This window comes from Nesoenas mayeri (assembly GCF_963082525.1).
Source record: "Nesoenas mayeri genome assembly, chromosome: 2".
Taxonomy (NCBI): domain Eukaryota; kingdom Metazoa; phylum Chordata; class Aves; order Columbiformes; family Columbidae; genus Nesoenas; species Nesoenas mayeri.
Genome location: NC_137543.1, coordinates 23,142,019 through 23,286,197, shown reverse-complemented (window position 1 = coordinate 23,286,197; position 144,179 = coordinate 23,142,019). Strand labels below are relative to the sequence as shown.

The following is a 144,179-nucleotide window of genomic DNA, read 5'->3' as shown; positions in this document are numbered from 1 at the left end:
TTCCCATCAGAAGTAGATTTGCCTATATACTTTTGAAGTTTTATTGAATCATAGAATCATTTTGGTTGGAAGAGACCCTTAAGATCATAGAGTCGAACCATGATCTAAATCTGGCACCAAACCATGTCCGTAAGAGCCTCATCTACACATCTTTTAAACACCTCCAGGGATGGCGACTCCACGGCTTCCCTGGGCAGCCTGTTCCAGTGCTTCACAACCCCTTCTGTGAAGAAAAGTTTTCTAATATCCAATCTGAATCTCCCCTGGCACAACTTGAGGCCATTTCCTCTTGTCCTATCACTTGCTGCTTGGGAGAAGAGACCAACACTCTGAATGCCTCAACTTTTTAAAATTCACCCACCTCACTACATTTTCCAGGGAGATGTTAATTTGGGGGGGAAAGCAGCCGATCTGCTGGTGTCGCCTGGGAGAAAATCTCTCCCAAGTGGCTCTCGCGGCCGCGCCTCAAGCACAACGCGGCAGCCCGTGAAGTGCTTCGGCGCCCCTGCCCTCTGTGGGCTGTATCGCTGTCTTGTTGCCGGTGCCTTTCCTCCCGCTCCCCGCCAAGCCGTGCTCGCCCTAAGCCCAGGCTCCCTCCCAGACGCGGTTCTTTCCCCCGAGCTCGGCTCCCGCAGTCCCGCTCCGCCGGGCCGGCCGAGGCGGCCGCGGGGCCATTTTCCCGCCGGCGGCGCGTGCCGCGCTCCCCGCCGCGAGATGGCGGCGTTGCGCCGCCGCGGGGCTGCGAGGCGACGCGAAGCGGAGGCGGCCGCGGTGCCGCAGACGGGGTCGGAGCCACCCGCGCGCAGAGATCCCCGGCGGTGGCCGGGAGGGCAGGCAGCGGGCCGCGCGGACAACATGGCGGCCCCGCGGCGGCGGCCGGCCGTGACCACCCCGTTCTCTGCCTCTAGAGCCTGAGCGCTTCACGGGCGGCTCCCGAGCGCCGTGCGGGCTCCCTGGGGCCGAGCCTTGCTTGGGAAATGCGAGGAAATGGCTTCGCCTGGAGGAGAGCCGAGAACGCCGGGCGGGCTTGTGGCGCCTCCCCGGCAGGGGCAGCGCGTCCGCGGCTGCAGCCAGCGCTGGGCGCGGGGCCCCGCCAGCGAGGCACAGCCCTTAAAGCTTCATGCTTAGTCAAGATTGGACCGAATGCCTCGGGTTTTTAATGAAAAAACCCACGGTTTTGTTTCCCATGATCTTTCAAAGAACAAAAGTGGAGTTGGTTTTAGCGTATATTCCTCCATTCTCTCCTTCAGAGCATATATCTGTTTAACAGCACCCACAGTTGCCCCCACCTCACTGGCTTTTCTCCGAATAAAGGACTCGCTGCACTCCAACACCCTGCCACGTGCTTTTCCTGCTCGGTGCATAAATTACTTTCCCGAAATTGTCTTTCTTGAGTCCCAGGCTGAGCCTGCGGGAGCCGGCGGGTGGGACCAAGGGCCGCCGTTCTGCTCACGGCCGCTCGGAGACAAGCGCAGGGATGGATGTGGGATTAAACCCAGAGCAGAAGAGGCTTTGGACAGTGTGAAGCAGGGGTTGCTCTCCTTTAAGAAATCCGAAGGGCACCCACCTTAAGCTTCAGAAGTGAACTATTGCCAGCTGGCCATATATTGTATGTACCTGTGCAGTGGTTTGGCTGTGGAAAGGGCTGAGTCAGGGGTGTAGATTCGAGCTCTGTCAGTTGAAAGCAATTCCATTTGAAAGGCAGGAGAGGCTTTGTCTGGAGTCCTGTGAACGTCTGAGACAGATATTGCAAAATGTAGCTAAATTTGAGAGTATTTCTGCCTTTCTGAAAAGTGCAGCTGTTTGTAAATGCTGTAGAAAGCTGCAGGTTTGGGAACAATGAGGCAGAAGAGAGTTTCGGAATTGGACAATTCATGATAGTCTGCAGGAGCACTTGGCCAAAAGAACGCTTTTAAAAATGTAGCCTAGTAGCTAGTAATCCATCTAATTTAATGAATACTGAGAGCAATGAAGTATCTTCATTATTCAATACAACGCTACTGCCAAAAATAATCTTTTGTAGGGTTATTATTTACCTTTATTTTGCGACCAGGAGAGAGGTGTGGTAATGGAGTAAGTTCTGCTACAACCAGCCAATCAGTTCTCTACCGACTGAACTCTTCTGTCTTCTCTGCAGCAGTAATGTTTCATTGGAATTTGGTCCTTCCAAGTCTGCAACTATATTTTTATTCCTTCGTTACAAAATGAGATGAGAGAGCAGTGGCTGATGATCATCTGTGCAGAGGGCATAATCTCAGGATGAAAGCCCCTTGCAAACACCTCCCCTCTGTAAAATGGGCCGGTGAACACCTAGGCAACTGTTGACTGGATGAAAGCACAGCTGAATGCCTCCCTTTGTCAGAGATTGTGCTTTTTCCAAAATCTTAGAAAAAAAAGAGCTGCCGTAGTAATTATCACCAGTTCCATTTTGTGTTGTTTTATACACGGAAAGCATTACCTACAAAACAGCTCCAGCTGTGGGCTGTAATGCACCTGCACTCAAAGTGTGCATAGAGGTGTGGGTAACAGCTCTGAGGGAAATTATGTGTAAGCTGCTGTGAACAAAAGTCTTAGAAACAGCCCGTTTCCAAAATAGGATTGTTTTGCCTGAATGTATCAATCTCATACTGTGCAGCATGTTATCCTACATTAGTAAGCAAATATGTGTACACATTTTTCATTAGAAAGACTACAATACAGATAAAGTTGTACACATTTAAATCAAGAATAACCAAGTATGTTCTGTTTGGCGGGAGGAGCGTGGGGAGGTGATGGAAAAGCCTGCTGTTTCAGGGTGAGCAAACAGAAGATGCTCAGTATTGGCAATCATTTATGTGTCCTTTTGCCCAAAAGTGTGGCCCTTGAATGTGCAAACTGGTAATTAATGCCAGTATGAATTGTTACAAAGCTCCAACATCCCATTCCATAAGTGACTGCCTTTCACTGAGGTCTGAAATATCGTGGATTAAATATGACTTGTATTTTGAACCCAGCTCCCGACTCTGCTGAAGTCCAAAGCACCTGAAGGAGATGCCAGTTGTTTGTGCATCTGGACGGATCAGTGGGGCACTGTAAGCAAAATATTTTCAAGTGACAGGCCAAACAGGGTGAGGAGCTCCAGCATGCTTGGCAAGCATGAGGGAAATCAGTGGTTCTAAAAAGTGGAGTGTGCTTTCTCTCTGCTTCTACCTTCTCTCCATTCCTCTTGCGTTAAATCCAGGCTTCCTGTCCTCTAGAGCAGATTTGTAGCATAACCTAGTGCTCTCCAGGTGAGCCCTTTCTGGAAGAGAGGATGGTTGGCTCAAATCTGTTCCAGTGCTGAAAGCGCATCCATCACACAAGCACAGGTGGCCTGTTGGCGTCCATTACACAAACACAGGTGGCCTGGCTCCTATGGCCACAGCAGGACCATCAGGTAGGTAGAGAGTGCCAGCCAAAGCAAAAGATCTCTGGAGAAGGACAAGGCCACCCTGCTCTGTACAGCGAGGGAAGCAATGCATAATCGTCTTTTCTCTTGCACTTAAAAAGAGCAGGAAATTAGAAATCTTGCCCACCGTGCTGTTTCTCTTTTGCTGTTGTTGTGGCAGGCATTACCTGTAGGTGTAAGCATGAACTTCCTATAGGATGTGTTTTTCTGGCAGCTGTTCCCTGTCTGGTATTCTGAAGGGGGAAAGACACCTTTACGTGCAAGCACTTTCAAATAATCTTTTGGGTATTTCAGCTGTGTGTCGGCAAGGATTATAACAGTAGTTGCATCCTTAAATCCCGAAGTGCTTTATAAAGGAAGTGATACATCATCCCCATTTTAGGTGCATGAGTTGTGTTTGTACTAGTCAACACAACAAGCCTGGGCTCGCTGCTGAGCACAGTGGCTGACTGGCGTGTTCACTGCGATTCCTCCAACGCCTTCTGCGGGTCTCCTGGGGATGGCCCGGGGTTGTGCTGACTCCTGAGCTGTGCGGGGAACTGTCTGGGACACTGCCAGTTGGCTTCAGCGAAACTGATGCCAAGGATTATGTCAACAGTTTATAGAGGATTGAATTCCAATGCCCTGGAACATCCCCTGGCAGGGTTTAATTTATATGATAGACCTAGCCAGAGAAAGAGGGAAGTACTTTTCCCGAGGTCACGTAGTATGTTTTGAGCCGTAATCTTGGGAGATCCCTTGAGAGATACAGTTCCCTGGGCCACAGTACACTAAATATGCCACAGATCTTGTGTATGTGCATAGACTTTAACATAGAGAGGAGCTGTGACACGGAAAGGCTTTTTTCATATTGTTTTCTGAGTCTTTTCCCAGCTTTTTTGCAGCAAGCAAAAAAACCCTTGGGTTTGGAAGCAGCAGAATTACACTAGGGCTAAATTAGGTTGTTATATGAAACACCTTTTAGAAAAAGGGATTTGCTGAACTCTCCTGGGGCACCTTTGTCTTTAATGCCTAAGCTCCAAGGCTTAAAACCAGGCATGAAACACACGATTTGAAGCACACTGGAAGAATGACAATATTTGTCTTCCCATGTTTAGCTTGGGTTCATGTAAAGTTCCATTTAACGCCATTTCTAATTCCTATCCCAATAAACCAAGACACTATTGCTATTGCGACATAAAGCTCTTGGGTAACTGTTTTATTAGCAACTTTCAGTGAAAGAGTGCTTGAAACTGGATTTTGCTGAAATGTAGGTGCCTTACTTTCAGAAAGCAATCCAAAATACCTTCTCTTCAGCAAAGCCCGAATTTGAAATACCTGTGTTCCCTAGTTGTCTAGCCATGCAGGAAATGAAGGGAATGCCCTGAGAAAGCAGGCACATGTGAACTCCCTCACAATCTGGACTTTTAGCATGAAGAACGTGAAATTCACCCATTTCCAGCCTTTGTTTGCCTGTATGCATCGCTCTGAGTTCACCACAAAGCACTGCAGCTGCCGTCATAGGAATGTCACCCTTATTGGTGGCACTTCTGCTTGCCACTGGGAATAAGCATAATGGCTGGCACTCCTGCTCAGCATTGGGAAGCACCTGGATCCACCGCTCTCCTCAGCCTGAAGGCATTCAAACCAATAGTTTTCTGTGTGATGTATATCCTTAAACAACCAGGACTCGGGGTGGCACAAGCAGAGCTGGGCTCAGACAGGAAGGCAGCTTGGGAGCAGGAACAGAGAGAGCCCGGGGGTTTCTGTGGGTGGGTGGAGGAAAGCCTGGGCTGCCATCATGCTGAGGAGCGGGGACTGAGACGTGGTCTTCCACTTTGTGGGCAAATACTCTCCAGCCACTAAACAGTCATGTAATGGGGTGATTGATGGTCATCTCTGCCTTCTCCTTTGGCTAGTTTGGGAAAAGTAATGCCCAGCTCGGCCAAGTCTCTCCTTTAGAAGACTCTGCTTGAACCTCAAGAGAGCAAAGAAGTGCAGGAAGGAGAGGGTGAATATCTCAGGCTTTGCTTTGTGATCCTTGCTCAATGCATGGACCCTGCCAGGGTCCCACCTAACTCGGATGCTGTCAGTCACTGTGGTGGCCCTGGGCACACCCGTCTGAGGGGATGCACCGCCTGTGGTGGATGCTGAAAGGTGGCTGCTCAAGCTTGCCCCATGCGCCCCATCCTGCCACGCATACTCATGAAGGCTGAGGTGCAGAGTCAGAGCCCCTCTTACAGGGCATTAATATCACACTGTAGGAACAGGGTCTGACACTCCCTGAAGCTTTCGGAAGCTGCTGTGGTAATATTCCTTATATTTCTAAAACACCGAGAGAGGAGTGTGCTGCTTTACAAGTAATACATAGTGGTGGTTCAGTTGAGATCTTCAGCTTACAGCTGACCCCTTGGAGAATAGAAAACCCCTGTTTGCTCTGATATTACCCCATCAGGCAGCTGTTGACTCTTTCCATGGGTCAGAGGTCTAGAGCTAATTTAATTTAACTTTAATTAAAAGTGTAGACTTCGTGTAATTGCTGGGAAAATTAATGAATGTCTTGAGATCTTATGCTGTTTTCTGACTTTCTTGCCTCCCCCTTCCACTCACAAGCATGTACATGCTCAACCAAACACGCAGATGCAGGTCGTCAGTGAGCCTTAGTAGGCTGCACATCACTGCCTGTGTCCAGCTTTGGCCTGAAGAAATCCTGAAGGACAGCAATTCCACCGACGTATCTCTATCAAGCCCTTAGAGCAGTGAGGAGCACACAATACCATCTCCACCTGGATGCTCCAGAAGGATTTGACTCTGAAACGTTTTGGTCATGAGTTGTGCCCTTGTGTATATTGGGACAATGCCCAAGTCTATGCATGCTCTCTCCTGATTCACGTTAGAGGGAGGTTCCAACAGAAATGACAGATAACATAATCTTCTGGAGAACTTCCGTCAGGTGTTATTCCCTGTTCAGGTTTGTGGATGTGTTTATGTGTTTGATGCTGCTGCAAGTTGGTTGATTTATTATGCTTATTGTGGTATCTGTCTTTTTAATTTGGTGTTAAAAGGCAAGCAAGATTAAATTAAGCTAGAAAATACTGGAGGGTGACTTGATGAACTTAAATTAATAAGCAAATGGTTGGTGGTTCTAATGGCAAGAAGGACTTCTTTTTTGTCTCTGTTTCTCTTTCATCAGTGCTGGATTCTATTTTTCAACTACGGGTGTGTTACTGCAGGGTGTATAAGGGTGGTCAGAACACTTGGTTTGGTGTCATTGCATTGGTTTAGGTGTGGAAACTGCAGCTGAGCATAAGGTAAAAAAGTTGGTAGAACAAATGAAAAATGGCGATTATTTTCTTCTGCAAAGAAACAGTATCCCTGGAGGACTCTTTGCATTCATTAATTCTGTTTCACTTGAAGAAATGAACTTTCATAAATCTCAGTTGTATACTTGTGCTTGATAAATCAATGAATTAATCCACCAGGGACATATTGCCACATTTGAAAAAAAGGTCTGGAGAGAGCTGAGAGACAGATGTGTGATAGCTGGAGTAACAAGCAATTTACAGCAGGCACAAGAACGGAGAGCAGTCATTAAACTCCCATGCAGAGGGTACTGGGGCCCACAGCTTCAGAGAACTGTTGAGTCCATGACTCATGCACATGAGCTGAACCCAAATAATCACACAGGATATCTTCTACTACTTCCAGGCTTCCAGAACATCACTGATGGCAGCGGCCAGAGCCTGTTTGCTACCCTTGCCTGTGTACATGTGAAAATATGCTGCTGGTGGATCCCCGTGTTGGCAGTTTGGGCTCCTTGCTACTTCCCAGCCCAGTCCCACTCCAACATCCTGGTGGGATCTTGGTGAGGAGCTGCCTCTAAATGAGCTCTGCACCTGCAGGGGTGCAGATTCCCTCTGCTTTTTGTCTTGCTGTGGATAAAATTGCCCAGTCATTAAACAACAAACCTCCTAGGAATATCCACAGGCTTGGGATCTAAAGATATGGAAGAAATCTACAGCTAATCCCACTTCAGGGTAGACAATGGGCTGGCTGATTTCCTGAGGCTCCTGTCAGCTCTGTCTTTTGTGGCCTTTTGGTCAGACAGAAGAGCATGTCCAGGGGAAAACACTGTTCTATGGTTTATATAATGGTGGTCAGGCAGAAGGATGCTAGTTCATTCAACAAAGTCTAGCGAAAGTAGTATCCCAGGCGTAGCTTGCAGCAAACAGAGATTAGGTTTTCTATCAACTCCTGGTCTAGCTGGTTCAATTCATGAAATTATGCAAATTTATGTCAGCTGAGAGTCAGGACGCTGAAGTTTTCATCTGCATTAAATTCTCAGGGACAGGATATATTCTGGGAGGGGCATGTTCTTTACTCAAACAGTGGGAGCAAGCCAGAGTGATCCAATTGGCCTCAGTCCACAGCCATGTTTTCTTCTCCGAGGGCTTTTTTTTCCACATGTGGAATTCCATTTTTCATGTCATAAAATCCTGTACTGGGAGAAACTGTGGTCAGTGTGGACTGGGGATCACCTACAGAAATGAAGGCCATAGGTTGGACCCTTGCGTGCAGGATGGCCATCGTGTGGCACCGGCCTTCTCGCTAAGTAAGATCTGGTCATAAAACTCTTTTGTATCTAGGAAGGCAGCCTGACAGCTTGCCTGGGCAAAGCCAGAGACATTTGGATTGGGAGTTTGGAGACTCCACACTCTTTTCCATCCCTTTTCAACCTACCCAAGCTGACATATGTAAATATGAGTTTTGTGAGAATTTTATTCTCATGGTTTTTTTATTTGCAAGGTCATTCACAGTGTATTAACTAGCTGTTTAATGAGCTCTTTTTTTCTCTGAAATGCCAAGCTGTGAAAATGTTGAGAAAAACAGTACCATCCCTTGCTACCATATGCAGTATCTTCTGAGGCAAGTTCCTTTTACAAATCTTGCACCAAAGAGTCATAGTTTATGTAGAGTGACTAAGTCCTGGTTGCTGTGGGACTAGAACAAATTGAAATAAAGTGAGGGAGCTCTCAAGATACTTTAGATGAACCTTTATAGAGAAGGGTGCATTTTTACATTGTTTTGCTAAAAGCCATAGTCAAAATGTCAACAGTTTTGGGACTGTTTGTGTGTCCTTTCATTTAAAAGCTGTTAAATTGAGGTGGATTTCGGTGCAGTTGTTTAAAGATAAATGTTGTTAAAGAAACCCAGAGCCAATTGTTTTATTATAAGCTCTCTTAGCATTATTGTCCTGCCTTATTTGAAATCTGCATGTTCTGCCTTGTTGTTGGTGTTGAGAACACCATGAGTGATGTATTGGCTCTACTCAACAAGGTGCGACAGAGAAACTAGTACTTGGGCAAAATCACTGTTACATTTCTTTACCACTTGGCTATGAGGGAGCCAGTACATTAAGTTCACAGCAGGGAGGACAGTATTATCTTCTCAATATGTTTTCTGTTTTCTTTCTAAATAAAAGTTTTATGGATTATCCAATATCAAAAGCACTCAAAGATTCCACCCTGTTTTGTGACAGTCAATGGTAAAATTCAGGCTCATGAAAGATTAAGTAAGAATTGGTTTCTTTATTTGTTTTTGTTATTGTTGATGTTCACTGAATGTTAGAAGGGTTTGCACTCATAGAAAGTCCTGCCAGTTTAGGAAATGGCAGCTGGATAAATACGTGTGGAGTGGTTTTGAAGAACTCATCAGGCTTAAACTGCCTTTCCCAGGCATATTGGGTTCCACTGTAGACCACTGGGGAAGGATGTTGCCATCTGCAGAATACACATGTAGCTTGAGACTAAGAAATGTACAACATGTGGGGTGAAAGGATGCACCATTCCTGGGGGTCTGCTCCTGAGGGGACCTGGCTCCGCCAGCAGCCAGGAGGTCCCTTTTCTCCAAATCTCCATGCCAGCAGCTGGTGGGAGAGCTGGGTATGTACAAGCTGGTGGACAGGCTGGCAGGACTGTGTTGGGCAGCAAGGAGGAGATGCTTGTGGTGGTGCTCAACACACCGTCACTCTGTGCAAAAAGCTCTGCACAGGCTGTACGTCCCTGGAGGCTGCACAAGAGAGTGGGGTAGGACATGCTTGGCAAGAGAGTAACTGTCTTCTCCCTTGTTCCTCTTCCCAGTCCTCTGCTTTTCTGGTCCAGTTGCCAGAAGACTGTGCTGGCCGCCAGCTCTCTTATAGAACCACAGAATCATTTAGGTTGGAAAAGACCTGTAAGATCATCGAGTCCAACTGTCAACCTAACACTGCCAAGTCCACCACTAAACCGTGTCCATACGCACCATATCTACATGTCTTTTAAACACCTCCAAGGGTGGTGACTCAGCCACTTCCCTGGGGAACCTGTTCCAGTGCTTGATACTCTTTCAGTGGATAAATTTTTCCCAATATCCAATCTAAAGCTCCCCTGGCACAACTTGAGGCTGTTTCCTCTCATCCTATCGCTTGCTACTTGGGAAGAAACTGATACCCACAATTTCCGTGTTTTAGTCTATTAAACACTTGATGAGAGCTGCTTGCTCCATCAGCTGGCCTGCCCTCTTGTTGTTGTAATATAGCAGTATCTTCCTGAATTGTGGTGAAGATCTGGCGTGAGGGTGGGAAGAGGGGAGAACAACTCATCATGTTCCAGTGAAGGTCTTACTGCCTCGAACTTGCGGTTCCCAAAGGGCCAAGTTGGCTCCAGAGCAACAAAGCCTGAAGGTTAGGTTAAAGATCTGAATCTTTAGCTCACCAAAATCCTTACCTGATACAGGAGTCCAAGGCCAGCAGTCTGCAGGTTGATCTTGTGTCCACTAGAGAAAAGATCTCAGGCTGTGTCCCAAGACCTCCTCACACCCCACTTCAGCAGCTCCTGCTCCCTCTGCTCCTGCTGGAAAGGGGAACAGGCTGGCAGCCAGAACAAGACTTTCAGGCTGGCTTTGGTGAAAAGGCCAGAGCAGGCTGGGGCTCGGGCCAAGAGTGTTCCAAGAGGTACCTCTGCACGGTTTGGGCAGTGGAAACATCGGTAATGATGATTATTATCTCCAGCACCACTACCCAGCTTGTGGGGCATGTGAGCCTTGGCTGTTTGAGTAGCACCCCTTACTGAAGGACCCAACCCCAGGCTCCTCCAGCATGGGGGAGGCTGGTGGCGTGCCAGCCACTGGCGCCTGCCATCCTGGAGTTCCCTGTGGTGCCCAACACATGGCTGTGTGCCGAGGGGCAGAGCCAGGGGCCTCGCCGCGCTCCGTGCTGCACTGGTGCTGTGTGTTCTGCAGAGCTGGCTGCACACACATCTGTGCATCTGCCAGCTACATTCTCACAAGGAAGCCGCTCCCAGTGAGCTGCAGACCCTGAAACCCTGCTCCATCTCTGCAGCTCATCTGCCTACGTGCCATAATCAATAGGCACCATCCTTTCCCTAAGCATCAACAAGTTGATACAGAGCCTCCTCGCTCACCGAACCCAGCACCTGTGCCATCAGGCACGCTCCTGCCTGGCATGGTGTTTACACAAGAACTTTCTCACGCTGTCTACTTCCACATGCAACGTGTGGAAAGCAAATGGTATCTGCACACCTCCATGCTCCTCAGGGTCAGTGTGTCTCTGCAATGGAGATGCACTGTGAAGGTTGTAATGAAGATGCAGCCATGGCTGTGGTGCAGAAGAGCAGTGCTTCATCTGCAGTGATGTCTTCTCTGGGACAGTGGCCAAACAGTACAGAGGAAGTTATTAAATTTACATTGTGCACGTTTTGCTCTTCAGCTGCGGAGTTCATGTCCTCCTAGCCCAGCTAGGGAACAGTTTATGGAGTACCAGGAAAGATAATCCTTTTAATTGTCTTTTAATAATTGCAAGCGTTTCATCTCTAAGATATTTGACTAAGCCCCTCGGGCTCTGAGTTTCATGAGGCAACAGGTTCTATCAGGAAGGATGTACAGTCCATGCTCCATGGGAGAGCTTCATGGGAGAGCTCATGATTTTACTCCTTGTTCTGTTCCTTCTGTTTCAGGCTGCCTGCATGGACTGCAGCAGTTGCAGTGTCACAGACACACAGCAGAGTACAGAAGGGAATCCAACTCCAACTCTTTTCTCTTTTTTCCTTCTTTCTCACACTTTGGATATGTGGATCAGCTGGACATAAAAACCTTGCTGAAGGAAAGAGACAACAGATAACTGACAATGGGATGAAATACAACATGAATTTGCCCAAGGTAGATCATGGCAAATTAATATGGTGCCTCTCTTTTGTAAGATAACTGACCTTTTCAGACAAGGCAAATGTAGTCAATCTGCACTAAGAGGTCAAAATAACACCAGGAAATTATTTCTTATACTGGAGAAACACAAATTTTAAGATAAAGCACTGAGAGACAAAAAGATCATGATGGGTTATGATGGAACAAGAACAAACATGCCAGAAGCAATTACTAGTGTAATTCCTCTAGGACTAGACTTAGAATAGACCTTATTTAATGTTTCATTCCCAGCTGTGGCACCAGAAGACAAAAGGAGACAGTGACATTAACTGATGATACAATGTTGAGTACTGTCAGTAATGGGGTACATGAGATGCTACCCACAGAATTCTCGTTGGTTTGAGCAGTGAGCAGCGGAAGGCAGTAATGGAAATGACATGAACATAATAGTGCAGGGCATAGGGCCTGATTTGAGAATTTCTAACAAGAAGCTCTGCCATCAGCTATTCATAGATAGATGCTCCTCAGCTGGAAATAGAGGCAGGGTTGGGGCAAGATTTTTGTGTGTATTAGTCCAAGGCAGTTCAAACTCAGTTGCAACCACGACTTGGGACACTTTGTCCTTCCCTGCGCTTCCTAGGTTGTGACAGTAACAGCTGTGGCTCAGGCCGTTGGTGACCACACCATGCTCCCCTTGCACAAATACACTTGCAAGAGGACAGGCTGCCCCAAGAGCACTGCTTTTCCCCAGTTTCTGTTGGATACCCCTTCTCCCCCTAATAACAAGGCAGAAGCTCTAGCCAGGCACGGCAGAAACGTAGTGCCTTTTCCCAGTTCCTTCTCGATGCCCAGGGATGGAACAATAGTTCTGGACTCTAAGCTGCCTGTTGTATGGTTGAAGATGTTCAGTTCTTGGGCACCATTTGCTACCGAAATGGCCATTTGCTGTGGGGAGAAGAGGTCTGGATGACTGGGAGTGTGCTGGTGGGGGGATCTGGTGCACAAGTTGCATCACACTGCATTGATCAGTCACAACATGACTATGAGCCACTAATGTCTGGGAAGTGCAAGTTTTATTGTGTATTAAAGGAAAGACTGACCAGCAGAGCGAGGGCGGGTTTCATGCCCTAGTACAGGGCTCTTTTGAGTGTCATCCAGAAAGCTGCATTCACCTGCATTCAGAGGGGATTTGTTGGAGGTGTGGAGAAGGGCATAAAAATGAGCAGAGGGTGGAAAAGCCTATGTTATAAGAGGAGACTTAAGTGTCAGGCTTGTTTCAGCTTGCAGGACGAGGGGAAGGGGGATGTGACTGCTGCCCATCAAAGGGTTGGAGCATTTCACAGGCTGGACAGAAATGAGGCAAGACCAAAGGTAAAGGACAGAGCTGACCACGGAAAAATCAAGACAGCAGCTGAGCAGGTGTAGAGCCCCATAGGACTGCTTCCTAACAGGAGTATAGGGTTATCAATCTAAGATGTTTTAAATGGAGCTTGATTTATTTATGAGAGTTTGTAGATAAGTGACACCAGGGCTCAGGGCAGAGGTACCTTCCTGCCATACATCCTCTAGTTCTTTATGAGCTGCTGTTATTTCCAGTTGGGTATGTTTGGAAGGTGCAATGTTTCAAGCAATCAGTCAAAGCTCACAGCTGTCCATGAGTAAATTTGAGGAATATCCTCCCTTCCTGAAATGCCCAAGTCCCTGGGAGTATCACAACAGCAAGGAGGAAAGGATGCATGTCCTGCTTCAGTGTCACCGGAGGAGCCACGTGGCCACTGATTCATAAATCCTGTCCAGTCTTCAGCCAGTGCTGTTTCCTGGGTACATATACATGTATACGTGTGTCCATGTGCAGGGCTGAGAATGGCCCAGTAGACACTGGGATACCGGACTAGCAGAAAAACTGGTGTTGAAAAAATAGAAAGAAGAATATGCTGTGTATTTTTCCATGCCAGTTCTTGCACACGTTCACACTGGTACTTCTGAAGTCCCATTTTGGCCAGTGTGTGCATGTATCTTTGTGTACATTCATATGCATGCACAGGTATTTTTATGTATAGGCATCCAAAATGAGTGCGAGGGTGTTGAGGTTCCAATGTAGACACACTATTTTTGCATGGGCAGGGACACCTTCCACTAGACCAGGCTGCTCAAAGCCCCATCCAGCCTGACCTTGGGCACTTCTAGGGGTGGAGCATCCACAGCTTTTCCATGCTGTGCAGTAACAAAGGTGAAATGTAACCGAAGACACTTGGTGAGATGAGTTCAGAATTAATATTTGTGAACTTTCAGATCTGCTGAAGCGATAAAACTTCTACAATTAACAAAATAAATGTAGTGGATTTAAACTGTTTGCTTATGTATATTCAATCCTTGTTCTAAGAGGGATGGGCCTTGTATTGGTCACAAAATCTTTTGGTGACAAAGGTCTAGAGATGCCTGAAATTTCTCCTTAATAATGCTATTTTTGATTAGTCATCCCTTATCAAATATATGGCTTTTAATCTGAAATGTTTTATCCTAGATGTTGGCTTTTGTATGATTTTTTTAAAAGAAAATTGTTAAATTGAATTATTGAACAATTTTTCAAAAAACCTAGAGAGAAACACGTGTTTTCTGTCTCTGGGAAAGCACTGGAGACTGCAGGGTCTGGAGTTGGTGGGATGGAAAAAGAAGCAAGGGATGAAGTCATATTTCCATAAGTCACATTAAAAAATTGCTTGCATTTACCACATTTTGGGAAAATGCAGGTAACTAACTTCCCCCCCCCTCATTGTCCTATCTTTCTTGGTTATGCTTGAACTTTTTTTGGCTGAAAATATAAACCCCAGATAAGTAGAGAAGCAGAATGAACCTGCCTGAGGCAGCACGGAAGAATTTCCTGCCGAAGAGGCAGAGGCTGTCGGGGCTGTCGGGGGCCGTGGGGGAGGCAGCGAGGAGCAGCCCTTGATGAGAAGGTGCCTCCAGCACCTCTTGTCCTGAAATTACTGAAATCAAGAAGCTCTGGGTGGGCGCAGGCAGCAGAGCCCACCTGTGCCCAGAGAGCAGCTGCAGGGCCAGGGTTGGGATCAACCGGTTTAGGAGAAAGTCAAGAATATTGTTTACATAGCTTAATTATTTTTCCAAGACTTCATGGGGTCTCTTGGCTGGGAAGGCTATTTGCAGCCAGTGGAAGTTTGTTACACACAGTAGATCTGTGACTCCTTTCTCTGAGATTTTAGCTAAGAAACACAGAAAACTGCCAGGTGAAGAGAAAAAAGATATGATGAGAGACACTTTCTCACCTTTGTGAAACCCGCCTCATGGGACAGAGCTGTACAAGGCAGCAGTGCCAAGCTCAGGCCTTTATTATTTCAGTTTGCCAGGGCATAGTTTGATAACTTCAATCCTGAGTTTGTCCTAGCGCATATTATAACCCTTCTCCCCAGATGCTCAGCTGAATAAATGCCCATTTATCTCCTTTTCTGCTGCTGGCGGTCTTCAGGCTGCCTCCACACAACTCCTACGCAGATTACAGAGAGTATTTACAAGCAGTCTCCCTCACACATGCCTTAGTGCATGCACAGCACTTGCTTTGTTTAGTGTAGGAGGTTTCTATTTTTGTGTTAGAGACTCCCAATAAACTTTGCTCTAGTTCACATTGGTTTTATGTGTTGTGGACGGAACTGAAACATAACAGGGATGCAACAGCGCAATCTGGCTTCAGGCTTTCCATTCTAAAGGATTAAAAGGAAATGTATGCTTTTTCTCCTATTTTTTCCACAGGGGCTTCAAGTAGCACAACTGTTGGATCAGAACATGAACCGAGGCCATACACCTGCGAGCTGACTGTGGGAACAACTTTGCCATACATATAATTTCTTCACACCCAAACGAGCAAGTGGGGAGTTTCAACTACTCAGCCTGAGAGCATGTTTGCTAGGAAGGGTGTTTCAGCACGTAAGACATTGAACTCCTATTCCAGAGACCTTTTTTTTTTACTGAACCATTGATGGCCAGAAAACCTTAGGCAATACACTTTTGCTGTCTCTCAGTTTCACATTTGTAAAATTCCCTGTCTCACTGTGTCACTGAGACATATTTGGATACCATAGTGATGGTGCCCACAGTGGTTCCAGAAAGTTGTGAGGCTCCCAAGAGGAAGTTCCACAACATGATGTCCCCTGCTAGTGCTTGGTGTGATGGGCAGGAGCATCTGGAGCGTGTCCTGCTTGTGTTTGCAGGCTGCAATTTCTTGGATTTATAGCTCCATCCAAATGGGCTTAGGTGAAAGATTAGACCACACTCCTATGTCTACACATGCTTTGACAAGAACTCCTAGTGATTAGGTGGAAAATTGTCTTTCCATGCGCAGTGGAGTCTGGGCCTCTTCACAGAAGCAGCAGTTCCTGTATCTGTTGCTGGCAGTTGATGCTTCTCCCATGGAAGCTGTGTGCCGACTCACACATTTTACAGGGGTCACCAAGTCAGTGTCAAATGTGATTTATGGTCACTGCTCAGCCAGCCTGGACTCCTTGAGTGGATCCGTGACCTTGAGTTAGTGGATTTCGGACTCTCTCGCCAATTCCTTGAACTGTCCTCCAGATAAAGTTTATTGTGACTATCTGCCTTACCCAATCCAAAGGCAGAAAAAGGTGTTTAGCTAACTAACTGCAAGATATTCTCTGATTTTTTCAATGCTTGACTGAAGTAAAATGTGACCTTAAAAGCATCAGTAAATACCGCAGTTTTCATGTAAACACATCAGATATACATCTGCTATTTCTTTGTTCTTTACTGATAACAGAAAAGTTGTAGAAGGAAGACATGCATACCTTCCACTGTATGGGCTCCTTCCCATCCCTTCAGCAGTGGCCTTTTGCTACCACAAAGTATTTCAGGGAGCTTCCTGTGAAGGAAGGAGACAGGGTGAAAGAGTCTGGAGAAGCTGAGTGCTGCTCTTGTTTTTGCCAGGAATCTCCTCCTTATACAGTCCTTGGGACCAGGTCATACTCCATACCATGTGCCTCCAGGGTGCAGAGGACTGTGGCAGTATTTACAGGTAGGACTGCCCTAAAAACAGTCATTGCCATCCAGGGATGCTAAGGTGTGCTTCCTCCACAAAGATTTTGGGTTCAGTCACCCAAACTAAGCAAGGTACTGGTTGCTTAGCACTGTGATACTCTTCAAGCAGAAGTCATTTTGGGCAGAGAACATGGGTGGAGCGGCTGAAAATCTTTTCTCTCCTGTTTTCCTTACACATGATCCCTTCTCTCTGGTGACCAACGATATAACCCAAGGGAATGTCAGGAAGATGTGCCAGGGGAGGTTTGGGTTGGACTTTAGGAAAAGGTTCTTCACCCAGAGGGTGCTGGAGCACTGGAACAGGCTACCCAGGGAGGTGCCACAGTCCCAAGCCTGACAGTGTTCAAGAAGCAACCAGACAATGCCTGCAGACACATGGTGTGAATTTTGGGGTTGTCACATACAGGGACAGGAGTTGGACTCGATGATCCTTGTGGGTCCCTTCCAACTTAGGGCATTCTATGATGTTGCATGGATCCCAGTGACCCTTGCACATCCTGCCTGTTCTGAACTAGTCCTGTGCCTCCTCATAGTCCTGCCTTCAGATTTTGCAGGATGGGGAATGTGTAGCTCTAATCTTCTACAGCAGGCTCCCGAAGGAAGCCTGTCTGGGAACAGCAATCCACCACTGAAGAAGTGCTGTGTAATCATACACTCATAATACAGCCTAGGCAAAAGGAAGAGTGCTAACCAGTTACCTTCTTTGGTAAAATAAGCCCTACCCTAAACAATGTAAAACTCCATTTATTATACCTGAAAACTCTGAGAGCTCATCTAGGCAAAAGGCCAAAGGCCACCAGGTCCAACACCTTTCACTCGTAGAAGCTACCATAGGTGTAAAATTCGATACTATGTCCTCGTCCCAAGGTAGACATTGCACTCTGAAGGAGGCTGGATAAATACTATGCTCTGCAGGATAATCCCAAATGTGATAGTGGAATGATAGCCAAAGGCTCAGGGAAACAGTGGGGTAGGAGGCACAGGGATTAGGCAAAGGATCCCAAGTTCTTCATGCATCTTTTAGCTTTTACCTTGGAACTAAATCCTAGATCAAATATGGCTTCAGCTGTTGATAAATCAGAGTCTCTAACACCACCAAAGCTCACATTTTCAGGCAGACCACATGGCTGAGATGGACAGTGAGCAGCCTTCACTAAATCCCTGTAGGGTTTGTCCTCAGCGTGCCACATGGGTACATAACCACAGCGATCCTGATCCTCAGCAGCTTGAGGCTTCAGTTCATGACCTAGCAGCCGATGCAGAGCTGTGGAGCGGTGTAACAAAAACACCGGCTGTGGAGAGTGCACCCATGAATGTGAAACTCAAACAACCTCTTGACCCACAACCCACCTATGGTTCAATCCACTCCACTCCATCAGATAGAAACCGCTTGCAGCTATGCAAATAGTCCATCCTACCTGTCTTGTTGGCCTTCCCTCCGCCTGACCTAATTATTGTGATGAGTAAATAAATGAATGAGGTCAAATACAGGGCTAGATTTTCCTTGAAATGGCTCCAGATACGGCCAGGCCACTCAATACTGTGGTATCCAAAGAGCCTGCTCTGGGAGCAGTAGCTGCAACATCTGTCCATCCAGAGGCCAGATGAACCAGAGTGGGGTGGCAGAGCTATCAGCCCCTAAAACATTGGGCTGAGGGTTAAAATAAATAAAATACTGCCCATATCCACCAATCTGTATAACAACCAGTATTTCCCCCGTTTGAGCTCTGGACTTGTGTTCACACATTCCTTTGCTTCAGATGCATTTCCAGGGCAAATTACAACAGTATCTGACACCGTAGGGGCTTTTTAACAGGGCATCAGGTGCCAGGTGATTTTTTTTAAGTATTAAGACAGTCTGCTAGGGAAGCAGGCAAGCCCAGTCAAGTTCTCACATACTCGCTCCATGGTATGAAGCCAAATTCTGAAGTTTTCCAAGTATTTTAATGAGCGTGTTTCAAACCTTTTTATTAACTTTTAATGCCTCCTTCTTTTGGCAATTCCAGCTGCTGTGCTACAGGAAAGGCCAAGCCACCCTCCAGTGCTGTTCCAGATAAACAGGCCTTAACCACAAATTAACACGTATATCTTGTACTGCTTCTGAAGTTGAAGGCTCCATGATCTGAGAGTTGCAGTTTGCAGTTTCAGGTTGTGGTTTTGCTCTGTGAAGCCCCCACTGGCTGAAGAGCTAGCAGAACGGGCTCCTTCAGCAACTCAGAGAGAAATGCAGCACCATTGGTTGGGCTTGCTTGTAGGGATTTTGGGTGCAGACTCCACTCTTTTGGGATGGAGCTGGGCAGCAGGATGGGGAGAGAAAGGGGCTCATCAGAGGAGCAGCTTAGAAGATGGGAGAGAGACACCGAGGGTCTGTCCTGATCCGAGCCCTCAGCTCCTGCTGTTGTCGTAGCCCCAGTGGAGAGCGATGCTGGAGGTGCTGCACCCCCGGGGCTCTGCTCGGTGTCTGAGCAAATCTCCTTTCTTTACTTTGCCAGTTTCCTTGCGGATTAGGAAGTGGGAGAAGGATTCAGCAGTCCTGAAGGTGCAAGGAGCTGCCTTGCTTCTTTCAGAAATTTGTTTCCACATCCCCTTTGGGTGTGAACTTCAAAACTGGGATCGGCATTTGTATTTCTCTATAAAGGTTCCTGTCCTGATCCAGGCCTTTAATAACTCCGTTTTTACCTAGAAAGTAGCAAGGATTTAACATCTACCTCCCCAGAATGCCCCTAAATCAGGCCTCTAGACATTATTTCAACAAGTTCTTCCAACAGAGACAGGCCAGGCTGAAACTACACATATCCTGTTAAGTCTTTTGTTATTTTGCCAAATCTAGGAGATTTCCAGTTATGAATAAACTGGACACATATGAATGCAGTTGAAAGACTTAGTTGCCACCTCTTGGCTTGACCCTAATCTCCTCTGTCTGGCTTCCCCCAGCAGGATGGCATGTGACTCTTGGCTTTAGCTAAGAAACCTAACTGCAGTGAAGCAAAAAGCCATGCAAAGAAGCAGCTTTCTCAGTTACACACTGTATAGAGAATAATTCTGTACTTACACAGAAAAGTGTGCCCATTTGTTCATATGTTTTGGTAGAGATGAAGTAACGCAAACCTCACAGGTGTAATTACTGGTATAAAGTTCTGCATGTTCTGCTACAACCCTTTTCCATGCTGGAGGATAAATAAACGAAACTGGTATAAGACATTCTTTTTCTGTGATCACTTTATCTGTCTAAGGCTTACACCTACTTCAGTAAAGAAAATTACCTGCTTATCTGAGATGGTTGCACAGACATCAAGTCTGTGAGCAGGATTTAGGAATGACATTTTATGCTGATCTGGCCCACATACAGCTGGGGCCAACAAAGTGCTCCTGTGGATTCTCACAGTCAGGCTACCAATATTGGCAGGACCCTTCCCCAGGCAGTACAGACTCTGTGTGGGGAGCACCCACACCTGATGATGGCACCTAAAATAGCTCTTGCCCCATGATGTACTCTGCTTTGGAGAAATGCTTGGCCACAGTGCCATGCCTGCTGCTTCTGTGGCCCTACAGTGAAGGCTGGCTTACGGCCAGGAACTGACCACCTTTCAGAAACCTGCTCCTCAGTGCCGACTCAGAGATGCTGGGCTTGCTGTGGATTTGGACCAGTGTAATGGAAAGACAGCAGAGACCCACTGCAGCTTCAGCTTCTCACAGCTATGCCTTAGAAAGTGTTCTCTTGGTACTCTGCATGTGACAAACACCAAACAAAATGGATGTTCTTGATGTTTCCTCTTTGCTTTCTGCTAGTCTGTGATGGAAGTTGCACAAAAATCAAGAGGTAGCTTAATATGTGTGTGTGGCAATTACGACATGTTCCTGGAGACTGGAGGAAAGTCAGTGTCACTTGTGTCTTCAAGAAGAGCAAGAAGGAGGACCCAGGCAGTCCAATGGCTTTCAGTGTATGTGTTCCTGACTTTACAGCCACACCTCAGTGCTGGTCCTCACTGGTGCTGATTCACCAGCTGGATGTTTTTAAGGCTCAGACATATTGCTGCTGTCACCTTTTCTGCCTGGTATTTCAAAACACTTTTCAGTTACATTTGAGTTTTATCAGCTTCTAGGTCATTATATATTTTTAAAACAGGTAAGCTCTTCCATAGCGCTGATCTCTGTGCACCTGCTGAGGGTGAAATCCCGTGCAGCTCCTGCAGCCACCCTGGGGCTCCCGAGCCAGCAGCGCCCGGGGCTCAGCCCCCGCTGCAGCTCCTCCCCTGTGTTCCTGCAGCTCTGATGCCCACAGATTGACCAGGCTCATGTCCTGGTTGCCGTGTCCCCGTGGTGGCCAATATGCTCAGTGCTGCTGTGTAGCTGCCCTCCCAGCCTGAGCACGTGCTTGCCAAGGAGAAAGGTGACTTTGGGCAACGCCATTGCCGCATGCCTCTCTAAGGGGCACACCGCTGGCTCCCCCTGGCCTTTTAAATGCAAACACAGACGTGGGACCTGCTGATACCTCCTCTTCATAGTCCTTTTCTCATCTGTCCTTGCAAGGGCTTTCATGTCAGGTTTTATAAGTTAATGTTTAAAGCAGGTGGCTGCCTGAGCAAAGCGCAGAGTGCCTGGGCAGCCACCAGCACACCTGCTCTGTGGCTGGTGCGGCAGGACAGTGTCGTTAGTGGGACACATGGATGAGGTGACTGCACTTGCTGTTTTATAAGATGCCACTGCCTAATGAGATGGATGGAATTAATTACAACATTGGTATGTCACAGGTGAGTGATTGAGGGTCCTGCTTGCTGCAAAGCAATGTTTAGTTCACTTCAAGAAAAGTGCAACTTATTGGAGTTCGGTGGCAAGGTTCACTCTATTACTTACTGCATGGAGGAAATATGTTAAGCAGAATCAGGTGAGAGTTGCTTTAGAGTGATTTCTGTGGGGACAGGAGATGCAAAAGGGTAGAGGAAGGTCCTCCTGTTGAGTCACAAGGTTCAGAATAAATTGCTTTCTAAACACCTTCTCAGAGAGAGGCCTAGATGGAGCTAGATTCAAACTTAGCCCCAGACTTGGTCAATGGTTTAAGAGACAAAAAAGATAAGGGAAAACAGGTAAGGAATTATATATATTTATGGCAAAGGGTTATATGTGCACACCCGATTCTTTACACCGCTTCGCTGGGATTTCAAAGCTTCGTAATTCTCATCTCAACCTGCTTACCTCCTCTCTAGATTTCTTCTGCCAGTTGGCTACTTTGGAAATGTTAGCACAAAGATAAGTTGCAAACCACTATAGCAACTCTGAGAATCAAAGCTGCAGCACTTTGTTTTAAAGGAATGAATAGAAAAAGCACTAAGCAGAGCATAGAAGATAAACCAGTAGAAACTGGAGATTAACTTTGTGCCACTTCATGCAAATTGATCCTGGTGGGAGAGCTTAGATAGAAATGCCATAATAATATCACCTTGTTAAATATCTTACAAATATTAAAACTCTTAAAAAAATATTACATTCTAGGTTTTCACATGTATGTTACCTTTGTCTTCATCTTTGTATATTTCTATGATCAGAATTTTCTAGCTTTATTTTTATTCATTAATAGAGCACAGCTACTTTAATTGAAGCATTGCAAGCACATTGCTTCAGCATTGTTTGCAATACTGCAGTTGTATGACTCTTACTGTCTTATTTGCATCATCCCTGCTGTCATCCAGCAAAGACCATGGAGGTTTGTTTCCACATTTTGCTAAATCCAACAGGGACTGCCAGCTTAGCATTTCTCTGGGCTGTCCTCTGGTGCTCCAGCCATCAGCACAGACGTGCCCCACAGAGAGCACTGAAATTACTCTTGTAACCACTTGTGTAAAAAAAAACAGCAAACCAGTATTGCTACAGCTTTAGAAACAGAGGCACAAAAAGGCACATGTAGGTTGGGCAGCGTCAGGACCGGTCCCAGGCACAGACACACAACGAGTGTTGGCGCAGCCTCAGCTCTGGCCAAAAGCGCCTCCCTGGCAGAGCCCAGGGGTGGCCTGAGCAGGGACCATGCGGCGTGGGTGCCTCCTCCATGGACCCGAATCATTTCCCCCATTTGAGTAATGTTGCGCTTTGTGTCATCACCTGAGTAGTCTTTGAAGAACAATTTCCAAGTCGTTGGGGTTTTTTAAGGGCAAAAGGAAAAGTCATCTCCGTTTCTCTTGGGTGACATCTCACCAGCCTGGCCAAGGGTCAGTGTCTCAAACATCCACCACTGGCCAAAATTGTGGGCTGTCATTGCTGTGCATCCAGGCTTCACAGAGAAATGGCTTATGTGGTCACGTGTGACTGTGTGTGCGTGGGCACGTGTGTCTGGTTGTTTATCTGACTGTTACTCCTGCTAAGCTGTGAAGCCACTGGCTGACTCAAAAAATACAATTAACTCCCCATCAGTTTCACAAAAATAAGGGAGCAAAGGGAAAAACAAGACACAAAAAATCCCAAATTGTGGAAAAAATGGTCACAGGAACTTGCAATTTATCACTCACCAGAGAGTATACATGGGATAGTTGTTTTCAAAATGCTGCAAAGAGCGATCCTCCAGTTGGCACTTACTAATTCCTGGAAGCCAGATCAGTCATTAACAACACAAAACCCCAAAGGAGATTGGGGGTCCGCTGTGTAGCTGGGGACTGCTTTTAAACAGCCTAGGGGCAGACTGGATTTTGGTGGATTTCCAGGGGCACAGGGAGGGCCACGTCTCATGCCGAGCTGCAGCAGCAACCGGAGTACATCTCAAAGGAATGATGCTAAAACCATGTGCTCTCCCGAGGGTGAGCGCTCCAGCCCCTGTCCTGAGCCTCCGCTTGGAATCTGCTAACGCTTTCCACCAGAACTGGCTTTGTCCCAAATAATACTAGAGACGGACACACAGTGGACACTTCAGGTTAAAATGGCTGTAGTTTGACAACAGTTAGCAGCAGCAGAGAGCAGCGGGTGACACGGGAGTGTCAGATGAGCTGAACATCAGCTGGTGCTGCCCTGGGCTCTGGGAGCAGGGCAGACCTGCGTGGGCACCGTATCCATGCTGGACACACAAACAGGCATCAGGTGGGAAGCTGGGAACACCTCTGTAACTACTAGTGAATAAAATAGGCCTGGGTCTGCCTTCTGGCTTGGGGACAGGTGGTTCAGCACAGCTCCTGTCCATATGGTGAGGTTCCCTCCTGTTGCCAGAAAAGGGTGGCCCATCAATCTGCTGTCCCCTGCCCGTGTCTGGGCTCTGTCAGTAAAAGCGCTGCTTGGCCCAGGACAGGTCTGCACCAGGGACTACACAGTTTGAAATCATATTGAAACTATGTGGCCAGCGGCTTAGTCCTTGCCCTGGCTCTCTTCAGCTTGCCAGCAGCCATGCCGTGCCTCCTCCATATCGCACACCCCAGCCATGCCTGTCTGTCCCCAAGGTCTTGTGCCGAAATTAAGCCCTTTGGTGCAAAAGATGGTGAGGAAAGACAGGGAGAGCAAGTGCTGCTGGAGGTGAGCAGGAGAGAGAGAGAGAGGGAGCGGGCTGCGCTGGTGCCTGCCTCTCTGCCTGGCTGCGGGGTTGGCTGCTCCATCAGCGACATGGTGGCCCAAATGCCACTGTCACTGCCTGTGGGGGAGCTGGGGCAGGAGAGAGGTCTCCTGGGGGAGGGAGGGAGCAAGCACCATGCTGCAGCACGCGAAATCCTGCCCTGCACAGCGAGGCCTGAGGAAAATTGGCAAGGGGGATGGGGCGGGAGTTAAAATGCGTGTGAGCTGTGGAGGAAGGGGGGCTTAAGCAATTATTTGGGGCATGAAGCAATGCATGAAGCAATGCAATTTCCAGAGAAGCCCTGACACACTATGTGCTGCTGAGATACTACCTAGGAAAGCACTCGCCATGGCTCTGAGCAAGGGCTGCCTGCAGGGCAAGGCGGGCGGCGTGACCCAGAGAGGGGCAGGCAGCAGCTGCCGGCCACCAGCTGTCACTGGAGATGGCCCTGCCACCCGTGACATTACGGGGACCCGCAGAGATCTCACGCTTGCTCACTAGAAGCAGTTGCAGTAGTGGGATGTGAAATCTCACCTTGCTTCCTGGTGCCAAAAATATGCCTGAAGACTTAAAATCCTGGCAGGCTTTGTACATCTCTGGATGCAAATACCAGTGATGGATTTGACACGAAACACGCAGTGGTCTTGTGGCCGATCAGGTCATGCTCGCAGCAGGGGTGGGGACACCCCGCAGCAGTTGGGTGGCTGATGCGCATCTAGTTCATGTAACATGCTGCAGCCAAATCATCCTCCTCACCTCCATCAGAGTCCAGAGGTGAAAAAAGTAACGTATTTTTATTGTTGGGAGGCCTGTGTTATTTGGCAGCAACTGCAAGCTCCCTGTCCCCTTGCCAAGAGGAGCTTTGCAAACAAGCACCAGCCCTCCCAGGATATCGCTAACAACTAATGCATTATTTGAAAATCAGACATGGATGTGGAAGAGGCTGGTGGGTGAAGGAGCCTCCAGTGCCCAGAGCAAAGGCCAGAACTATGTTAGTGCATTTCAAACCAAATTATACCCAGAAACTCAGCATGCTCTGGACCATCAGGACCAGGTTGGTGTGTGTGAAAGCAAGGAAAAAAGTATATTTGAAAGTCATGTCAAGACTGAAAAGTCTGAGATAAATGCCAGTGACATTTCTGACCAGCCTTGTATAGAAGCACTAGAGAAAGCAGTGACACTTCAGGCATGCACCTAAAATACAGGCAAAAGCTAAGTGACAGAGCTCACACTGGGAACAAGGGGAAATGAGGCTCCTGGAGCAAAGGCAGAGGCAGATCTGAGTGAGCCAGCTGGAAAAAACATCTACATCTAGTTGTTCTAGATGATTATTCACATGAACATCATTCATGAGTTCACACATTCAGTATGACTGAAGAAAACTGCAGCTGAAAAGGAGGCATGTGTACACAGTCCTCTTCAATCACATGCAGCTACTTGACGTATCATGTCTGATAACTGGCCACAGAATGGTGACCGCAGGTTTAGACATGTAACTGCTCATCCCTCAACTGCTGGGAAAGAACGACCTGAGAGATAAAATCTATGCGGGAAGATGCAGAGTCAGACTCTGATTTGAATTTATGACTAGATGGCACTGGCACAGCAAGACCTGTCACCTGTGATGCTGCTGTTCGAAAGAAAACTGAAAACAAGTCTGCTGAGCTTGCTGCAGGCTGAAGTTGCAGCCACTAGGGGTTTACAGATTTGCAGAGATGGACCCTCTGAGTCTTCTCTCTTGACTGCAAGAAGTGGCCTCCCCATTAGTGTGCTGGTGAGTGAGTCCCACTTCAACACCAAACGCTCCCTGTGGCGCCTCTAGGAAAGATCAGCTCGGCTGGGAGTTGCTGATGGGTAGAAGCCCTTCAAGAGTGAGGGTGATAACAGGCAGAGCTATCCATAAAGAGAGAAGTTGCAGGAAAGAGCTTTTTATAACATCCCGTTAGGTGGTTTTTATGACTTGCATTGCCCTATGGGAAATAAGGACCCAGCTACGGGCTGCATCCAGTTGCCTCTGGCTCCAGCTCAGCGGGAGAGAGGGTGGCTGGAGTGTCACATCCTTGTCACTCCCATCTCATGGGGGTTGGGAGCTGGACAGAGCAGCAGCCATACTGGGTGCTGCTGGTAGCTCGGACGCAGGCTCTTTCCATGACTGTGGGAGAAGCCTGCGATAAGTGCATTTTCACAGTTGACAGCAACTCAAATCAAATTTCACCACCCTTTTACCTTGAGCGATTTAGTCATCCTGAAGCATTGTGCTAACGCAACCTGCTGCCAGCAGCCAGATCCTCCTCCCCTTCCCAGTGGGAAGAAACACATTCTGGTCATTGGTCTCTATCCTTACGTTCCCCTAAAAATGATCATTTCTCCACTGTTGGCTGAATCTATGCAAAGATGCCATTTTTATGGTCATGAATGTAGCAGTACAGCAGCAAGGGCATGGGAAAGAATGAGGTTGGACCAAAGAGCTCCAGCAGGGACTTCAGGAGAGGAAGATGGAGCCGGGGACCAGCCCCAGGCAGGGGACCAGCCCCAGGCAGGGCTGAGATGCCAGCCTGGCTAGTTGGCAGAGCTCACGGCAGCTCTGCCCCTTCTTCTTGCACCTCTGCTGGGGACACGGGGCGGGGAGCTGCCGTACCGGCACAGGAGACCGGCGTGTCTGCAGCTCATGGAGCTTGCACCTGAGGTGAGAGCTCCCTGGGGCGGCACCGGTTGTGCAATGACTCCAGAGAGCCCTCTGTGACCACAGATATGTTGGAGCAACTACAGAAGTTTGATTTACACCATCTGTGGACCTGACTCAACTTATTCAACAAGCTCTAAAATACTTGGTTGCTGCACAGCCACTAATAAGAGTGACTGGTATCTGTGTCTTTCACAAGGTGAGCTTAAACAAGGCTGGCGAGGGATTTTACAGCTTTCAAATTGCTTCTGTGCACTTGTAAATAAGTATCAGGTATAACATTAATTGTTTGGGGCTTTTTTTGTTTTTACACTATCATAAAGTTTTAAGTTACTGCACAGCACTCCTTTCTTCCAGGTTATCTCACCATTCTGGCTATGTTCCTGGGGAAAGAAAAAAAGTCTTGAAAATATTTAGTTCCAGATTATTTATAAAACCTGTCTGAAAATATCTGACATTTCACTAAGGATGTTTGAATCACTCAAACATGAAGCAAAATCTAATGGGAAATTTCTCACACTGTAATAAAAACATTCCTTTTTTTTTTAAAAAAAAAAAAAAAAAAGGAAAAAGAAAAATCCAGTCAATTTGGGGAAAAAAAATTAAATATTGTGGAAGTGACCTCCTTAGTTTATTTCAGTTCTTAGCAGGACATTTATCAGGAGTAGAAAGGTGAATTTCCTTTTGACTCCCCGCTTCATTCAGCCTTTCATGGCATTAATAAAGACCACAAGAGTTTTCACAAGATATTAGGGATAAATGGAATTGAAGTGTTTTCTAGTTCCTAGGTCCTAAGGCTAGATTTATAGAGCAGCATCTGAGAAAGGGGAGGAGTGGACTATGGAGATGTTCGTCAGCATTGCATTACTATTGGCTTTGGAGTGGAAATTGAACCTGATAATCCTGTATTGCATGTTTTGTGGGTGTCTGGTGACATCAGATGCTCCTGGTTTATTTCCCAGTAACTGAGCATATAACTGTCCTTTGCAACCCCTGCCTTGGCATAGACGTCGGGGCTTTGTAACAGAGAATGAGGCTTAGAAGGGCTTGGAGAACAAGGCTCTGTAAAGAGACATACTTGGTTTTTCCTCCTCGAAGCGCTTGCATCTCCTGCATGGGCTAATCTGTGCAAAACCACTTGTCCTCAGAAGTCAGACGGCCTGGCAAGTGTTCTCCTTCAAGTGAGCGCAACGAGATATTCCAAGACCAAATTCAACTAATTCCCAAACCCAAAGTGCTTCACAGGACCGCAAATACCACTCCCACCTGTGAAGGCTGCCCATAGAGACAAGCATCCCCCACTGCAGTTTTAGAGATAATTACACACACGGAGGGAGATTTTATTTAAATGTCTGCCATGACTCCATTTAGCCATTGAAGGAAACAGGCTGGGACATGTCAGCTGTCTGCTCAGGCTTCGTAGGAGGCTTTCATCCTGCACTGCTCAAATAAGAACAACTATGAGATCACTGGTTGCTAAATGCTTGACGTGATTTCCCAAGGTTTGCCTCTATGGTAAGTATTCTGCTAATTTGGGTAGTGTTGACAGAAGGCCTGAATATTACCCAAAGCACTCAGTGATTACTTTTTTCTGTTGGCTCCAACAGAAAAGCACTAAGAATTTCATCCCCCCTTCCAAACAGAAACACTGCTGTGCTACTAATGGTTCACAAAAAAATCCACCTTCATGTCCCATTAGACTTCCTGCAGGCCAGGCTGCTCTACTGCTTCTCTCCCAGCATTAATGGGATGGGGTGAGATGGGATGGTCCCCCAGCCAGATTCTGGACACGGTCATGACGCTCTCTTGCTGTCAGCCCAAGCTTAATTGTGCTTGGTTTCCTTAGCAGTCACAACTTCAGTAGCCTAAGAACAGGCCAAACTCACACCCCTACTTCTTGGGTCAGCTCCACCTTTATGTCTTTTTAGGTTAATATTTTTAGCTTAATCTTTGAAACATAATTTCATGTTGCATTTTAATGTCAGAGTCCAAGCGTGAAGTGATGAGATATTTTAAAAATGCATACATAATTTATTTTTCCTTTGTCACAAGGACAAAGGGAGTCTTTTCATTAAAAAATCTATATGTCTGAGACTCCACAGCACCTGATATTTGCATTCAAAGACAGCACATATTAAACTTCCCTTTATATCTTTTTATCTAGTAAATGATCATAATTTTCCTCTCTTTAAAAAAATCAAAAGTTGAAGTAAAGGGAGCAAAATTACGTTACCTGTTGTTTTATGAGAACCACCAAGTGTTCTAGCAGAAGGAAGCATTTCTCCCATGGCTTCCATCCAGCGCCGTTTGCCGGCGAGCTCGCGCTGGCATGGTCCTGAAGCAAGAGCAGTTTCCCCTCCATTCCTGGGGGCAGGACTCCAAATCTTGCTGATAAATACTTTAGAACTCCCATGGACTTTTGCACTGTTGAGTAGGAAGTGTCACGATAGCTACTAGAGAAGCCACAGTGAAGAAGGCTTGGAAGGCCCTGGAGAGCTGATAGAAAGGAAAAGCAAAGCATAGGGTGGCAGTTATCAGCACTGGAGAAACTTGTGAACTCAACTTTCTCTTTTGATGATCTGGAAGTTACATGTGCCAATCTGTGATATTTGTGATCCAGGTTTGAACTCTCATAGTGTTACATATGCTGCTCATAGAAGGAAAAATTATGAAAGCATTATTACTATGTTTAATAATGCTATAATAAAATTTCTCACTTATCCATCTACTTATGAAATATTGCATTAAATATTACTTTTGTGCAAGGCAAAGATTGTGTTTGCCTGTGCTCTCTGTGTAAGGCTTGCAGTGGGGTGAGGAGGGAAGGAGGGAGTGTGGTGACAGTGCTAATCCCCAGTACTTTCCCTTTATTCTTACAAAGTAAGAAACATCAACAGCAGTTCCAGGCACTACAGCTATTATCATGACCTACACAGATCTCAAAATAAGATGGGTTTCATTTGCTTTGCTTTGGCACCATGGAGCGCTAAGAAGCACACATGCTTTGGAAGGAAAACCCAGGGACCTGCCACTTCAAAAGGAAGCTCAGGCTGGGGTTATGCTGAAGCTTTCTGGAGTGCGTCTGTCCCGGGATTTTGTTTAAATTAAGTCATTGCGGAAGTTGGCAGAAAGCAGCCCCGGGGGTGGAGTTGCATAAGAACCTGTGTGTTTACTTGGGTGTAGGGACGCATGTTTGCTTTTTATTTCACAGAACTGAAAAGATTTAGTAAACTATCCATGTCACTCATAGTAACAAATCTTTTACAATCTAAATTCTTCCGTCATAAAATATTCCTTAGGAAGGCATTATTCCTTCATCGTGATCTTTCTCAACCCTGAATACTACAGTGACTATCCAAGGGAGGCTTCTTATCCTTCATAACTTTTGCTATCCCTGGCAGGGAGAAAATCCCCTGAGCTGTGCAGCACGCTGTTTGCTTTGTCCCAACCGGTCTTGGGTAAGTCAAGTTCTTTGTGTCAGGACTTAATCCCTGATAGCAGCAGATGGGCTTTGTTAAATACAGATAGTTTCCTTTTTCTGTTTCCATTTTTCTACTACCAGAATATAATTAGGTCTATATGAAAGCCACCTTATCCACTGAAATAAAACAGCTGCAGAAGCCCCAGTGTGGCACTCCCCAAGTGCCCTGGAAGAGCAGTGACAACTCACAAGTTAGGAGATGCCAAAGTAGAAGCTGCTCAAGCAGTGGTCTGGAAGGGCTCATGTGCCCCACTGAGCCCTGGCTCTGGGTGATCCTGGCAGGGCCTCCCAACCAAACTGCACCCCTGAGCCCCTGGGGCCTTCGTTCACCCTGCTCCTCCTGGGGATCTCTTCCAGTAACTCACTTCTTGCCTGGCTGGATGCCACCCTTTCTTTACCATCTGGAATATGTTACAGTCTGTTTGCACCCTATTGTCTTTGTGCCAACGCTGCCCTTTAATTTAAATTGTGTTTGTTTCCTGGTAGTTACTTCCTCAAGGTATTAGTACCTCCTTGCAGCCTTTGCTTTCAGTGCGGCACGAGTCTGGGACACCCCTCTCAGGGCAGAACAAGGCAGGCCATGCCCGTGGGGTCTCACCACTCCCTTCCGCAATGGCCTTGGCGCTGCTTTCCCTGCGTGGAGTTGCCATCTGCAGCGGCACAGCAGTGCTGTGCTCCCTGCCATGCAGTTGGCAAAGCCAGCTCTCTGCTCGCCTGCCTGCTCCGACTGACAGCCTCCCACATCTTGTACCAATACAGCACTGACACCCACTTAGTGTTATTCCAGTCCTCCGGTTTCTTGTTGTCTCACCCGAAGTGTCTTGTCCTACAGTCTCTCCAGGGATATGGTAGAGTCCCCACACTAGAGGTTTTCAATATGTGACTGGACAAGGTGCTACGCAATCTCATCTATGTGCCCTTTCCTGTGAAAGATTAGAATAGATGATCTTTCAAGGTTGCATCCAACCTGAGCAATGATTCTGTGATTCTACTTTTCGAAACAGCGTCCATCCATCCGTGGTCCAGCTTGCATCTGGAAGTGACTTTCCTGCAGTGATGCAGCTCCTGACAGTGTAATTAGTGTCAGTAATGCTGAGATTTCTGGGCAATCCAGCATCAGGGAAAGGCAGGAAACTTGGTGGCTGAGCCAGGAGGCCACCCACCATCACTGGTCTTGTCCAGACTGTGTCCCCACCGCAGCACTCAGCCATCAGCAGCCCTCGTTCCTCACAGACCAGCCTCATGGCTTTTCCTTCTGTTAGTTCTTCTCTCTTGTTCAAACAGTCCTAGTCCTTCCCATACCCTCGTGTCCATCTTCAGTCTTCTTTGCTGTTACTGCTGTGCCTGAAGGTCCCCTCCACTTGCTCCAGTCTCATCCAAGCAGTCCAGTGCTCCCCACATTCTGTTTTCCAGTCACAGCCTGTCTGCCCACCTTCCCAGCCTCCATTTTCACCTCCCGTGCTCGTCATAGTCCACTCCTCTGCCCCATCTCCAGAAATTCTCCCTTGCAGGGCAGTTTGTCTTCACAGGGGACTTCTGCCCCCAGCGTGGTCGTCTCAGCAGAAGAGTGCTGGAGAGGCAGAGGCATCTGCTCTGAGGCCACACGTGGCCTGGTATGTGCTTGGTGTGGATATAAACCCAGATATATTCAGCTGCTGACATTAGCAACATGACTGCTGAGCAAATGTGAATTTCAAAGGGATTTTCAAAGCAGACTCCTGAGGCAGTACTTATTTTTCCTTCTGCCTCTCCTGATGCCATGCTAACATTCAGCATCTTTCTCTGAAGTATGGAAATGGCAGAACTGTTCATAAATATGAGAAAAACAAGATTGGACAAAATAGTGTATTTTTCTTTATCCTTACTATTACATGCAGCAGAAACATCTTGGTTAAAACTTTCTTAATACTAGGTTATCAACCGCAAGCTGATAACTATTTCAGAAAAGTTCTTCCCTAATAGATCAAGACTGTTGATGGACAGCCCAGGTCTCACGTGTTTTTTTCATGGATCCTTACCCTGGTGACACCAGTCAGACCTTTGGTTGTGTGGAATGATCTACTGAACTATCTGCTCTTTTCACCTGCCCAGAAAAGCTCATAAAGAGCTGCTGGGTGCAGTAATCTGTTTGCAATGTGCTGGGAGGATGGAGAGGCCTGTAAGTGTCCAGCATTGCTCCCTTCAGCTATTACACACTGGGTAGAGTGAGAAGGACAACAGCAACAGCCGCTGTGGGTTCAGTTATGAATCATGGGAGTGACCTTTCTGTATTTGGTGACTCGGTACTATGGTGACAAAAACTCCACAAACACTTCACAGAGAATAAGGCCACATGTTTTCCGTTCCTCCTTATGCAGCGCGGTTCTGTCTGAGAATAACCTGTGGTGGTGAACTCCTTTGAGTTGCTCCTTTTCCTATGTTGTCGTCCTGGAATATCCTTTGCTGGGGTGAAATACTACTTCAGATGCCATTTACGATCCAGTTTATCTAGTGGACTCTTTATTGATAGTTACGAGTGAACAACAGAGCTCTTGTACTCTCCAGAGTCCCGGTGTAAAGTACTGTTGTCAGCCTTTTCTACAGAACCCAAATAGCAGGTGGAGTCATCTGCCTCTTAACATGCAATGGGTCATTCATTGTAAGCTTCATTTAGTGATGGCTGGAAGCCTCTTCAAACCAGTGTATGCTTCCAAAGAGTATGTTTAATCACCATGACTGCACTGCTGGAGTGGGAAGGCTGCCTCCCAAACCATCCTCTCCATAGCTTCATCCCTTCAGGTGTCCATTTAGAAAAGCATTTGCTACAATAGCTATTCTTGCAGTCTTTCCAAGTTCTTCATAGCACATTTGTTCACAAGTCACCTTTAACTGGCACCATTCTTTAAATGTTTACAATTGTTATAGCTACAGTGCTGATATAGCAGAGAGCAGCAGGCACCACATAGAAAAGCTTAATTCCCTGTGTTCACAAAAAGCATTTAATAAAGTGAATGGTGAGGCAAAACTCTCTCACAAGGCCACCACTGGTAATGCACTTAATTTCTCTTCTGACTTAATGAGTCTGATCCCTCTGTGAGCATGAAATGTCTTTTTCGCAAGGACAAGAAGAGCACATCGCTCAGCACAAACCACAGTTCAGCTTCTCCATGCAGCTCCCCTTGACATTAACAGAAGATGCTCCCAGGACTTCCAGTCTTGCTGAAATCAGAACTCTTTCCACTTACTCGAAATGACAGGGCAACCACGCCCACACAGAGACACAAAACCTACAGGTGGGCAGGCAGCTGCCAGAGGGAGGAGAATTCTTCACTTGGCTCTGAGGCATTTGTGATTATTGTGCAGCATGACTATGCAGGATGATCATGACAATGAAATGACATGGTGTTCCACATCAATGATCATCTTGGTGGTCCAGAGGAAGCCACCAAGATGATCAGAGGGCTGGAACACCTCTGCTATGAGGACAGGCTGAGAGAGCTGGAGCTGGTCAGCCTGGACAAGAGAAGGCTGCAGGGAGACCTTATTGTGGCCTTTTAGTACTTGAAAGGGGATTACAAAAAAGATGGGGACAGGCTTTTTAGCAGGGCCTGTTGCAATAGGATAAAGGGTAATGGTTTTAAACTAAAAGAGGGGAGATTCAGGCTGGACATAGGGAAGAAAATGTTTACCATGAGGGTGGTGAAACACGGGCACAGGTTGCCCAGAGAGGTGTTAGATGTCCCATCCCTGGAGACATTCAAGGCCAGGCTGGATGGGGCTCTGAGCAACCTGATCTAGTTGCAGATGTCCCTGCTCATTGCAGGGGGTAGACTAGATGACCTTTGAAGGTCCTTTCCAACCCAAACTATTCTATGGTTCTATGATCCTAAGTCTGGTGAAAGTGTTGCTCAGAATGCTAAGGGCACGACCATGCTCAGCAAGACCAAAGCAACACCAGGAACATACACAACAGAAAGCATTGCTACTGGGCAAATCTGAAGTGCCTCAGATCTTGCACACTGGATGGAGTTCCTGTCCTCCATGCCCAAAGGGGAAGTGATCAGAAATGTTGATGTTGCAAGAGTCATCATAGGAAGACACACCAAAATGTGCAGGACTCTGCAGGTTGTAGAGGTCAGCAATAAATGGGAGACAGAAGGAACGGTTTGAACACTGCTTCACACAGTACCATAGATGCCAAATACCACAAACAAAATTATTATTTGAAGCACCTCATAACCTGTGGGGCTCACGGCTGCATACCATTATGGATGTCAGAAGTTTAGAGGGGTTCAAACGGTGTTCTGACTGACTCATGAAATCAAGTGTCAAGGTGTGAAACATGGAGGCATAGGTCCAAGCTCCAGCTGAGGAAGCCTGACGTGCAGAGCGGAGGATGCTTGGAAAGGGAAGCGTGTTGCTCACTTCTTCCCAAAGTGCCTGGGGTGAGGGCCCTTGGAGGTGCACAGTGTGGGAGATGAGCACTCATTCAACCCAGGACAGAGAATTGCATCTTCTTACGCAGTGGTTGTGGGCTGGGGGAAGGGGCTTGTCATGCATTTCTCAGCACTTTCTGAGAAAGGGTTATATTTTTGTTTGGGTTTGGTCCACGCTGCAGAGATGACTCTGTGCTCTGTAGCGCTTGCTTGTAGCTTGTGAGGAGTTGTGAGAATAAATACAAACCTTGCTATTGTGTCAGCTAGTAGCCAGGCTTAATGACCATTTATTGGCCCACACACTATTGAGCAAAGAGACTCCCTCTTAATGAAGGTCATACTAAATAACAGTGTACAAATAATGCTTAATGACTCAAAGTGATCCTGTGTCCTTTAAGATCAAGGAAAATGGTCTCTAATTATACTTGGATTTCTTCTTCCTCAAATGACATCAACTAGTACACCAAGTCCTTTCAGCCAGGGAAATATGAGTAAAAAAGACAATATTTTTATTAAAAATACAAAATACTTTGTCATCTTAGTGAAATTAGGTTAAAAATAATTACTGTGTGAAATAAATAAATAAATAAATATCTGTAATAGCATGCATGTATATAACTAGTAGTGCTTATCGTCTGTGTTTCTCAGAGTTAATAATACTGGACTCACTACTCCAGCTCTGCAGGTGAAAATACAGACCAGGAAAGAGGATGTGGCTTCTACAAAGGCACACAATAGCTCAATTGTAAAGTATGAAACACGTAAGTGGAAATACACAAACACAGAAGCTTGTTCACGAATGGGAATAAAATATTACAAGAATGAGCAAACCTTTCTGTTCCTAAAAGAGAAGGGTTGCCTGCTGTCATAAAAAAATACCAAACATCTTAAAACCACCTCCAAAGACCCTGTTTATGTCATTTATACCAGATTCCCTCTGGAGACTCAACATCAGGAGAGGTTGATGCAGGAATCTTCCACGACTGCTGCAGGAGCTGGAAATAGGGCCGTTTGCCACAGATAAAGTGGTTTTATTTGATAAACTCATGAGGCTTGATTTCTTGCTAATGGCAGAGTTGAGGGCAACTGCACATAAGCTGTTTAACCATTTCCAAACCAACTGATACAGAATTTCCTCTCTTCACATATATATCTTGCCAAGTGAGCTTCTCAGATGTGCTACATGCTGCTGTGCCTATGCTAGGCTGCCGCTGGGGAGCAATGCACACAAAATCCTTACAGACAACTCCTGAGCCATGCTGGCCACCTGTTAGCATAACTTTTAGACACACACTTCTCAAACCAGCTCTACCCCATCTCAGCTTTTCCCTTCTCTCTCTTTCCTCCCCCCGCCCCATGACACTGTAATCCAGGGGTGTCAAACTAATTTTCACTGGGGGCCACATCAGCCTCCTGGTTGCCTTCAAAGGGCCAAACGTAATTTTAGGACTGTATAAATACAAATGTTTCACACCCCTGCTGTTATCACACTGAATTCTCAATTCTTGAGATTCTCAGGGAAGAATCAGAACTTTGCTCTCTCTGGTCAAGGAAAAAAAGGGGCAGCTGCTTGTCACAGTCCTTTCCTCAGCTCTTCTTCCTTTCCACTGTTAACTTCCGTACCTCGCAAACAGCTTAACATCTTCCAGCCTGGGCTAAGCCCAGGCCTTTTGTGCCCTGCAGTCATTGCTGCATCTTTAAGGGAAAACTGATTCCCAGGAATGCTGTGCATGCACATACCTATCTGGGCGCTGCACCCACACCTGCCCACCAGGTAACCCAGCGCCTGCTGGCCCTCACAGCTGCATTCCAGCCAGCAGAGCTATTACTCACTAATTGTTACCTGTCAAACAGGTAAACGAAGCTCTTGGGCCAAGTCCAAACAAGCGTATATTCCCATGAAACCCTAAACCGGCAAACCTTTGACCTTTCTGCAGCCCCACTGATGATTTTCACTGGGACTGACTTAAAACTATTATGGTGTCTTTGACAGATAGAAAAAAAAAAGTGGCATGTTCGGCTATTGTTTATTATGATGAAGCTTTCTTGTACGTGTTAATACCTGCAGAAGAGCAGAGGATTACGAAAACAGGAGAGCAGAGCAGGCAGCCCAACAAACATGGCGTAGCTAATGTCTTCAGAATCATGCGAGTGGGGTGGCTTTCCAAGATCTTGGCAGCGCAGTGCTGATTCAAATGCAGTTTGTGGATGATGAGGAATTAATATGCAAAACCTCCCAAGGCTGAAAAAGTTAGTGTACAAAGTAGCCTGGAGTCATCTGGGAGGGCTGGAACTGGCATTTCCTGTTCATTTCACCCAGTTTAGACTTGCCCTGTCAAGCGTAACAGGATCAGCTCCTGTAGAGCAGGAGGGTCTCTGCACACAGCCCTAGGCAGCAGCCTGTGACTGTGGCCTGGTGAGGCTCTAAAGACAGCTGGCTTTGCCCTCCTTAGTGCTTTCCGAACATGACAGAGAGGGAAAGCGGCTCAGACCAAACCACTCCATCATAAAGCTCAAACCTCCTGGCTAATTGCACAGAAAAGACATTCCCCTGAAGAAACATACACAGAAAGGCAACCTGCTGTTACTGAAACATCTGTAAGATTTCATATGCTTCTACATCAAAATGCACTAAAATAAAAAAATGAGCTTTATTGAAAGAAGACAGCTATAAATCACAACATTCAAACCAGCACAGATCATAGAATAGTTTGGTTTGGAAAGGACCTTCAAAGGCCATCTGGTCACCTCCCCTGAAATAAGCAAGGACATCTTCAACTAGATCAGGTTGCTCAGAGCCCCATCCAGCCTGGCCTTGAATGTCTCCAGGGGTGGGGCATCTACCACCTCTCTGGGCAACGTGTCCCAGTGTTCCACCACCCTCATGGTAAACATTTTCCTCCTCATGTCCAGCTTGAATCTCCCCTGTTTTAGTTTAAAACAATTAACCTTTTTTTCTATCACAACAGGCCTTGCTAAAAAGTCTGTCCTCATGTTTCTTATAGGCATCCTTTAAGTACTAAAAGGCCACAATAAGGTCTCCCCAGAGCCTTCTCTTCTCCAGGCTGAACAACCCCAACTCTCTCAGCCTGTCCTCACAGGAGAAGTGTTCCAGCCCTCTGGTCATCTTGGTGGCCTTGTCTAGACTGTCTCAAACAGGTCCATGTCTTTCCTGTACTGAGGGCTCCAGAGCTGGACACAGGACTCCAGGTGGGGTCTCACCAGAGCAGAGCAGAATCACCTCCCTTGACCTGCTGGCCACGCTTCTTTTGATGCAGCCCAAGACATAATGGGCCATCCGGGCTGCAAGTGCACATTGCCTGCTCATGTCCAGTCTCTCATCCACCAGTACCCCCAAGGCCTTCTCCACACGGCTGCTCTCCATCTCTTCATCCCTCAGCCTGTATTGCTACCAGGGGTTGCCCCAACCCAGGTGCAGGACCTTGCACTTGGATGTCATTACTTTACTATGACCTTCCTCCTTATCTGCTATCTGGCTTGGACTGTAAGTGCTTTGGGATGAGGACTGTGGTACCTATACATTCTCACAGCATGTGATACAATCGAATGACACTTAGGATTCAATAACATGATTCAGTTTCATCATAGCTTCAACCTAGGCATTGTGTCAAGTCTCCCAGCTGTCAGAGAAGATAACCTAAGAGGGGAGAAAAAATAGTATAAACCAGACTGTTATTGGTAATAACAGAAGCATGATCTCCCCAACAAGATGGTAATCTTTCTTCACAAAGGTTGCAGATGGCCTCCATGGTAAGCTTGATTTTGACCTGTCGCTCACCTTAGCTTTACTCCAGTTAAACTAGGCTTCTGTAGGTCTCGCAGATGTCATCTTAGACATTGACTTTTATTTTGGAATAGATGATTTTAAAATTTTTTAATAGGTAATTTTTTTTTAAATTTTTAAGGTTACTTGGAGAAAGCAGCTGTTAGAGAGACCATTTACAAAGCAAACTGGCTGTTACACTTTATTTGAAGAAGCATTTAAATTTTATACATTATTTGAAAACACATTTCTGGTTTTAACTTAAGCTCCAGACTGAGGTGTGGTGCTTTTCTTTGGAAGAAACTAGTACTTTAATCTGATTTTTAGGGGGTTTTAGTTGATGTGAAATCAAATATGCTTGCAGAACTTCAGCTCAGTACAGTGCCTTCTCTAAATGCTGAGAGATTGGCTCAGAAACCAGAAGAAATCCTGGGTTTTACAGCTGAGCTACCAGGTTTCATGGAGCTGAGCACAGCTTTGGGCTCCTACAGGCACAACGTGCCATGCATAGATTCCTACAGGAACTGGAAACTCCTCTGCAGCTCTTCCTCTTCAGCTCCTTCACTCTTTTTCTTTACTGCGCAGAAAACATTAAAAGAGAAACGATGTCCTGCAAGGAGATGAAAGAACTAACTTTCTCCAGCGGGTTCCCAGGCCTTTCCAGAACTGCCTGCCGCCCAGCCTGTTGAGAAGCGCAAGTGGTAGGTGGTGGGACAACTGGCTGAGTTCTGTTATAGGTGGAACAAATACAGAAGAGCCCTCCTCCTGCCTTCTCCTCTTACACACAGCCTACCAGAAGCCCACACAGCTCCTCTGCAATACAGGGACTGATCAGACACACTGATCAGACACGGCATCTGGAGATCATTATGTGGATGACTCCCTCTCCCAGAGCCTCCTCTGCACTCAGGGGAGATGGCTGGACTGCTTGTGGCCTTCTGACACCCACCTGCATTGTCTGAGATGCCCATGTGACAAGGCCATTCCCCCAAGTGAAGAGGAGCCCATGGACCAACAAGCATCATCAAGCCTTGACTTTAAATGGATGCCATGAAGAAGCAGTTGGTGTTGGCCCTGCTGTCTCCCACCTGGCAGCAAGAGATGCCCCAAGCTTGCCAGGGAGCAGGAGGGAAGGAGAAGGGGCTGCTTCAATATGTCCAGGAACAAATGTTTTCTCTTGTGGCTCCCAAGAGGAGGCAGCATCTTGGCAGAGGCAACCTGCCCACCAGTCCAGAGTCCTCTTACGTTTCCTCTCAAAAGCTGTTGAAGCAAGCAGTGGTCCCTACACAAGCTCAATTCAGCTGAGTATATTTGATTTGGGATTTTTCCCCCCTTTCACCTCACAATGAGATTAAACAGATGTCTTATCTGCTCCTAGCTCCTTGCCAGCCTCCAGCATGGAGTGTTTTTCAGCTTGTAGCAGTCACTGAATTCCCATGCTGCGTCAGTCACCACACTGATCTGCTTCCATTGAGTATCTTGATGTTACTGTCCAGTAGTATCTGAAACCATCAATAACAGTACCCACAGGTATTTTGTTTAAGATAAAAGGAAAGATATCATAAAAGATGACTAATAAAGGGGTGTCCATTTAAAAAACATCATGTGAAAACTGACGGCTGCATTACTAATACCCACCTAGAACCATCTGGAAATAATTTGGCCAGAAAATGCTGATTTTTCCTGTATCTCTCATTCCTGTTTTAACAAACATTTACTGAACAAAGAGCAAGGTTTCAGGAATTTGTCGCTCCACACAGGCTATTAAGATTCCTGAAGCACCTGGGCTCTCAGGGCTGCCCTGCAAGCTGGCTTTATCCCTGGTAGAGCTGACTGTCTGGGGCTGTTGTATCTGTCCTCTCTACAGGATTTTTGAGAATGGGCCAGAATAGCTCAAAGTTTGAGTTTTTTCTTTCAGACCTGTAGAAGAACTTCTATGTCTGAAAGTCTGTTAACTTTTCCCAACTACATATGTGATCAAACAAGATATTAGCTCTGCCAGCAAACCTTGCCTTTCCCCATAGCATCACTTTTACAACAGCTTGGCTACTATATGAAGGATGTCCTCTTTGTAATTAGCTCTTACTGAGATCATAGACGATTTAACTTTTTCTCAATAGCTGGAGAAGAAGGTTTATTGACTGAAGGCTAAGGGAACTGGACTAGAAGCGCCTATGTACTGATCTCCAGAAAAGCTGACTCTACAACCAGCTCACAGTCTGAGGCCACTTGCCTGTCATCATGGGTTTCTTACGTTATCCCACTTCTGACTCCAGCTTGAGCAAAACTGCATTATGCAGAGAGCTGGTGACATGGAAAGAAAATTTTCTAGCTTCTGTGGTGTTCAGAAGTGAGCCATCCTGGTATGTCTCCTCAATGTCTGTGTGAGGTTTAATACTAGTTAGTTTAATTGAGAGTGTGCAATAGTTTAAAGCTGTGTTTACACTTGTTTCAGATTTGGAAAAGCAAATGTGGGAAAAGAAGAAAACATGTAACTCTCCGGAGTTACAACCAACCTTCTTAAATGAAGTAATAAACAAGGGATTCTCAAAAAAAATGCAAAACAATTGAGAAAAATAGATGTCTGCCTAAGCAATCAAAGCCCTGATTAGTTCAGTGGTATCAGTGATGCATCAGTGACACCAATTCCTACAATTATGCATGTCTCTCTTTTTGTAAAGGCCAACCTCTTAGACTCATATAAGATAAGTGTATTATTTAAATCTCTGATTCTTTTACTTCATTTGTACACCAGGGAAATGCTTGAGAGGGAAATACAAGGACACTGACAGATGAAAGCTCTATTTTTTAAATGTCATGATTCTAAAACATAATGCAAGGATGAAGGTGCCACCACCTGTATGCATTCACTTCAGAATCTAAAGCAAGGTTTGAAGCTCAGGGCCTCCAGAGTGTGTTGTGTCATCTGCTGCAAACATGGCATGAAAGAGGCAGAAAGTAAGAAAACAAGATTTATGCATTTGTTAAAAAGAAAAAAGAGCTCAGTTCTCAAATGCCTGTATCTTTGCTGTGGCTCAGGACCCAGCAAGCCACCCAGACAGCAGTATCTTTGACACTTTCTGTGCAAGTTTAGGAGAGCCTGATACAGCACTGACACTGTATCTTCCCATCATCACAGTCTGCTATCTGCAATAGGGGTTCCATTGCCAGTATCGGGCAACAATTGATTGCGTGGGCCAAACTGCCTGTTCTCAGTGTGAGACAGCTGGGAGGAGTGCACTCCAGCTCCCAGCCACTAATTAGCCACTAATCTCATGCACTAAGATTCCCACACACCATGCAGGCTTCCTTTGGTGACTTTTCAATTAGCATCATAACACACCAAGCTTTGAAAGCTTTGTGTGTATTTATCTTTTCTTCCAATTGTCAGGGCCAGCAGACATAAATTAAACCAATTTAAGAGTATCTGTGTGTCTATTATTTGGCAGCTACTAGCCTAAATTGACATAATCCTCTCTCAGCTAAGAGTTAAGACATTTATGTTAACCTGGGTATGACTTACTTGTATTCTTTCACAGAAAATGTAAGGAATCATGTAGGTAGTGCTACAAAACTGGAATGCACTTCTACATACAGAAATGTCTGCCCCTATTGCACTGATGTGTCATGTCTAGAGGTAGATGATGCAAGTCTGCTGAACACAGAAGGGCAAAACCAGCATGTTGATCAGACTGAAGAGGGGCTGTACACCGTGAATGTTAAGGGAACTTCAGGAGAGGAGCAGGCATGTGGTATGGGGAGAAGAGCCTGTGAAGAAATCATTGTGTTTGAGTCCTAGTCTAAAACCAGAGACCAGGGCTGAGGAACTTGCTGCAGCCCTCAGCATCATGCAGGTAGCAGCATTCACCTGCAAACAGACTGAATTTTACCCTGTAGGGCCTCATCAGCAGCTCACAAAATTGGAGAGATTCTCAGTGGACTCCACCCACTATAGAATCAGGCCTTCTGAATGAGCAGTGTAGTGCTTCAAAGGAGAAAATGACAATTGGGGCTTAGAGAGGCCTAAAGCCAGAGGAGGCTGAAGACATACTAGGAAAGTGATGGGTCAGTAAAGTGCAGGTCAAGCAATTTCCTGGACACAAAGGCAATGACTACACACATATGTAACAAAAAATCCCAATTCCTTCACACTGCCTTCACTCATATGCATTGGCTGATACAGGCAAGCCTACAGCCAGGTTGCCACTGGCTACAGCCTTATTGCTATTGAAATTTTAACTACTGTATTGTCATATCTCTGCATTCAACTCCCAATCCACCCAGTTCCATTGTCATTGCCACCAAACTCTACTCACTGGAACCAACAGCTGTTGCTGGTGTAATTCTCTGCATTAACAGGCAATCTCTGGGCAGAGGCACTTCAAAGCAACCTCCTCAGGCTCAAAAGGTTCTCCCCATTATAGTGCGATTGGTTGTTTACACTGAGGTAATTGGTGTGTGTATAATCGGCCTTGTTTACATTGAAGATTTTCAGATATCCTTGTTCTCCCTGTCCCCTCCCTGTCCTGATGGAAGTTCTGTAACCCAAAGAGAACAGCATAGATCAACGGGAAATCCTCCCCTACCCATTCCCCATCTTGCCAGGCTGGGTTTGGAGGGCCATAGCATAGAATTTAATCCCAGGCATCTAAAGCTAACAGAATTTGAGCACTAGCCAGCTGTCAAGTCACTTCTAAAGCAAAGAAAAGAGATGCAGTACAAAGGACAACTCAAGTGACTAGCATTCTTCATAATACTGTGTATAAAACACAGGCACAACACCTTCTACATGTACATCTTTTGAAAGAAAAAGGTGGTCATTTCGCCTGTGACTTACACCTTCTTGATCAGATAGCTGCATTCACTCATCCATACACTTCTATGAATTCACTGGGCCTACAGCAATGCTGATGCTGTGGATTGTCTTGTGCTTGCAGAAAGTCACCACCAGTCCAGCCACTGGAGGAAGCTGAAAGGTACAAGAAATAGATGACGCCAGAGCTGCTGGTGATGCCATGACCCTCTAATGCCAAGAGGTGCCATGTGAGCCAGCCATGTGTGAGATTCCAGGAGAACTGGGCTGTGCAAATGCTGTAATTAATTCCCTATGCTTACACCTGGAAGGCTCTCATTCATCCGAACAGAAAAGACTGCTTTGCATGTACTTTCACAATCACTTTAACTCAAAGCTAAAACCCTAAAACCAGACTGCTGCCAAAAGAGGTGGGCCTGCCTTACAACTGCCACCCCCTTCCTTTTGTTGGCTCCAGCACTCCCACAGTTTGGGAATGGAGTTTTAGGGGGCCAAACCAGCCTACTTACCTGCTTGAAAACTAACCCTATTAAAAAAAAAAAAAGACAAAACCAAACCAGTTTTCAGGAAGATGAAGGAGCAAGGCTGCTGCTGTGACACAAGAGGGCAGAAATGCATGACCTAGGGTAAGAAAGAGAGAAAGACCCTTTTGGCAGGCACATGCTCATGCATTTATCTGTTAGGAATCTCAACAAAATATGCTTTATTCAACTTCACAGCAAGGAGGGCTGAAGCATGCAGTTATCCCCCCTCACCTCACAAACAAGATTCCAGGAAAGCCAAGGTGACAGGTCCTTCTGACATTCTCTTGTGTCCTCCTTTTTACTCAAGTTACTGCCTGCTTATCGCTGTGACCTTAGGGATACCACAGGAAGCCCCACTATATGGGATTACTTCCTGCTCCACTGCATTGTGGTACCAAGCTCAATGCCCACCACCTGCACTGCATACATACATAAGACTGAGAAAGATTTTATCGGCAGTTATAAAACTATGTTGAGAATGGCCTCCACTCTGCCCAAGGCAAGACCTGTCCTTGAAGCCAACTATGATACCGCATCATAGTTGTCCTGTGTAGATAGATACTGATGTCAACTTGCAGTTAACAGTGATGTTTGAAATTCAACCCATGCTGCACTCAGGCTGGACAAATTAGCTCTGATAAAATGAAACAAAGACATTTGGGTTTAAAATCCTACATTTCAAATGCAGTTTGTCTATTTTGTGAGTGCAATTCACCCTGAATTGTTTTCCCTCTGTAAACACTATCTTCACTAGTGATTTAAACCAAAAAAAGGGCAAGGCTAGACTAAGAAAAGCACCTTGCATTCTCTCAGGCACTGCCTGGGAGCCCATGGGAGGGCTGAGGGATTCTGCTAGGCAGCAGCTTTAACGAGCAGTTAGGCATCATGATGTTTCAGGAGCTAAGAATACACAAAGCTCTCAAGACTCCGGCAGGAGTTTTTGAAAACATGTAATCCCTGCCTGTGCAGTTTAAAAATAAATGTATTGTAATCTGGGAAACTTATTGGTTTCACTGGGAGTACAAGAGTTCTTTCCAGGAGTATTCAGCAAACTACCTGCCTGCATCTGGCAGCAGCCTGAGATTTGGGCAAGGGGTAATAAATTCCTGGCTCTGCACAGATTCTTCACACAACCTTTGGCAAGCCTGTCACTCAAAAACCTCACATATAAAATAGAGAGGTGCTGCACGTACCTTCCTACGTCTGCATCACGCACCTCCTTTGAAAGCTTCACAGGTCAGGAACTGTCTCTGGCAGTTGGTGTCTGGGCTGTGAGAGCTTGAGCAACTTTTCCATGATACCAAATGTATTTGCCTTGGGGCTAGGAGACTGCAGGGTGTCAGTTTGGCCTCCCTCTCACACAGATTTTCTGAACCTTTGAAGGTGTCCTCCTGCACCCAGCTCACTCTTGAATGACATGGCCCAAGTATATGATTTTGCCTCTCTCTCCAAGCACCTTAACCATGGTATTGATTATGCAGGGGAGTAATTCATACCCCCAATGACGGTAAAGCAGGGTTTGCCTTCCCTTGAGAAGTCCTGGTACTCAGAGCAAAGTTTATGGTGAAATAAGTAGCAACATACACATCTCGCCTCCACCCTTGGCCTCAGGGCAATTGCTCATGTGTGGGAGCTGGAGAAAAAAGAAGTAAAAAAATGTAAATGTAAATCTGCCTGCTTTGCCCCTCACACCCAAACACTCTATATAAACAAACAGCCATCTCCAGGTACTGTTTTCAATCAGAGACAGGCAAATATGAAACGTCTCTGTCCTGGAGCCACATAAAACATCTTATCTACAGAATACTTTCACCTTGCTTCTTCCTGAAGCTAAGATTTCCACTTACTTGGGGAAAAGAAACAAAAATGTAAGGGAAAAGCACAGATGTTGTAAATCTGTTTATTCTGAGAGATTTGCTCTCTGTATTGAAACAAAGAAAACAAAATCTGCACTGCAACTCCTATTTACACACAGTGTCTAGGGCATGACAAGATAAGAAGTTTCTGCATCCTGAATGAATTAATAAAACACGGATATTTTTTTCTGATCCTTCTCCTAAACAAGAGATTCAGAGAAATAAAGGTAGGGTTATAAAGCAGCATAAGCCACAGCCGAGGAACACAGCTAAAGGAGCTGGAATTACCTAGTAACTCCAATCTGCATTAAAAAACAATGAAAAAAAATCAATAATGGATCAGGCAGTGTAGTAATGCACACAAGGAACTGAGACACTGCAAAAGAAAAATGAGACGTAAAAGAACTTAGAACCAGCACATCAAAGCTATGCGCTGAGAGCCTGATCCCTGGGACTTGCTAGCCCACAACACAAGGGTGGAACAAGATAGAGTAGTTATCACATCTCCCTGGGTGTCAGGGAAGTCCTTCCTGCAGCAGAGGAACAGCAAAATCTACTTTTGCAGCAGTCTGAGATAAAGCAGGCTTGTATGTGCACGTAGGGCATGTGCATTGTATAATATAAACACGGTATCACTGAGATGGTGAACCTGATAGGATAGGCTGATGAAGCAGCTGCAAGGGATCTAGAACTGGGTTCTTCCCCAAACCACACAATAAATGATCTTGAAGCTCCTGAGCACTGAAGAACCAACCCAGGCTACAAGAAAGGCCAAAGATTATGTCAACAAGCTCTGATCCTACATTGCCCAAAAAGCCTGATGGAATAATATTATATACTGCCTTTATGTTTATGGATGAAACCATCTGGAGGCTTTTTCTGAAATACTCCTCTATTTCAAACAGAATAGCAATAAATAGTAGAAAGTGACACCACTACACCTGTTTGTAAAGGTACTAAAAGCAGAGCTGACAAAGCTTAAACAGAAACGCAGAGCCACATGGTCTAGTGACCTTTCCATAGAACAAGGCACTGCAGAGATCTCCTGGCTCCAACACTGGTTCCTTTTGTGTCACCAGACAATCCTCTTTATCCTCTGCCCTTCAGATAAAGTAATATTTGCCTGCTCTTGAGGGCAGCCACAAGGATAAATGAGCAACGGCCCAGGGGCTATCAACCCCACCTCTTATTCAGCAGATTCTGAAAGCAGCTTTCTCCATTTGCTATGATTTCTTAAGTACCTTGCTGTTTGATTATAGTATTGATGTATTTTGAAGGAAAACCACATTGACTCTACGTGAACATGATGATACATCCACAGCTTTGTTTTCCAACTCCTGATGCTCTAATTGGAAAGTATTTCTGCAGATTCTTTGAGCTGCATTTACTCTAGTTCCTGAGTGTGGGAAAAGTAAACAAGCAATTGTTTATATGCCATCCTTCACCTTCTGCATGCTGGAACACTTACATCTAGTTTAGGACAGACTGTTAGAGGAAGAAGAGACACATTTGTCATTGTTTTTAGAATGCTTCTTATTGCAGTGCAATATTTTAGACCTGTGGAGCTTCTATATTTTTAAACTCTCAACATGCTTATAATAAATACAAAGACATTTGAAGCCCTAAGATTTTCCACATGTTGATCACATCTCTATTTCAGATTCCTTTATAATGATACTCTGTAAGTCATAATGGTTCAAGAATGGACTGATGAGAGCTGGGAGCAGCAGCCTCCTCAGTGGCAAACACAGTCTTGGCCATGCCAGTCCCCAATGACAGCCTTTCAGTGGGGGCCTCCACAGAACTTAAGAGAAGGCCAGTCCACCTCCCCCAGGCACCTGCTGCAGTACCAAGAGCAACTGTGTGCTCATTTTGTACAGCTGGGGGAATTCTGTGTTCTGAAGATGAAAGGAGAAAAGAAATGAGAGAGGAAGAGGGGGGGGAAGAGGGGGGGGAAGAGAAGGGGGGGGGAGGGGGGGGGAGAACGGGGGGAAGAGGACGGGGGGAAGAGGAGGGGGGGAAGAGGAGGGGGGGAAGAGGAGCGGGGAAGAGGAGGGGGGAAGAGGAGAGGGGAGGGGGGGAAGAGGGGGGAAAAGGGGGGGAAGAGGGGGGAAAAGGGGGGGAAGAGGGGGGAAGAGGGGGGAAGAGGGGGGGAAGGGGGGGAAAAGGGGGGGAAAAGGGAAAAACTTTTATTTTGAGAAAAAGTTGGTTTTAAACTACTATTGGTGATTAAAAAGAAATCTTCAAGTAATTAAAGAAAAAGAAGTTATATAGGTATTAGGACAATTTTCTTCTTACATTCCCCAGGAACTGTTCACAACCTAAACTAACTAACAGCATTTTACCTTCATCTCAAAATAGTTCAAATTAGGATTAATCAAAATGTGTTCATGAATTTGCAGTTTTGTTCTACGATGATGCAAAGATCCTGTTGATTAACACAGGAAGCTGGATGAAGAAGATGCACTCAACATTTTTCTCACAGGTTAGGTTATTTAGGTTCTCTAGCTCTGCCCCATAATGTCGCCACACAATTTTAATGTCAGCTTAATTAAATATTTCCAGAGTCCCGGATCCCACATCACATTAAATTGTCTTTCAGAGATGCCTTAGTATTCTTTTTCACACTACAGTTTTACATTAAAAGCACAATTACCATAATTAGGTGACCTAACTGTATTTTCCCTATGTTTCAAAATGCTGGAGTGAATCACTAAAAAAAATTATATCAGGCAGGTCAAAGCACCTGCAGAAAAACTATCATTCTATATTAAATTCTATTGAATTTGTTCCAAAACTGTAAGTAATCTTTATGAAGTGGATTGGTGCTTTAATGTCTGCTAATCAAGCATGAACCTAATATTCCAATCTATTGTCAGATTTTACCACCTTATTAGCTGTCTCAACATCTCAATCCTGAAAGGATTTCCATGCTGTGAGCTACTTGCATCACTAAAAGTTACTTCTTGTTTTAAGCTGAAACAACCTTGTGTGTCACACTGCCTAATTCTACACTCAGATGAGCAAAACAAAACTAAATAAAGCCCCTCCTTTTTTTTCCTTACATCTTTCCATACTGCTTTGATGAATCTAAAAGAAATTCAAACTAGCATTTCAAGTACAAAGTGCCACACTCACCTCCACACCTTACCCTGTGGCCACAAAATGCTTGAGATTCCCTGGTCCTCCATGCTGCTGAACTGCTGTTGTCATGCTTGACATGGAAGCAGGTGAGAGCTCGAGGTTGCTAAAGGGATCCCAGCAGATCTGTTTGGGGAGCACAAATTGCAGTTTCCAAGCAATAATACAGAAATTCACGAGTACTTGCCATGAATCATGAAATCCTCTATTCTGGTGTCAAGGCTTAAGGCTTTAAACAAAACCAGGACATCTGGTAAGACTTTCATAGTTTCACTGTGAAGCATTAAAAGTAAACTATTATCAGGATCCTGGTTACTTAGAATTACTTAAAGTTAACAGGGCAGAGTAATTCACTCTTAGAGCATAAGAATGATCTATTCAGGGTACAGGAGGGTTGCACTGAAATCTTTTAAGCTTATTTTGATGCACATGACAGTTTCATTGAAGTCAGTTGAGGATCACAGTCTTCTCAAATTCCAATAAATACAGTTTCATACAGAAGACAACTACAAAGGAAAAGCTATGGGGAAGATTAGCAGTAAATGTTGTGTATCACAAAATTAGAAGGTAGGTGGTTGTCTTTGAACTTACTGTGAGAGAGTACGTTTTATATCAACAGGCATCACTGACATAGAAAGACACAAATAAAAATACGTGGTAATCACCTACTGAAAGCAGTTGTTTTCAAACATCTGTTCTCTCATTGAACTGTTTTACAATGCTGTTTTGACATAAATATCTCTCTAACATCTTTTATCACATAGATGTCTTTTAATAGTTTTCTGAAAGATATTTCAGGTACTTAGTGCAATTAGTAAACCTAGTTAAGTCTTATTTGCACATTCTATTTCCTTTACCCAGTGCTGGCAAGTTCAAACAACATTGTCACTAGCTGCTATGCAGTAAATAGTGTAAGCATGAGTTAAAGCTTTAAACAGTTGAATGCTACACTGAATCCTTACAACATCACAAAAAATATCAGCTGCTGCTCAAACAAAGAAGTAAGCACAGTATGAAAACCAGTAGTTTGCTATACTATTTTAAACTTTTCCTGTACACTCTGAAGATAAGTCCTAGATTTCCAATAATGTATTTATTGCATTACTATTTCATTTTTGCTCTACACAGCCTTTATTCTACAGGAAGATAAACTGGTCTGACCAGAAATAACATTAACTGATTTTTCAATGACTAACAGATTAGTTTATAATAATCTTGTAGATCATGAAGAATGAGCATCAGGCTGGATTAGGTAGGACTTGTCTGACCTGCTCAGCTAGAGGTGGACTCCAACACTTTCAATTTGATTCCAGCCTGCAGCCTGAAGCAGAAGGTTCATCCAGAAAATGATGAGCCTTATGCCTAGCTACCTAGTTAAAATAATTTTCAGAGTATATTTTTCCATCTAAGCAAGTCACAGCTAAATAATAGTTGTCATCCTCCACAACCTCAAATCAAGAGTGCATTACTGCATTTTCCACTTATATCCTTAACTTTGACCTTGGAACATCTTCTAAGATGGTGAATAGTAACTTAGTCTCCCGACTGCCTCATGTTATGAGAATCTCTCCTGAGAGCAAGCTGCTAAAAGCAGTTTTGTATTTGACCCAGTACTAGAACAACAAACTCCATTTCAGTTTGAGTTACGGTTTGGGTTTGGTCCAGGACTACAGATGGCATCAAATGCAGTTTTCTTTCCTGTAAAATCACACATCACCAGCATTTCTACCTTGGCAAAGGTGGCATTTTGAAAAGTGCTCATCACTGATCTTTCCCTCCTTTCTCCTATACATTTCGTATAGGGAAAAAAAAAAAAAAAAAGAGGAAAAAAACCCCAACATCCAAATGTGTCTCATAATTGAAAAATTCAAGAAGAGAAAGAGGATACCTGAATTTGCGTTAATCCTATTGATGGTGCTCAAACAGGTAACCTTTTCAGGTCTCAAAGTTTCTTTCAGCATAACAAATATTTGGGAAAGAAACCTTATCATTTCTGCAGTTAACGGGGGGCTTTGCTAACTTAAACGGTTACAGCATTCTACTATTAATCTCCCAAACAACTCAGAGTACCTCACAGTAATGTGCTTGAGAGGCTCAACTTGTTTGAAGATTACATAGTAAGTCTGTATTCAAAATTACTGCATCATTTGTAATGAATAAATTATTCTGTTTCTCTTCTGTATTTTATGAAGCTTCATGGCTTCCTCAAAATGTATTACACAAAATATTACATACAATCATTGTTATGCATAATGACCTACAAATTCAATACCAGTATTTTTGTTCAAAATTCAGGCCACATTAGCAAATTCTGATTGGATTTACAGATTGTACAATAATGTTTCCTTCATGTGATTGGTGAATGGAAGAAGGGAAAGGCTATTACCTTGTGCTCAATAAAAGCACCATTAATCTAGCTAAAGTATTTTTCTAATTATGTTCAGTTAAATGACAGAAATCTTCTCTATGTTTAGTTAGTCAGCTATGTTTAAGTTGACTTAAAACTGATTTATACTGAATTGGCTTAATTTGGTTAGTTACTATGAATACAGATAAGGCCTGAGACCCAGAAACAGATATTTGTGCCTGATTGCAATCCCATAATTCCAAAGACTTCAGAAAGTCAAGATTCCAGCTGCAGGAGTCGGTGAAAGAAGATCAGGCCCCAGATCACAATACTACATTTTTTTAATATATATGTGTATGTACGTATACATATATATTTGGTTATACAAACATATATTTCTATGAATATCCCTTCTACTGCATTCCCCTGTCACGTGAAACCAAAGGCAGAAAATGGAAAATGCCCTCACCTAAGACAGTATCCATTTCATGGTTTTGGCATCATTCAGCAAATTTTCTTGCAAAGATCACTAAGTAATAAAATTGTCTACCCTATATAACGGTGCATTCTTCACATATACAGCACTATTTGTACAGTAGAGATCACCAGCAGTATAGGAAGATGTCTGCAGAAGGACAGCTGGTAGCAGGAAGAATTAGCTGGGTTCTGACCTGTCTCTGGTGGAGGAACGGGTACTGAGAACAGTTAAGAGTAGATGGAAGTCTCTTCGCTACCTTTCCACTCCATCTTCTTTAACTGACGCAATGGGGGGAGAAGCCCTCTTCCTCACCTTCCTTGTCAGCTGCTGCCCACACAGCCCCATCCTGTCCCTTATAAGCCCACTTGGGTCTTAGGGCAAAGTATATAGTTGCATATAGTAGACTGAAGGGTGACTAACGGTTTGATGGCACAGTCCTCTCTATCCACTTTGCCCCTGCATAACAAAGCATTCCTCAATAAACACCCCGTTGTAGCTTTCCCATTTTCACTCCAGCTTTCCCCTGCCGACAAATGGACTCTTCAACCCTCTCCGATCCACACACTGGGTCTCCTGGCCCCACTTCACCCCTCTGCTGTGAGATGCCTTCTGCACCAAGACATTCACCAACATCCTGCGAAGGCCGACACCTCCTGGGCACGATCCCACGACAGCCACGTGCCAGCGGCAGCAGCCGGGGGATTTTGGGCACGGCTCCTCGTCCCCGCCGCCGGCCGGGCGCACGAAGCCGGCAGCCAGCAGCACGGCCGGCCCTGCGAGCGGCAGCCCCGCCAGCCCGCCCGGCCGCCCCGTTCCGTCGCGCCCGCCACACGCGTCTCCTCAGCCTCGGCGGCGCGCGGCAGCCAACGGCCGCTGCGCGAGGCACCACCGGCCCTCCGCCTCGCCTCACCGCGCCGCGCCTCCCCAGAGCGGCCGAGCGCCTCTGCCGCGGCCAGCCCGCTCCGTCCGCGGCGGAGGAAGGGAGAGGATGTTTCACGGTGGAACTCCCCGCCGCCGCCCCCTTCCCCTCCTCGGCGGCGGCCCCCGCGGCTGCCTCCCGGCGCGGCGCGGGCGCGAGGTGCGTTACCTGGAGCTCGGCGGCCTTACCTGTGCGCGCCTCTTCCAATGGCAGCGCACCTGCCGGCCCGCGCCGCCCAATCAGCTGGCGGCTCGTCCCTCTGCCCCGCTCCTTTAGTGAAAGAATCCAGCGCCGCTTGGGAAAGTTACCTGTGCGCGCCCGGCCCGGCCGCTCTCCGCGCCTCGCCTCGCCGGCGCCCCAGCCCCGCCGCTCCCCACATGCGAGGGGGAGGGGGCTCTACCTGTCCTACCTCGGCGGCTGGCTGCGGAGCCGGGAGAGGGGGGGAAGGAAAGCAGAATTACCAGTAGCTCTGGTTCTGCCGTCCCGGGCGTTCACACACACCTTCACCTGCACAGACCTGAAAGTCCAGTTCCGCCAGGGAGACGGAGGCACCGGGAAAAGGGGAGAGAGTTCATTGGATCAAACATGTCACAAGAGACGGACAAGTAAGTGATCGCAGGCACGCCGCTGCTCCCGCTGCGCGGGGCCGGCCGGCCCGTCTGGCCGGCTCTGCTTCCCCCTCTCCGGTGGCGGACGCGGACCTGCCGGGACGGCCCTTCTTCCTCCGTGAAGTGACGCCGGACCGGGCGGCACAGCAACTCCCACAGCGCCCGAGGACAACGCTGCGGCTCGCTGCCCCCCACCTCGCTTTCCATCTGGTTGTGGGGCTTCGCGATTTTTTTTTTAATCCCATTTTTAGATTTATTTTTTTTTTCCCCCTCTCACCTCGAGGGTCCTATTTCGCTAGGGAGCTCTCCTCGCCCTACAAGAGCGGAGCGGCCTCCGCCCGCCGAAGGCCCCGGACGGAAAGTGTTTCTCGGCTTTTGTGTTAGTGCAACAAAGGGCTTTTATCGCGGGCCGGTGCCGAGCGGGCAGGGCAGACGGCCCTCGGCGGGCAGGGCAGACGGCCCTCGGCGCCCCGGGCCCGTCCCGCGGGCGTTAGGAGGAAGGGCCGCGGTTCTGCCGTGTGCTCAGCAGCCTCGGCCGCCCCAGCTGCTGCGTGCGGCGCCTTCAGCCTCCGCGCCCTGACCTTGTTTTCCCGGCGGGACGCCCTGGCGGGCCTGCGGCTGCCCGGAGATCGGTGCCTCCGCCCGGGGTTAAAAAGTAACTTTTCTGGTAGCGGCGTCGGGGCAGGTGGAAACCACCCGCTCCCGCCGGCTCGGCCGAGTGCACGGCGGCGGGGGCCGCAGGCCGCGGCGGGCCCGGGCCCGGCAGCAGCGAGGCGTGCGAGGCCGGGGGAAGAGCGGCGAAGTGGGCAGCCCCCGTGCCTCCTGGAGGCGCCGGGGGACGCCGCCCGCAATCCCGGGGCACGCAGCAGGATCGGGACGCAGCCAGCGTGGGCTCGGCGGACGAGTGGCCTGTCCCGGGGCGGGGAGCGGCGCCGGGAGCTGGCGTTGGGCGTGCAGGCCGCGGCTTGCTCTTCTCCTGCCACCCCAGCGTCTGTCCGGTTCCGTCAACGCTTCGTGCTGATGGGCCCAAACCCGGGGGTTATTTTTATTTACCCCCTTCCCCGCCCCCGCGGGTGCGCCCTGGGGTGAAGCCCACGTCTGTGTTCCCGCCATGGTGGCTCCGTGAGGGCCTGGGCCTGCTGTTGTGCCGCGCCGAGGTGCCGCCGTGAGGCAGCCAGGCAGGAAAGCCATTTTCCCTGCTCGGGTTATGAGTGTTTCTGCAGGAGGCGGCTGGGTAGAGTAACGGGGAAAGGAAGATGGAGGGCAGGAGATCGCAGAGGCCCAACAGGAGACGGCAGTTTTGTTTTACTGCTGGTGTGGTGCAGGTAGGGTGCCCCAGCCATGACTGTAATTTCAGCTACGGTCGGCACTCAGATGTAAGCCCTTGTTGGGCTCCCCAGGAGCCTTTGTGGCAAAGGAGGCAGAGAGGTGGAGCCTGGTGTTGGAGACGTCGGCTTGGTGACAGCCTGCCTGTCAAGGAGTGAAAGAAAGAGATTATCCAACAAAAGAAAACAGCAGGATTGGCTATCCTGATACGGAAGAGACAGGACACTTCAGAGAAGAAAGGTTAAAAAAAAATAATTTTAGTCCTGGAGTTTTTGAACATCAGCTGACAGTGGGATAATGCAAAGGAAGTTACTGACATGAAATTAAACTGTCTGTGGTAGGAGTTGGGAACAAAGTGGAGTTTGAGAGTTCATCTGAGTGGGGATGGGAAATAATGCCTTAGGTGTCCAGATAAGAGCAGTAAATGATTTAAATGCAAGGAAAGGAATAAAGACAAAGCCCTGGGGGATGCCAGTGAGGCAGGGAGGAGCACCTGAAAGAGCAGTCATTGAGTTGGGAGGGGAAGCAGATTAACTGTGAAAATGCTGAGAAGATGCAGTGATTGAGGGCATCCTAAAGCAACGGGCAGTTCCAGAACTGCACAGAGGTGAAAGGGGCCTGTAAATTACTCCCTGGCCAAACCGAGTTGCCAGTAGTTTCAGGAAGGGGTCAGAAATGAGGCTACAGCAGATCAAGGTCAGTTAACAGGAGTGGAATATAGGGAAGGAGAAAGAGCAACTTCATACTCCAGTCAGTTTTGAAGCAGAAAACCAGTGTGGTGGAAGCCTAATTCATGTGAGGAGCTAGGACAAAAGGGTTCCCTTCTGAGTCAAGGATGCTACTAAGCTACAGGATATCCTTCCTTCCCAACAAGAACAGTATGGCATAGGTGTAAGCTACTGAGATGGGAGCATTAATGCCCTTCATCCCCTGCTCTGCGTAGTGCTGCTGCCATTATCACTGTGAGGAACTTAAGAGCACTGTAGGGCATGTACCCTCAACTAACAGCACTTCCCCCATTGCAGGTATGTCTGTGATCTGTTTCTGGTTAAGGTGTTTAGATAATTCATAGGTGGTAGGTAAGAGTTTGAAAAGGAAATAAAGAGTAAAGAAATCTCCTGGGCTTTCTATATACATGTGTAACATGAGAAGGCAAATACATTTGTTTTCAGAAAAGATGGCCAGGTGGAATGAGGTGTTAGTCTGGTGTGGAAAGTTTGGATGTGAAGGTTTTTTTTGTTGTTTTTTTGGGTTTTGGGGTTTTTTTTTAGGTTCTAATTATATTTGATTAAAAGCTAATCCAGAGAGTACAACATTATTCTCCTCTACATGGCCTCTGTTTTATTTAAAAACAGATTTTCCCTACAGGCAAGACTGGAGAGGGAAGCTCATTATTTTGAGGTCAGTTAATTTGTCAGTGTCATTGGGCATGTTTTTGTGGGGTTTGTACTAGTAAAGTGGTGATATAGAGGACTAAGCAGCTGAGAGGGTATAGAAAATATGGTAAAATACATCTCCGTCTCATCCTTCAGTGAAATGTGTGGATTTTTCTCGGGAGGTGATACACCGCTGCTGCACAGTGGCTCTGCAGTGCTGTCTGCAGTGTCCCTCTTTGGAGGAGGAGCAGGGGCAGGGGTGCTGTAGTGCCACCTGCACCATGAGCTTTAAAGGAGAAGGATGGGCAGTCAGGTGAAAATCCTAAAGAACAAGTTGATTCTAATGCTAACTGAGGAGCTTGGAAGGGGAGATTATCCTTAAGATAGTGTGCCTATCTCCCTATCTTTCCCTTTAGTCTTTCTGCCTAAGCTGGGTTTTGCCTGCTTGCTTCTACAAACTTCTATGGGTCAGAAGAGATAAGGCATGATTTCACATGCATTTTTCAGAGGTAATACTGACTTAAGCAGGCTGTGGCCACTTGTTCCAGCCTCCAGTCCACCCTCTCAGCTGGGTCAGTAAAGCTATTTGTGCAGCTAGAGAACTGTGTCAGGGGAGTGTTGGGTTGAGAGGAGCCCAACCTCCTCTTGGAGGCTATTTTTAAGATACATTTTTCATTGATCTGGGTTCTTTATACACAGAGGAAGTGCAAGCAAATGGCAGGTGTTCAAGACTGCTAGAACTAGAACCTCTGCAGAAGGAAATGTGCGTCCCTACCTCTTCATGAACATTTTGGAGGTACATGCAGCTGCCTCTGTTACCATCCAATTCTTTGTGCCATTGCAAGGGAACCCTGTGGATTGAATGCAGGCCAGGGAACATGGGGTAGGGAGGAGGAGTATCTCCTTTGCAGGTTGTAAAGATGACTCCAGGGTTCACTTCTGCATTTATAAGCTGAAAAGTTCTTCTTACTGTAGCATACAGAAAAAAATTATCACCACAGAACTCCAGATTAATGGTTCTAATGCGTTAGTGAAGCTAATTGGTGACCTCAATAATTGTGAGACTTAAAAAGGTTTCAGAGATGGCCAGTACTCCTGTGAATGAGGAGCAGCAACTGTGCAATCACAATTTACCAGCCTGGTAAATGCCACAGTTGTGTCCCCTCTGCTCCTGGTGTTGTGTAAAGTTGTGAGTACCATGTTGGCTGGGACTGCAGTTGCGTGGTAGCAGGCCCGAGCATGCTGGTCGCTGTAGCTCTCCTGCTAGCCGCCAGCTGCATGACTGCCTGTCAGTCAGAACAGTCAGGCTCCCAGCACCCCCAGTATGTGTAAGAGCTCCTTGGGACACCAGGTAAACTAGGCTAGGGCATACTAAGATTGACCACATGAAGGAGGACTTGGGACAGCTTGGCTCTGAAGCTGAGGATGTGCTTGTGGGTAAATAACTGAGGGGAGGGCGAGCCTGGAGGTGGGAATGGGTTCAGACCTGCTCCCGTGTGTCAGTGGAGCATGTTTACATCCAACATGATACTCAGAGGTGTCTGTGGCAGAAGTTGATATCGGACTCTTCACAGAGTAATTTTGCCTTGGTTTCCTACTTCTTCCTCAATGTGTAAATGTAGTTGCTGCTCTCATAATATTTAACTTGAGCATCTAGCACTGTAACAACAACGGGCATTTATAGTTTACAATGTGATTTCGTGTATTTTTTGTAGTTTTTTGTTTGAGGGCCAAGCATGTTTCTCATCAGCAGATGTTGAGTGGTGATTAGTTCACAGACTACTAAGTTATTTTTTTCTTTTTTTACACTGCTGAATATCGGGATAGGGCATCCACTGAAATGAATTTTCCAAAGCGTTACTCATCTGAGAATGAATGAAGAAACAAGAATTAGAGGTGTTAAGTGCTTGCACTTTTCAGATGTCAGACATGCTGTCATGGATGTTCCCCAGAAAACCATCTCTGTGCAAGGCAGGTGGATAATCAGTGTGCAGAACCTCACAGAACCATAGGCTTAACTGAGAGGAGTAATAAGTCCAATGGCTACATATCCCTGTAACACTGCGTGTCTCTCTGGTGCTGAAATCTAAGACCAGACTGAAGATCAAAGCAGAACAGGAGGGAGGGGATTTTCCCAGGTCACTTTCTTGATTATGGTGATCGTGTAACCTCTTCCCTGTGGAAGGGTCAGCAGGAACATCATCATCATCATTCTCATTCTGGCACGGACATATGAAGGGCAAATGATATTACACCAGTTGACATTTGTTGTCAGATATTTTCACAAATATTAATCCAGTGCAGACCATTGATGGTTACCTTAAATATCTTTTTCCCATGGTTATAGAGCAGCCAACTAGGCTGCCCTTTTTTACACACACACGTTCACACAAAATGGCACTTTCAAATGCTGATCTAGGAATTAATCCTGGGGTGAATCTTCGTTAGCTTTTTAATCAGCGATTGGGACAGTAGTAGCTAATTAAAAGAAAATAACTAATTATTTCAGACATCCTAGTATACCGGGACATTGTCCTATTCTTTGATAGTACTAACTTCATAAAGAAGACAACTGTTGCTTATGAAATATTCAACCAAGGAAACCATATTAAGTGCATGTGAACTGTGGAAAGTAAAATATTGCAACATAACTGCAGCTTGAGAATATGTCTCCAACCTCAAAGATGGCATGTATTTGTAGATTTGGTAATTTTCCTAATTGTGGGAGGTAACAGCATCTTCCATAATTCTGCGGTTTAGTTCTGTAAAGTATATTTTTGGTTTTGTGTGCTTTTTAAAAATATTCATGGAAAATTTTGACTCCCATGGTTGCTCAGTTGTTGAATTTGTTTTCTTTCTGGCTGTGTAAAAAATTTCATATTCTGAAAAAAACAGCCATCAGTGCTATCAGTGCAGTAACTATTCCATTTCCATTAACTCTGTGGAAGCAATGAATGAACAAGGGCCATGGGGCCAAGGGTCAGGTTAAACTGCAGCAGGTCTGGGAAGCCTTGTCATGACCTGTTTTTAATTTTAAAGGCTACTGCTGGCTACTTCAAGTCGGCTAAAACAACCTTGGGTGCTCTGCATGCTGATAGTACTTACGCTTCTTAGCAAAACAGTATGAAGCTGCTAAGTAATTACTAATGAACTCTCTTAACTGCTGCAGTAATGTGAGCTCCGGAGTATCCTGTTTTTTTAAAATGTCAGTGTTTTTTACAAGTATGGTGAAACCTACCTTTTAATTTTTCTTTTTAAGACTGTTTTCTGCTTGGTTCAAAAAAACAAACCAAACCAAACCAAACAAAAAGACCACACAAAACAAATAAAAAACCCCAAGCAAACAAAAAACAAACAAAACCCAACAAAACAAAGGCAACAGGGTACTTAGTCCACTAATAACAAAAGATTGTCTGATAGAAATAATATTTAATTTGAAGTGAAACAAAAACACTCTCTGAAATCATAGGTTTAAAAAGTCTGTCTCGGGGTGAGTAATTGCCTACTTGAACTGGTCCTCAGTAGGCATTTACTGTGTGTATTTAATCCTTGTGTCACGTTTCTTTTTCCTGCCTCCACTTTGACATACTTAATAGTTTTTTGTCAATGTTAATGAATCACCTATTTGTTTTAATCTTTTTAATCACTATTACATGCTCAAGTTATTTTGGTTCTGAGTGAAAACAAATAAAAATTATAGTAGGCATCTAATTGTTGAACTAGTCTGTTTTGCCAATTGCTATTTCTGCTCTCAGTATGTTACTTGACTTCCTCTCGGAGTATTTTGTAAAGGTAAAGTAATTTATTTTAATCATTTAACATGTGTAATCTTGCTCAGATTTGTCTTGTGCTCAAAAAGGATAATTGTCCCAAAATTGCAAGAGTCCCAAACCTGCATTCATTAGTAGACAAAATTACTCAGCCTCTTTAATGAGTTTTTTTTCCTTGGTACTGAGTGTTGGCTGGGCCAGAGGGCGTCGCATCTTTTATTTTCTTGGTGATCTAAATGCTTTGATTTTCCTTCACTCTCCAGTCATTTGTATATTTATATGTTCACTGATTTGGGCTAAGTGTGTTTTGGAGTTGTGTTCATGCTTCTGGGAACAATGTGATTGTCGGCTGTGAAAGACGTAACACCAAGAAACCTGTGTCATAATTTTCCTGTTCGTTAAACATTTATGCTCCTTTGTAGTTTTAACGGAACACTATTATCTAATTGAAACAACAATGTTGCTGACTTTTTAATTATACTTTTGGCAATAAATCCTGAGGAGCCTGAACTCTTTTTTTAACTAAATAAATCAAAACTTGCAGTGAGTCACCCATGTGGTGTGGGGTTTTTTTTGTTGTTTGTTTTGCTTTGTGTCTAGGCAAAGGAGTGTGCTGAGGATAGTGAAACTGGGCTAGCCTTAGAATCTTTAAAACATGGTTTCAAGTACTAGGACTAGCTTTGATTTATACTTCTTTGTATAATGAGCACAGAGAAAAAATTATGATCCGGAATCTGAAGTTTGTTAACTTAGCCAGCTTCTGCAGGATTTGTCCTTAGTTGCCTTTTAAATGGTCACAGCAGTTCAGTTTGTGCCTGTGAATTTGTATGTATGTACAGTAGTTGTAAGACAAATTGTATCCGCATCTGTTCTAAATCTGTTTTATAAGTAGCCTTATAACTGAACTGGGAATTTTGTAAGCGTAAACTAAATTTACAAAGAGCTTTAGAGCTACCGAAGCTCTTGTAAATGATCACACTCTGCCCTCCTTAGCTGTATCAAAACTGAAATGGGAGCTCTTTTTCCAGCTGTTGGATGTGGCTGGAGTGTGCTCCTATACTTTTTGTCATACCAAATGAAATGCAGGTATTGTTGAAGTTCCTCGTTTCTTACTTTGCACTGGAGGAAAGTCTAAGCAGGTGGGTGTCTTCCCACAGCACATGGAGTCACAGCATACTGGAGCCAGGTCTCTCATCTGGACAATAAAGAGACCAGAAACTCGATACAACATGGTGTGTGGTGCATGTCTGTATGCAGCAGAAAAAAGTAGTCTCTTTGGCTAGCGTCTTGTTTCAAAGTTAGTATTTCTCCCAGGGTTTCCCAGTTGCAGATAGTTGCCCTGTGCGCTTCCCTATCATCCAGCAAAAAAGGAGTTCATGATAAATATCCCATGGACTTGACATGCTGTGCTGGGAGTCAAGATTACATGATGTCAGGATATCTTGCCTTTTCTGGTCATTTGGTGCTAGAATTTCTGTGTGCTTTATAACAGCTGTGTGGCCCATAGTCTCCCATCTTCTGTCCTCAAGGCACAGTTTGCAGAGGATGCTGTGCAGATGTGCTGTCCCACAGGTGTAAGAACAGGCAGGCTCAGCTCTGGGCTGAAACCTGGGAACAGATGACACTTTATTCCCCAGTAGCACCGACTGGATCAGGATGTAATGCTAAGCATTTGGCGGAGGAGAGTAGGATGCAGCTGTATTTGATGCAGCATGGCTATGTTGGCCTGCTTTATAGTTTGTGGCAAATTTAGCAATGAGGTTGAGGACTGCATGAACTTTGCAAATTCAACAGAAAGCTCTTGAGCATCAAAATTGGCTGAGACTGGCAGGCAGGAAATTGTGTTTCTGAATAAAAAGCAAGCTCAGATCACCATTTACCTTTCACCATTGTTAATGGGCATTTCTGATGCTATGTAAGCTAATTCACAAATTGCCTCGAGTTGGGTGAGAATTTGCCTGTAGTAGGATTTTATAGCTCCAAGTGCTGGCTGTTGAAAGTTCGTTATCTCTAATCTGAAGAAGAGCTTGAAAGGCCATTCCTTTCCATTCAGCTAATTTATTGACATTTAGTGCAATGTACCTCTCCAATTCTCTTCCTGCAGTAACTGAAATGAAACAAAGTGAGCAGAGTTTTTGCCATCTCCATTTATACACTACGCTTGCATAGGGTTTTATAAAATCCCATAATCTCAATTTTAAATAAGTTAAAAAATATCAGTGCACCAGATGCAGAAATCACCAAAACGGTATAAATCTGGAAAACGTATGTACATATTTTGTTACAAAGAAAGCACACAAATCATGTAAGATGGTACAAACAAGAAAATCTCTACTAAATAGGGAAAAAAAAAACGATTTTGCAAAATAAAGGCCATGTGAAGTTTAGTTTTGACATAAACACTCAAGTAGCAGGGCAATCTGGCTCCTAAGCTAGACTATTCCTTCAGAAAATACCTTTCATCCTCACATACCTATAAATTAAGATACATAGCCACCTACTACTGTTTAACATAAACCAACCAAAATTTATTAGGAGCTGAACTGATAGCTAGAAAGAAAACGTGTACTTTTTAGGCACGAAGTATCCTCAATTGTTACGCTGTATCTCCACAGTAAAGTAGTGGTGTGCTTTCCACTTTTAGTGGTGTGTCCATCCAGCTCCAGCTGTGTTCCAGTCCGCAGACACCCAGACTGTCATGCAGCGAGTGGTGGCTGCGCCAGTGAGGAATGGGCACAGTCGGGATTAGGCTGGTTCTCCACTCTGGGGCAGGCTGGTTTAGAAGATGTGCCTGGGGCTACAGCAGATATTTGCTGATGTTGCTCGCCAGGTTGAATGGGAATCTTCTACTTTCAATCTTGGGCCTGTTTTCCTTCCTCAAGTGAGTGGTTCTCCATGAATGTGGTCACTGATAGATTTGCACCTTTTGATAAGATCCATAGATGTGTTGATGATTGCAGGTTCCAACTGAGGCTTTTCTCCAGTGAGAACACGCTTCTGTTTGACGTAGGTGTCACCCTTTGTCTTCCCAGTGGTTCAGGTGCCACCAGAGTCACTATTCTCCACGCAACTGCCTGCTGTTATCAGGAAGGATAACGCAGCTGGAACAGCTGGGCCTGCCCTGGCATGGAAGGGTGATTGACAGGACTGAGGAGCTTAACTGTGCAGAGCCTCGCTCAGGAGGCTGGGTTTTCATGGCATACATTAAAATATATTTATCTCCTCTGGTAAAGGGGGACTTTGCTACCTCTCTGTCTCATTTGTCCAGGAGATTCAGCAGTCGGGGAAAAGGAAAGGGAATGCTTGTGCACATGCAAGTCTCATTTCTTCAGAGATACCTTCCCTCCTATCCAAACGACCTTAATTAATAGAGTTTTTTTGAAGTCAGCACAGTTGTTTTGGCTGGCTGCTTTGGATATAGTCTTTGAAATGATTGACTATGTTAAATCATGATAATTGGGTCTGACCATTAGCCTCCCACAGAGCTGATTACAGGGATGGGGGTGATGAGGAAGTTTTTTATTTTTCTTAATGCTATTGTTTCAGTCTGTTTGCAGAGTAAACACAATGAGTGTGTTGGGTGATTATGCTGTAGACCATCTCTCCAGCCAGAGAAGACGGATATTTATTTTTTAAATGTGAAAACCTGGGTGGCAGAGAAAACGTGCTCTGGGGGAGATGTTGGGGAGACGGTGGGTCTATGCACTTTTGTCTTTCCAGCCATCCCAACTTTTTACTTCCTGAGTGGCTGTTCTTAGAGCATTTATTCCTTTTACTTTAGCTTCACTCCACCACAATAGCATACACTGCCTCTGAGAACTCACCACTTTAACATGGTCTTGACTGAGTTAGAGCACCAGAGATTGACTCCTCCCTTCCAGCATTTCTGCAGACAGGCACAGCCCAGCTCTCAAAAGGTGGGTTTTTAAAGGACATCTTGGTCTGCCTGTGGTGCTCAAAGATCAGCTATGACTATCGCATGGCTTTGAGTGCTCCGAGTAACAAAAGGCAGTTATTGATTGTAAGGGAAGATTGCTACAGGAAGGAGAGCGAGCGGTATTTGTGCATTGCAATGGGCAGCTGCCCATGCGGTGAAACAGCCTGGGTTTAGCTGAAGGGGAGCTTTGTTGAGGAAAGGAGAATCCTTGCCTGGAATAATTGCCTCTGAGCCAGAGAGAATTGGCTACTCCAGAGTGGGAACAGGCCCTCAGCTACCTCTGGCACAAGCAGTGGGGCTGTTGCAAATCTGATTTGAGCCGCTAACAATAAGGCATTGAAACGGCAAGAGGACCTAGCAGTTCTCTGCCTTTCCTTGGGCTCCTGATCTCTGCTTCAGCTTCGTTTGCTGAAGCAAACCTGTAACAACGCAAATGTATATGTGGAAACAAGGACAAAAATCTTTTGAAGAGATGGCAAAATGCCAGGCAGAAAAATAAAGGCTCTCAGAAAAGAAAGGAAGCTTCTAAGAATCCAGATATTTTAGATGTAAGGAAAACAAAATCTGTACTGTAATTGTTTGCTGTATTTTGTGATATGATGCTAAATGCTCTCTTCCCCCACAGAGCTCATAAAACTGTGCTCTGTGTACCAGATGGATTATTTTGTTTTTCATTAAATAGAGAAACTTGTAAACAGTGCTCTGTACCATAGAGATCATAATCTCCACATTCCCCCTCCTCTTCCTTAAACACAGGAGCACACGCACTTTGCGGGTTGAGCTCCGGCAGCCGGTCACTGTGGCTGGGGGGGCTGCAGGTAGAACGTGCTGCTGGTGTCTGAGAGTGTTTACTGCATGGGTTCAGTTGTGCTTTTATCAAATCCCAATTTCTGAAATCAAATAAAAGGCTCAGTTACATAGTGTTTGAATACCACTCTCTGTGCAGCAGCGGAAGTTGGTTGGGTTAGGTCTGCAGAGCTGGCACCGCTGCAGGTAGGGGAAAGCAAAAAGAGGAGGTTGAATAATGACCAGTTTCTATTAGAAAACAACAAGAAATGTTTTATGAAGGTCACCAGGAATAACCGCTAGTTTTGCCAGTTAAGTCAGTATATTCAATTATTCTGCCACCTTTGCAGCTTTCAAATTTGAAAGGTGTAATGTTTTATAAGTTTTGTCGTGATCCTTGTAACTTTAGCCAGAATTCTTGACAGTGCTTTTGCAACATGCACTGAGCAGCACACTCGTTGCTCTGCTCGCTGTTTCTCTGCCTAATCTGTTTGCCTGCTATCTTGTGTAATAGCAATGCAACTTTGTTGGTTTTTTTTTTTTTTGGTAGTTCTTTTATCCATAAGTTTATTGAATATTTTACAGAAGCAGGTACTATTACCTTCATTTATGTTTCCATTATACTGGAAATTTCAGCCATAGCTGTGGTGCAGCATCTTCTCTTGTGATATACACGGGCACTGGTCAGTTTTTACTGCTTTCAGGCTGGAGGAAACTGCTCTGCTGCAAATCCCACTTACTACTGGCCTTGTGTGTATTGCCATGGGTCTGTAACTAGATGTGGTAAGTGATAAAAAGTGCGAATTGAGACCAAATGTGTTGACTTCTTTTTGCTCTGTCCACTGCACCCTTTGCTTGTGTCCTGTTACAGAAAACTTTTCTGAAATTATGGACAAATTGCATTCCAAAAGCAGAGATAGTTCAATTATAAGGTGTACCCAGTTATTAAATACTGAACTATACCTGGTTTAGGTGAACACTAGATTGGTATTGGATACTTTTTTTAATTCACATATTCTTATTATAACTGATTTCAGTTAAATGTATTTTTCCTGAATCAAGTGTACATCTAGCAAAAATACTGAAGCAAAATGTTCTTATTTTGGTTCTTATATTGTTACTTCCTTTTTTTTTTTCAAATAGTTTTAAAATATTTTGATTATCTGTATATTAGTAAAAACACTTGAATTATTATCACAAGATCTGCACACATTTAGGTTTTTTTTATTAAGTACTGAAGATAACTAATACTGAAAAATATGTCACCAAGTTTAATAGAGATGCTTGCTTGATGTAATTGTATCACTTTCATTGAGCTATGTGATGTTCTTTTCTTTAACATGCCTTGTGAATAAAGTAATCCCTTCCGGATCACCATTTTATTCTTCCTGTCTATGCAGTAACAAGCGACTTGTGGCCTTAGTGCCAAATGACACTTCATTCAACACCAGACGAGCCTACACCAGTGAAGATGAAGCCTGGAAGTCGTATTTGGAGAATCCCCTAACAGCAGCTACCAAGGCAATGATGAGCATAAATGGTGATGAGGACAGTGCTGCTGCCCTTGGCCTATTGTATGACTATTATAAAGTAGGTAACTCCATCGTTATTCCTCCCTGCTGCACTAGCAGGGGACCACTCTACAAAGCACCAAACCAACCAGTTTTCAGAGACAGAAATCTTTGCATCTTGTCTTCTCTCCGATAATTGCATCAAGCACCTTTTCTGTTTTAGAAAGCCTGTCTGAGACTGTTTTGATGTGTTTAGTTCTGGAGAGAAAAAACAAATTCAGAATTCCTGTACTGAATTTTCAGCCATGATTTCTTTCTGAGCATAGCTTTCTTCCTCTTCCCTTGCAAGAGCATTGGATGAGTTAGCCCCTTTTTTATTTGTGGTGGAATACTTGCACTATTGATTAAAAAGTAGAAAAGCCTTGTCCATCTGTAGGTTTGTCTGCTTTTCTAGCTCATTCCACATGTGTTTTAGTTTGCTCTTCAACTGGATTATCTCTCATCTGACAGTTTCCCATGTTATTTTTATTTGTATAATGATTGCACTAGTCTCTATACAAACATACAGTGAGGTCTAGCCCTTACACTGGAAATTTGCAGTCTAAATAGAAAAGTGGAGGACAGAAATGGAGCTAGACACAGAGACAGGGATCTAAGTCAGTTTATAGAGACAATGTACATATAGTTACACTGACATACAGTTTCAGTTTATGTCAGGTTCTAAGCCCAAGGCTTTACCTGCTGTTTTGATACCACCTTTCTTTTTCATATATTTCATAGTTTTTAGGTAGAGCTATGTGTGAGATTTCTGTGGAAAGCAGAGGAGAGTCCTACAGGGTCCATCTCTGTGTCATGCAGAAATTTCACTGTAAAACTCAGGCTTTGTACTCTGCAAATGGGATTAGTGTTGCCTGACAAGTACTAAAGTGTAAAATTGTTTATTTCACTTAAATTATCTCAGCACTCCTGAAACCACTTTTGCCTGCACTGAACAGATAATCTTCTGTGAAAGCCAGCAAAACAATGCCAGCTCCCCTTGTAATTCATGACAAAGTAGCAGGAATGGAATTTAAAATTGCTTTTAGCATCTATTAATATAAATGTTTCGAGACAATAGGCTGTTCTTTTTAGTCTCTGCTATGATCATTAAATAAGCATTCAGAAGAAGGGGTTGTAGGCAAGATGCCATATACCAACCCTGTGGTTAAATATTGTATTAATTTCTTTACCTATTATATTTCAAGAGATGGTCCTTGCTTTTGTGTGTTGTTGTCAGTAAAGGAAAGCTTTTCCCAAGGAGAAAGAAGAAAGGGCCTTTTCTCTGCTTAACAGAGTTACCGCAGTGCCAGAGTCTGTGAAGTTACTGTGGATTCATAAAATTCAGGATGCATATGACCATCCAGAGTGTTGGCTTCTGTCTTAGTAATACCTTTGTATGTAGTAGTTCATTAATCTGCTGGATTTTTAAAATAAAACCAGAGAACAGCCCTTTTTCTTCTCAAAACTGTTCTGTGAGATCTCTGTTCTGTGTTCCAGGCAGTTATAAGAAACTTGGGGTTCAGATGGAATAAACTGTGTTAAACTCAAGACCATTTCCAGCGTTCCATCATAACTATGTCTTAAACTGGGAGAAAATAATAACTCTTGTTGATGCCCTCAAACAGGAACTTAAAACCTAATGTAAACCTCTGTGCTGTAATATGGAAGTGTAGAGAAGGACTTCTAGTGCATCACACTCTCTTGAATTGCCCTTACTTATCATATGACTTATTTGTTCTTATTTGTTCTGACATGCTGGGTAATTTTTTTGAAGTATCTTTTCCAGTCAAAAGGATTCTTTTAAATTAACTGGGTTCTTTTTTTTTTCTTTTCTTTTTTCATGTAGTGATATTTACCTAAACATAGACCCTCCTTCAGGAATAAATATAGGATCTTAACACAGGAATTAACGTGTGCAAACTGTGGCTTGGATCACACTTCTAAAATATAGGAAAGAGGCTTTTTAACCAGCAGGATGCTTAATAGGGAGAAAGGATGTCCCGAAGAGAAGGCTCTGGCCCATACACTCTGACTCTGCTGCTGTCTTGCAGATATAGCTGATACTAACTCTGGCTACTGTAGTGCACTGTAGTATTGTTTTTCTTCTAAATTCAGATATTTTCCTGATATTTCTTTAAAGTATTTAAAGATAAAAGGCACAGCTTTAGCCCATTCTTAGGTCTACTCTTGCTCTTAAATCTTGAGTTAACTGCTATGACAGCATGGATATACCTTGTTTTGTAAAAGCTGGATTAGAAGTTTTAGCTCCCAAATTGCTGGTTCAGCAAGAAAAGAAAAATACGGTCATGGCAGCAACTTTGCCCTTGGTGACTTCATATCTATGCTGGTGTCAGGAAACTGTTGGAAGACAAATCTTTCAAGTCACTTGGTGTCAATTCTGCGTCTGACGAGGGGCCAGATTTGACTGGATTTTTACTTCTTGTGGCTGTTGATGCACTCAGCAAAGCAGAAGTCAGCGTCCTCTGGTGACATGCCAGCATATCCTGACCTGTCCCCATGGTAGAGAAGGACTGGTCTGTAACAGGAGGACTTAGTTGGTGCTTCTGGTTTAATTGAAAACGCTTTTTTCCTCTGAGCTAAAAGGGGCTCCATGCAGAGCTCATCAAAGCATGTCTTCCTTCTCATCTTTTGTAATTCAGTGAAAAGTGTGTGTGCATTTGGGAATATAAGCTCTGATTTTGAGATGGCTTGACCTGGCTTGAAATTCCAAAGACAGAAGAGTGCTTTGCTCCAGACTCATGTGCCCAAGAACTAGAAAATCCCTACGTTTTTTCCCTTTGGAAATTATCTTTCTGTTCACAATCAGTGTCCCAAAGAAAAACAGCTCCTGGCATCTGTTGAACTAGACAACACTGATATGGTTACATTTTTCTAGTTGTTGCAGTAGAACAGTCTGAAGCTGCAAATACCTGACAGTTGCATTTACCTGACCCCATGCCTGGTGTTGTTCTCAGGTTCCCAGAGATAAAAGGCTGTTATCTGTTAACAAAGTGAGTGATAATCAAGAAGACCAAGATAAAAGGTACAGTATTATTCAAAATCGTACACCCAGCTACTAACAGCGTTGATCAGTTGTGAACTGAAGGAACTATGATAGCCTGAGGGTTTATGATTTTCTTCCAAAAGATAAAAGAATGAAGACTGTTTGGGAAGCAAACTTTACTGCTTTTTAGTTTTAATTTACTAGAAAATTTGAACAGTATTATTAAACATGCAATTTGCAAAGTAGCAGAAAGTTTAATTATTTGCATTTTGTTGTTTTGCTGCTGCTGAGATTAGTAAAATCAGATGATATTGACTATTGGGTATTTGCTGCTTTGCTTTCCTTTTTCTTCCAGAGCAAAATGTGAGTAGTTTAGCCTCAGTAACCTGATTTATATGGTTTTATTTAACATAACGTAGGGTTTGCCCAGAAGCAAGTAAAGTAACTCTCAGTCATTTGGTCAAAATGTTTATCTCACTCCTCTCAGATTTCAGCTTTCCCCTGTAGCCTAAAAGTGAAGTGAAGAGGCAGAGGAAACTGACTCCTGCCTTTATTAAGACTTGTGAACAAGAGAGAGAGCATGTTTATGTAGAAAGAAATAGAAGTCTTTACATGGGGGAAGATATCTCCATGTGGAGAGAAGCCACAGAAGGTTTATTTCAATGAAGCTAATTTGGGACAGCCTTAGGTGGTCTCCATTAGCCATGTAAGGTGAAAGTTTAGGTAGCTAGTGGTATAAATTTACTGTTTCAAAACAGAATATGAAACTTATTTTGAGGGACAGTTTTTCTTCTGCAAACACCAGAGAAATTCTTAAGTTGAGCATGATTGACAGAACTGGTCTTCGGTGGAATGCCAAGAGAGAGGAACAAGTTTGTCAGAACAGATCTCCTGAGCTGAAAACAATGCAGTGTGGCACACCTACTAAAAGTTTTATGAGTTAACAATTTTATGTCAGTGCAACTACCACCAACAACCGGATTGCTTCCAACAGCAACCGCAGGCAGATGCGGGAATGCTGCTGGAGGTTACCTTGCAGCCACTATAGTTACTGATCTACTCCGATACAATGCAATTCCCAGGCTTGCTTTTTCAGAAGAGCATTGGTACTGGAGTTAGACAAACAGTGGTGGCCTGTCAACAGTCTGAAAGAGCATGCATCAGCATATCAATCTTGCTGTTGATATTCTGCCTATTTCACATGCAAATTATCTACTGTGAGTAATCCGTATCTAGCCTTACTCTTTATGTTTATTTTGTGTCTAAAGGCTGTAGCACTGGTGGATTGATTTTGCATCCAAATTATAAGCTGAGGTAAAAGCAACCTTCAATACCCAGAATGTGTTGTAAGAAATCATATTGATTATAGGTCAAATCAAATGTATTGTCTTTCCCTAGATGTTAAAGAGCTCTCGACCTCTCTGCTTCCCTCACAATGTCTTTTGACTAGTATTTGTTAATGTACTGCTTCTTATGGCAATGGCTTGCCAGAGTTGAAAGATCTCTTTCCCTACCAGCTAAGAACATTAAGCTATTTAAGGAGGAGATTTACTCTATCATCAGACAGTTCATAATATTTTTTGTTTCTGTCTCACAGAAACTGTCTTAATACCACGGAAGCTCAGAATAATTTAAGTGGGGGAGACAACCGTGTTCAAGTCCTGAAGACAGTGCCGGTTAACCTTTCCTTGAACCAAGATGCTTTGGAGTCGTCCAAAAGGGAATACAACACAAACGTGTCTGGGACCTCGACGCCCATCACGGGGGCTGGAGTGACTGTGGTTAAAGCAGAGGAGTTTACCCCTGTTTTTATGACTCCACAAGCACACTATGCAAGAGGAGAAAATGAAGAGCACCGAGGGGTTATCTTTGAACCATATGAAGTGTCCAACATTGCTCCCCACACGAATTATCTCAAAGATGACCAGCGCAGTACTCCAGACAGTACGTACAGCGACACCTTCAAAGACGGAGGAACTGAAGTAAGTTTTTCACCTCAAATTAGCATCTAAGAACTCAATAAAAAGCTGTAAACAAGATAAAGGAGATTTGAGCTTGTAAACAAGATAAGGAGGTTTGAGCCATCCATAAGAACCATTAGAAGAAGTGATGCTTGTTTCAACCACTTCACCTCTGTTCCTTGCCGTGTTCCTGTCAGTCTGTGCTCTGGTTATGGGGGACCACGAGGTGTTTCAGAAGACAGTTTTAAAGTTCTTTTTTGGAAACTCCGAGAATAATAGATACTGATCTTTTGTCTTCTGTGGTATTGTGTCAAGTAGAGGGTAATAGCCATTCTGAAAGAAGATCTGTTTTCCGTTAATAAGATCTACCTTCGGACCTATTTATAACAGTAAGAAATAGCAGCCACTTTGTAACTGGGAGATTCTTTATGTTTTTCTGAAAGTGCAAATGAGCAGTGTCAGCCTCTGCTGCTAGATATAGCCAAGTAATTTATTCAGAAGATGTCTGTTGCACGAAGCTCTAATCTACATCATGGGAAAGTGAGAAAAAGTAGTAGAATTAGGTGACTACAGAGGAACGGAGGAGTTAGGAGGCAGAGAAATACTTGCGTGCATGTATATATGTAGGGGAACGAGGAGGAGAAGAGAGACAAGGAGCTGCTGTGTAACTATTTTGCAGTTATGTTGAGGCAAAGTAATTGTACTGTCTGCTTTAAATGGTGAGTACCCTCTGGCTGCTTTTGCTGGCTGCAGAATAATGCAAACAAGCCAGAAATGCAGAAAGGTAGAAATTTAAAGCTGATAGTACCTTTGCAAATAATTAGAGATATTAGGTGGTAAAACTCTCTTCAGATATTTTTCCTCCAACTTTATAAAAGTGTGAATGTAACAAAAGTACAGGGTAAGCTACATTGAGGCTGAGTTACTCTGACCAAATAGATAAGAAATTTACTGTGTGTTTTATAGAAGTGTATATATATATGTGTGTGTATTATAGAAAAATAAATTGTCTCCACACAAGCATCATAGATCAGGATGTTTGGAGGTGAAATCCATTTTCAGATATAGAAAATATTTAGATCAAGTAAGTGAATAATTAATGAAGAAATCTAGCTTGCCATTGATAAGTCAGTAAGATCAAACATTGGATTAGAAACACTGCTCTGCATTATCAAATCATCTAATTCCAGCTATTTTTCATTGTTACTGCTAAATGGCTTTTTATGGGAGCCCATGGCTCTCCCTGGGGTGCTGTAGCTGAGTGATTCCATTACGCTGGTTTATTCTGAGATGCGCTGCTGACAGCTGCCCAATCAGTCTGCGCTGTGTGAAGTGCTGTCAGATGTGCAAAGTTATTTAACTTGGAGGTTAAAAGGGAGTCTACATCTATACGTTTGCCTTGCATCCCGAACTCCGTGTTATGGTAATTTTGTTACAGTGATAATATTTTGTTACATGTTTTTTAAAATGATTGGGTTATAACAGGGTAGGTTACTTGTCACTTAGGATTTCTGTGCAGTCTGTGGAGACACAGGCAGTTCAGATCCGACTGCCGAAAGTGGGTGGAATGGTTTGCCAGGTTTGCACTCACTCCACTCTGTCTTCATCTCCCCTATTAACCGTGCAACGTGATGAACAACTAACTCACTGCATCCTCATCTGTAGCTGCTGGGTGAGCTGTGTGCTACTATTCTTGATCTTCTAGCCCCAAGCACTCACATGCGTGCTGCAGGGAGGCAGGAGGAGCTCTCCCCACCCTGCTGCAGCCTCACTCAGCACTCAGCCCGTCCCTTTGCTTTTTCTGAACCACCCACATCTCAGGATGGGCTTCCCCCCTGCAGAGCTCTGCTTCTCCAGCCACATGCTGTTGCACAGGGACAGCTGTATGAAGCAGGTGTGGGGAGAGCATAAAATACAACATCAAACTTACCAAAAGAGAAACTTGTCCTAAATTAGTGTCACCGTTTACTGCAGGGCGACAATAAACCATGGCAGATGCTCTCTGTTAAACCCCCTGCCCTCCCCACAAAGGAGAGGGAATAGGAGGAAAAGGGAGAGAGACTTGCAAGTTGAAAAAAGTTTAAAATGCTTTACTAATGCTATTAAGAAATAGAGAAAACAATACAGAATATACAAAACCAGTCTTAAATTTCCCGGGGTAGCGCAGTGTTGCCTGCATCGGTGGCTCCTGTGGCAGGGCAGGCACCTGGAGGACCTGGGCTGGACTCCCAGCAAACCGGAACTGGATTCATGGATGCAGGGTCTGGAACCAGGCCTCGGATCACAGGCACTACAGGCAGGGTCCTCTTCAGATGCCAGCCATGGTCAAAGAGAGCGAGACCCTTGTGATCCCCCACTTTCATAGGCTATTTGACATGGGTGGGATGGAATACTTAGTAGGTCAATTTTTAGTCACCTGTTCTGTCTGTCCCTCCTTCTAAATACGTCTCTCTCACTTACGGGACGTGAAATTGATGAACAACCTTGGCTGACATAGCAGTAAGTCTAAACCTGGATACAATTTTAACAATTATATAAATATACCTTTCTCATCTCTTTCATATTTTTACTTATCTGTGATTAATTTGTTAGTCCTTTACAGTATAGACAAAGTTGTTTGGTATAGGTAAGTGAACTGAATGTTTAACAATGTCAACATCTAGCCTTCATATAAAATGTGACTAGCATGTTAATATGGGACCATCTTCTGCATACTATTGCTAACCTTATAAGCTCCAGAGCGAACAGTGTCTGAAAAAACATGCAGCCAAATGCAGAAAAGTGCAGTTACTTAGAAGGACTGAGGAAAAATCACTGAAAGAGATACTGGTCTTGTTTTTAACAAAACCAGGACAATTAGTGTTTAATGTGTCAATACAGTTGTTCTCACTAGTTTTCCTATTAACTTGGTGCGAATGGCTGGGTTTAGCTGCAGTAGATTTGCTCTGATACCTGCACAATTTTTAAACATGTTACAGATACATGTTTAGAAATGGTTTCAAAATGTTTGATTGACTTAGTTCTGTTATACTGGAGGGGTGCTGAGTTTTTATAGATCACTGCGGTAGTGGACACTTGAGTCAATCACTTGCTATGTTCTTTGGATACAATTTTAACAATTATATAAATATACCTTTCTCGTCTCTTTCATATTTTTACTTATCTGTGATTAATTTATTAGTCCTTTACAGTATAGACAAAGTTGTTTGGTATGGGTAAGTGAACTGAATGTTTAACAATGTCAACATCTAGCCTTCATATAAGATGTGACTAGCATGTTAATATGGGACCATCTTTTTTGTATAAAAATACCCCATAGATGTTAGATTTCTTAGAGTATTTAGCTTATCTGTTCTACTGTTCATGGATCCTTGGCTTCTGATCTTCAGAAAATATTCCTAACCGGCACATAATACCTTCACACTTAACAAGTATCTGACTGGGTATTTGTTGTGGCACAGTTGTGCATAAGGTAAAATTAAAAGCTATTTTCAAAATTTCCTGACTTGACACTTCTGCAAACAAAGCAGCTTTTAATTGCTAACTGATAGTCACAAAACAAATCCTGGAGATGAAATGTAATGATCTATCAGTGAATCAGAGAGACATCAGCAAAAACATGTTTTGGGCAAAAGGCAAGCCAAGAAGCAGCAGCAAGGCTCACATTGATTACGATCAAGCTCGTTTGTTCAAGAAGACAGAGTACAGATCTTTGCTTTGTCTGCGCAAAAGGATTTCTTTTTTTTTTTCATAATTCCACCTCTTAATGTAATTTCTTTTTTGATCGGTGTGTTTTCATTTTTTGAAGACTGACTAAGTCTCCTTTCATCTGGTAAAGTGTGCGTTGCACTCAAACAGAATCTTGTATTGAAGGTAAAATACCTTCTTAGCCTGCGTCAGCACTCCTATTCAAAACAGACAGTACAGCAATCTAAATTTTTGTCAGCATTTTGTTGTAGGCCTTAAGAACAGCTGACCACACACGTATTTTTAAATAAAGCGAAACAAAACAAAAATGAGGTCTCTAGAAAAACTAAGATTTCATTTGAAAATCTACTTATCTTTGAGATGGAATAGATTTTTACAGACTTGTTTTAGAAAATATTAATGTGTAGGCAAGGAGCTTAATAAGGCAGAAAATGTTTTTCAGCTACATTCTTGTAGCAGTTAAGTTGTGAGAAACTCTAAAAGCTTGACATAAATGAATTATTTCTGTCAATTCTAGTGTAAAGACCATGTAGGGTCCACTCCAATTTTTAGGGATTTTGAGTTTCAAATGGTTGATTGTTTCTTCTGAGGAGTCCTTAAATAAACATAATTCTACTTTTGTTGGTATTTTCATTTTGATTGTATCAAACTATATTTAATTGTTATTTTTCTTTTTCAGAAGTATCGCAGTGTGTCAGTGGGAGCTGAAGAATATATTTACGAACAAACAAGGTATGACATAAGCTCTGAAATGTGTTGACTGGCATCACATAGGAATATACTGAGGAGAGGCTCCTTGTGTCTGCTTCCCACCCTCCTCTTCATTACCCTGGGGCACCTGCAAGGCTACCTTGACGCTGCCCAGCATCACTCTCCCCTTTTCCTGCGCTTTCATATCTGTCCAGTTTATATCTTATCTATTATCTTTCCTCAGCATCATCTTAAGTTAGTAACTCCTCTGGAGCCCCCAAAGATATGCAAGATTAAAACTGTTAAGAGAGGTCCTCCAGGTAACAGTGCACTGCTTTGGCAGCCGGGTCATGGAAAATCTTCCCCATCTTTCAGGATGACAGGATGCACAAGGCAGATGTCCAGGATGCTTGAACTGGCTCCGTGAACCTTATGGAATTCTCATCTTTATTTTTCCCTTCTGTGTTTTGTTTTGTTTATTTTTTTTTTTCTAGTTACTCCTAGTAGGTTTTCTGGGAAACTCTCTATCTTTTTACACTGTGGTATTTCATGTTTACCTATAAAAGAATATAAATGAAGTATGTATTACAAACCATGTAAAAAACTCTTAAGTATTAAAAAAAGGGGGTTTTTTAAAGTTTCAAAAATTGACATTTGAAAGGAATAGCGTCCTCCCTAGGCACAAAAACATGCATGTATAGAGTGGGCAAACACTGCAGAGTCACTTTAACTAATAAAACCCATGATCAGTAAAGTGTATAAGCTGATGCTTCATTTTGTGCTTGTGAATAGTTCTGTTTATATCTGAGAGATCACTCTAACTTTAGAAACAGGAACATGCCTACGTATTTTTCCTGGAGTAGACATATGACTCCTTCTGTAGTGGAGGTTCCTTACAGCTTGGTCTTTCTTTCTGAGGAATATCAAAGTAATCATTAACTGCAGTGAGATCACAACTGAGTCATTATATAGGCAGTACATATGAAACAGATATTTAGCAAAGACTCCTTACTTACTACACTGAATATTTATGATATTGATACCATGATATGCATTGATATTGTTAACAATTCTCAGACATTAAGTCTTTCATGTTATGGCCCAGGTCCACTTCAGAATGAAACCTCCAAATATGCGTTAAGAAAAACAAAATACAGCTTTTCTGGGAGCTACCTGGAAGTGGTAGGTGCTCAGAAATGAAAACTTCAAATTGAGAAAAAGAAGTGGTAAATATGAAAGTAATTGGAAGCCTGATAGAAGATCGCTTAATGACTATGTGAGGCTTTAGTTATGACTCATGGTGAGATTCAGAATGATACAATAATGAGTGGCTTCAATAAGTTTTAAAGGGTAATAGTAGTACTTCTGCTATAGGGAATACTTTGATTGGCAGCTGAGAGCAGGAAAATAATTCCCGAGTGGCACCACATAGAGACTGAAAAATTGGCCAGGTACAGTGTGTCTGGGATTTACATTTTTTGACATCTTTCTGAAACGTACAGAATGCCAGGAAACAGCAGACCAGACCATGGCAGGCTGTAGGCAGCCCTGTGAAGACACCATGTGTCTGACTTTGGTTCGTCCTAAGCCCTTCTCAACACACATTCTTGTTAGGCCTGCTGTCTGGTGGGAGGTTTTGAGGTACATCTCCCAGGGCAGTGGGTATGCTTTGGTACACATCATGCAGCAGTCTTGAAGTGTGCAACCGGCAGTCCCTGCATGTGACACTAAACCAGAGGATGTGCCCCCCCTGCTAATGGGTGGTCAGTCTGTAGGACCAGCAGATGCAGCAGGATGGATGCTGGGTCTGCACACCAGCGGTTCTGCGCTTCCAGTCCTCTCGGACAGGGCCATACTGCTGGCCACTGTCACCAGAGCCCCTGTCCCCCTGCACACGGGACAGAGGGTCTGCAGCAGTGTGCACCACGGTGGGTGGCAGCGGAGGGACCGCAATCCCCTTTGTTCTACCTTCCTGTCGGCAGCAACCGCGTTGTTGGGAGGCGCTGGTACTGCTGTCAGTGACTTCGATAGGTATAGGTTAATGTTTGCTTTTACCTTATTTTTGCTTTGATTGTAACTTTTAAGCAACTAGAAAAATGACTGGTTTTCCATTTATAAGCTAAGAAACACTTAGAAATTGTTTTTGTTTGACTGAATGTGTAATACTAAACTAATTAATTGATACTAAACTGTCTGAAACTTCTTCCTTTGGATGGAAAGACAGTAGATCAGGTTATTTTTTTCTTCTACCTTCTCTTCAAGTGAGGATTTAAATGTTGTTATTATTATTCATGCATTTTAGTGTTTTGTTGTTGTTGTTTGGTTGGGTTTTTTTCCATTGGATGGTTAAGAATGTTTTTGTGTTCCCCTTATTTCCATATAACTATGGCAGTGTTATGATGATCTAGAGAATTTGCTTGAACTAGAAAGTTAAGGATACACTGTTGTTTTGGACCAGCATATTCATCCTTTTGGCTCTACTCCAGCACTGCTTAAATACTTAGCTGAATTAGGACCTTTGTGAAAATGCTTCCACTGTACCTCCAGTTTGTGAGAACATCCTCCAAGTGACTCCTTGCATTAAGTTTCCTGTGGTGACCAAATCCAGTTTGAAGAGAAGATTTATTCTACAAGGTTAACACTATTTTTCGTCTAAGGGAATCTGAGGAGCTGCAGGCATCGTTTTTATTGGATTATTGTTCAAGACTGTTATTGAAGAAGGCAGCTGGAAAAGTCAGTGAGAATTGTGTTCAGCTAACAGTTCGCTAGTTAATGGAGCTTTAACTTTTCATGGTTTGAGAACTCCTTTAGAGGTGGAAAGTTCGGTGAAGGAGGATCTTGTATAAAATCTGACTTGAACACAAGAGCAAACTCTTTTTTTTCTCTATTTTTTATTTTTCCAAGGGATTTTTCTTGATTGCAGATACAACTAAATGTAACCACTTTGTTCTGTCTGATTAATTTGGACAGAAAGACTTGTAAAAGCCTTGACTGCATGTTGTCTTTCAACAAATGAACCTACTGTCCATTCTGGTTGTATTTATTCCTTCTGCCCTATGCTTGCTGAAAGTAATGCTTGGACTTACCATTCTCTGTGTCTGTCTTTTGCAACAAGCTTTATTTTATTATTATTTTTTAAAAATATCTCTTCCTGGGACACTTCTGAATTTAAACGTCTGTCGAGCTGCTGATTTCCTGCAAATCATAGTGAATTCCCTGCTGGTATTTGAGACTCTCACTGTGGGGTACACAGGCTCGCACTTCATGATGGTTCTTTCCAGATAAAGTAAAGATCTACTCTTTGATCTAAGAGACTTACAGTCCAGATAGTTTTACGCTTGATTGCCAGATCTGATAAACTTGAAAAAAGAAAATTGTATGTTTAAATACCTGTGTGACCTTTTTCCTGGAATTTTATTATTAGCTTCTTATGCCTTGCTTATACAATGTGTGAAATACATAATATATGGGGACAAAGAGAAAAGGAGAAAGTGATATGGATTTTGTTGGTGTTTCTCTCCCTGTCTTTTCAGCAGCACTTTTCAGTATACACTAGAAGCTACCAAATCTCTGCGTCAAAAGCAAGGGGAGGGGCCCATGACCTACTTGAACAAAGGACAGTTCTATGCCATCACCCTGAGCGAGACGGGTGACAACAAATGTTTCCGGCATCCCATCAGCAAAGTCAGGGTATAGTTCAATTTCTTTCCTAGATGGGAATGGAGCTCTGCAGATAAATGTGGTTGTGGATGGTTGGATTTTAATTTTTTTGTTTGTTTTTGTGGGAGAGGACAGAACAAGCTCACTGTTACGCCCAGTGTAAAGGTGAGAAAGTAATAATGTTGTTGGTCTCAAATATTTTGGGATACAGTTTTTTCAAAGTGTGATCTTATGAGTTAATTATGTGCGTATCTGCCTCAGTTTGTGGTTTGGCAGAATGATAATTGCACAGATATTGCACTTGACATTGGTGAACTTACCATTACACTTACCACTTACCATTGCAAGGATTAAAGAAAAAAATCAGAGAACTACTACATCTACTGACTAAGTCCATCTTCACTCATTCGTGCACTTCAGTGGCTGGTTTCCAGTGCATTTCAGGTAAAATGTGAAGAGTTGAAGCCATCCTTTCTGACATAAACTTTGAATGATTTACCGTGAATAAGTATGAGCTTTCACTTTATATTCACCTGGAAGTATGACAAAATGGATGATTTGCATCTTAGATTCCACGGGTGGAACTGGAACTTGGGTATTCAGCAACATCTGCCTGGTGAACAGGCCTCCTGATTTCCCTGGTAATGTTTTTGAGTAAGCAAATCCTGACACAATAACCTTGGAATGAACAATGAACCTCAGAGTTGCTGCACTGCAAATTTCACCCTGAAGCTGGAAGGGCTGCATATGTATGAGGCTGCGTTTCCATCCAAATAAATGAAGTATCTTAAAAATGTTGTGGCTTTAGTCAAAGGAACTGATGAAAGTCAATGTGAGCAGTGAAGCAGACAACAACCTATATGTTTGTATCATATATGAAGTTTAGAGAGATTTCCTAAAGAGAAGCAGTGATTTGTAAACTTGAATAGCAGTTGATTTTTAGTCTGGTTTCCTAAGCACATGAGGCTGATGATTTTTGGCTGAAGCTTTTTATCCTGTGTTGCCCAGACCTGCACACAGTGCTCCAGGTGAGGCCGCACCAGTGCAGAGCAGAGCGGGACAATCACCTCCCTGCCTGGCTGGCCATGCTGTGCTGGATGCACCCAGGACATGGTTGTCCCTCTCTGATTTCTTTTCACTTCAGTTTACCTAGTATGAGCATTCTTGCAGTGTTTCGCGTGTGGGGTTTTGTTTTTGGTTGGTTTGGTTTTTTTTGTTTTGTTTTTTTCCTACAGCAGGGCTTTTAAAAAAGCCTTTATCACTCTTGTGAAGTTTTGCATAAAGTTGCAATCTGTTTCCTTTGAATCACACATTTTAACAAAGGGAATTCAGAACTTGGAATGAAAAGCTCAGCCAATCTCAGTAAATAGTCACACCAAGTTTGTCATTAAATACATGTATGAAAGACTTCTGCTCTTGAGAAGGGTATTTGGGCTATGTGTGGTAAAACTAAAAGTGTCCTGCCTTTAGCCAGTGAGCCTAAGCTCTGTAACAACACATCACTTTACAGTGTAATGTCATCTTCCAGAGTTACAAGGAATCTGAACTCCAACACTTGGACTGAACTTGGATGAGAATTGAGGATGCTCTGATTTTGACATGACCACTTTTTACTTAAGGCAACTTAGGCTTCTTAAAGCTAAGAATACAATTAAATTTTATTTGTGCTACCAAGAACATAATCCTAGGCCCTGCATTATTTTAAAACTGCATTTCTTCTGTCCTGAGTCTTTAAGTCCATTGCAATATTGGACTGGAATGGCATATTGGGAGATTTTAATTTTTGTGTTTCTGACAATTATATTCACTAATGCAACTTCTGCTGTTGATTTTCTCAGAGCGTGGTCATGGTTGTTTTCAGTGAGGATAAAAACAGAGATGAACAGCTGAAATACTGGAAATACTGGCATTCACGGCAGCACACAGCTAAACAGAGGGTCCTCGACATTGGTGAGTGTAAGAGGATCTCCAGATGTTTCAGGGAGGATTGCAGAATGCGGAAAGCACTGGTACCTTGCACAAGGATGTGGTGGGATGTATTGGCAATGACTGCAAGGCTTGTACCACAGTTTTTATAAGAACAATGGCTTGTCCCTGCTGGGGTTGGGCTGTGGGGTCTATGGAGCAGGATGGACATCATGCAGAAAGAATGGTCCTCAGTAGTCACAAAGAAGAGCTGCTCCTTGCATGTGTATTTTATGGTGTTCCACCTTCTGCTGCTGGGAAGTCGAGGTGTGTGCCTCCTCAGGAGTGGCAGAGTGTTTGTTTCCTTTAGTTTTTCAAAGGCTGATCCAGTCTTTGATCCAGTAGCAGCCCACATAACTGTTTCGCTACCTAATCTGATGTGTGAGTGCAGCCTGAGAGTGAAGATGCCATCATTATGATCACTGCAAAGGAGCACACAGGACTCCTACACCCTCAGCTTGTGAGTCTTGTTGGTGTCAGAGAGAAGTGAGGGAGAAAGGAGCTCTGAGCTTGGGTGTGCTATCCTGAGATACCTGTTTACTCTTCATCCCATCTAAGGTATTTACAAGCCCATTTCAGCCCCAACTGCCCTATCCGCATGCTTGGGAGATTTTAATAGAGGAAGAACACATACCTGCTGCCAGGGAGCCTGAAGTTGAAATCTGTGGGAGTGTCTAGACATCAAGCGCTTCTCCCCTCCCACATGCAGTTTACACACGCAGCCATCTGCTGTGGATTCCAGTCAAAGGAGTCCACGGGACCTAAGCAGACACAGTCTATCTTGTTTTGACCGCCTGAGGGAACCAAACCATTGAATGGAAAGAATGAGAGGGGGAAAAGAGAAGGGGGAAAAAAAAGCAGGGTTACTTGGAGAGAGCACTGCAAGACTTCAGGGGTGATCGAACACCTCCAGTGCTGGGAATCAGTCCCTAAGTGCTCCTGCTCATGCAGGGCCTTTCAACTTGGAAAAGCTGCGGCCTCCACTGAGACTGGTATTACTTAGAGTCAAGTGTGTTTGGTCAAAGCAGCTCTTTCTGAATCTCCTCTCTGCCTCTTATCATCATAGTTTTGGCTGAACTATTTCCTCAATTTTTTATTTTTTTTGTCCTTTGGTATAGTTAAGGCAGTACAAGCTCCACCCCAGACCAAATGACTTGTCTCATGACACATTAAAAGAGCAAGTATGCCACATCACAGCCATTTCTGAAGTCTGCCTGTTTTTTGTGCTAGTCCCTACAGGCTTGCAGTACTAATGCTCATACCATTGAAGGTATGTGCTGAGGAGCTTGTTCCGCTGCAGTGCCAACATCCTCTGACTCCACTGTGCTTGTGGACTGACACATTTCAGTCCCCTTAGCTGAACAAGTCAGCTTGTCGTGCATATTCTGTAAAAAAGTGCTCTGAAAAACAAGTGCTCTACTTGAGCTGTGTGTTTATCTGTGTTAAAGTGAACGTCTTTTATGTTTTCATTAGTTTGAGATGAGATAGGTCTGTGCTGACTTTTGAGGCACTCTGGCACGTATTCTTTATTTGGACAGCAAACATGAGCAAAGCCTGATGTACCTGGTGTAAGACTGATATAGCACTCCTTGTCAGATGTAAGAACTGTAAGAGCACAGTTCATCTCTGTTTTCAGAAGAAAGTCCTCGATGTTGCTCAGTAGTGTTTTCTTGAGAATAACTGAAATATGGCCTCAGCTCTAGAACATGACTTGGTCCTTAGCAGGCAGAGGATTGAATGAATTCGGGATGTTCTAGTTCTGGGGTCCCGCTATTCAACCCTCAGGTGGGGGTGATGACTCTGCTTGTGCGGCTTTTCTTGGTAGCACAGGCCTGTCTGTCTGTCTGCCTTCTGGCCTGCAGAATAGATTCTAGGGATCAGAGGAAACAGAGTGACTTGGTTGCCTCACTCCAGACACGCAGGGGTCACTGCTCTAATTTGTTTTTTGTGCTGGCTGGTGCTTCTCCTGGGAGGAAGGATGCTGCAATGGATTAGATGCAGCACCAAGTCTGAAGATGCATTGACATTATTAGGAGAAGCATGTGTGTATGTGTAAGCAAGTCCTTAGTGCCTGAGGAATAAACCCAAGGACATGACATTTATTAAGCAAGAAGAAAAGGTATTTTATAGAATTTAGGCTATGTACTGCTATAGATCTTTACTTTTTTTTTTTTCTGAAGAAGCAGGAAGACACCTTTCCTATTTTTAGCAGGAGTGAGGAGAAAAAAAAGCTGACTTTTCCACAGTGCTGTGCTGTGTGACATTAGATCAGTAATGTTTTCTTTTAAAATAATTTCAAATAAAGAAGATAATACTAGATTGCAACAAATATTATTTAGAATCAGTATCATAATTTCACAGATACTGGAACAGATTCAAACATAAAAGGTGAATATGGAAGCTTTAGAGTGAGATTATTTGTGCTCTAGAGTCTTACCCATATTTTTTGGCAGGATAGTTTGTATGATTCATGTACACAACACAGAAACTACTGCAATGGTATGTAATACATGAAAATTATTAGTGTTGAAATTTGCCATTGTTTAATATGCAGTTTACCCAAGAAAAGAGGAAATAATGCCTGTAGAGCCATTTTCTTGCATAATGAAGAAGCCAAATTTTCTACTTCTGGTAACTCACAGCAGCAGAAGAGGGAAAATTGTAGTCACACTAACAACTTTCAAATATCCTTGGGTGTAAATGCTTCTTGATCTACTGAGGATCCTTCTTTAATTATCTGTAAATTGATGGGAATAGAATGCACTTCTGCTTTTAAACAGCATGTCATATAGACACTCGATGAGATTTGTGTATGGCAATTAAGGAAGCAGAGGCATGTGCTGGAGGAAAGGAAAGGCTGGTGGGATGTGAGGTTCTGACAGCCTTTTAGGAGAAGAAAACATGTGTCTTAACAAGACGTCTTGTTCACGTCTTTCCAAAGTGCACCTACACAGCCCGCCCATATGCAGCAGTCAGTTGCACAAGGCACTTTCTGGTGAATCATACATTTAAGAGGGTGGGTGGATGTGTGCACATGCATATTAAACTACTTTTGTGTCTTCTAGTTCCTCTCATTTGCATTCCCACACTGAATTTAGACATTGAAGCCAATGACTTCAGTTAGGAAGGAGACCTAAGTTCATGATGGTGATGAAAAGTCTGCCTGGCTTCTCAAACACCATGTGCACTTGCTGCATCACCAAATATCTTGTTCTCCCAGAAGAGAGAATTTTTACTCTATTCAAAATACTGTATCCCAGGCACACAGTTTCACTTGCCCAGTGAAATGCCAGCATACTTTCATTTCAGATGAGAGAAAAATATACCGATTGCATGTCTCAAATGTTAAATAATTCTGCTTGCAGCAATGGTTTTATTATAAATTATTTTAAAACCGTTATTACTAGAAATTATTGTTTAGAGACCAACAATTTATTTTTAGAAGGGCAAAGGAAATTAATATTGAAACCATTTGGGTGCCTCATTGACAAAATACAGAAACATCCTCTTTCTATAACTGATAACACAGCTAAGAATCAGTGTGCCTCTGAAGTGCAGGTTTGGACAAACACTTAGATCAAGGCTGTCACATGATGGACTCTCAGACCTCTGGCGCTGAGTCTAGTTACAACCATTATAGCTCTGGAAGAATTCCAAGGAAATGTATATGTCCCAGAGACAGGTGGACTTCCTCCCTCTTGCTTTGCATTCCTTCTAAAACACTACCTTATTGGTAACATTAGGAGCCCTTTGGAAAGAAGTGAGAAGAGGGTACAGATTTTGTAGTCAGACAATTTTAAAATACTTTGTTCGTTTGTTTGATATTTTAGTATCATACACACTTTGGAGAAAGGACCTTTGTGGTTTTGGTTCTTTGTTATAGATGGTGTTTGTTTTTAAATAGAGACCCAGCATCCAGTGCAGCATTTCCTGGAAGAATTGAAATGGCTGGGCAAGGGATGTGCACTTCTGATTATTTATTCCAATGATAGCTCTTAGCTTTTTAGAAAGCTTCCTTAGGATTTACTGTAATGTCACTTATTTATGTCAAGGTTTGAATGGTCCCTATAAAAGCTGCAATAGCTCTGAGTTAATTTTGCTGCTTTGGCCATTCCTTGGCCAAGCTAATGAATGCATCCACTCAATCCTACTACAGTCACACTCATTTATTTTACAGAGGCAAGCAATATTTCACAAGAACATTAGCTAGTGATGTGCTATGCATAAGACTCAAGCTGGCGTATATTACCTCTTTGCAATTTACCTATGAATAACTCCATGTAAACAATACAAGAGGTAGTCTTGATGCATTAGGCAACACAGCTGAAAAAACAAAGATGTACTGTAAACTGTAAAAGAGAAAGTTTTAACTTTTTTCATCAGTAATTTGTTTGTTATTTCTTACAGCTGATTACAAGGAGAGTTTTAATACCATTGGGAATATTGAAGAAATTGCATTCAATGCTGTGTCCTTTACTTGGGATGTCAATGAAGAGGCAAAGGTGAGGAAAACTCATGGTATCGCTTTATAAGTACTGTAGACCCTTAGTCACTGTTCCACTTTTCTCCTTTTTAACAAATAGTAAGAAGGGTAGGTAGAGGTGAGAGAGCTCAGTCTCTGCAAAGCCAGGCAAACAGTGGTCTTCTCGGATTCTGGCCACCTGTAACAGGGAAGATGACGTGTAACAGCTGTTGGGATGATATTGCGTTCACACCTGTATCACTGGCAGATAGAGATGTAGTTCTGAGGAAAACCTGCAGGGCCCTCACAGTGTAGTTTCTCACTTGTGGTCTCTTGGTGATTTTCCATTTATAATATGGCTGGCCTCAGAAACAGTTGAAGGTTTTTTTGTACTTGGAAATTGAGTGTGGGACATGGGGCGAATATTTTCTTTCTCTAGATTATCAGCTTCCTTTCTACACTATTAACATCTCCAATAATCAATATTCTATAAGCTAGACTATGCTTTGTGCAGTTATTTTTATAGTGTTACACAGACTGTTCTTTCAATTGAAAAGGAATGTATTTTTGAGGAGTGATGCATTCTTTTTTCCATTTTGCATTTGGGGATGTGGTTGCTACAGTGGACCTATAAACCAGGACAGCAGAGCACCATAACAAGTTTCTTACAGATAAGGTTATCCAAAGGGTGGCAGAGTGTTTCAGTTGCATGGACTAGTGTAGGAGAAATGAAAAGCTGCTGGTAATTATAAATTAGCCTCTGGAAAGCAAACAAGGGAAATAGGCTGTAAAATGAGTGGGGGTAATGCAGGACTCTCGGGGATGTAGAAATAATAAACAGCAAACACTGTTTAGCTTAGCAAACTCATTGATAACTGTTTTCATGTTGAATACAAAATGGCCAATGTTCAAGTAGTGCTAAGGATCTTTCAAATACAGAGACTTCTTCGTGCATGATTCCCCACTGCACTTCTAACAGAGCAGTAGAGAGATTACACTGGGTGTGTGAGTGCTGTGAGAGACTGCATCAAGCACAGAGTGGTAGTGTTAACACTCACTGTCCTGACTTGCTGATGGAAGGTGCTGAGGTTTGTAGTAACGGGGATTTTAATCTCTGATGCACATTTTAAAAGAATAGAGCTCTAAAGAAAAGTGTAGTTCTGAAAATTGCCTAGGTCTTTCAAAAGCTGGCTTTGGTAAACAGGGTTGTACTTGGCCCAGTTGCTAATGGTACTATATTTAAACATGTAATAATTACATTCTCATCACCCCAGATATTCCCCTATTATGTGATTCCATTTCAAAACACAGTGGTATGTTGTCCTCTGCAGTCACACAGGTGACTTGTGTGTGTATGATCATTATGCAAGCAAATACAGCCAGTACAGGTTTGGGATCTCCAACATGATGGACTTTCCCAAGGACCTTTAGAGAAGTGCTACAGGGGTTAGAGCATGGCAGTCTCATCCTGCCACCAGCTACTGTCCTCATTGCCAGTGCTGGCAGTTCTTTCACACACTTGCATTTGCAGCTGCAAGCCAGACTTAGCAAGACACCATGTTGATCCAGGAGAAAGAAATTCACATCAACTAATGTCAGGTGTTGTCCTTGGCCATTTTGTCCTGATCTCACACCATTCACATTGCTCCTGCCTTGGGTGCCAGAACATTTAGAATACAACTCTTGCGATGATCACTGGAATCTCACACAGTGAGATTTTAAAATAATGACTCTCTCGTTATTGCTGCATTAAAAAGTGTCAGGAATGAAATTTAAGGAAGACACTCGTACTTCTGCAGGAAGTAGTCATTAAAATGCAAATTGGCTTATGCATATATGTTTTGGGTGCTAGTTATCAAATATCCGATCATTTAGGAGCTTGAACTGAAAAGGTATTGATAAAAGTAAGAGGATTCATAACATGGTTTGGTATTTGGCTATCAAGCATAAATCAGGTTGTACCTGTAAGCTTATCATCATGCACTAAAGTGCTTCCCTCCCCGCACACGTGTGCACGTACCCACATGCTGGCTCTTGTTGGAGAGTCTCATGCAATAACCAGTTGCGCTGGGTCTGGGGATTCCCATAGGATGCCCCTGCGGTGTTTGGAAGCTGTGGACTCTGAGGCATGTCACTGAAGGCTGTTTTTTCTCCAGCAATTACCTCATCCAAGAGAGATGAAGAATTTCAAGATCTAATTAGAGACTCTTAAGCTTTTTGGATGATGATCTTTAAACTTGCTCTATTGTTTCTGCTCAGTGTTGTTTTCCCTTTTCACCACAATTTGAAGATTAAAACTTAGCTTCACAGGCCTGAAGGCTTTTCTCTCCCGAGTCAGACAAGAGCGGCACAGAGCGGTTCTTTCTAGGGCCTCTGAGATGTGGTGTGATGAAGTGCTCTACTGGCCTGGGAAGAAATAAAGTATTGGGGCCAGTTCTGTTGAATTTCTTTATTAATGATCTGGATGAGGGGATCGAGTACACCCTTAGTAAGTTTGCAGACAACATCAAGTTCAATGGCAGTGTTGATCTGCTGAAGGGTAGGAAGGCCATACAGGGGGATCTGGACCGGCTGGATTGTTGGGCTGAGGCCAATTGTATGAGGTTCAACAAGGCCAAGTTGCAGGGTCCTGCAATTGGATCACAAGAACCCCAGGCAGCGCTACAGGCTTGGGGAAGAGTGGCTGGAGAGGTGCCTGGCAGAAAAATACCTGGGGTGTTGGTCAACAGCTGGCTGAATACAAGCCAGCAGTGTGCCCAGGTGGCCAAAAAGGCCAACAGCATCCTGGCTTGTATCAGGAATAGTGTGGCCGGCAGGACTAGGGAAGAGATCATCCTACTGTACTTGGTGCTGGTGAGGCCCCACCTTGAATACTGTGTTTAGTTTTGGGCTCCTCACTACATAGACATTGAGGTGCTGGAGATTGTTAGGAGAAAGGCAATGAAGCTGATGAGAGGTCTGGAGCACAAGTCTGACGAGGAGCAGCTGAAGGAGCTGGGGCTGTGCAGCCTGGAGAAAAGGAGGCTGAGGGGAGACGTTATCGCTGTCTACAGCTACCTGAAAAGAGGTTGTAACATGGGGGGTGTTGGTCTCTTCTCCCAAGTAACAAGCCACAGGATGAGAGGAAATGGCCTCAGGTTGTGCCAGGGGAGGTTTAGATTGGACGTTATGAAAAATTTCTTCAAGGAAAGGATTGTCAAGCATTGGAAGAGGCTGCCTGGGGAAGTGGTTGAGTCACCATCCCTGGAGGTGTTGAAAAGGCATGTAGATGGGGTGCTTAGAGACATGGTTCAGTGGCAGGCTTGGCAGTGTTAGGTTCATGGTTGGACTTGATGATTTTAAAGGTATTTTCCAACCTAGATTATTCTATGATTCTATGAAAACAGACTGTTGTTGGAAGTGCATGGGGGAGTGGTCTTGAAAAATCAAACAGAAGCAGCAGAAGTCACCTAACCAAATCTCTCTCCTGGGAGACTGAACCTGAATCTATGAGCACCACATTTCTCACTTTTCTACTCTACCTGGAGGGCAGCTGATTTAAAGCCAGATTTCTCCTCCCACAGCTTGAGCAGAGCAGTGCCCTCTTCCTGGAAGGCTTGCAGGATGAGGGTATAACAGTGTGGGTGTGACAGCCAGAATCTGCCTGTTAACAGTGAGTGTGCTGAGGGGTTGTAAGGCAGCATCTCAGCTGGATCCTATGTGGAAGAAACAGGCATTAAGGTACAGGCAGAGGCCTCTGTTGCCTCAGTAATGTGAAGGAAACTGGGCTGTTTGCTCCAGCTCCTGGTGCTCAGTCTCTCATCTTCTGACTGCTGGTTGGCAAAACAAGTCAATGGAAGAGGGAATCTTGTACAGCACATGTAGAGCTGTGGAATAGTCTTACCATTGCTTTCCATGAACTAAGGGAACAGCACCAAAGTCAGAAACAGAAGTCTGCTAGTGTTTCCTCTGCTGTATCTGGCTGACAACAGCAGTCCCCTGGCCTCCTGGCAGAGCAGAGCTGTGACCTGGAGCACATCCTCACTTTTTCCTAGAACAATGTCCTTTTCTGCTGGGGCCTTGTCTAGAGGTCACCATGGGGCTTGTGGTTCAGAACAGGATACAGGGAAATGAGAGGAAGGGTCTGCAGCCATGTCAAACTCTTCCTTATGCTGCCTTGAGACAAAAATACCGTGGAATAAGAAAGCAGAGGTAGTAAGTGAAGAATGCTTTTTGTACAGTCCATCCTTGTTTCACTCCTGTATTTACTTCTGTATATAAATATGCAACATTTATAGGCAAAGTGATTTGTTGACTCCCTTTGACTGAACTTGAATGCTATGCTTGGTATTTTTAAAGGAGTTCTTTTAAAAAAGGTGAGGAAACAAACAACAATTAACAAGAACTGGCTGACTTTTTAACCATCTTTTAAAAGTCTTTTTCTGATATGCTAGGAACTAGTAAGTTGCTTTGCTGTTGCTGCTGTCTGGTTGACAAAGTTCTAGTGAAGGCATTTGAACAGAGAGCTCAGCTTCATTTTTGATAGACATGCATCTGCCTGCTTGCAATCTGGTTGCTGACAGAAGTTAGTTTGCAGGAAAGAGAGTTAAGAACCAGTACTCTCCTGGTCAATGGAGAACATCTTTGTCATAAATCATGCTGATTCTTTGAGTTTTTCTTCTCTTCAGTTAATACTTTGCTAATTTAAAATGGTTCAGATGATGTTACTCTGAAAAAATGTATGCATTGTGTATTTTTACGGAAAACACTTTTTAACCTCAAATTCAAAGGTGTGACTTCAGTGAACAGTTGCTAAAGAAAAATGTCATCTTAAAGTAGACAAAAAATACTTTTCAGTGGTATCCACAAATTACTAATTTCTGCAAAGCGCTGCAACTTGGATGTATGGTAGCAGACATGTTGATGGACATGTTATTCAGGCAGGTGCTGGCACGTGCTTTCTGGTTTATACAGAAGTTGTGTGTGTGTAGCTGTTGTGTATACTTGCGTGCAATCATTGTCCTGCTATATTTAACTGAAATGTAGATCTTTAATCCAAAGCGTGCTGAAGCCTCTGGGAGCCTTTCCAGTTATTTAATGAGTTTTGGCATAGCCCATACAGTAATAATACAGTGTTTTCAATGAGTGATTTGCAGGATTAGGTTCTCAGATGTTGAGGGCTGAAGTGAGGCATGATTCCAGTGGGCATAACTGTAAAATCAAGCTGATAGAGTAGCACAGTCAGTCTATCAGTGATTTCTTTAACATTGCTAGCAATACTTAGGACAAGCTTTGACTAGTATAAGAATTATTTTGTTCTTAATTATTAATTTCCTTCCTGACTTAGATCAAATTTCATTTAATTAGAGAGGAAATTAATATTTTCTCTACTCTCAAAATTTAAAGGTTGGAGGAAGATGCTTTATTTGAGAAAATTAGTACCAGAAATTATGTAGGATTAGACTTGGAAACTGGTTTAATAAACCATGTCTGTGTGTGTATATATGCATGTATATATTTTTATATATATATGTCATGCATGCACACGCATGTGTATATATCAAAGAAGCGTTAACCTGTGGTAGCAAATAATGTTAAAATTTGTGTGTGTACAAATGGTTCAGTAAGTATGCATCTGAGATTGAAGGCAAATGGCATTTTTATGTAGTTGCTGGGGTGTGGTGTGGGTTGAGGAAGCTTCAAAAGAGTAGTGTAAACATTTGCTGGAGACATTTGTATTGAAATAAAACAAAGATCTTGCCTTTGCATGGGATTTATAAGGTGACGACTGGCAGAAGAAACTATAAAACCACACTTTCTGTGTATCTGAGGAATGTTGGGATTGATGTTAGTTGTTTGAGAGAAAAGTCATTTAACTCTTTGTTGTTAAGAGTCTAGAGGGATGAACCCCTTTAAAACAAGGTTTTGTAAAGACCCATCACCCAGGTGTAAATTCTATGTACTACAAGTATTCAGTAGAGAAACTGCTTAAGTTTTCTGATTTTGTGCTATAATACTGTTCCCTCCCTTCTGCCCTTGGCTCTTTCTGTAATGATGGGAGCCCGAAATGTAAATAGTAATAAAAGGCCTATATTTGAGGTTTTGTAACTGTAGACCTTTAAAGTGTATAAGCTGAGAGACCACAGCAGGAGTTGTGTTGGCTGAATTAAATGATAAAAGGGGAAATGCATTTCTGGGCCTTGCTTTCTCTTAAGGCAGGTTACTGTGTTTGTGTCTTGTACATCACTAATTATGCTGCAGTGTTTAACAAACAGTCAGTAATGCACATAATAACAGCTACACTGTGGAGGAGTGCCTTCCCAAAAGAGAGAGTGCTTTTTCTAGACATGCTCTAAAACCAACAGAAGAGTTGTCCTTATCTTAGGTCCCTTTTGAAACTTTCTCAGGCACTAAATGTTTCTCCAAATTAGTTTTTCATTGCCAATGGCATGCCTGAGCTGGAGACTAGATGGGTGGAACTCTGTCATTAATTGCTCTAATCTAAAATATGCTGACATTAAAAAAAAAAAGACATCAGTGTAACAACAACCCAAACTTGTTCCTGATAGCAGAACATTTCTAAAATCTAGTTTGTACAGGAAAAAAAAAGTTTGTAAATGAATTCAGGTACAACCATAGTCACACTCATTAAAATAGTTCTAAGTCAAGTGTAGGCAGGGCCCTACGGGGAAAAAAGCAGTGATTTCTGCTCCTGCTACTGTCATTAACTCTCCATTTTCTAGCCATGTAACTTTACCATGCAAGAGACCAGGGCAAGGAGGCTCTCAAAACAGTGTCTTCCAAGAGAGGTAGAACGGGGCTTCCCTATTTTCTTGGCGGTCAGTGGGGTTGCTTTGCTCCTTGTCTTACTGAGAGTGGGGAGTACCTGCATATGGCCATGAGCTGAAAAGAGGGAGAGGTGAGGGTTGCAGAAGGCAAAGCAGGCTGTGCTTGGGCAGGCAGGTGAAACCAGAGCCGGCAGCATTCCTTGGCTGCTGCCTCGGAAGGCGAAGGTTTCTGAACAGGGCAGGGGCAGAGAGAAGGAGACTGTCCATAGGGTTCCCCGGGTCCCGTTCAGCGCAGCAGCTTGCTGCATCAAGGTGGTAAAACTGGTGCAAATATTCAGTCATGCATAGAAAAAAAACCTCCTAAAATCAACTGAAGTAACAGAACTTATGCCCTCTTCCCCCTCCCTCTGCACACCCCCAGTGTTTTCCAAATCCAAAGTCAGTGTTGTAGTAACAGAAGATTGTATGGAGACAGAAAATTTTCCCCAAAATAAATTATCTGTGTTAATTTGAACCCATCTATCTGCAAGATTTAAATGATGTAGCAGAAAGTATAATACACTTCATGCTCGTGAATGTACAGTCATTGCTCCTTAGAGAGATCCTGATGTATTACAGTGTCAGGACTAGGATATTGAATCTTACAGCATCAATCTATTATTCATGCTCAATCTGTTATTGCTATATGAGGACTCCTAAAATGATCAAGTCTGTCTTCCTCAGCAACTCCTGCTCTGTTCAGCGTTTCTGGAGGCAGTGGAAGAGATGACACACAGTGTATGTGGGTGATTAAGGTGGGACAAGGTCTTTTGTAACTTCTCAGCTGAGTATGCAGCAAAGGTGGTAGATGCACAAGCTGCTGGGTAGATGCAATGCCTGCATGTCCCCTCTCACATTTTAACATACAGTTTGGAAAGATCCTTGTGCAGAAGTATGGGCTAAAATATAGCAAGACCAGATTCTGGTTTGTGCCAGACCTCATTCCACTGCTCTGTGTTCACACACACTTTAAAGCATTGCCCAGACTCTGTAAAGGAGTCCGAAGGCAAATGAAAATGCACGCCATCATATTTCAAAGGCATTTGCGCCCATGTCCACACTTACCTTTGGAGCTGGCGAGACCAAGTTGTAATTTGAAACAGAAATAACGCTATCTGCTTCAAAATCAGAGTTTCACCTAGGGCCCTTCCCCACCTCCCTCCTCTCCCTGCAGTTAAAGTTCAACTATTTCATTTGTAAATGCAGCTCTCTGATACCATCAGAAGCAGAAATGTGGAGGTGCCATTAGCTCAGTCAGGCAAACAAGCTGCTCTGGCTCCATCATAAAAAACCAACTGTAACGTTAATTTCTACTATTAGGGTAAAGTGTCCCCACACCAGCCCTACCAGAGCCCTTCTTTATTCTCAGCTGCCTTTCTCTTAGGGATGTTAGTATTCTGGTCACTCAAACTTTTTTTTTTTCCTGTTTGTGGACTGGGGAGGGTCCATTCTTGCTCTCCTCTCCCTTCCTGATTCCTCCCGGACCTCCGGGGCTCTGTTGGCCTCTCCTCTGCCCAGCCAGGTGTGCATCAGGTCTGTTTGAGAGCCGCTGCAGATCTCTTCCTTCCTGAGTGTGCTCGTTCTGCTGGAGCAGCTTTCTCCGTCCTGTTCCTTAGTTCACAGTTTTGGTTTGTTGTTGGTTTTTAAACTGAGGAAAAGTAGAATCAGGTCAATAAATAATTGGCCCAAATTACTATGTAATGCACATATTCAAGACTGGAAAAACAACTGGGTTTTTAATCCAGTTTAATCTCTCAAGTTTCATGTACCCTATCCTGACTGAAAGATGCCAGGGATGTTTCAGTTCATGGTTCCAGCTTGCTTTCCATCAAAATAGTCCTTGGAGATTTGGGGATGGGGGACCCTTCTGCCACGTGCTGTACAAACTCATGGCAGATGAGACACACCTTGTTCTGTACCGGTGGAGTTAGTGGGCAGGAGGTGGCTGGTGGCTATTGACACGTAAGTGGGCATAGAAGGAAAGCACGAGAGGGATTTCTGAAGCAAAGGCACGCAGGGCTTGCCAGGAACCCAGGACAGTATCAAGTTGCCTGGATGCTACATGGCAAAGGGGACTTCAGAGAAGAGATAGGGAGTCATTTTGTAAATGTTTGAGAACTTCCTCCCCAGTTTGAAAGGCAGGATGAGATGCTTTTTTGAAATTATAGGAGGATTGTGAAGGACCTTTAAAATGAAGACGAGGAGTATCTCTTGATAGGATGGAGGAAGGGGTACAGCTGATGAGAGTGTGAAGAGAATTGGGGGCAGGCGGAACAGTAGGGCTTTTCTTTGGTCACACTGAACTTAAACTAAGAGCTGTTGGAAGAACAAGCAAGACCACAATTTGTCTGGAAAGGACGATGAAAGATGATCTTCCTATGTCTATATTAACAAATAATGCAAGCATACAGAGCAGGTTTGTAGAGTGAAACAAGCCAGGGCTGAAGATCTGACATCCACATGAGACATATTTTAGGAGGTTTTATCTCAGATTATCTTTAGTCAGTTCCCACAGACTGAGTAACCATTAGCAGCTGGAGCATGTGAGGTGTGCTCCTAGGACACATCTTCTGGTCTGGCTCTTCCAAAAAGAATCTAGCTCATGTACTCTGAGCTCTCTGGTGTGAACCGAAAGGGAGGTAAGTTGGGACAATCAAATGATTCAGTTCATATGTAAGCTCCTGATCCAAACTGAAGCGCTGATGCTTTAAAAATTCGTCTTTCTTCCCAACGTGGGAGCATCTTTGCTGGACTTAGGACGGAAGTGGAGAAAAAATGTGTGAAATGTCAAGTGTGGATCGTAGCTGAATTGGTTTTGTTTTTTGAGGGAGGGTGTCTGCTTTTATTTCCCCTTTGTTGTCTTGTGTTTCCAGAAATTTAATAGTTGTTTGCACCACATTTAAAAAATAATCTCTCTGCCACACAGATTTTCATCACAGTGAATTGCTTGAGCACAGACTTCTCCTCACAAAAAGGAGTAAAAGGGCTTCCTTTGATGATTCAGATTGATACGTACAGCTACAACAACCGCAGCAATAAACCCATCCACCGAGCCTACTGCCAGATCAAGGTTTTTTGTGACAAGGTAAGTGAAAATCACAATTACCATGGATAGAGAAGGAACCTTGTTAGGCGGTTTATTACTGCTGCATTTTAGACCTAATGAAATGTCGTTTCTTTCCCTGAAGAGTTATGTTTCATGGTAGAATTTGGACCAGCTATATCATAAATCTAACAGATGATCATGTAATTATTTTACTGTTTTGCAGCCTCTTTGGCCCTGATTCCTCAGCTTGTAAGTGATAGGTGGACTGTTTAAGGACAGCATGTTACAGGTTACAATACAGGAATGTCAAAAAAGTCATAGAAAGCACAAACATAAAGATCTCTACTTGGAAGGTCAGTGCTGACCATAGGGTCACGCAAGCTCATGTCTGATGATGTTATTCCTTCCGGTTCTAAAAGCCAGGATAGGTAACATGTAAACTTTGTGGAATGGTCTCTGGTAGAAAAACACACCTTTCAGAAAAGCCTGCTAAGTTTTCTTTTATGATACAGTGGAAAACACCAAGTCCCAGTGATGCATCTGATTTTTTTTCTTCTCCTTGCTTGATTGCAAACTTATTTTGAAAGCTCCAGCGAGCCTTTTATGTTGCTAGGATTTTCTTACTAAAAGTAAACTGCAAAAATAAATTAGCCATTTCCATTTTGTAGTTCAGTAACTATTCTTTTTTCCCTCTTTTGCTCACTCATTTTGCAAAATTTGGTTCTTTTACAATGGGTTTTGCCACTGCTTTGTGAGAAGTGGTAGGATTTTTCAGCATCAAAACATAGATCATTCCTTAATGAGTCTAACAGTGTCATGGTCAACTGTATGTACCACTGAGTAGAAAGAGTTGCTCAGAATTGTTATCTCCCTGAGGATTCTTAAATGTGAGCATGACCATGTTTCGGTTGTGTTTCAGCTGCCAGACGATGACTTTAACCCTGCTGGGAAAGATCTTCTGGTGGGGAGGTGATGCCTGGATTCTAGTCAAGGTTCAGGGATTCAGGAGCCTACATCTGTTTAAGTGACTTGTAAATTTATCCAAATTAGTCTTGCTGTCTTACAGGTGGGAATAGAAAGGCAAAAAGCCATGCCCCAGGCAATAAGTGGCATTAACTTTTTAATGGAAGGGTAAGAGTTCAACTGTTCCAGGTCTCTGTGCTGCTGCTCCTTCCCCATTTTCAGTTCATTCCCTCGTTGCCGTCTTGATGACGGGATCTTGAGGGCTAATCAGTCAGTTGTGTTAGTGGAGCAAAAACTTTGCAAGTAATGAATGTAAATATATGCACTGAGGCCTTCTTGCAGTCAAAATGTTATGCTTTTAATTGTAACTTTGAATGTCAAATATTTAGAGATTTGAAGCTACAGCTGGATGTTAAAAGCTCAGTAAATATCAAAGTAACAAGTCATTTTCATCTACCTGTTTTTGAAAAGCAATTAGAAAAATCTGAATTATTTAAAAAAGAAAGGAAATTCAGAACACAAACTCATCAAGTGTGACCTGTAGACAAAACTGGTGGAGATTTTGAATAATGCATGTTCTTTGCATCTATTGGCTTAATTGGTACTTCAAATACCGAGACTAGAAAGCAGGAAATGGATGTTGAGTCTTTTAATCAAAACTGTCTCAAAGTAGAAGAAAAGATCACAGGGGTAGTTAAAGTGTTATCCACCACAAACCAATATTGAAAATGGGAACTAGAGGGCTCAAGGGTATCGATAATGGGATATGTATCTGTATAATACACATGTAGACAAGCATACACGCACACAGATCTTTTTAACTTAATGCAGGGCTGAAAATGAGTTGAATGAATGAAAATGAATGAAAATTATTGAGGTCAGTTCACATGACGGTTTGTGCTAATTGGCACTTGCAAAGAGACTGAGGCCTGCTTCTCCCTCACTTAATGCAGTGTCTTTACTAACACCCCTTCGTGATGGTGCTTTTGAAAGTAAATACATGGTTGGAGAATTCCCGCTTGCTGGCGGCACTGGGAGGGTTGGTCGGGCTCAGAGGAAGGCAGCTGGTGGGGCTGGGTACCCCTGTCTTTCCAAGATGCCGAACAAGTCCTGGCAGCATTTGAGGCGGTGGTGGATGGAGGCTCCCAGGTTCCGTTCTTCTGCCGAGTCCGCTACTCGCCCTCTAGTGACGCGGACAGAGTTTGCTGCCTCTGCGAAAGGCCCTGACGCTGGAAGAATTTTTGCCCACCTCTTTGTCATGATTATTTAAAAATCTATTACAGGGCCATTAAAAAAACCCAGCAAATGTATAATCATTTTTATATATTTAAAAAGTGTGAATTGCGTTGTTGTGCCCCAATCGGACAACCCCAAAGAGAAGCTGATGAGAAAAGTGCCTGATTTATTACAATTATCTGGGTTAGAGGAACTGCACAGTAAATGCCTCCCGCCTAAGTACTGAAATATATCTTAATTTGACACATGGAAGAAAAAAATGTTTCTCTGCCTGACAGTGTTCTTACAAATGGTCTTTCTGCAGTGGTGGTGCCTCTTTTAGACTAGTAGATGTGTTTGTATGTTAACTATGGTAGAAGTGTCCAGTTTTCAAGAAAAACGTTTCCTGATAAATGAATATCATTCAGGTGAAACACAGCGTATCTGTTGTGGTAAGAGCATCCCTGAAGAAATAAAACTGCGTTTAGCTAAGTGGTACATATTTTATATATATATATATATAAATATATATATATATATATATATAAAATATATATATATATTAGCATTTACTCAGGCAGTTGCTTAAATTTAGTATTCATTTACATATAGACTAGAGAGCAACACCAACTCAGATCCATATGTGCTTTAAGTGACATATGTGTATGGAGATAAAGGCTACAAAGGTTGTAATTGTGTGCTTGCTCCCTATTCATTCTCCAATCTCTTGTCCATGTTTATTTTCCAGTAAGCAATCTTCAAAGCAAACGTTACAGGGCACATCTTGTTTTCTCACTGCTAATTCTCTCTGCCCTTACAGTCTTTTTATCATATGCAGATCACTGGTGCTGCATTATGAGAAGAGAATATAATTTTTATTCCTTAAGTGGGTTGTCAGGGAAACTTGCTACCAGGCCTATTTATATTTATATGTTACAAGATGATTTAGCCACTGTGTATGAAGGAACTGGGGATTCAGAAATGTTTTCTCTTATATTTAATTAGCTTTGCTGAAAAGAAGCAGAAGCATTTGACTTGGCAAACATAATAACATTGTTCCAAAAATCAAAGAAATTAATCTCGTTTTCCTTCCTTTGGAAAACTGCATGTCTCATTTTCCTTACTCTGGAAAACTGCATGTTGTTTGGCATATGTGCATTTCCTCTCCTCTTCAGTATGGATAGTAATAGAGAGAATGGGTTATTATCAGGTATTGAGCAACTCTAATTGCCTTTTAGTCTTCAGCTTTAGAGAGAAGAAAGCTGAGGTCTGTGGATAGGACTGTCCTACCAGGTATGCAACACTTTGGCATTGATCTAGAAGCAGGTGTACACATGAGCTTCACAGTGGTGGTGGGAATGGTCCTTAGGATGGTAAGGGCTTCACTAGGCTGGACCTGGAATGCCAGACATAAGCTTCAATGAGCTCAAGACTTGCAAAAAATATTTTGAATTAGCTGAAATTCATAGACTGTGTTTTGTTAATGGTTAGTGGTAGAAGTACTCGTTCCATTTATACAAAGGCCAGACATGAATGAAAAAATGGAAAACTCATTCAATTATTTGGCTGGTTAGAGCCTGATTTATAGTCCCTTATTGAGAGGGCTGTTTCTTCTGTCCTGAAGAGATATGCAAAGTGTGATTTATTAGAAATATGTCAGATAGCTCAGCTGTGCACTATCCAGCAGAAATGCTCTGGTATGTAAAAATCTTATTGTGGTCTGTTGTCTCAGCACCTACAGCAATGATGTACATCCCGTGGAGCTGGCTGGCCCTGCCCTGTGCCGTGGGGGATGCTCTGGCTCAGAAGGGCTGGCAGTAGTTTTGTGGGGGTTGCAGTTGCCACGTTTTGAAGTGGCACAAATAAGCACTGGTGGGTGGGAATGGCTGCTCTGCTCAGAAAGTGCCTGCTCCCCAGGGGACCTGCAGGGGCCTTGCTGTGAATCAGTGAATACAAAGGTGTGAAGCTTTACCAAGTTCATAGTTGCAGACAATATAAAAGAAAAATCAGCAAAACATACATTAATTATTGTGTAGAGAAGGTCGAGTCCTCCTCAGTTTCTGCTTTCCTGAGAGGAAACTCCTGCTCAAAGCCACAAATGAAATTACTTTTGAGGTTCATCTCTCTACCTGGGAGCAGCAGAGCGGCAGCACTGAGGGGCAGGTAGGGCTGTGAACACCTGGCAGAGCTGCTGTGTGCAGCACAGGGCTCGCAGGGATGTGCCTGTGCAGGGCAGTGGCTCTGAGGCATATTTGTGCTCCATTCTGCCAAAAAACAGGTGGCCTTTAAAGATACAAATGTACCCCTAGAAACAATTTTGATAAAGGATGACTTTGAATCCCTTGGCTTCTGTGGTTGAGGTCAGTGACAACCAGAATGGGACCTGGGTCTGAAGGTGATGTTTCCATCAGACATCTGCATGTTTTTTAAAGAGCTGTTTATTCCTCCAATTCTGTCAGTCTCAGGAAATTGATTGATAGATCACAGCCAGGAGTACATCTTTCCTTGTCTTCTTTTCAAGCGCAGTTCATTGGCTCATATTTTGCCATCTTGAGTGGATATTTTTGGCTTTCCTCACTTCCTTCCCCTTCTCCCCTTTCTTTTAAAGAAACTTCTAATTTTAATTTGGAAAAAACCTTTAATTTTGAATGCTGACTGTTTGTGAGCATATGGATCTTTAATACCCTTCACAGCATGACTATTTTCATATTTATAGAGTGAATTAGGAGAACTTCAAAGGAGGTGTTGCTGCTTTATTTTTTTCTTTTAGTTTTATTTTCTAAACTTGTTGAAAGTGTGTTTACATAACAGAAGCCAGCAACTTCTCAGGAGTTCCTGGGGCCTAATAAGGCCGTGCTACACTGCTTTCCAGTTTCTGGAGGGCTTCTCTGTGTTTGAAATGCCTGTATTTTTCTGTAAGAGCCCTTGCATTGCTGGCAGGCTGCTAGTGTAGCCTTCTTGCACTGCCAAATCTTAAAGACCTCTACAGAGCTGGCCACAGTGGAGCAATGCCACCCCCAGACGAGATGGGTGGAGGAGAGTTTGGGGAAGAGCTTGGCACAGACGATAGCAATCCTGCACGTGTTTTACGTCAGAACCTACACAAAGCTTTTGGCCTGAGCGCTCCATCCATCGCAGAGGCGCTGGGCTTGGGTTGCCCTTTTTACTGGTTGTGGTGACAACAGCCCTTGCTATGGCCTGCACGCTACCCAAGCTGGCTGTCCCATCTCCTCCAAGCCAGCATGTGGATGTTTTCCTCTTGCTGGCTTCAGCTCTGGGGCTGTTGGATGTGCCAGCCTGAGTTTTGGGCACAGGTGACTGATACAGAACTGGCTGCCCCTCCACATTCCCCAACAACTTGGACAGATATATCTGTAATGGGATAACCAGTCTCAGTTTCAGCATTTCTCGTGTGTCTATCGCTGTAGTTCACAGGGGACGATGCTCGCAGTGGTTCCTTTTTGGATTATTGTTAGTTGTCTTTTTTTTTTTTTTTTTTTTCCATCAGGGAGCAGAAAGGAAAATCCGAGATGAAGAGAGGAAGCAGAACAGGAAGAAAGGCAAAGGCCAGGCATCCCAAGCCTCGTGTAATAACTGTGAGTAACGTGGGCTTTTCTGGTTTGTCGTTAAGTCACACTTAACATGCCTCGTCTCATAACTGTGTTGCTTTGTGATCCTCCCAGCAGCTGAAGGGAAGTTGAGTGCACTTCCTCTGCAAAAAAAGAGCGATATCACCTTCTTCAAAACAATGGCTGACCTGGATTCTCAGCCAGTTCTCTTCATTCCAGATGTTCACTTTGGAAACCTACAAAGAACGGGACAGGTAGGACATGCTAATGGGACAGGTCAGTGCCCACCTGCTGTCCAGCTACCTGTGCTCCAAGGCAGCTCTTAGGGAAATAAATCACTCTTCCTGGGGGCCACTTGTTTCAGGTCTGGTTTTGGTAAATGCATCTCTTGGTGAGTCGCTTAACAAAGACCTTACAAGAGACAAGTGTCTTTCTGAGTTTTGTGTGTGAAAAAGGAGTTTATACTTCATTAATAACTGATTAATTTGTGTTAGTTACAGTTTTGCCATTCTTTTGCTAGTAAGAAAGAATGGAACAAATTGTCAAGAATTTTGAAGTAAAAGGTTGATCTGTGACTGAGAGACACATTCTGGTTTTGAATGTGCTGTCTGGCTTATTGAAATGAAATGAAATGCCACCTTGTGGTAGCAGAGATCCCCCTCTCTGTGACAATGGAAAGCAAAGACCAACCTCTTGTGCCTAAGGAGGTCAAAACTAGGCTCACTAAACACCACTGCTCATTTCCTCTTGGCATCACCTAGAAATTTGCGAATTCCTTGGAAGAAAGTGTTTTCACTCTACAAAGTAAAAATCTGTTGTGCTAATATTAATAGTCAATATTGGCTTAGTGCAGAAGTCACAGAGTTGCTGTCACCACCAAGTGTGAGGAAGTCTTTGCTGACTTGACTCTTTTAAGACCTACTTTATTGCTTGCTGGGAAATTGCAAACGTGAACTGGAAGGTCAGCCCTGGCAATGTTTTTAATAGGAACCTGTTATTTATTAACATCTCAGGAAGTAGAATGAGACCTTCATGCATGTGTTTATAAAGACAAATAGTAGATGAGGAAATTTTGTATGCATCTTGCTGCAAAATATTAAAATAATGAAGATTAAATGACATTGAGTTGGAATCATCATTTATTTTTAAGCAGTGAGGATTGTGTTAGAGCAAAGCACAAGGAGCACAGACATTGCAATCACAGCTGTCACTGACTTACTCTCCAAAATTGGAAAGACACCCACTCACGTATCAGTGCTGGGTACCTTCTGTCCTCATGGATTTCAAACCAGAATGTGGATTTGTCTCAAAACAAGAGAAGGTGGAAGCATTCCTTAGTATATGTAATCCTGTAAATAATTTTCTAAACTAACTGGAAGATACCCCACTCTGCTAGCACTTAGGCAATACTCAGTCCTGTCTTTTGCTGCTGTCTAGGTTGCAGTATTGGTATCCTTGTTATCCTAAACTTTTTAGTTGGGTTGTGTATTATTTAATGTAAGAACGATTTATTATGACAGTATTTTGTAGCCACTTTTCAGCTCCTGAATGTAGAATGAGTTACAGACCTCAGCTTCACACACATACACCTGAGCTATTTTCATTGCACAGGTTCAGAAGTGAAGGCTTCCAGTGTGGTGGGTTGACCCTGGCTGGACACCAGGTGCCCACCAAAGCCCCTCTATCACTCCCCTCTCCTGGGTCAAGATAAGAGTAGGGGGAGATCATTGGCCAGTTACTGTCACGGGCAAAGCAGACTTGACTTGGGGAAAATTAATTTAATTTATTGCAAATCAAATCAGAGTAGGATAATGAGAAATAAGAACAAATCTTAATAACACCTTCCTCCCACCCCTCCCTTCTTCCTGGGTTTAACTTTACTCGCAAATTCTCTACCTCTTCTCCCTGAGCAGTACAGGGGGATGGGGAGTGGGGGCTACAGTCAGTTCATCACATGTTGTCTCTGCTGCTCCTTCCTCCTCAAGGGGAGGACTCATCACACTCCTTCCCTGCTCCAGCATGGGGTCCCTCCCACAGAAGGCAGTCCTCCATGAACTTCTCCAACAGGAGTCCTTCCCATGGGCTGCAGTTCTTCAGGAGCTGCTCCAGCATGGGTCCTCCATGGGGTCACAAGTCCTGCCAGCAAACCTGTTCCAGCCTGGGCTCCTCTCCATGGGGCCACAGGTCCAGGAGCCTGCTCCAGCATGGCCTCTCCTCAGGGTCACAGCCTCTTTTGGGCATCCACCTGCCCTGTCGTGCTGAAGGTAGACCTCTGCTCCACCACGACCTCCATAGGCTGCAGGGGCACAGCCGGCCTCACCATGGTCTGCGCCACAGGCTGCAGGGGAATCTCTGCTCCGGTGCCTGGAGCACCTCCTGCCTTCCTTCCTCTCTGACCTTGGTGTCTACAGGGCTGTTTCTCTCAGATGTTCTCACTCCTCTGTCCAGCTGCAGTTGTGCAGGTTGGGATTTCTTTTTGCCTTCTTTAAATACATGATCCCGAAGGTGCTACCACTATCGCTGATGGGCTCAACCTTGGCCAGCGGCAGGTCTGTCTTGGAGCCAGCTGACATTGGCTCCACCAGACACAGAGGAAGCTTCTGGCGACTTTTCACAGAAGCCACCCCTGTAACCCCTGCACTACCAAAACCTTACCACACAAACCCAGTACAGAGCTGAACGTGCCCCAGTCTTGCCAGTGCGAGCGCTGGAACCTGCCCGAGGTGCCTCGCAGCCCAGCAGAACCAGGGCCTGGTGCCCGCCCTTCGCCCCGCGCTGGCGCCGTCACTCAGCAGCTGCAGTGCCGGTGCAGCGGGGGCTGACTCACGGTGCAGGCACATTGCGAGGAATTTGGCTGACTGTTCTGTAAAGCCTTTGACAACAGACTCTCGTTTTTATACCTCCCCTGCTACTGTTAGCAGCTTTTGCTGCTGCTGCGAATTTGGTCCCAATGGCTGTGAGCTACACTGATTTACACAAAACAACAGTCTGGACTTGTGCTTTTGCCAACAGCCTGTGCAGAAAAGATCAGCTATACCATTAGTAGTTGTACTTTCATTAGGCCTGTAGTTTGATGTTGGTCTTTATAGTTTAATTAGATTTTCAGACAGTATTAAATACATACATACATACATACATACAAAAGCTTGTGAGTGTTGTGGCTTAAATTGTATTAGGGCTAATTTGGGTGAGTAGAGATCTGATTTAGGGGATTGTAAAATAATTGGGAAAATGATATAAACCAGTGGAGAGGGCAACCTCTGTGAAAATGTTTAATATATTTCCACTAGATGATATTCAACAGCAGTTTTTCTAAGCCACACTTTCTCCAAATCACAATTAGAACTAGAGATGTTTGTGTTTTATAGAAGGAAAAGGATTTTTAACATATAAAAACTGCAAACCACTTGTTGTCTTTTCCTCCTTTTGAAGTTACTCTGTTAAGTAGGTGTCTGATTTTCGGGAATAATTGTCTTGTTTTGTTTTTTTTTCCACCCTTCTAGGTTTACTATAATACAGATGATGAGAGAGAAGGGTAAGGCATTTATTGTTTCACAAGCTTTGCAGTTAGCAGTTCAAACTCAGAAAGCATGCACAAAACATGAAATCAGATAAAAATGATCCCTTTTCTCTCCCTTCCCTCATGTTCTTCCCTTACTAATGGTAGGGGAATGATATGTAGAACTGGTAGCAGGAGGTTTATTTTATGGTAACTTTATTTTCTTTCATGTGAACTGACTGCTTTTTGTATCTATTTTTTATTATCTCTCCAAGTAAAGCAGTTTGAAGAGTTGTAAGATTCAATACAGGGACAAAATAATAGATTTAATAATAAAGTGTCTTTTATATAAGCGTTCTCAAATAATTTCAAAATTAGGAATTGTTTAACAAATCACTGAAATTCACCCCATTCCTGGAAGCTGTTTAGCAGCACACATATCTTTATATGACAAACACAGGAACTGCAGAAAGGATGCCCAAGTGCCAGAACAAAAAAGCAGAAGGAGAACAGGAGATCCTGTGAAGGGGGGAGGTTGGAAATGGAAGCACCCCTATTGCATTTGGAGGGACTGGGAGAATTGCAGAAAGTCACTAAAATAGTTATGGATGTTGTGAAATGAGGGCTTAAATATGCATAGCTGAAGTTAAGCCCATATGAACTGTAAAGTGTGCAAGCCCCATACTTCTATAAGTTGTTTGAATCCCAGGTGAGCACCCTCAAATCTGAGAGTTAGGAGTAAGACAACTGCACTCACATGAGCCTGCAAAAAGTGGCCTGTGGCAGGGACAGCCTGGGCACTTGCAGCCAACATTGACTTGAAAACACAAGGCTCTTTTTGGTTCTTTAATGAAGTTAATGTTCTTCATAAAGCTCACAGTGGAATTTGAGGAAACAAAGGGGTTTATTGCACCAAGCACATTGGCTTCAGTTCTTTCCTTCAAGGAGACACAAATCCTACCAGAGCTACGCTGAGGGACAGGGGTGGCCCTGGTGCCTTCAGCCCTCAGCTTCCCCAGCGGAGCATGTCCCAACGTTTAGCTGGATCTGGCCCAGCATGGTGTTCCTTTTGAACTCGCTTGTATGGCTTGTATGGTCTTGGGTTTTAGAAATATTGCTGGTGTTTCCTGAGGCTGTCTCCTTGACCCCAAAGAGGAGGTGAATCGATGTGTAAATGTGGGTTCAGCTCCTTAGCTGTTTCTTCCTCCCCACCCCCCTTCCCTCAATATTTAAATAGTTGAGGGCCTTTGGGGTTTTAGAATTTTCATGTCACCTCTCCCAGCCAGGCAATCTGGGCAATTTGAGAGGCTTGGAGAGTTCAGAAAAGCATCAAAAGCTAAATCCTTGCAGTTTCTGGTCTGATGCTACTTGAGTAGCTAGTGGGTTTTTTTTGCCAAAATATGAAGTGAGCCATGACTGCTGCTGTTGTCTCTCCTCCTGTGGGGAGCACAGTTTTACCCTGACATGGTCCCTGTTGTGTGTTTTCTAGTAGCAGTGTCCTGGTCAAGAGGATGTTCCGGCCTGTGGAGGAGGAGTTTGGTCCATCCCCTTTGAAACAAATGAAAGAAGAAGGCCTGAAAAGAGGTAACCGTCAATTTTTAACACTGAAAAATAATGCGGTGGGACTTATGGCTTCAAGCTGGGAAGGGCAGGTGTGACTTGGACCACGTCACTGGTTTGATGCTAGTGCAAATGTGGGGTAGATAGGAGAAGATATTACACTTACCGGTGTACAAGGAGACTTTTAAACAAATAATAATAATGATTTAAGAGCAGAAAAGAGAAAGGACTGTGCTATCTCAGGAAGAAATCAGGACACAAATATATGTCAAATATAAAAAACCAGAAAATTTCTTGATCCTTGACCAAGCTACATAGTTTTAAATGCTCCAGTAGCAAATCTGTGGTTTTCTGTTTTTAACTTTTGCTCATCATCTCTGTTCTGGCCAGGATAACAAGCAAATAAGCAAGATGCACTATGTCAAATATGGAGACCTTAGACAGGCAAGCTCGTGCTGTCTGCAGGCTTAGATTAGCCTGAATAAAATTTCAGAAATTTCTTACCCACTTAGAAATACAGGGCATGGAGAGACATCTTTCAGCAGACTTAACTGAATTGTTTAATGTTTGTTTCTCTTAACTGTTTTTACTCTCCTAAGTGAATATTATCACAGTTGCATTTCATTCTGACCCATGTTTTCCAGTGTGCTATCTGAAGCTTAAATTGAGTAACATTGGAGCAATGGCTTAGGTAGAACCGTTAAACTTTGCACTGAAGCTAAGGGTGAACAGATGGTGATTTTGTCTACAAAATCTGCTTTGTGTACAGTCACTTCCAGTGCAGTGATATAGGTGATATCTTCCTACACTGCCACAGTTAGGCACTCTGGAGAATATTTGCCATTCCTTCAGTCTCTTGAGTTCTCTCATGTAAGTTTATTTGAGGCTCCGAGTTTGATTAACTGATTTGAAAATGTTTTGAGGTTCACCCATCAGAACAACAACATACAGAAGTGAACTCAGTTGTTCTTAGTTACACCATTTGTAAGACTCATTTGAGCTTTATAGAAACAACTTCCTATGAGGCTGCATTTGCAAAGTTTCTCTGTTGGTTCGGGTGGTGTGCTTGAACCAGGGGAAGCACACAAGATTACAGGATGGAGACTGATATCTTCCTGCAATAAATGTGAACATATTGTTCTTTTAATTAAATCTTCAATTAATCCTGTGGGGTCAGCACTGATCACAGCCTTGTATCTGGTTGACTCAAGGCCGTGACCAAATTCACATTATCAGGTCTCCATCAATTGAAGGGGACAGCCACAAGGGCTACATAAAGAACTGTTGTTTCCTGCAGTTTCTCCTGGGTTTCCCAGCCGGAAGCCTGGATAGTTCCTACAATGAGGTATTTGTTTGCTTTGATTATTCCTGCCTTTTGCTCTGGTAAATTGTTTTAATATCGTCCAGGACTCGCAACCATTTCAAGGGGTAGATTTGAAAGAAAAAGCTTTTTCAGCTGGTGGCAAAACTATGTTAAATAATTAAATCGAGGAGAGGCATGGAACCAGAGAAGCGAGGATGATCTCTTCACATCCCCTTCCTGTTCAGTGCTTCTGCAACTTGGCCTGTGCTGGGTGAACTTCCCACCATGGGGAACCGTGCGCCTGGGGTTGTGCTGATGGACACAGCTCAGCTGAATCTGCCCATTTGACAATAGTGTCTTTGCCACGGGAGTCACCAGATATTAAAATGTTCTGCCGTTTTTTCTAGGCTTAACCATACTAGAAGCTTTTTTTGTCCCGTATTTATTTGGTACAGCAGAATCACTGACTCCTAGAGAGCGAGTATAGATGGGGCACTGGTGTAATGTTTGAGAGAGAACAGCTCTGATATGTGAAAATATGCACTGAAAGCAACATAATCTCAAAGTGGCTCATTATCAGAGCAGAGCAAGTAGATACCACCCAGTGAGGGGTCTAAGCCCAGGTGAAGAACAGAAGTGACAGTGTGTGACCCCACCTCTGCCTCATGGACTTAATTGTAACACTGTCCAGTGGAAGCAAAAGTATTAAGGGGCAGCCTTCAAGAGAACACATCTGAAGGGGTTTGCAAACCATTGGTAAGACAGGGTTCTTATTCTCACACGGGTTGCTCTGTCCTTGCGAATTATTCTTTCATCTCCTTGACCTCTAAAGGAGGTACAAGTGCCCAACAGAGAAGTGTGAAGTATGTTAATCTGTACCAAGTGTGCAGTGCAGCTAGGTACTTGGGTAGATTTGTGGCCTTTTCTTGTTCTGAGTTTTCAAGCACTTTCCCTTTCAGATTTCATAGGGAGTTTTCCGTAGATCTGACAGCTGTGTTACAGATCAGGGAGATCTGCAGTCCTGTATTTCTCAGCCTGAAGGAAGTAATATTTTTGTCTAGCTTTTGTCTCTCAGGAAAGTTGTGTTAAACTACTCTGAAATGTTTTGAATTCATAACACTCAGGGTTTTGTGAACCATCTCCATGGAGGGCAGCATTCACTTTGTCACCTGGGAAAATTGTGCCTGGTCAATTAGTGGAAATTCCAAATGTGGAAAACGAAAGCCAGGTCACAGCTACCAGCCCTACTTTCCTTATCTAAAATGTGCCACATCTCCATCCGGAGACCACTCCACAAAGACTGTGGTAGTTACTCATAGAGTGTCAGTCAGGGCATCAGACCTGGCTAGTGGCCCAAGCAGGAGCAGGAGGACTGGCTGTTCCATCGAGTCTGTAGTTCCATTTTTGCCACATCTGTTGCTTGTCTAACCTGCTGTGACAGATTTGCCAACGGAGACCTAAACTGTTAACACTTTTAAAAGAGGTATCAAATGTGGTTCTCCTGCATTTCCATTTAAATCACCAGGTCAGTGGCCTGACTTCTAAAAATGTCCCAGGTGCAACAAGCTCTCTTGTCTTCAGCAAGGGCTGGTTGCCACTCTGCAATTTTGTGAATCAGGACTATTTCTTAAATAACTAAAGATGAATTTGTCACCTGCATCTTTTGCTATTCTCTTTAACAAGCAAAGATCATTGGGATTACAGCCGGTTTTGATGCTGGCAAGAAGAAGAACTGGGGCCAGACACTGTAGAGGTCAGACAAATCTGGATTTATCTCACTTGCTGTCAGAAGTAGCTCAGCATGAAGGGTTGAGGGGCTGCATTGTACACTCAAGTGGGGACCTAATCTCTCTGAAGAACAACTCAAAAAAGAGTTGTTTTTTCACTTGTATCTGCTCTTCAGAAGAGTTCAGTGCACAGGAAAATTCGTTGAGACAGACCAGACTAACAGAGCATAAGGGCAGGGATGAGAGAGGGGCATCACTGTCACCAGAAGTCATTTATGGAAGAGTGCCCTAGTGTGATTTTCACATCTGCCAGGGGAAAGAAAAAATCAACAACCCCCCATATGTTTACTAATCCTGACTCTCTGTGTATATAGTAGTGCTTCGAGTTCCCCCTTATCCTTGTAATGGATCCTTCATTCAGCATGACATTGCCTGACGTGTCAAGCACAACAGAGAGATTTAAAGCTCAGCACTTGGATTGTATAATGTCCCAAACTTTAACCTTGGACTCAGTGATTTTTTTTTTTCTCCTTTCAGATACGTTTGTAATAAATTAGGCTGGCAGAGGTCCAGATGTTTGAAAAGCCAGGAGTTACACGACAGCCCTCTAGTCACAAGAAAAGCATTACTGAATTAATAAAAGTGTTAGTACAGGTAAAATTAGCACTGTGAGTGAGTGCTTGCTCATGCAAGTAAACATATCAAACATAATAAAGTTTAAGTATTTTTGTGGATTTTTTTTGTCCTCTTATATTCTGACAGTTATTTAGGTTGTGAGCCAAAGTTATCTCAGCTTCTAAGTCCTTTAAAAAGACACTCTCAGGCAGATCCCCAAGAGCTACCAAGACGCAGAGGAAAAAGATGTGGCCCTGGGTGCCTGTGGTAGCAGTTTTGTGGCTCATACTTCTGAATTAAAGATGCAAAAACCACTATTGTCCTGCATGTTTGGTTTGTAGACCAAGACAGGGGACTGATCTGCTCATATTTTGCAGTTATTTCAAAACCTGGGCAAAGAAGCTACAATTCTCTACAAACAGGCCTGAGCCCACGCTGCTGCAGTCTTGACCTGAGAATTAGCTTCCAAACAACTGCTTCTGTATGGAAAATACCATCAGCTTTGTTGGCTCATCTGCAATTCATCTATTGAGTTAGCTGGTGAAGATAGCTTTTAGATGATAAAGACTGGTAGTTTCCAAAGTGACATTTTCTATATACCAGAAAAAAAAATATTGATGTAGTTTGTCACACAGACGTAAGATACCTGACAGTGCATGTGTATTTGTACCTAATGTGCAGCACTGCTGTTCTAAAAGGCGGTTTATTTAGGGAACAAAATAAATTGCAGAATGCCTTTTAAAGTTTGCTACTTTATCAGAGTCATGCGAGATTATACCTAAAAATCTTTTCTAGTGTTCATGTTTATTTGCTGTGTAGCTATTTGCTTTGCTTTTGCTCTGTAACAACAGGTGTCCTCCTTTTACGTGTACAAGTAAGAGCACAGAGAACAGGAGCGAAGGAGGGCCGAGCAGTGCCCCTGTGACTGGGCAGGATGTCTGAGGGAGGAAGAGGAGATTTCCAGCAGTGCAAATGGCATTTGGGTACCTGAGCAGGGGTGGGCACACAGGGAAACACCTGCCTGCCAGCTGTGCTGTTCAATGTCTCTTCTGTAAAGTCTCAAATGACTTTGGGCTCACTCTTTCCAGTGTTCATTTTCAGAGTGGCCAGGCCCATTTGCAGTCATCTATATGGTAGTGTCAGAGAGAACTATTTATTTTCCTTTTCACTGATTTTGCTCTCAAAGGTTCAGCTAAAGGCAAACCAGACCTGCCTTTTCTGAATGTCCTCTCCCAACTTTTTGGATGAAGCCTGAAGAGGTGCAAACCGAGATACAGGTTTAGGAAGACCTAGCTTGTGTGTTTTGTCCTATGACCCTGGGACAGGGCCACAGTGCTCTTTAGCTTTTATTTCAGTAAATGGAGATTTAAATTCTTGAAGATACAGATTCCTCACATTAAATTCAATTTGCTGAATTATCTTTGTGTGTTTTCAAAGCAACTATGATATGCCTTCCATGGTTAGATCACTGATAAGATGAGAGTACATATTTTAAAGTGCAAAACATCTTCAGCACTTCATTTTATCTGTCATGGATTAATATTTGTTTTTCTACTCAGCGTGGGGTGTTTCATCTGTTCGATTGACTGAACCTGCTCCAAGTTTGACTTTTTATCTGTTTCAGTGCTTTTGTATGTAAGGAAGGAGACAGATGAGGTGTTTGATGCTTTGATGCTGAAATCGCCCACAGTAAAGGGGCTAATGGAAGCGGTAAGTATCCGATGTCTTCACATTGTTTGTCTTTCTTGGCAAGAAAATCTTGAGGATTTAAATATATGATTGAGATAAAGCATTATATGAAGATGAAGTTATTCTCAAATACATTTAAAGCATTTCACGAAAGCGTTCTGGAGCATGCCTCTGAAATGCTGGCATGTTCTGAATTTGGTGCTGTCAGCAGGTTGCTGGGAGTAAATAGAGTCACAGAGCTGATTTATTGGAGACCTGAGCCTTAAGGAATGGCAGTAATTAACCAGTGCCAGGGAAGCAGGGAGGTGCAGGCTCCATTTTCTGAAATGCTTCTTGCTGAACTGATGATTCAGAGCCTGTTGAATCTTCTCCTGTTATGCTCATCGGTGTGTTCACAACCATCTTTAAAGAGACCCAAGGATGCACTGTTTCCTTGGGAATTTATATGGCTTTTGTGCAACTGCTGTTCCAGCATTTGAGGCAGTTGCTGAGCTGATGAAGACGAGTCATTCATACCTCCTGTCTCAAATTCCCACTCTAGTCCTCACTCCCAGAGTGACCTATATACCAGCCTGCTTCTTTGACTTGAGTTTTTGTTTGCTACCTGTTATCTATGATCATTAGTAGCAGTTTCCACTTTTAATGCTGTTTATGTGAGCTGATGGCTAGTAGTTGTGTGAAATTTGGTGGGGGAAGAGTGAAGAAGTAACCATATATCTGCTTATGTGGGGGGACTAAAGTAAGACTGACGTGTGGGATGCTGAGTTGATTTCTAGCCTTCGATATGTGTAGGAGAGAAGATGGGAATGGATGTAAGTGTCTCTAGAGAGCTCAGCTGACTGCCATAAGTGTGTATTTTCATGCTCTCATAAAACTGTCACAGTGTCTTGTTGCATGTACTGGACACTTCAAATGCAGTTAAAGACTGAGTTATTTGGTCAGTATTCAACCAGTAGCAGAAAGGAAAATAAAGATTTGTAGGTTAGTTAAGTTGTTTAAAACACCTATTCAGATCAGGGTATCTCTGAGGAGAGTCAGATGCCATATAAAAATGTCCTAACTGTGCTTTTGCCGATGCTGTTTGTTAGCTGTGGCTGCAGCTCAGTTCTTAGGCAGAACCTGCATGTATAATAGAAGCCAGGTTTTGCTTGAAGAGGCTGCAGCCTGATTCATGATAGACTGTAATAAGATTTAATCTTGTCTTTGTATGGAAGTTGAAAGTATGTTATAATCCTTCTATAACCCTTCAAGCTAACAAGAGTATTTTATCTCTAGCAGTCTGTGCCTCTCCATGCCTGTTCTCCAACCGCTGTGTAACATAAAAACAAAGCTGGTGCAGAAGCGGGAAAGGTTTCTGCATACCTGTCAGCACAGCTGCTGACTCAGTGGCATGGTTTTGGCACCAGAGAAATCTCATCCGTTGTAAAATGTCCCAGATCCCTGGAAGGAACGCATTCAGAAAGTTTTAATTCTCTCTCATAGGATATAATGGATAAATCAATTCCAAAGAGCTGTCAAATTGCATACTCCTAAGTATCCACTACAGTCTTTCAGCAAATCATGTAATTTTGTACATCCTAAATGCTCAATACTAAACTCAGTACTAAGGAGCTAGAAACTGAAGCTCTGAATGTTATAGATCCACAGATCTGAAAGACGGCACCCATGATCTTGAATCATACCCTCCTTCTCTGTTTATGGATTTCACTTTTTGATTTGTTTTGTTTTGTTTTGTTATTAATCACTATTCTGGTCTGTATCTTTCTCCTGACTTTCCATGATTAATGATATTGTTTTCTCAGATACTATATTTATTTTATTATCTTGTACTCCCATTCCAAGCGAGCAATCAGATTCCTTCTCAGCTTGCTTTCTTGTGGCAAATATCTAGAGGACTCAGGTTTCCGAGATAACACTAGACCTCAAAAAGTGACACAAATGTTTGGTTTTTAAGATGTTTGCATCCTATACTAGTCAGATTTGATCAACAGAAACCAGTGAAACGATTGCCCATCACAAAACATCACATGTGACTGACCAGCTCTAAATCCTGCTTTGAGACTGATCCAAAGTCAAGTTAACTCTGTGGATCTCAGTAGATACCTGTCTTGCATTGTGCAAAATCAGGTATTTATTCAGTTTACTGAAGCAATCTATGTTGGGAAATTCAGGCATCTCCCAAAGTCTTTCTAAAATTAAAAGCTAACAGCTGAGTTCAATAGAGAGCTTGGGTAGACCACACTTTATTAGATACCTGTCGATGTACGTTTCCTTCCAACCAACGTAGGGCAGTAGACTGGACTATTCCATAGCAATAAGTTGGCAAAGATGTTTTCCTGGGGGCCCTAACTGCCCCGGATATTGCCCTTTCTGTCTTCCTGACTCCAGCAGAGAAAGCATTTTTGCTGGCTTGTGCAATCAGATGTATGGAACAGAGAAACTCGCCAGGGACTGCAGCCCAAAGGGACACCCAGGCTGTTATTTCAGTGCCACTCTGAAAGGTGTCCCACTCCTTCAGGGAGCCTGAGGGAAGGAGAGAATTCTCTGCTCAGAAGATTAAAAAATGGAAAACGGAGATGTTAAAGGAAAATATTCCTCTGAATAAAGATATATTTTTTAAATTTGCTGTAGTGTGCTTGTGGTCAGGTGGGAAATTCTGTTGTTACATATGGAAGTTGGTAGTAGTGGTGTTCCCCCTGAGCTGGCAGCAAACGTGTTTCAGAAGAGGGCGTTAAGTGAGATGCCCTAGCAGATGGGAGCTCTCTGCTTTCTCAGATTCTGCAGCAGGACTTAGCACATTTGCACTGGAGACTTGTTTTCTGAGCCTATGACAGGGAGGCTCTCCCATGCCCCCACTTTGAGCTTTGCTTCTACAGCTTGCTGTTTGGTATAATTGGTTGAATCCCTAGGGGTTCCTGAGAAATGTGCTTGCTCAGTCAGCTGGAAGTCTTTCGCAAAGCTCACTAATCCCTGAATGTTATATAAATCCTACACCTGTCATGGGCAATGTGACAGGCAAGGCTTTCTTGGCCATACCCCTCATAGCTTATGTAGGAAGTGGTGTCCCAGAGTCCCAAACCGCTTTGAGCAGCATTTGGAACGTGTGAGTGTTAGGTATCCCAAATATCCTAGGGAAGTTCCATGCTGGAATGTGCAGAATGCTGTATATTAGCTGCTATTAAACCTCCTTGGCACAGGAACGTTTCTCCCTACTTGTTTATTTGTATAGAGTCAGTGAAAAGTGCCTTCAAATACTGATCTTTAGAATATCACTAGGCTTCAGAGTTAACAACCCAGAGAGGAAGATCTATTGTTTCCTCATGTTCACACAGTTTTGATGTTTTCTGCAGTTTCAGGTTGCAGTTTTTCTCTGATGCCTGTAATGAAGAATTTTTTAAACAATCTGATGAAATGGAGCCATTTGACTATTGCTTTACAGGAAAGCTTAAATTTAGGGGTACAACAAAACCATAGATACGAAAGTTCAGCACTGAATTGCTTATCCGACATCATTCTATTCATGGTAAGCCAAGCTAGAGGGCAAGAAAGAATAAAAGGAGAAAATGAAAGTTTCTCTGAGAAAGTCAGACAGTCAGAATTTGTCCTCACAGTGTGGCACCCAGATATCCCAGAGGGGTGACCAGCCTCAGGTCAGGCAGCTGCCTCCAGGCAGCACAGGATGAGGGCAGACTTGGGAGGATGGTGGTAGACAGGTAGAGTGTGAGTGAGGGGCAAGATGCGGGTACCTGCACAAGTGCTTCTGGCCAGAGGCAGGTGATTCCTCCTCATGGGGATCCTGCCCATGGATCCTTCTTGGGATTTATGTGCATAGCCTGGGTCAGGCGTTCATGAAGGCTCGGTGGGCCAGCCCATCCTGTCTGTGATGGAGAGTAGCTGGAACAGGTTAGGGTATCCCACACAGAGATATGGCTAACCCTGGATTTTAGCTGCCCTTGTTCTACCCTGTTTGGAGCAAAGACTTGAACTTGCTCCAGATATGCTGAGTATGTTATGGAACTTCTTCGTAGATGCATTTCCACCCTGTGCGTGGGGTTACATGGCTTTTCTGTAGGCTACACAGAGCCTTTGGCATAGGTTGCATATTGCTCAGAGTGAAGAAGATTGGTTTTATAATCCAATACTTAGGATGATTGTGTGAGATACAAGACAAGTGTCTCCTTATAAATGTACAAAGTGGACCGCACCAAGGAGAGTGTGACTGTACAGCGTATGAGCTTGTGCAGCCTTGATGCTGAATTAGGCCTCTCCCAAGGCAAGTGAGAACATGGAACCAGGGCTACCGGTGGGATCTCCAGCACCATATCCAAACGGGCAGTGAAACATGCTGGTGTGAGTAAAATGGAAGTAGCAAATACAACCCACAATTTAATTTGTATTTTGTTCTCTGCTAGGTGCAAAACTTTGGGAGTGGAAGGGTCTAGTGTACCTTATCTGTTACTCCTTATTTATATCCTCCCCTTTCTGTTAACCTCTGATGTATGCTGTCATCAGAGGAAATGGCAGTGTAAAAGAAGCTTTATTCTTTCCAATATCTTGGAGTTACATTATACTTTTAAAGTACAAAATTGTATCTTAGGTAAGATGACAATTATACAAGTATAGGTGATACAGGCAAATTCATTCTCTCTCTTAGAGAAGTCTTGCTCTCTGGATGATTGGACCTGTGCTTGAGGTTCAAACTATGGCTGTTTGAATCTGTCCTTAGTGCTGAGTTTATCTGTTGCTTTCTTTCCGTTTTCTATTTCATTATAATTACTTTAATTTACTTCTTTAAAATATCACTTTTTTTCAACAGAAATCTGAATGCAAACACAAAGAAAGAATTTTGCAGTGACTGATGTTTGGCGGTCTTTACATGGATATTTAATTGTGCATTTCTGTTCTCTAGTGCGGAAGATAAAGAGTCAACTATTTCACTGCAACTTCATTTCACCTGGAAAGAATGGGAAACTTACTTTGGTTGGCAGCAGAGTACCATAGAACATTAATCACTGACGAAAAGTCATTTTTCCCTTTTTCTTTTTTTTTGGTGGGGGGGACAATCCTCTTCTAAAATATGAGCTGTGAGACCTGTTCAGTTAAAGAAGAGCCATAATTTGGAAAGGAAACCCAGCTCAGATGGAGGGCTGAGGGACACCCTTTCCATGAACACATCACAGAGTGGCTGTCCAAGAAAGGTTGCTGATACACTGCAAAGCAATGCCAAAGCATCCCTGTGAAAGTGCTTGCTTGTGTTGGTTATTTGTCAGCTAAGTAGTTCTTCCTTCAAAAATTTTCCTATACTTTCTGCTTTGTTATTTCAGTAGCTGGTAAGAGGATTATTTTAGAAGTCCTTTACCTTGTTAACACACTGAGGCATCTCATCTTGTTATTTGTGCACTCAGATGATGTTTTGTGAACAAAACAGTGTTCTTATTTTGCCACCTTAGTAACTAGACTGAGTCACCTTCCCAAAAACACAAAAGCTTCCTCATCCTGTGTGCAGCATGTTTGTAGCCCTCCCACAATAAAAGGTACCTGAAGGAAAGAAGCCAGAGAGTCATGGTCAATGGGACAGAGTCCAGTTGGAGGCCAGTATCTAGTGGAGTGCCTCAAGGGTCAGTGCTGGGGCCGATATTATTCAATATATTCATCAATGATTTTGATGAAGGAATAGAATGCACTATCAGCAAGTTTGCTGATGACACCACGTTGGGAGGAGTGGCTGACATGCCAGAAGGCTGTGCTGCCATCCAGAGAGACCTGGACAGGCTGGAGAGTTGGGCGGGGAAAAATTTAGTGAAATATAACAAGGGAAGTGTAGAGTCTTGCATCTGGGCAAGAACAACCCCAGGTTCCAGTATAAGTTGGGGAATGACCTATTGGAGAGCAGTGCAGGGGAAAGGGACCTGGGGGTCCTGGTGGACAGCAGGATGACCATGAGCCAGCACTGTGCCCTTGTGGCCAGGAAGGCCAATGGCATCCTGGGGTGTGTTAGAAGAGAGGTGGTTAGTAGGTTGAGAGGGATTCTCCTTCCTGCCCCTCTACTCCGCCCTGGTGAGACCAGATCTGGAATATTGTGTCCAGTTCTGGGCCCCTCAGTTCAAGAAGGACAGGGAACTGCTGGAGAGAGTCCAGCACAGGGCAACCACGATGCTGAAGGGAGTGGAGCATCTGCCTTATGAGGAAAGGCTGAGGGAGCTGGGTCTCTTTAGCTTGGAGAAGAGGAGACTGAGGAGTGACCTTATTAATGTTTACAAACATATAAAGGGTGAGTGTCAGGAGGATGGAGCCAGGCTCTTCTCGGTGACAACCAACACTAGGACAAGGGGTAATGGGTTCAAACTGGAACACAAGAGGTTCCACTTAAATTTGAGAAGAAACTTCTTCTCAGTGAGGGTGACAGACACTGGAACAGGCTGCCCAGGGGGTTGTGCAGTCTCCTACTCTGGAGACATTCAAAACCCACCTGGACACATTCCTGTGTAACCTCATCTAGGTGTTCCTGCTCCGGCAAGGGGATTGGACTGGATGATCTTTTGAGGTCCCTTCCAATCCCAAACATTCTGTGAGATACTTTTCAGACAAAAGAAGTACCATGGAGTGTCCTGTTAGCTTAACAAACCTTGAAATGCCATTGAGAAATAGAAATGTGCACATCTGTTGATCCATGAATCCATCAGCTCCTGTTGTATTGCTACTCATCTGCCTTCTGCCTGGTGGAAGAAGCCTTTGCTTTCACGAGCCCAGAAAATCAGAATAATAAACTGCAGAAAGGTGACTTATCGGATTGAAATTCCCTGGTAAAATCTGAAGCTGGGAAGAGTGTTGACTCCTTGAGCAGAGCAGTAGGAGATGCTGAGGCAGTTTTGATGATTCACACCCTGTGAAAACTATAGTCTCCAAGTTTCTGGATGGAAATGGTTCTGTTTTTTTGATCAAGATCTTTAAGATTATTCCTCCTCAAGTTGTTCTTAAATGAAGCTATAGTGTGGTTGCAAGTGATTTTTCTGTATGGCTATCCTGTTAAAGTTTGCAGAGATGATAGTGTTTTAATGCCTTATGTAAAGTGAGGAGTGATAATTTCATATATCTCATTAGTCTTTAATGTTATTTCTTTTGTTTTCATGATTTCAGATCTCTGAGAAGTATGGGCTGCCAGTTGAAAAGATTGCAAAGCTTTATAAGAAGAGCAAAAAGGGGTAAGTAGGCTAACTAAATGGGGGCTATTGCAGCGTCCTTTAGAAGTACTCAGAGATCCGAACTGTGCTTGGGGCCTCATGGTCCAGGGCAGTATAAACACTTCTAGGAGATGTGCACATACACTTGAAATCTTAATGTCTATAAAGACAGCAGGGGGTGGCAGGGAAGGAAACATGAATCTCCAGTCTGTGTCTGCCCGGCATTCACAGGCTTACTGTGAAGAAACAGAGTTAGTGTTTGTAGAATGTGTTTGGATAAAGTCTGTTCGGTAGACTATATGCTTATAACATTGTGGAGCACTAGCGTGGGAGAGGTGCAGCCTTTGCTGTGGACGTGGTGTGGAGTTTCCCAGCAGCATTAAAACGAAGTAGGCCACTGTCTGAATCTGAAAAGCAGGCAGGCAATGTGTGCTGCGGGGCTTTCAGCTGAGTAAATTTAGACATGAGCATCACAGCTGTGGTTTTAGAATAGCTAGGCTGCTACTTCTTCCCATAAATCTAAATCTCTCCACTTTAACTTTTTAAACTTCTAAATGACCACAATACTGTGGTGATATAATTTTAAATATTTTTTTTTTCCAGCTGTAACTCTAGTTTAGGGCATTGTTTTGTCTGGGGATTTCTTTAGCTTTTGAGAAGACAGGTGAAACTTCTCATGTTTTGCCTCTTCCTAACACTGTTTCCAACACTGTTTGTTGTAAGAAACACTTTACCATAAAGAGTGAGGAAAACATTCACTTCTAATAGTTGTTGTCGAGATTCTCACATCGAAGCTGAGTTCTAGTGCTGTGAGCTGCGTGCAAAGCACAAATTACTCTGCTCCCCCTCTTAGCAGCTCGCACCACAGTGGTGTAGCAGCTCAGGCAGCATGGCTGACGAGCAGCGTGGAGGTGAACCTGGGGGAGCCAACACCAGGGAAACACCAGCCAGCTGGGTCTGCCAGGGATCTGGGGTGCAGCTCGCCTTGTAGCCAGCTTAAGTGGCTTAACATGCCAGCACTGGAATGTTTCTTTGCTGCTTTGGCGGGGAGCAGCCTCTAATCTAAAGTCTAGAAGGGGGATCTTGATGATGATTCCCACTGTTGTCCCTGTACTGTCCTGTGCTGGAGTCTGGTTTTGCACTGTAGTGAAGTGTGCACATGCAGTGGAGTGCGTGACTTTCCCTTTCGGTGTCCTGGTACGTAAAAATATTGATTTTTGCCTTTGTCACCAGTATCTTGGTAAACATGGATGACAACATTATTGAACACTACTCCAATGAGGACACATTCATCCTGCACATGGAAAGCATGGTTGAAGGCTTCAAGATCACACTGACAGAGATCTAGCCTCAGGCAGAGCCTTTTCATAAGGAACCACAGCATTTCATCCTTCTTGGAAAGCAGAAGATGCCCTGGGAACTTGACAAACATTGATCAGAGAACCTGTTACAAGACTGCTTTGAAAATACTGTCCATTCTGCACAGGTGCACCAACCGCATATAGACTTGGGTTTCTCAAGCACAAGGCCGCTCATGTTAACCTGGTCCCTTATTTATTGTTCCCCACTCTCTAGTGGACAAGCAGTTACCAGCCCCTAGATTTGTAACCAGATTGACCCATTGCAGAATGTGAAATGCAGCATTTTAATCCATACTTCAGTGTGGATGAACTCTTTCTAAAACATGTTAAGGAACCATGCTGGTCTAGTTTCAGAAATCTGGTGTAAATCACTTTATCAGTAGTTCTTTCCATCATTGCTAAAATCCTGGTGCAGTGCTGAAGGTGGGGAAAGTGGCTGACAGAGTTCATTTGCCCAGACTGATCTGTATCTCTCTCTAGTGTATAGTCTTGCCAAATACCTCTGGTAGTTCTCAGCATGTAGCAATGAGGACGTGTAAGTAAGGCATTCAGCTACAAATGTCACTTGTAAGTAAATGGTAAAGAAACCATTTTAACCTTGTATATAATGTTTATAATATGCAATAATATATTTACTCTATGTGGGCATGTTTACTCCCACGATGTTTTTGTATGTATGGGGTTTATGGTTTAACAGAATCTTTCCTAGCGGATTAGGTTGCTTCAGTCTGTTCAGGAGTGTGTACTGAGGAGCTGATAATTGCATCTGCAATCATATGCTCCACCTTTGCCCACACAGTTTTATACTGATATATTGGAGCAAACTCTGCTACAGTGTCTGGAGTGCTGTGGCACAATGGAATGCACCCTAGGTCCCAGCTGTAGATACCTGAGTGTTCCATCCAGCTGTCGCCAAATCCAAAAGGCACCATGTGTCTGCTGCCTGGTGTGCCTAGGGGTACCGAAGGGACTTCTGCCTGTTGTGTTGATGAAGCGAAGATTCTCAAAGTGGGCTTTTCTCAAAACTGTGGAGGGAAAAGTGCTTTCCACAGCAGCCTGCTCATTAAAGCATTCCTCTGGACTGTAAGAAACAGGACTTCAAACTCTTCTTCTTAAGAGTACTTGCTCTTGTATCTCCATTGAATGATTCTGGTTTGATTCCTAGAGTAGTTAGGTCAGGTATAAACCTGGTCTTGATGTAAATATTTTATTGAAACTGGAACAATTTTACTGGTGGAGACTGAGTATCCCACCACTGAGGTGTGGAGATGGGTCTCTTACAAGGGCTGGATCTGAACCCAAGTTGAACTACAAGGTTATCCCATCAAATACCACCTGTCTCATGAATTCTGTGACGAGAGAAAGTTGCACGCTAAAATTGTACCAACAGAGGGCTTCAAGGCCTCAATCTCCTTAGCACATCCAAACTCAGCACCTCTCTCTCTCCTTTCCAGCTCCTCTGGCTGCTGTAGAGAGCTCAGCATGCAATCCTGTGAGTTTCAGCTGCAGGCGTTTTATTCTCCATGCGCTGTGTGTAGATCCCATATGACAGAGAGAAACGTGGGTCCTTTTCTGTATGTAGCCTTTAGAGTTTCTTTATTTTTTTTTTCCTTCTAAAATATTTTTTTATTTAGTCACAGAATCTTTTTATTAGTTGGTTAATGGCATAAAGAAACACTGCCTAGTTTAGCAGGGCTCATTCTGTAGTGTTTTGAGCTGTGTGGAGCTGTTTACATTCAAGCAACGTAACTGGGATAGCTGACCGGGCTGATGTGGTCATGTTTATGCATGAATTGTCCTGCAAGCTCTTGCACACTTAACTTAATTAGCAATAGTGTCCCATTAAAATCTGTACTCCAAATAGATATGTTAGGTACCTGTCAAAGTTTCTGTGGTACCAGAACCTATAAAAGGTTCAAGCTGTCAGTGTGAGGGCTAACATTCCCAGAATCCACATAGAGATGTAAAGCATCTGTTCTGTCTTCCTCCCTGCCTTATCTTTTTCTAAATATGCACTCCAGCAAAGATCCTTGTGCTACCCTGCTCAGGAGCAGACATCCTGGGAATACAGGGGATTTATGGTGATTCAGTTTGTTTCTACTTGGCTCAGACTCAGATAAAAAGTCTGTGCTGACTTAACCCAGACACTTTTTTCCTAAAGGAAAAAAGAGGGCGGTTTTGGCAGGTGGCATTAGGAGCTGGGACCAGCACACAGGACTGATGGAGCAGTGGTGCAAGTTCTTGTTTTTTGGTGGTGTTTGGGATCCTGAGGATATTTGCTGGGATCTCAGTTGGTCATGATGTCTGAGCAGAAGCTGCCGGAGAAGCACAGGACTAAACGTTGGCAGGAGTTGAGCCCTGGTTCTGCGCCAACAAACCTGCCATCCCAGCTGGCCTGGGTTGGGATGTGGGAGAATGTGGGGGTCACAGAGAAGCTCAGAGCTGTCCTGGCAGCACCAGCACTCAGGTTAATAGGACATTCTTGTCTTACATGTGGGTGGAGACGAGCTGGGATCGCTGGGTGCTGCAGCATCCTGCACTGAGGAGCAGTGTAGGAGCAGCGAGAAGTGCAATGCTCTGGGAAATACTGGGGCATCAGGAGCCATCTCCCATTTTAGGAGCTTTCGGTCAGTCACTGTCCAGGGAAGGAAAGTTGCTTCCAAGATTAACTGAAAGCTTTTCTAAATACATATTAAAGTGTGTGAACTCCTGATACAAGAGAGCTGATACTCCTGCTTTTAGTTCCTCCTTACATTCTCAAAGAAGGCAGCAGAGTTGAGGAAGATGAGTAGGATTTACCCTGATGGTAAGATTATTTTAAAATAACAGCTAGAGCTAGTTAAGGATGATCTCCCTTAGCTTTCTCTGCCAGGGTCTGAGGGCTTTGTTTCTCTGCTCCAGATGCAGATGCATCGCAGGCACCTGAGACATTACAAAGAGCACATCACCCTGCACCCCTTCAGTTGTAGTCACAGCGTCAGCTGCTGGAGGAGCACTGAACCTTGGGTGCTGCTCCTGGCAAGCTGCGAGTGCCCAGGGTTCACCTTGTTGCTCAAAAACAGGCTATCAAAGTGAGGGGGAAGGACCAGTGTGAGTAATGCAAACTTCTGAGGCAGTGACCTTTCGCATGCCATGCTTGATTCAAAGGTCTTGGGGAGTACAAAGTGCTTGCATGTATATTGTTTAAAATATACATGTTGCTTTTGTTTAATGAAAAATATTGATTAATTCTGGATCTTCCAAATATTATGAGTTAAATGTAAGAAAGATTTGTCTGCGGTTCAGCAGGGGACAGAAATATCTGTTTTCCCTCCTTTTTTTGTCTTTGTGGCACTGCTGTGGCTGTTTGTTTAAAGGAACAAAACTCTCATTTCCTTTCCGTCTTCAAGATAGCAAGAATCTTAACCAGTGCAGCCTGAAGGGTGACATGCTGCTTAACTCATTTTCCCTATGAAGAATTAGAGCAGTGCAGTGTCTGTAGATGTTGTGTTTTGAAGAACCCTGATAGACATGTGCAAAAGGAGAATAGTCTTCTAAGCTCTGATTTTGGTTCCCGCTACAGATTCCATTTCATATTTTATTATGAACCCCCCAAATCTCAAATTTTAGTTTCTTTCTGCACAGTCAGGTGCTGATATCACCAAAATAAAGTACATCCTTGCAGCGAAGCTTTGTTGATGTACAGGGACATCCTCATCAAGACATTTTGGAGGATTTTTACCACTGGAAGCAAACTACAAAGAAAAATAACTTTTCTCTGTGTCCTTTCTCATGAAGTTTTTGGTCACTGGAATTCAGAGATCAAGTGTCTTGTACATTTTCCTCTTTTAGTCCATAGATTGTTATATTGTTGTAAATTAATTCAAACAGTTAGTAAAAACGAAACCCTCCAGCTGTCAGAAATGCTGTATATTGATTGATATGGAACTGGAAAGGAGTATCTTATGACTTTTAAAATGTAAAGCTTATGAAATGTTTATATGCTCTTCCATTTTCTATGAATTGAGACAAGATACAAACAAGAGTGTTTGTGCCAAAGTTTGTGACAAGCCCTCTTTCTGGCAAACAAGGAAACTTTATGTATAGTATGCTTTTATATTAAGAAAATAGCTCATGTAACTTAATAGTGTTGCAACTGGGAGAGGGGTTTGATAAACTGTAAATACAGTTATTTTATTTTTTGTACATTTTTAAGAAGGAAAAAATAAATATTCCTATGTATGAGATAATATTTCTGTTGCTGCGATGTGTATGACTACAAACTGGGGATTGAGTTCCTATTCTGAGCCCAGAAAACTTTCAGAAAATAAGAAAATAGCAGAGTGCATAGCAGAAATGGCAGAAAATAGGAGAAACTAAAAAAAGAAACAAAACCCAGAATCACCCCACAAACCAAACAAATGACAACATGGGTTCACTGGCTGGCCTGGTAGATGTGGGGGAAAGCAGTGGATATTGTCTGCATGGACTTCAGTAAGGCCTTTGACACTGTGTCCCATAAGATCCCCCTATAGAAGCTGATGAAGTCCAGGCTGGGTGAGCAGACAGGGAGGTGGATCTAAAACTGCCTGAATGGCTGGGCCCAGAGGGTGGTGGTCAGTGGCACCAAGTCCAGCTGGAGGCCAGTGACTAGTGGTACCCCCAGGGGTCAGTACCAGGTCCAGCCCCATTCAACATCTTCATTAATGATCTGGATGATGGGGCAGTGTGCACCCTTGGCAAGTTTGCTGATGACACCAAGCTGGGAGGAGTGGCTGATATCCCAGAAGGTTGTGCTGCCATCCAGAGGGACCTCAACAGGTGGGAGAAATGGGAGTTAAAGCATTTGCCTCAGCAAAGGGAGGCTGCCCAAGCAGTGGTGAGGCAGACTTGCCTTGCCATGGGGTGGAGAAGTCAGAGAAGTGCTGCTGCCAAAGGCAAGTTCTGAGTGGGACAAACTGCCATGTGAGAGCCAGGCCCTGAGATCTCCCCTCCTGCGTCAGTGTCAAGGTTTAAAGCAAGGTGACAGTAAAACCAGGACAGTCAGGCAAAGACCACACCTGGGCAATCAGGAAAGAAGTTAAGTCACCTGAAAGGTCTTGGCCAGTGGAGTGTCCAGCTCTAAGAGCCCAGCTGCCTCCAGCCCGTCCCCACCCCCATCTAAGCAAAACTCATCCAGTTGTGTTCAGCTCTAAGAGCCTTTTCACAGCTACCAAAGGTTTTTAAAAAAAGGCTTTCCCTATGTGCTTTGAATTTTATAATAATTTTGAAAACTATTTGTCAGCTGTTTGTGACACAGCAGGAGAACTAGGAACTAAGTTCTCCATACCTTGGTGAGTACGACTGACTAACCTGCTCATTGCCCGGGGGGTTGGATTAGATGACCTTTGAAGGTCCTTTCCAATCCAAACTATTCTATGATTTTATAACCAACACCAGAAGGAATCTTCCCAGGTGCAGTGGAAACCACAGACACCCGCTTGTCTCCCACCACACACTCTTTGCCCTGACGACCGTGTCCAGCACAGCCCGTGCTCCCTCACCAGCCTCTCTGCAGCTGCCACCTGAGCTGCAGCAGAAACCAAAAGCCATATGTATATAATCCCGTGTGTATGTATACATATATATGATGACAGCTGTGGGACTGGCTGTAGTTTACTGGTGCTGGTAGCCCCCATGGATGAGGTTGTAGCTCCAGGTCCTGCCTTTGCCACTGTGGCTCCTCAGTCCAGCAGGTTTTGGGGGCTTTCTCAAGGGCTTTTCAGGGTGAGCCAGGACCAGCTCCTGTGGGGATTGCTCCTGTGCAGTGCCTGCGGTACACGTCTAATCATGTTTTACAGGAAGTCATTTTACTGCGTGGCTGTTAAACCATGAGTGCTTTGGCGGCTGGGCGGTTGGAAATGCTCTGTCGGCCGGGCTGTGGAGGAGTGAGGAGAAGCGCACTGGCTGATGGGACCCACTGCACCCACAGCATGCTTGAAGGCCGCGCCGTTTCTGGGATGGCTGAACAGGGTTTAGTGGGGTGACCGACAAGGTATTTAAGGAAAACCGACCCCTCGTGGAGGTGAGTGAAACACTCCTCCTCTCTGGCTCTTGACTGGGGGGGCTCAACAAGGCAGAAAAGCCAAGTTATTTGGCACCTTTCCAAGGTCTCAGCTTGATTTGTACTGCTGAAAACAGTGATTGACTCCAGAGTGTGCTCTTTCCCAGACAGGGCCAGACCAGGGCCCACAAGCTGGTGAGCTGCAGGCCCTTGTGTTCCTTCCCGCCTGAGGCAGTGGGGGGGACAGTCCCGGGCTGCTGGGGTTCAATGTGTATGAGAGCCCGGCGGTGCTCATCACCTAATCCAGGCTCTGTGCTGGGAACCTGCCCGCGTCCCTGTCCTGGGACAGAAGCCTTGGGCTTTGCACAGCGAGATGCACCGGCCAACAAAGGCAGTGAGCGCCAGGTTTTAGCATGTCAATGCACATAAGCACCTTCTTACACCTCTGCCTTTTTATGCCTTAATGCTAAATCATACTACGGCCCTACCAGAAGGGTGAGGAGAATGTATATCACGGACTCTGCTACGCTGGAAGCTCATGTGTTAAAGTCAGTTTGAAGGTGCCCTGAGCACACAAGGGACATGGGCGATGCAACTGATGCTCCATCCAGGCTCCAGCCTGTTTCACAGCCATATTAATGTGCAGTTCCACAAATAGGCTGAGGTTCTTTTTAATCTCAAGAGGAAATAGGCATTGGTTTCAGTTACCTTCCAGTGGGATTTAAACTAATTTTAGCACCCTGGTGCTAATCCCAGCTCCAAATTTAACCTAGGTAAAAGTTTGAGGGGCTTATGGAACACGCACAGGGGTGTGAGGCAGCCGCCTTCAGAGCCGGGCTCGGCTGGCAGGAGCCCCTGCTGCGATGGGCTCTGCTGCTGCCCCACATCTCGGCGTGACTAACCGCAGCTACCACCCCACCACCCCACGGTCCCTCCCCACATCCTGTCTCCCTGATGGTGTGCCAGTCATTTGGGGATTAAAAAAACACCCTAAACCTGGAGGAGGATTTATCTATGGCAGGGAAAGCTTCCATCACCCACCTAAGCTGGCCTTTCCAGCTCCAGAAGACCACAGCTCTCATCCTTCTTCTGTCCTTCCTTCGCTTTCATAAACCACTCCGTGTTATCTCACCCTGTGCCCGGCCGCTGGTTTTAGCTGGTGTAGGAAGAAAACTGTATTAGCAGTGGGGAGCTCAGCTGGCTGCAATGTGCCAGCACAGCACCCAGGCAGGGCTTAAGCCCTCGCTAAGCCTCCAACTTGGCTTGTCCAGCTGCTGCCCCCTTGCCCATGGCGGTGAGGGGCTGGGGGCCGTGAGGAAGCTGGCAAGGGCTTCTCCGAGCTTTGCTCACCAGCCTGTGGGGCTACATGAGGCTTTAAAGCTCCATTGTGAAGAGAGTAACAGCACACAGCACATCTTAGCTAGCTGCAGCAGAATATTTATTAGTAGGAAAGAACATTTAGGGGGTTTCAGTAGGAGAATTTGTTTGAACCGTTGTTATCCACCATACATTGGTTTTCATCAAGATTGTTCAAGGTTACATATTTATATAAGAAAACAAAATAATTCATATTTAGGTGCAATCAGTAATTCCAGTATGAAAAAGCACCATGTCACAAAACAGTTTACAATACAAAAGTCTTCAAAATCTAACATTTAAAAACAATATTTGTTCAACAGTAATAACAATACAGTAAAAAAAATCGTATTTCCCTTCAAACAATACTGCTTATATATTTTGGCACTGAAAAAGAAACGATCACAAACGCGCCTTTTTAATCACATGATGCTGGTTTGTGGGTGTCTATATAACAAGGAAAAACATGCTTTTGAAGTCAGTCATTTTTGCCAGGTGCAGTCTGAACTGCTCCCTCCATTGCAAAGAAAAAAACTAAGGGAGAAAAATATTCCTAAGCTGCAGCATGTCTTGTCTTTTGGCCCAGGACATGACCTGGAGAAGCATCTCTCTCAGACTCAATCTGTTAAGTCAGCCCTATCCAAAAGGCTGGATCAGAGACCCTCTTCCCCCTTCAAACCCAACAGGAAATGTAAACCTAAATCCCCAAATGGTCTCATCTTGTAGGGACTGACCCCAAGTTCTCTCTATGTTAAGCACCCCAATGAGATTCTGACCCCAAGCTTGCTGCTCAGGCTCTTCTTTTCCTTAATTGCTTAATTCCTCAAAATTTCAGTTAATTTATTTTAAAGTCGCTTGCACAAACAGTCTTAAAATGTGAACACGCGGGTTTTGTCCTGGTATGGCCAGCAGTCTGAAGGAAGAGGGCGTGCAGAAGGGTGAGCCCTGGGCTGGGGTCAGTGGGATGCGGCACCGGGGGCCCCGGCCAGGTCCCCTCCTGGGGCTGGGACTGGCGCTCAGCGTGGGGTGGGAACGTCTGAGTCTGAGGGAGGTAAAGACAGAAAACGAGGCTTTTCAGGAAGAATTAAGTTTCCGCTCGAAACTGACCCCTATTAAAATGAGAACGCAGGTGCTATTCTTCGGGTGCAACACTGGCGCCTGTGTGCAGCTACGACGGCCCTTGAAAAAGGCTGATTCTAGTGAACATGCAGTCCTTGGTGCTATCTCTAAAAGCTGAACAATAGCAGAAAAAAAATGAAATAGTTTTTACATCTTACATCAAAGATGCCACTACGAGAACACAATAATATCACGCGTTAGTTAGTATAGTCATAAAAATGCAAACCAATGCTGGTAAGACTCCCATACATTCTGTATACCATATGTACAGAAGAGAACAGCTTCTTGAGAGGAGAGGACAGTATGTTGCCTAATACAAATACATTATCAGCATTAAAAAATTTACTCCAGCACTAAGAGTTCAAGAAAGGTCCTAACTGCAAGTTAATAGCAGGGGGAATGGTGCGCGTGCTGGGGGGCACAAACACTTACACAACCCTCCACCCAATTCTCTGTCTCCTCCAATGGCCTGATCATCTGCTTCCACTTTACCAGGTAGGTTTAACGCCTTGCTGTGCAGGTATATGTTCCCAAAGCATGCAACATCACCAGGACAACTCCTGAAGGCAACGCACCTCCAGAAATCCTCCCCATGGGCTTTGCTTGGCTGAGAACTGCCTGGTGACTCAGAATATCACCAGGTGAGCTTACAACAGAATTGGGAGGAAAAGTTAACACAACACCATAGCTATAGGCAACTACACGCAGGACACTAGCAGTTCTAGACAGCCATAAGAAAACTATGCAAATGAAATTCATTTAATTCATAGTTGTCCCTCTCCTTTCTGAGTTGTAAAATTCTTCCTTAGGATATGTAGGTTTGCTTACAAAGCATTCATCTAGAGAGGTATCTAGTTTTACCAAGACACAGGATATGCTGAACTCGGTGCTGCTGCGGTTAGTCTGCCCATGGTAGCTTATTTAAAGTTAGATTTGGTATCTCTGCTCTACTCTGCAATGTAGGAACAGCCAGAGGGAACAAGGATGAGAAAGGTCTCTCTGTGGAATGATCATGGACTTAAATGGGAACTGGATACTTGGATCTGTTCAGCTTTTGGCCATGGTTCATCTCAATTTCTTAGTCTCCATAGCATCAATGTCTGCGTAATGTACTCAAACAAACATCTAACTATTTACTTTTGCATCCATCCGTCATTCACTCAGCAATCTTTAAAAATCAAAAAGTATCAAGTACTTCTGTCAGAAGAAGCCAATATTGGTCACCTTGGGTTCAAGCGTGAAACAGAACTCAATATACAAATATAAATTACAAGACTGCTTGGATGGAATTGACGTGAACAAATGGAAGAGATAAGCATATTGGAACATGTCTCAATCTGCCTTCTAGCAGCAAATGTGCAGACAAAAATAATCCCTAACATTATTAAGCTCTTCATTTTCACCAGGCACGGTGAGCCCACCTTGCCTGTGATCGTTCAGGCAGATCTGCTCGTGGGACAACTGAGATTTTTGCTGGTATGTGAGTTAAATGACCAGCAGGGCTGAGTCTAAGGGGATCCGTGATAAACAAATAAAAACCAAAACTAAAACATGAATAAGGAAATCAAACAGAAAACACCAAGGAAACATGATCTCGTAGAGAATTCATATGACTAACATGGGGCACAATGTCTTTAGTAAGCTTCCTTAGATTTTTATCAGATTGAAACTCTGGTTTTGTTTTTTCTTTTTCTCCCAGATACTGATAGAAACTATTTGGTTGCCCTGGAAATGTGAATAAACTAATCACAGGAAACAAAATGTGGTGGTGACAAAGAACTGTGAGTTCTCCCGCAGACAACCACACAGGGCCCATTAATCTTCCCTCTGAGTGCAGCCAATTAACAGCACAGACGAAGCTTAGAATTTAAGAGGATTTTCTCAGGTGGGTTTACTAATCACCATCATCCCATTTGGTGGGGGAACATGAGGCCAACCCTGAATACTGCTGAAACCCCTGTCCCCAGGGAGGAGAAAACCAGAGGTCACACCAGCAACACGTGTTTTTTAACAGATGGTAGGAAGAGTTTCCGCCTGACATTACTGCACCAAAATTATCTCTTGGTCCACAGCATCTGGATGCTCCAGGCAGCGTTGGGGCACTGTGTGCTGAATGGTGATGCATAGGAAGATACTGCTCCTGCTTGGAAGAAATCAGCTCTCCTTGGAATAAACCATGGGAGCGGAGAGTGAGCACTGGTCAGGTTCAGTCTGCAGGGCATCAACAAACACACACACGACAATGAAAATCACATTGTTCCAGAGGTTCAGCATGTTCTTGAAATGTTTAATGCTACCATTACTTAATAATAGGAAATAAATAGAATAGTTGGCAAGGTATACACAGGAGGGTCAAGGGCTCGGGAACCAAATCAGAAACTGTTCCATCTAAGTGCATCAAGCCTGGTTCTTCCAGGTATCAGGAGCTGGTGTTCGTTATTCATTCCCAGATAGGGAAGGGACGGCAACCGGGAGGTGGGCACAAAGCCTCCGAGAGCCAGACACCCTGAAGGTGCCTGAACCCTGGAAGGTGAGAACATCTTTGGTATAATATCAGGTCAAGAGGGGAAGATCTAACACATCTCCAGCTGTGCATTAAGTGAACACAATAGAGAGTGGCCGTCAGGTATTTTGGGATCTGGGAAGCACTCAGCAGGCTGAATAAGCTCAGATGACCGTCTCAGTGGCAGGAGCCAGAGTCGCCATCCTCATCCCATGGTGACATGGTGATGAAACAGCCCCAGAGGTCACACAGACTTGGCTGGCACAGACGACTTGTTCTGTGCTGACTAAGGCTGAGGGGGGTTCACCTGGCAAATTCAGACTGTGACCTGAAGGCAATGATGACTCTTCCAGTTTTTCATTTCTCTAGGCTTTTCACATTGTTCACTACAACCCAAACTCTTTTTTGCCTTCTTTATTGTGCATTAGTCAGCATTTTACATGTGATATCTCAACCCCAACTACAGATATTAAAATAACACTTATGACCTGTGGGAGCAATGAGGAAATCGAACCTGTACATTGCAAGAAGCAACTCACATCTGGTCTTTCCAGCTGTTACTTGTTAAGTATTTTATCCTGTGAAAATCCCCACCCCTGAAACAGCTTCTCAGTATGGATGATTTGAAAGCAACAACAGCAAAAGCCAGACTGGAATAAGGGGTACTGCTAACTGAGACACCTGTGGTAGCCAGGACTGGTTTCTGCAAGGGATGAGGAGATGGACTTCGTGTCTGACTGATCATTCTGCTGCTCTGAACGCCAGAGGCACTTAACAGCTTCTGCAGCCCCTCAGTGACAGTCCCGATTTCTAGTGTCACTGCTTTCCACACCGATTTACAAACCCTGCTGCTTTTTCCCCTCCATGCGCTTAAAACGCAGCTGTTCCTCTCACCTATCCCGGCCCAGAAAAAGGCACCTGGGCTTTGAAAGTCAAATAGAGCTTTTCCTTTTTGTCCATGACTGGGAAGAGAGCTCTTGCAGGCAATGTTTTGCCCTCAGTTACACTTAGGAAACGCCTCATGCTTGTCCTGGCAGCTCTTTGTTCGACTCCTAACAGGGACACAGCGGACGGCTATGTTGCATATATGTGAGAAGGAGCAGAGTTATTCTACTCCTGCAGCTGCATGTTCATGCTAAGGGTATTTAAAAGTGTCTTGTCTGCACCTCTGAATGCACAGCAGACAGAGCAGCTCAGCTAGAAGGTGCCATTTCTGATCTAGCGCTATCTCAGAGCACATCACACCACGAGTCTGATCTGTCGCTGCTTTGTATCTTATCTGTCTGTCGCACAGTCAGTGGAGAATTCCGCAAGCAACTTGGAGCGCTGCTTGGCTGAGGCTCGACAAGTTTCTCTGCATTTCTAAGCACATGTTCTGCCCACGGTACCAAGGAAACCAACATCCCCCACTTTAAGACTCCTGCATGGGATCCCACTCAGTACGACACATAACCAAGAGTGCATCCAAACATTGTGCAAAGGGCAGGTGAAGTATTCTCCACTGGCCTTGCACCGGTTACCTGACCCCTAACTCCTGAGCCCAAGGACCATCTCCCCACAGGAAACTGAGGGAGCACCGTGAGCAAGACAAAAGGAGGTGCTGGAGTGGTGGGTGTTCGGGAGGTCTTGTCCAGCCCTCCCTTCCGCTTGTTTTGCTTGGTGCTTGCACACCAGGCCTCGAAAGGAAACTCCTTTGAAGGATGGCTCCTTTAGCCTGACTGTGCTGTATTGCTATCATGTTGCATCTTCACCAGTGTTGCTAAAAAAAAAAAAAAAAAGATGGTTTTAAAATAAGGAAGACAGGGAGACAGCTGAGCCCAGGGCATTAATTCTGATGCAGGGGATTCCCTCCTCACTGCCACATGTCCCCAGAGACTTGCCAGTTGTCACCGTGTTCCCTGGTTCACATGTACTGAGAGATATATAACTACAGCCATGTTTTCATCTCAGCTTAGTCTGTGGATTAGGGCTCAACATCAAGTTACCACAGTTCACCAAGTTTCCATGAGTCAGCTGAGCCGAGGTTTCTGCCCATGTGTGCATTTCCAGCCCACAGCACATGCAAGGTAATGCGACTTAGCCTTAGTCTGCAGTGAAAGAAAATTAAGCTAAGCTGCATTATTGCACATTGGCGATCAGTGACGAGAACACACGCTGAAAAGTCCTGAGGCTCAGCCCCCAGGAGTAGTTATTAAACCATGGGGACTCGGCTGTGTGTGACCACTTCTTGTGCTGGTGTGCAATGCTTCTGCACAGAGACCTCATCCAGCTATAGAAGTTACACACTTCTAGCTTACTGTTTTTAAGCAGCAGTGTCTAACAAATGTGGAGGTTGTGCTTTATAACAGAGAACAACAAAAGACTGCTCCAACAATATGATGAAAATCCTACAAGCTCCTAAAACAGCAAGAGGAAAAGCACAGCTCTGTGTACTCCAGGAATATCCACTGCTGTGGACTCACAGGGCTTAAAATAATGTTGAAACACAGATCTTTCTTCAGTGTCTCTCAAACCATAAGTGCTCACAAAAACATAGGCGTGCTGGTTTTACAAGCGTTATGTTCCCTTTTCCCTTCCCAAAGCACCTTAAACCCAAGCCAGGCTGCTGCAGATCTCACAAGCCATAGTCCTCACTTCACATCTTCTGGCCCAGCGTTTGGCAAGCTGACTGGGAATGCCAGATAAATGGAACAGGAATTGCCCATGGATTCAGTCTACATGCAGGATGTACTTGTTAATTCATGAGGGAAGGTTACACTAATTCATGAGGGAAGGACAACATGAGGGAAGGCTACCTCTTTCACATGTGACTAATGCTGGAGAGAGCATCTACAAAACTGAGAGGTGATGTGAAATAGGTTGTGCTGTCTGCCATCCTTCCCATGTGGAAATATTGCTAACTGATCGCTTGAAAGTGTCTGACTTGCTGTGCTGTTTTATACAGGATAGGTTATTTTGTCTTCAGAAAGTTTATGAAGGCCATTATGATTGCAAATGAGAATGGCAGCAAAGCAGAAAATTGCAATCTGAGGTGCAACACACCACAGCTGTCCTGCTGATCTGAGCCTGTGGGTGCTCACGACTCCAGCTGTAGATTGCTTCTGAAACACATGCAGAGGCAGAGAAAGAAAGGGATAGCTAATAACTTAATACCAATCATTAGTCGTAGTCAAGTAAAAGAATAACCTTAGTTTACTCTGTAAATGTTTATATGTTAGTCTTATCTCCAGCTACGTCCTCTGCAGCTGTAGGCTAATTCTTATTCTTCCAGATTTTGTGACCTGTGGGAAGAATTACATCTCTGCTGGCCTGGGGTCATATTGTAGGTTGCGTTTTCAAACACGTGTTGTACAATATTAACGTGTGAAGCAAGCCTGGCCCCAAAGCCCCTAAATTATTGAGAAAAAAACAAAAAACAAACTGAAAGATTAGGTTCTGGGTCAGGAATATTTGACTAAAAAGAGATGGAATGCAGTCACTGAAATAAAAGTCAGTGTTTTAAAAGTTTCATTCACACACAACTGCTTTCACAACATTAAGAAGATGGAACTGTAGAAGGTGCCCAAGTTCACCTCCAGTAAACGCCAGGTTCTGTAGGTCTGGGCTGCTTTGGGGCTGGGTGCCTGCACTGAGCCCACAGGTGAGCAGCTCAGCAGGTTTCTCCAGCGTCACCCGGTCCTGCCCGTGCAGTGGTGGTGGTGGAGGACCCTGGGCTGGGGCAGCGGGGCTCCTTGTTCCCATCTAACCCTCCTCCAGGCTTGTCCTGCTGAAAAACAACCCTCACCGCACTCCAGAGTGAGGTGAAGGACAGAGAGTGGGCCAGAACCTCTCTAGGCATGACAGAAAATCACCCTGAGGAAGGTAAGCACAGGCTCTCCTGGAAAGGGTTAGAGTTACGCACAGGATGGCTAATGAAGATTAGGAAGAAAGAGACTGGGAACATTTCCATCAGCCAGAACTGGTGCCAAATTTGCCAGTGATGCTTGTAACAGCATCAGGTATTGAAATCTGCTTGTGGCTGTGGTTGGACCTCTTTTGCTTCCTCATTTCTCATCTCTGCTCGGTATTTTGATTAATATAACGGGAATATATAATCAACTGGATTTCTATGATCATTTGAGACAAAGGTGTGTGCCTGAAGGCATTTATTGAGTGTAATTAGCCACTCATAATAATTTTAGTACAGCTGATTAGCGATGTTATTTTCAATTTATTTTTATTTTATTTTAATATGCTCTGCACTTCGCAGCTGGCAAAGCAAATGGTATGGAAAAATTCAGTCTAGGATTTTTTCTCTCAGTCATTGTACATGCTAGCTAGTGTTTGACAAAAAATTATTCATACTCGTCTACTTATTCATGACATCCAACTAGCATTTAGCTAATCATCACCTGCAAAGCAGACTTGTTTTACTTAGTTTATTTTAAATTAAGGCTACTGGGGATTAGCATCTACAAGGTCACTTGTCAAAATGCCAACCTTGCCTGTCAGACAAAGGTTACTCTAACAAGCTCACGAATTCCCAGCGCTGTGCGCTGCCTCCATGGGTAGCTCTCCAACAGGATCACAGAGCAGAATTTAGCTAATGACAGATTAATGCCAATTTAGTCAGCATAATGCCTCCTGTTGCTAAAGCTTTTCCATTGCAGCAGTGCTTGTAAAGTCCCTAAGAAATCCCATGTATGTGCACTAACTTTGCATACAGGAACTTGGACCAAAGGATAAAGTTTTGCAGCAGCAAATTTCAGAACTCCTGCATCTAGGTGAAAAGATAAACATTCAACATTTCTCTCAAGAGCTGATCTTTTTTTTTTGTTTCGTTTTAATTTTTGTATATATATATAAATATACCATAAGCGTACCATTTCCTCATTTCAGTACAGATTTTTCGAATGTTACCAAAATAAATGAAATATTATAAATGCTACAATTTTATGTTTAAAACAAATTTTGATGACAGCCTTCCCCTAAGAGCAGGCCCAGAAATTCCATTAGCTACGTGGAGAGAGACAAAAACACACCCAAAACTTCATACCATGCAAGATCATTTACAACAGCAGATGTGCTTCAGCTGGAGCTGCTTGCAGGTGTCTGTGAGTTCCTCATGTGAATGCCACTCTCCTTAGTAAAAACTGCTTTATTACTAACCTGAAAATTTCACATTCAACATGTATCATTTCCCTCAAAGTCATTGTCAAGACCCAGTTTTCCATATCTGTGTCTGCCTTCGCTGATCCCAAACGGCAAGAGGTATTGTCAGTTGTGGATTTGGGGTTCAGAATTGCAAATTGCTGAATTTTCAGACAAAGCCGTGTGAAATCAACCACTGTAAACCTAGTAAAAAACGTCAACCTTTTTTTTTTTTCCTCTTTCTCCTTCACAACCTGGAAAATGTTCACAGCATTGAAACGACGAGGCATAGGAGCAGGGACGCAGATGGTACACCCCATGCACATTTTGAGCTTTCGTACTTCTTCCTGATCCTGTCTTTGACCTTAACTAGACAGGAGAGGAGGTTCCAGGTGAATCTTGCACCACCCATCACAACCCCTTTGGTTCAACCTCTACTAGACATTCAAGTCCTGCGGGCGAATACTCAGCTACTAAAGCAGCAATCTAAAATCTGTCAGTGTGTCTTGCTGCCAAGAATTTTGTTGTCACTTTACTCCTTCTCAACACATACTTTCCAAAACAGACACGTTAAAACAAACAAACAAAAAAAATAAAATAAAACAAAATCTTTAAAACAACAAAAACACCACAATATCTGTTTAAAACAGTACTGCCCCTGCTCTGGACAAATTGTTAAGAGCAATTCAGCATTCTCATAATTAATCCACAACAAAAGAAGCTATAAATGCCACAAATGAAGGCATAATTGGCCATACAGAGGCAACACTACCATGAATGTTGTTTGGCAAGGAAAAAAGAAAGCAGATACATAATTCATCCAAAGAATGGTTTCAGAACTGCCCGGCGCTGCTGGGATCACACTGCAGGAGACGGACTATGGACGGATCGCTCTTGGCGCCTCGGATGAACTCTTCCAGAGAGAGCTTTCCTGGAAAATAAAAGTGTTTGCTTAGCATATGGGGTGGGTTGCAGCACACTTGCGAAGGCTCTGGACAAGCATGGTGGAAGACAGCTGGGGGAGTCCAAGGAAAATCCCTGGGAAAGCAGCCCTGCAAGTCTTGCCTGCACCCCTCTGTCTGTGGATGGTGGTGGCTTTGCCTGGGCAGCCAAAGGAGGAGCAGTGGGTTTGAGGGGTCGCCCCATGTGGGCAGGACACCCCAGCCCATCAGCATGGGGGCAGAGGTGGCCTCCCTGGTGTCTGGAGGGTGCCTACCATCACGGTTGGTGTCCATCTGGCGGAAGATCTTCTCTGTCCTCTTCTCTGGTGTTGACTCGTCTTCTGGCATCTTCATTACAGAAGAAACCATCTTATAGATTGCCTGTGTGATATGACAGGAGCAAAGAGCTGGTAAGAAACACACTGTCTTAGTGCAGGGGTAGGATTATCTCCTGGTGACAGAAATAAGCAGAAAATATCCCAGCAGCATCATCTGGGACCTGCTCTCTGGAGGCTGAAGGAAATTGGATGGCACCAGTACATGCAGCTGCCCTCTTCAGTGGGAAGATCTTTTATGAAATAGTGTGTTTCCTTATTTAGTCACGGTCTAACACAATCTGGGTTTGGACCAAGGTTACATTTTTCCTTATTAAAACAGTCTTCAGATGAATTTATCACTTGTACAGCACGTTAGACTCTGGCAGCTCCCCGTGCCTGGGGGAATGGTAAGACCACCAAGGTCTTGTCCCATGCTGTGATGTGCTTCTATGCTTCAGCTACCCAGACTCTGTCCTCACCACCCCTGTCCCCTCACCCTGCTTTTGCTTCTTCCCCAGTCTCCTTTCTCTTCCCCCTTGGTCAGCATCCTGCCCATGGAGAGGGCAGTGACCCACTCTCTATGTTTGCTTTGTCTCACAGATGATAATGAAGACTTGACCAGCAAGGAGTTGTCCTTTTCCTTGGGGGTTGGTGTGTGTACACAGCTCAAAGCCCCATTCACAGTTCATTCCACAGCAGCAGATGTTCTGGTCCCACACGACACCGTTGCCACCTGTAGCTATTCTCTGCACAGATAATTCTGTTAGTCACATATGGTACTATCAGCCCCTAAGAATGAGGTAATTTTAATTTTAAACCAGGGATGAGTCGTTGTCTCTGAACTGGTTATCCAAACATTGCCTGCAAATGTGAGAATGCAGTACTGGTAAAAAAGTGTTTTTTGTCTTAAATACCTTCACAGAGCCACACAGCCGGGAGCGCAGCAGCAGCCAGATGGCTGCAGGGTGGTGGCCTCAGGGGACCCTCCTGGCTGCTTGGAGAGGTCGCACATCCCAGTCCAAGGCAGCATTGCCCTGCTCTGACCAGCTCCTTCTGCTGCCCCTTGCACTTCATTGGCCTCTGGCTGACAGGTGCTGCACTGGGCTGTCACTTTGCCCAGCAGTCTGTAGATGTGTATCGCTTTCTTCCACAGATTCTAGCTCTTGTTCCCCCCCAAAACACGGTGTCTGTGGTGGTAAGTTCATAACTTAGAGCAGATGTGACTGCTTTAGCAATTTGTTCTCAGCTTCCTCCTGCTCTGGGAGGGGCTCCTTGGCACAAGTACGATTGCTCACTGGATCTCCCCTCTCCCCTTCTCCCATTCATGAAGGCACTTTGTCTAGCACTCTCCCGTCACCTGGCCCAGGGTCCCCAGGGGCCAGCCCCAGGAATATAACAGCACAGATTCACCAGCTGGAGGGTGCTGCTAAGTAATACAGACATTTTACACTCAGACTGGGGAGCACCCGCTTCCTTGGACATCTTGCTGGCTTCTCCTCTGCCACCAGCTCACCTTTCACATATTCTGTCCTTTAAATAACTTAGAGAATTACACCTTGAGAAGAGCATTTGTCTGTTTAATAAAATATTCATTGCTTATGCTCAGCGCAATCAAACATCTGCTCCCTAAGTTATGTCACCAACACCGTGGTCATGGATTTCCTGGTCTGCCCTCCGGTAAGTCTACAATGCTGGCTATGGACACGAGCAGGGGAGCAGAGGAGAACATTTCAGCGTGAGCAGCTGATGGATGAATGAAAAAGTGGTGGGCACCCTTTTCATCATCATCATCATCATTAACATCATCATCATTTGCACTGCAGGAGGGCTCAAAGACTCCCAAGAGAATTAGGGTGCCAGAGTATTGGGCACAGCCTAAGCAGGGATGCTGTCCACACAATTGTGATTATCTGATAACCAGGAGAACAGAAGAATGCATGAACAAGGCAGCACGTGAACATAGACATGAGGGAACCGGGGGAAGGAGACAATAGAGGGGGAAAAAAAAAAAAAGGAGAGGGTGGACAGTAAGAATTTACACCTTCCTCATCCTCATCAGCATGCAAGCCTCACAAGGGTCAGAGCAGAGATGAGGCTTATAAATCTGCCAGTCTTTAAGCATCTTAAGCTGTCTGGCTTTTGTCTGGGGTAGGAAGAGAGGTGGAGGGGTCATTCTCTCGCTCTGGGTGAGAGGACAGCAATCTACATTCAAAGTGTGGGAGGAATGCCCCAGACCAGGAGTGCAGGCATGTTTACCATGATCAAAGTAACCATAGTAAGAATATGCAGATTTTTAGGACAAAAAATAAAAAGCACTTCAGGATGACTTCATCCTACAGGGTCCTTTTCACAGAGGCGTGTGAAGGGAATAACAGATGAGATATTCTAGGAAAGCCAGATGGGAATAACATAGTGAGCGTTCCTTTCATGCTGAAAATGATTACTCTGGACAAATTCTTATGTCCTTACTCAGAAGTTCAGTGGGAAGTTTTCCCAAAGTAAAAGCCAGTTAAAGCTGATTAAGAATCTTGAGACTTGCCCCATATTAATTCAATGCAGCTACACAGAGCTCTTTATTGCGTGTTTGAAAGAACAAGCTTTGAAAGGAATCAGGTTTCATGTGATAATTGCATGGAGCTGGGCTGTGCTAACCCAGGCTGTAACCTGGGACTGAAAGGCTGCAGGGGCTCTGCTCCATGTGGAGTACAACTCCTCAGCCTTGCAGCACTTGAGCTGACATCCATCAGTGGCTTTCATCAGGAGAAGGTTTGGAGGTGGTTATCTATGAGTAGCTACCTGAGTCATGGCAGCTTTTGCAGGTGAATTTCTGTCAGGAGGGCTCCTTACAGCTCCCTGGAGCCCCTGAGTACCACTAAAAAATTGTGCCTTCAGAGCCCGGTGTGCATCACTGGAGTGAGCACAGGTTCTAGCTTAATCTGAACTAGTTGGTTCTGTGCTGAACTCTCCTCTTTGATCTTCCACCTGCATGTAAATAAGGTGGGTGATTTAGGGCAAATCTCACCCCTTTACCAATTCACACAAGTTTTGCTCCCAGTCGCTGGCTGACATTGACGCACTCAGGTCAAAAACCTTGGTGAGGGCTGCACTTTCCTGCTACACTTGGCAAAGTGTCGAAGAGCTTCTTATGATGATGGTAGCAATGACAGCAAAATTTTTCAGTCAATCCTCTTTACTTTGTTGAAATAAATTTTGACAGCTAAAAATCTCACGAAGTGAATAATCAGTCTGAAAAATTTGCTTTCCTCTCAATCTCATGGAGACTTTTGACATTGCCTTTACTGAGAGCCATGTCAGCTTTTGCTTCTTCCCATATTAGCTTCTGTTTCTTCCTGGCTTACAAATGAGATAGCCCAGCAAGTGGAACCTGTGTGCTCGGTTTGTGTTATTCTCATCTCTCAGCTTTGTATTTTTAAGATGCCTTATGACTCCATATGGTGAAAAAATGTACCCTTAGAAAAAGGTTTCCATTTCTTATTTGAACTCTTATTTTAAGAGACTCTCACCAAATATAACCCATTTCAACAAGGGGAACAAACACAAATCTTCTAGCTGGTCTGTGGCTATTTTTGAGTGGACTGGGCTATTTAGATTATAGGTAAACATATGGGGAACATGAAAAGCATTCCTAAAGCAGGAGAATCTGAGAGGATCTGTGGTGAGGTCTGTCAAGAGTGCAGGCTATGCAGCTTCTTCCCACAGTACTTTGCAGATTTGCTATGCCTGGTAGGTGTAGCAGTACCCCACAGACCTTCTTTCATTAGGCTCTGTAATCATCAGCCCTCCACTAATGTCCTTCAGGTTGTGTGATCCTCCAAAGTGTGCAGCCAGCTCCATGTGCACGGCTCATGTGTGTCTCTAAGCAGGGCTTTTTGGGGACTTGTCTAGCGGAAGCTCATGGACAGGTGTGGTGAGTCTGTGATAGGCTATGTGTTAACCACACTATGGCAAACAGAGCTTTAAGGAATGCAGGTGGTTTGCCCTGCAGCCCATTGCTTCAGTAATCCGTTATGGACCATTCATGTTCATCTGTTTGGCATCCTGTGGGACATGAGCCATCTTAACCAGTAGCTCTGCTGTTCCAGTGCTACTGCTCCTACCACTGTGACCACAAGTGCCTTCTTGCAATGCTGAGCAAGAGTGCAATGCCTGCATTGCCTGCAGCAGTGTTAGACCAGAGTATGAGAAAGGAAATGCAAGTAACCATCAGCGTAACATGGAAAATCATTGCAGAGAGAAGACTTCCAAAGCACAAAGAAAAGCATACTGAAAAAGAAGAAAACCATGCCTTGCCCCTATGTTACTTGAGATACAGTAATCCCACAGTAACAGGGGCAGTATTTTTCTGTGAAACTTAGACTTTTAGATTGATGTTGTTTCGTTTAGCATTCATTTTGATGTACTGTCTCATGCAAAAATCCCGATGAAAACATAATAAATCCTGCTATATCAACATGCAAATGTATGCTAGATAAGGGACCTGTAATAGGTTCCTCTGAGACATATATCAGAGACATAACAAAGTTCTGTTTTTCACTATCAGAAGGATTGTGATGGCTGAGGGCTCCCAGGAAGACGTTTGATACAGAATCCTGTCTTTCCATATTAAAAAATAATAATCTTTTGTAAATGAAAGTGAGAGTTGTTAGCTGTTTTTTTATGTCTAATCACTCTACATTAAAGGAACCTCTCAATAAAGCAAGAAAATGTGCTCATCTACTTCAGTTTCACATACGAGCTGAACATGCTTCCAGAGACTACACAACAAATCCTACCCGCCGGGAAGAGCTACAGGTGACCAGTGCAATACAGAGAGATCACTGTGACCATAAAAAAACTGGGAGAAGAGAACAGAGTGATATCTACAAGCATGTTGCCTCATGGGAAGCTCCATCACAGAAAGGGCAGCTTTCCTGGTTGGAAACCTGCTGACAGTCCATGATGATGATGGTAGAAATGATTGTTGCTCAGGCTTATTAGTCTGTTTACTTCCCAAATTGCTTTTTGTGTAGTGCCTCAAAACGTGGGGTGAGATAATAAGATAAAGCATGGCTCAGTTGAGATTCTGGTGTAATCTGAAAGGAGGGGAGAGCCAAACCTCCCAAGAAGTGCAGTGGGAGGGCTGGAATGCCAGGCTGAGGCCTGTATGCAATGTGTTGCTCTGGGTTGGTTATATAAATTGACAAAAATTTGCTCTATGCTGATCCCTAAGCTGCAGTTTCATTTGATGATGGCATCATGGTTGCAAAGGACAATGCTATGATTTGTTACCAACACGAATATGAAGAGAAGGTGGAGTATTTCAGCCTCTAAGCATGCTGGTGAGTAAATCTGGGGTAAATGGGAAAACCTGCTGGCTTTGCTGGTCTTTGCCTGACTCGCTACAGAGACCCCAGCCACTGATGTTTTAATTAAATTTGAGAAGAACACATTTATGCGTTTGTTCTCCCTGTTTACAAATCTTCTGGTCTGTGGGGTTTGCGCTGCCATTCAGCACCGAGGCCGTCCTGGGCTGCTCATGGCAGCAAGGGGCCCCGTGGTTCCTGAGGCAGCTCCAGTTCCTGAGGAGCAGATGCTCACACATGTTTAGCTTCTTGTGTTTGCTTTCAACTTTGCTAGTTCTTCTAGGATTCTCTTTGTCTTCTTGTGAGGAGAAATACAGCTAGAAAAACAACAATTGACAGCCTGTTTGCCCTGACCAGGGGAGAGGAAGATTTGTAAAGAACAGAGTATCAGTTAATGCAAATGTTCCACGGGGTTTGTCATGGCACAGAGACAGGGAGGTCTCTGTGTCTGAATGCAGTCCTGCTCTTCAACTCAGATAGGAGCATAAAACAGAACAAGTGAAAGAGGACACAACGACCCTACATTTGCAGCTGAGCTTTGTACCTGCTCTTGCTGAAGCAGTGCAAGCAGTGGTGTAACCTACAGTATGGACGATGTGAGAAGAGCCCTGCTAGAAACACAAGGGCACCACGCGCTAGGCTGACTGTGTACATGCAGTTTGCCATTCCAACGTGTAATTTGCCTACATTCCTTTCCTTGGATTTCCGGCACAAATATAAGTCTGAATAACACAGTACATAATTAGCTCTTCAAAATTTTCAGGGAAAGAAAGGATCTTGATAACAGATTCAAGCTGTGTAAATATACTACCATATAAAAATGTTTTAAAACTTTCAGTAGAGTGCTGTGCCTTAAGGGTGAAAACATGTTAGAGGAAGCCAAAGTGAGGTGGGAGTCCTAGTAACATGCAGGAAAACATGTCCAAAGAGGCTGTGTATGGCATCATTGTCTACCCAGATAAGGTTTATCTATACTGGCAACTTAATATGAAGATAGCTAGCATGATACTAAGTGTGCATACCTCACTGGAATTATGCAGACACCTCTTAAATTTTGTGAGCTGTTTTTTCACAACATCATAGTTTCAAAATAGATTTGTTTCTTATTGTGAAGGGAGTCTGCCTTCCTTAAAGGTACACTACCTAGTTGATCTAAGATACCTGCTTGGTCCAACTGTAATTAGCTGTAATCAATTGACAGTTATTTCCCAGAAAACAGAATCACATTTATCAGCAGGTTAGTGGCTGTGCCCTAGTCCAACAGAACTGACGAGGGAGAACTTCTTAAACATTGTGTTGCTTAGGAGATATCGCAATGGATATTAAGTTCTGTAGCTTGAATTGTCACATGATCGTTGCCATATGAAAGAACATTTTATATTTAAGCGGTTATACAAGGAACCAAGATCATAAAACCCCAAATGCTGATGGAGTTTTTCGTTCAGTGTCTCATCACTTC

The 144,179-nt window shown here is 44.0% G+C and overlaps 2 protein-coding genes across 2 annotated transcripts in view; one reads left to right on the top strand and one right to left on the bottom strand.

Annotated features, from left to right (window-relative positions):
• Positions 1-65,213: 65,213 nt before the first annotated feature.
• Positions 65,214-119,956, top strand: GRHL2 (grainyhead like transcription factor 2; the record flags this gene model as incomplete). Its single annotated transcript, XM_080339640.1, has 16 exons — positions 65,214-65,218; positions 65,836-66,025; positions 68,961-69,028; positions 70,587-70,971; positions 75,338-75,390; positions 78,882-79,038; positions 80,847-80,958; positions 85,381-85,475; positions 95,168-95,326; positions 100,974-101,061; positions 101,149-101,288; positions 104,538-104,569; positions 106,023-106,117; positions 111,363-111,448; positions 118,565-118,629; positions 119,842-119,956. The coding sequence occupies 16 exons, from the start codon at positions 65,214-65,216 to the stop codon at positions 119,954-119,956; spliced, it is 1,845 nt and encodes a 614-aa protein (XP_080195766.1).
• A 16,453-nt stretch (positions 119,957-136,409) lies between these two features.
• The window catches only part of NCALD (neurocalcin delta), a gene marked incomplete at its 5' end in the record, with an annotated part of 8,199 nt that continues 429 nt past the window's right edge, over positions 136,410-144,179 (bottom strand). The window contains 2 exons of the mRNA XM_080340110.1: positions 136,410-137,030; positions 137,316-137,421. Coding sequence (XP_080196236.1) covers positions 136,933-137,030; positions 137,316-137,421 — 204 coding nt within the window. The 3' untranslated portion in view covers positions 136,410-136,932. The remainder of the gene's footprint in view (positions 137,031-137,315; positions 137,422-144,179) is intronic.